Raw genomic sequence first — 144,179 nt, 5'->3', positions numbered from 1 at the left:
AGCATTAGAGGCATGTGGGCGCGTGCAACAGGCGGGGCATGTAGCAGCATGTGTAGGCGGAGCATGCAGGTACGTGCGGGCGTCCGGACGGGGGCTAACGTCCGAACGTCCGGGAGCCAACCACGTTCGGCTGAAAAATGCCGAGAGCATATTTGTTGGTTCTTCCAACAGTTTATGAAATTGCTTCTAAAATATAGAAGTAATTTTGCTTCAGGAATTTTGAACTATTTATAAATCCCTTTAACCATTTTTATACTTTCTTTCTCTCTTGTGTGTTTGTATTGGAAACTTTATTCTACTTTTTATTCTTTTCATGTCCTTTTACCTTTAGATTGGCAGAACAATACACGTGCGTATATTTTTGTGTGATTGGATGGTTTTTCCCATGTGCAGCAAGATTAGGGGTTGAGACAGAGAGCTGTTGAAGAGTTTTTTTAATCTTGCAAAAAAATCTAAATTGAGAGCTAATTTTGGAAACTCTTGGAGATGTCTAAGAGGTAGCGGATGAAGAAAAAATCTCTGAAACCAAAACTAACCTACCAGTTCCCTACGGCATCCATTTTACCAGAACCCAGACCAATCTACAAACTCAACCACACATTGTGGTCCACGATCGGGATCCCCACAACTCAAACCTCATCCATTTAGCAACCCTCCAAGAACGTCAATTTCAGAAAAAGAAACCTCACTCATCTCAAATTCTCAACTCATGGTTCTGTTTTCACGTCTTTCCTCTGTCTCCCGTTTTCATCTCAACTCATGGTTCCATCTTCCCCTCTTTCCTCCGTCTCCGTCTCCCCTTTTTCCAGCCACATTTTGTTTCCAAACATTTTTTGTGTACTGTGTGTGCTACTGTGCTCCATTTGGCAGTTGCAGGAGGAACAAGTGTGCACACAATCGCAATGGCGCACCTGCCTTCACCTTCACCTTCACCTTCACCCCTTGTTTTCGACGATTCCACTCCCTCAAAGGCCACGGCTTTTTTCACGAACCAACCGCGACAATCCAGTCAATTCTGATCTCTAGGCCCTCGCTTCCCGTTCCTGTGGATGCCATCGGGGCGCTCGCCGGGACAACATCCGCCACGACAGCGACGCCGCCGCGCTCCCTCGACGAGGGCTCGTAGCTGCCCCCGCGCAAAGCTCCGGCCTTTCTTGGCTCCGACCCCTCCTCCCCGCCGCCGGCGCCGCGCTTGGCTTGATGCTCGACGTCTGCGCTCCGCACGGGCCCGTCAAGCTCCCGGCTGCGTCTGTCGGCGGGGTGCGAATCGCCTGGGTCGCCGGCAGGTGCTGGTGGCGATCGGCGGCGGTGGGGGCGGCGCGCCATGGCGTCGCCGCGCGGGCGTCGTCCTTCGGTTCCCGGATCGGGCTCGATTCCCAGGTTGGTTGGCCCTCCTTCCCCGTTCTTGAGCATTTCGTCGAACAGCTGGGGAGCAGAGAGCATCTCGTCGAAACAGTTAGGGAGCAGCTCCGAACGCGCTTCTGGGGTCTTCGACAGCGTCTAGTTCTACAACATTCATTAGTAGCTTTCCTAGTTCTGTACGAAATATAGCTGTTGGCCTGTACTTGCTCATCAAGTAGTTTATCCTGATTCTTGGGAGGAATTTTGTCCTGCAGTGCAATATGATGCTAGACATGAGCTTGGATTTCCTATCTTGTTTGCTTGCATTGATAGCTCCATGCCAATTTTGTATTGAGTATTTTTCCTACTTCCATTTGTCATGGATGAGACGATGATGCTGTATTTGATGGATCGAATGGTTTCTTGTAGAATTTTCACACAAGGGACCTGTCCCAGTTGTTGTGGATCGGTCCGGTGCCTGGTGACATCGCGGAGATTGAGGCCTACTGCCGAATATTCCGTGCTGCCGAGCAGCTCCACACCACGGTCATGTCAGCACTCTGTGATCCAGAGACAGGAGAGTGCCCTGTACGCTATGATGTGGAGTCAGAGGATCTGCCAGTGCTGGAAGACAAGGTCGCTGCCGTCCTTGGCTGCATGCTGGCGTTGCTGAACCGGGGAAGGAATGAGGTGCTCTCAGGGAGGTCAGGTGTTGCAGGTGCCTTCCAGGGATCTGAGGACAGCACCTCTGATAGGATCCCACCGCTTGCCTTGTTCCGTGGAGACATGAAGTGTTGCTGTGAGAGTATGCAGGTGGCGCTTGCCAGCTACCTTGGACCGAGTGAGCCCAGGGGGTTGGACGTATGGAGGAAGCTGCAGAGGTTGAAGAACGCTTGTTACGATGCAGGTTTCCCAAGGCCTGATGGTTATCCATGTCCGACATTATTTGCAAATTGGTTTCCGGTGTACCTTTCGATTGTGTCAGATAATTCAGGAACAGATGAGCTAGAAGTTGCATTTTGGAGGGGAGGGCAAGTCAGTGAGGAGGGACTGGCATGGCTACTAGAAAAGGGATTCAAAACTATAGTTGATCTCCGTGAAGAAGATGTTAAAGATGATTTGTACCTTTCAGCAGTTCAGGAACTTGTCTCATCTGGGAAGATAGAGGTGGTGAATATGCCAGTTGAGATTGGAACTGCACCATCAGCTGAACAGGTTCAGCAATTTGCAGCTCTTGTGTCAGATGGCGCAAAGAAGCCCATTTATCTCCATAGCAAAGAAGGTGTTTCTAGGACGTCTGCAATGGTCTCAAGATGGAAACAGTATGTTACTCGTTCAGAGAGATGGGCTGTCCAAAATCACTCTCTAAATGGGAATGGTAAGGTCCTGACAAGTTACGAGACCATGCAGCGCACGGGCAGCCCAAGTTCCTCTATGAATGGAACTGAAAATGGTACGATAACGGAATCTGATAGGACCATGAACAATGGGGAATCATGTGAGATAGACATAGAGACAGCTCGTCATAATCTGGAGATCACTAATGCCCTTTCCAATGATCAAAGCACTCAACAAGGCGAAATGCCTGGCACCGGGGCAGAACTCTTGTCAAACTTTAAACTGGAGAGTAACCCCCTTAAAGCACAATTTCCTACTTGTGATGTTTTCTCTAGAAAAGAGATGACCAAGTTTTTTAGAAGCAAAAAGGTTTATCCAAAATCTGTTCTGAACTCTAGGAGACGATCAAGTAGCTTGCTGGTCTCAAGGAGAAAACAAAATCTCAATGCGGAGCGTAATGGAACCATTGACTATGAAGCAGCAGAGTTTCCAGTTCTGGAAAGTTCAAATGGGAAATCATTTAACAATGATTATATTCTATCAGTTGCTTCAGGTATCACTAATGGAAAACCTTCCAACAATGGAGCCTCCTCATTAATTGAGGAAAAGGAAACGGAAGTTTCAGTCGCTACTGTTGGTACTAGAGCATCTGCCAGCAGTTCTAATGGAAAGGTTCAGGTTGGATCACAAAAATCTGCTGAAAAGAATGGTGCCCCTTATCTTGAGAGAAACAAATCAGATGATGCTGATGGAAATATGTGTGCTTCTTCAACTGGTGTCGTTAGACTCCAGTCAAGAAGAAAAGCAGAGATGTTTCTAGTACGTACAGATGGATTTTCTTGTACTAGAGAAAAAGTAACAGAATCATCTCTGGCTTTTACGCATCCTAGTACCCAGCAACAGATGCTTATGTGGAAATCACCTCCAAGGACTGTCTTACTTTTGAAGAAATTAGGCGATGAGCTCATGGAAGAAGCTAAAGAGGTGAATGTCAAATTTCCATTTAGAGCATATATATTGTTTTTCCTTGATCCTTCAGTACCAACACAGGTTGTATTAATTTCTTGTATCTGGTATCAATGGATTACTCATCTCAAGTAAGCTTAGGGTTCTTGACATATATAATGAATTTGCTACTTGAGAAATTTGTGCATGAAAATGGTTTCATGTTCTGGAGGTACTTTGTTGTTTTCTGCTACCGAGTACATAACTATTTTGTGGTAAGGTATAGGAAAATAGATTAATAGAGATCTAAGGACTGTACCTGACAGGCAATTAGTTAGTGAACATATATGTGTCGTTTCTTGCATAGTTTAAAGTTTTTCTTTAGTTTTAGTTTGTTGAAAGATTTTAGTCGATTAACAATTGGCAATTAAGGGCTTCGCTTTAAAGCTAAAAGAACTGTATGGAGAACTGGGATACACAAACAGGGATATTGGCTGGTTATTGCATTGATTGGATACCATAACCTGTTCTTGTGAGGTACTGGAGGATCTCATTTCATGTAGGGTTAATCTTTGGTGTGATTTTGGAACTGTGGCTAAGCAACCGATAAATATTTCAGTGCATCAATTTTGGCAATATATCTTAAAAAAGGCAAAGATGGTCTTAGTTTAATTCTCTTCAGAGCTGTTCTAATAGTCACTTTGTCTACACAATTCATGGTCTTATATGCAGTAGTTCTCTTCTTTGTTCAGCAAAATACATAGCAATTGGCATTCTAAACTTCAAATCACTTTCTTTTCAGGTTGCTTCATTTCTGCATCATCAAGAAAAGATGAATGTTCTTGTGGAACCTGATGTTCATGATACGTTTGCTAGAATTCCAGGTTATGGTTTTGTGCAAACCTTCTATACTCAAGATACCAGGTACAAAGTCAGCATTTATGTTTGTGAAGTGCGAAGGTGCATATATTTTCATATTACTATTTACTAACAGTGCTTTGTGTTTAAATCAGTGACCTTCATGAGCGAGTTGATTTTGTTACATGCTTGGGTGGTGATGGACTCATTTTGCATGCGTCAAACCTATTTAGAACTTCTGTACCACCTGTTGTCTCCTTCAATCTTGGATCTCTTGGGTTCTTAACTTCACATAATGTATGTTTTAATATTCTCTCAGAGATAATTTTATCAGACTAAGCTATTTTGTGTCGAAACTAAGCATATTATCATTTTATTCACCTCAGTTCGAAGGTTTCAGACAAGACTTGAGAGATTTAATCCATGGGAACAACACACTTGGAGTTTATATAACCCTTAGAATGCGTCTAAGATGTGAGATCTTTCGTAAAGGAAAAGCAATGCCTGGTAAAGTATTTGATGTGCTGAATGAAGTTGTTGTTGATCGAGGTTCCAATCCATACCTATCAAAAATCGAGTGTTATGAGCATAACCACCTTATCACTAAGGTATGATTCAGAAAGTCCTAGAAAAAAGATGTATCTCTTTCTCTTTACATCTTGTCACTTGGTGACTGCATGCCACTGTGTATCTAATAGTTTATTTTATATATTTCTGCTTTGTAATTCAATACATGGAGTCATGAAGTTAGGCTTTTTTTTCTCAGCTGTATTATGCTTGACCAAGTCAACAGCTGCATTGAACTATAGAAGCCATAATTACCTTTTTTTTTCTATTACTGTTTTTATGATTGTTTTCTCAAAATATTGTCGGATGATAAAGGATATCTGTATTGACTTTATGTTCCAACTTTCAAGTTTTCTCCAAGTTAAATGTCAATAGTTACTGCTTACTTTCTTGCATAATATATTGATTGCATGAACTGTTTGCTGCCAGCTAATTGTTGGAATACTAATGTAGATACACTTTGAGCCAGCCTGCTACAGTTAGCCCTCCTACCCCTGAAGATTATGTTATTCCGTTCAGTACAAGTATTTATGGATAAATTCAGTATTGTTGTTTAAACATTCCATAACTTTCCTAACTCAAAAATATATCTAGGTGCAAGCTGATGGGGTGATAGTTGCAACACCAACTGGCAGCACAGCATATTCTACCGCAGCAGGGGGATCAATGGTAGGTTAATTCTTACAAGTTATAACCATTATTAAACCATATCATGACATGGGAAAGTTCATTTTCCTGTGCCATGATGACACCTGTGACCTGTCTCTTCAAATGCTTTTCGCTCCATGTAACAAAAGGATATTTCCTATTTATGAAGCATAGGGCTGTTGCTTTTACATGGAATGACAATATTTTGGTTACACAGATATAATGTCTACCATGTCATGTTTCTATGGAGAAAAAACACTTTGCAGACGTCAAGGGCTCAATAATTAGAAACAGTGTTATGCCTTGTTTCTTTGCTTTTACAGTGTATTGTTGCATTCATGTGTGTTAAGCTCTGAACTGTTTCTTCTCCTGTGCATACCTACAAATCAATTGAATGAACAGTAATTCACTATGGTCATTTTGTTTTTTCTTGTCTAGGTTCATCCAAATGTCCCATGCATGCTGTTTACTCCAATCTGCCCTCACTCACTGTCATTTAGACCTGTCATCCTTCCGGATTCTGCCTGGCTTGAATTAAAGGTACTGAACAACTAATGAGATGTCTATTGTTTCTGTGCAGCCTCAATTAACGTACTGTACAAACATTTTAGCTCGTCAAGTTTTACCCCACAACATACCTTGGTTTGCTGACTGATGAACTTTGCACCGTTATTGGATTGCCATTGCACTTGCAACTTTACCAGATACCAGATGAGGCAAGAAGCAATGCATGGGTTTCATTTGATGGCAAAAGGAGGCAGCAACTGTCAAGAGGAGATTCTGTTCGTATATCCATGAGTCAGCACCCGCTCCCAACTGTTAATAAATCTGACCAAACGTGTGATTGGTTCCTGCAGCCTGATCAGGTGCCTCAACTGGAACGAGAGATTGGACCAGAAGGCACTATAGACTATAGTCACTAGAATTTTTTTTTATTGTTGCTGTACATATGTAGATTTACACAGAGATATAGTTTTACTTTTCTGCCAACATGTACAATGTGTAACATCAAAGAACCTTGCACATAAGGAGCTGCATAGCTTACTGCGCTGGTATTGCAGTAGCACCACATGTTACGTTACGGCAACATCCTCCATGTATTCATCTGCTTACACAAATCAACCATATATATGGGGCTAAGCGTTTTTTTCCCCTGTTTTGGGGTCTAATTTAATTTTACCCTTATTTATTTAACCTTTTGGTTTTGCCTTTGTTTTTTTTTCAAAAAAAAAGGCAAATTTTACCCTTGTTCCTTTTACAAAGGTTCAGTTCAGTTAAAAAAGACTAGTTTTTCCATGTGATTTTGCCCTTCGGTTTTTAGTATTACGTGATTATAATCTCTGTTTTGATTTCAGATATCCGTATAGCATTTTGAAAGAATTTTTATAGCAACATTTGTAAGTATTTTAAATCTAAGCAAAGTTTAACAAGTTGCACATGCTTAATCAACCATAGGCGGAAGTTAGGAGGATTAAGATGTGGTCAACACCTAGTATCGACTTTTATTATTTTGATTTTTTTGTTCTTTAATTTCATTTATTCAGCCTTGAGGTATAAGAGTCTATAACAGGGATGACTAATGGCTTTGGATTAAAAAAAACAAGGATGAAATTACAAAGTTGAAAAAAATGATGATCAAATCACAGTTGATCTTTAAAGTAGGGGTGAAAATACCAATCTCCATATATACATTTGGTTATTATTTGGAAAAGACTAGCGCCGGACGCCTGCTCCAACTACCCGGCCACACGCATGACGCGCTTCCTTTGCATGCGGTAGGAAATGGCGCAGGCGTCGCACTTCCTTGGATGCATGTGGACCAACGGAAGGGACGCATGCACTGTGCCTCCACCTCCCACTTTGCCTGGGCAGGCCCCACAACGCATGCATGCAACTCCTGCCCGCCCACCTGAACGCTACTGCCGCACCTATCCACGCGCTGCTGCTGCTGTTGTCGCCGCGCCTACTGGCCCGGCCCTGCCTGCTTGTGCGGTAAGCATGCGCCCGCGCATGCATGTGGGGCTGCTGCGCCCGCTTCACTTCCCGCACGCACGAGGGGACAACCTCCGTCTGCGCCCACTTTTTGCGCCTGGTCATGCAACACTTGCAATATAAAAGCATTTACTGCAACATACGTCTGAAACAAATGAAACATTTACAAACATACGCTTGCAACATATGTGTATGACCACTGCAACATATGCAACATCCAGATAAAACAGCTTGCAATATACGTTTGAAACAGCTGAAGCACTTGGAACATACACTTGCAACATGCGTGTATAGCCAGTACAACATATGCAATATTTAGATAAAACACTTGCAACATACATTTGAAACGGCTGAAACATTTGAAACATACACTTGCAACATACGTGTATCGCCATTGCAACATATGCAACATCCAGATAAAAACACTTGCAACATACGTTTGAAAACAGCTGAAACATTTGAAACATACACTTGCAACTTACGTGTATAGCCGCACAACATATACAACATCCAGATTAAACACATGCAACATTTAAATAAAACATACATATGAAACGCATGAAACATACGGAGCTAGATGACATAGAGTGACTGGAAAAATTTAGGCCAGCACTCAGCTGTGATGCAGATGTGGGCCTGCACTCCTCTCACAAACAGACAAGCACCCTGGCCCGCCCTGCAACTGGCTAAGCGCCTAATATAAGCCGGTCGACCAAAGCAGCAATGCGGCAGGCAGCATGCGGCAGGGCAGCTCGGCCTGGGCGCAGACAACACACACAGAGAAAAAGAGCAGCATGGTAAGCAACAATAGGTCTGAGCGCTACGTAGCAGAGGGTAGGCACGACAGGGAGGCCTGCGGCCCTGGGCGCGGGCGGCTATGGGCCTGGCTGGCTGGTCAGCCAGTCCTCTGTCACGCGCATGCACAGCCCTCACACGTCGCATGCACCTCGAACCAGTGGCCGCACACGCTCCCAAGGGTGCGGACCCGCCTGACTGTAACTACGCGTACATGCCCCTTTTTTTTATTGGGCGTAACACGCTCGCGGTTCGGTCTGTCCGTCTATCCAGCGTCCTCATACAAGCATTACCGTTATTATTTCTATCCCTATCAGTGGATATATTGAGTTATTTTTGGGATTAGCATTTCTTGGGGCCTTTTTTTTCATCTTCGCGATGCAAGTGACTCAGTGATGAGGAGAATTCTGCCTATTGGAGTGGCAAAATTTTAATCTGTCTGTTCCAATTGGCAATAGGATTACATTTTTTAAATTTTTGGTTATTACTTTTAAAGAGCAAATGAAAAAATATAAAACCAAAAAAATCCGCATCCCGTTCATACATGGGCTGTTATGGCCTATGGGCCCATCAGTATCAACAACAATTCTCAAATCCGAGGAAAGAGCACACTGCACTCAACGGCCATACGCTTGGTGGTCCATGAATCTTTTCACAGTGCTATCTGCATATTTGAGTTTCCAGTACACAGAGAAATATGGTTGATGACTTGATGTGTACAGGTTGAATTCATCATTAATAGAATGAAATTTCACATACATTTCTCTGTACTTTCTGAGTGTTCTGTCCTTAAATGTTTGTACAAGAAGTGTTGACGAACTACAAGTGCACACAAGGTAATAATAAACTCCACGAAAATTTCTGGCAAACGACAAATATTTAAATTTGGATGTAACCGTGGGAAAAATAAAGTTACATGAAGCTATGTTTTTGCTCATGCTTTCTTTGTGTGACATTTATCTTCCTAGATTACTTTAGGCTAGTTATAGGATTGGCTCGACTGCAAAACTCTTTTAAGGTTTGAGGATAACATTAGAAAACTTTATAAGTACATCATGCTAAAACTAGCTTATGTTTTTTCTAGCTGTAGTTTTAAGTGATCCCTATGGTTGACGTTTTAAGGCAATTTCCTTATATGGCACCGAGAAAACTCAAAATACATGATATACCATCATTTGTGTGTGTGTGACACATAGACCCTCCATAGTCACTTACAGTGGCATATAAGGGATTTATTAAGGTTTATTTGGTGTTAAGGTGCCCAAGGCACTCAAGGGGATCCTTGCCACTTCTTACTGTCTACACACCCTCGTAAGTCAACATTTGAATATCTCACAATTTTGTGATTGTCTGACCTGCTATATGACAGTGCTGCATCTTTGGTGCTTTGCCAATAGTGTAAATATTTTTTTGTAGCTTTCTAACCTTTGCAAGGCTAGATTGATATCTGTTTAGCTTCCTGGTTACAGGACTTCCGACACTTGAAGCATAATATGGTATATCTAATATCTTTCATCCTATAATAATCTAATTTATTCTAAGGACATTGGTCACCAAACTTGTATCCTTTTGCAAATGGAACACATGTGGCAGCACACTGCATCTATTATCACCTCTTCGAAAGATTGGACCATCCACCTTCTCAAATGGTATTCTCCTTTCCTTGTGGATCAAGAAGCCGCACTGGCATTCAAACTCATGTTGGTGGCTTGGAGCTAGGGATGAAAACGGTCGGAAACGGCCGAAAAACCTCTCAATCATTTTCTACTTCTACATTTGAATACGAAAACGAAAACGAAAACGGTAAAGCCGGACACGAAAACGAACACGAACTTACGGAATATCAAAAATTTCGAAAACGAATAATTCGAGCGGAATTATGTCGAACACGGTCGGTATACAAAAAATCAATACGAAATATTGACCCGTAGGACCAAGTGCATAACAATTAACAAGTACATAATAATTAACAAGTCATACAACTTTATTAAAAAGTATCTCCATTCGACACGATATAAGGAATATATGATTTTTTTAAGGCAACAAGCGCTTGTACGCGATTAATATATCACTGACTTTGTTTAATTTTTTTGAACATCTTCAAGACATCAAATGAAAAAACTAAGAACTAAAAAGTTGTAGATCTCGTCGAGAGCTACAATTTTCATATAAAAATCATCTTCATCTGAGATTGTATGAAAAAGATATACTTTTTCTAAGGTTGGACTTGTAGTGGGCCAAATTTGGTTCAAACCGAATTTCGAATTCGGGATATTCCGAATTAAAAGTAGAAAAGTAGAAAAGTAGAAAACGGTCGAAAAAATGTCTAAACCGTTTTCGTTCCGATTTTGAATTTGGTGTTCCGAATTTTGAACCGAATTCGAATTTGTCCGAAAATACGAATTCGATCGGATTAAATGTAGAAAACGATGCGGTTCGGTACGGGATATTTCCGTACCGTTGTACCGTTTTCATCCTTACTTGGAGCTGTACAGTCCAGCTGCCATGCTCTCTCGTCCCAAATTTTCCAATCGGACTTATCCTGGTGAGTGCTGATTTGGTGTACTACTACACTGGTCGTAAAGTATGATAAGTTTAACCAAACTTATATAAAAGATACTAATATTTATCTACTAATAAATATGTATCATTAAATTCGTCATGAAACATATTTTCGTAATATACTGTTGACACCAAATTTTGGTTCGTCGTGTAGGACCCCATGATTTGGAACTTACCAAGAAAGCCGTGGTAGATGCAGAATCGGCTAGACAGAACACAGATTAAGGTCGGTTAGATTTCAATGACACCATCATCTCAAGCAAGCTCTAGCAGCCAGAAGAGGCATCAACCAAAGACAGGAAGGCACGTCGGATTCTGCAGAAGGGGAAATTTGGAGTCCAAGTTATCTTAATTTAGGATATTTCGTTTTCTTTTTCAAGTTTTGTGATTTGTCTTATTCGGCCAGGACTCATGGTCAAGCCTCGGGTATAAATATTGAACTCCAGCTATTGTAACAGACATCTCAGCGATCAATCAAAAACCAGTACATTTACTTTTCGGCTCACGCCACCCCTAGGAGTAGGAGTAGAGTAGATCTCGGCGAGTTCTTCGACAAGCAGGGCTACCATCGGTTAAGTCTGACCTCCGGTTTGTCTATAAGTATCTGTCACGACTTATATTTTGTTTGTAAGGCTGCCTTCGGTTAAGTCTAATCTCTTGCAAGCATAGTATAAGTTAGTTATCATCGGTTAATCGTAAGGTTACATCGGTCTGGCTCGTATCTCTTACAATTATCTAATACCAGTTACCCTCGATTCTTATCAAAACTTGTATGGTTGCATCGGTCCGGCTCGTATCTCTAGTACAAATTTTGATACGAATTAGTTATCGGCTAAATCTATTAAGACTGGTATGGTTTTCTTATTGTTTTTAATAGATTTGCTAGTTACGATCTTGTTATAATTAGTTTCTTACTATTTGTAACAAAATCACCCGTTGCCCAATTAAGATTGAAACGGATTGGTTTTATATCTCTTTCAATCATTGTCTTGTTGCTTTTACCTGTTTACATCTCACTTTGATGATGGTCTCGGTCAGCTTAGCCGTTTTGATCCAATCTTGATCGAAGATAGCATGTGGCCAGGATGTGTTTAACACTAAGTAAAGCTTGCTAGTTGTGAAATCTAGTCTATAACTACTATTATGGCTGTCATCGATCTGATCGACCCTCATTGTTAGCACTATAGATCGAAGATCGTTAAATAGCAAGTCTGGCTTATGGTCAAATGTGGCCTCTGGCTGCATGCTATGTCTGCATCGGCTATTTAGTCGATCGTCTATGCTTGTGTGATTGTAGCATGCTTTCACGGTTCCATTAAGTGCATATAGATTCATGTGCTTTGAGGGTTTAACCTGTTATCTCTATCATGGTTGCATCGGTCAGGCTCGTATCCCCACCTGTAGAGATGGCAGGTTGGATCTGATAAGTGTATCGACTTATCCACGTTCAACGGATGAATGTCTGTATGCTACAACTTTACTTTCATTGAAATCGGCTATTCCGATAGCCCGTACGTTGAGAATATATTGGCTATTTACATGCTTTTACTTATTTTTGTCCTGGTTAAAAGCTAGTATGTTTCTCATTTAATGCTTCCACGTCTACTTCTTACACCTTTTGCATGTTTTCATGATCATCGGCTGTTTAGATCTATGCAATTGAGTAATCGATAGTTGCCGATATGCTCTTTTTATTTATTATGCATCATGAACATGCTGGATATAGACTCTCTAGTTGATAGCCTTATCTCATCGGCTACTTAGCCACACATTTGGAGCTCTCTAGACAAACACTAACATGTTCCACCTTAAATTACTGATCAATCTTGTCTCCTTGTCAATTGCAGGGTCAAATTGACTAGCACGCCCTAGGTCACACCATCTGGTCTGGTGTCCTCCTAAGTCTAGGGAGAGCTCAGGATCTGTTCCACATGGTTTCTCTCGGCTTGCTATGTGTTCTCTGGTGGCGGTCCGTCACTTTTCGCCATCAACACACTCTTGGCACACCCGGTGGGACCACAATCGTCAACATGGACAATGAAGCGATCCTTAAGGTCAACCTTGAAGACCTGCTTGATGACCAAAAGGCACTCATTGAGCAGGCGACAGAGGAGTTCCGTGAGAAGTGTCTGCTGTCTTACAGCAGGACGTGCGATTCAGTCGTCCAGAAGACTCCCCTGCCAAGCATCCTCCTGCATGGACAAAGTGAAGATGTTGAAGCAAGAACTACTACCCATTTGGTCCACAAGATTGTTCACGAAGCCTTTACAAATCACAATAAGGTGTTAGCCCACACAATTAGCAATGTTTTGAAAGAAATTTTCTTTAGAGCGCCAGTCGATCAAGTGGGACTAGCATACTTCAATGGCTTTAATCCTTCGGCCGTGGGAAGCAATGTACGTGGTTCTAGTCTGCAGCCAAATGGTGGATAGTTCCAATAGCCACCAATACAACATCTTCCAGGACGACAAGCTCAAGATCAAACCCTACAAGCAGTAGGGGACAAGATCAAATCCTATAAGTGGTAGGGAGCAAGGTCAAGCCCTACCAACAGCAGGGGGCAATCATCAGCGCAACAGCCACCAAGTGCCCCTATCACTCAAATAGTTCAGCAGCTCATTGGACAAAACCAAGATTATTCAGTCCAGTAGCAAACCTCTCTAGCTACTCAGCAGGTTGTGCAATGGCTGGCTCAGGTAAGATTCAGTACTTCCTACCAAACGCCTCTGTTGGCCCATAAATTGCTCCATCAGTGCAGAGGATCATCAAGGATGTTGATCCTAACTACTTCAATAGTTGATTGCAGGGGTATTCAACTCACAGTGCTCAGATCAACTATCTAGAAGGATATCACCTAGTTTCTTATTCCAACACATACGAGCTTACGCCACACCCCGGGTATCAGAATCCTTACAGTTATAATGCGCAACAACTCCAGCAATCTTAGAGTCAAGGACAACAGTCTCAGGCTCAGGGACAACAAGTTCAAATACAAGGCTCTCAGGCTCAGGCTCAAGGGCAGTCGAGACAAGAAGTCACTAGCATTGATGCTGATGAGTTTGCCAACAGATTAACTGCTTGATGTAGAGCCAGTTTGTTCTAAATCCTAAAGGGCAGGTTGGCTCTTACCAGTGCCCATACCCGGCCTAGTATGATATCGTGCAACTCCCTCCACGCTACAGAGTCCTAGATTTCTTTAAATTTATCAGGATAGATGAGATGACAACCATGGAACACATCATCCGCTATCTCATTTAGCTTGGAGATGCATCTGTTAAGGATGCACATAAAGTTAGATTCTTCCATCTATTCCTGTCTTGACCGGCCTTCAGTTGGTTTTCAACACTTGAACCGAATTCGATCACTAGATGGGCCGATCTAGAGAACAAGTTCCATGCGTACTTTTACAGTGGGATAGGAGAGAAGAAGATTATAGACTTGACAATCATGAGGCAGAGGAATAATGAGTCAGGCTCTGAGTTTATTCAAAGATTCAGAGAAGTAAGGAGCCATTGCTACTCATTGAATCTATCTGATGACCAATTGGCTAAATTGGCCTTTCAAGGGATGTCTCCATTAATCAAAGAGAAGTTTGATGGCTAGGAGTTTGAGAGTTTGGCCCATTTAGTTCAGAGGGTGTCTACTTTTGAGAGTCTACATCAGTCCCGGCGCAAAGAGAAATATTTGAAGGGTACCGCTGCTGTGTCTGATCCATATGATGCAGACTCTGATGAAGATGATCCAGAAGTTACAACCACTGAGTGGACATGGGGCAAGGCTCTTGTATCTTGTCCATGGGTGAAGGAGATAGAAAATGCCTATGACTTTGATGTCAAGAAAGCCGATAAAATCTTTGGCTTGCTCTTGGAGAAGAAGCAGTTGAGGTTAATCATGTGATCCCTTTGGCTGAGGAACTTAAAGGGAAGAAATACTACAAGTTTCACAATGCCGCTAATCATAACACCAATGAGTGCATAATCTTCCGTTTACATATTCAGAAGGCCATTGAGCAAGGAAAGATCAAGTTTGAGCCAGCCAAGAAACCAATGATAGACATAGATAAGCATCATTTCCCAGGGGTGCATATGGTAGAGTTTTAGTTGGCTAAAGGAAAGACGAAGGTCTTGACGTCGGCTAAAGCCAAAGAAGATGGGACAGTCAACCCCAAGGTTTAGATATCGGCTAATGAGTATGAGAAAGCTAAGCAGCAGCGTGATCAGCAAAAGAGCCGATATGAGCAAGGTGAGACATCCAGAGCTAGTGCTATGCGTCCTCATGTGACTTCCATAATCTTATTGAATAAATGGCAACACCGGGAGGAGAATGACTACCAGTGCTGGCTTGAAGAAGAAGAATATGAGCGCTGGTGCGAAAAAGAAAGGTATGAAAAAGAACAAGATGAGTTACATTAGAACTGTTCTTTCTTCAGGCACTGTTGGAACGAAGGTTTGAAACTGCCCACAAGACATAACTGCCCGGAGTGCAGTAATCGATGTTCGGAATTCAGGCAATCTCAAGCCAATCGCCGGTCTATCTATGAACGTTTAAGTTATCAATCTAATGACATGGATCGGCGCATAAAAATGAAGGAGTTCATGATCGGCTAGGTAAGCGTGCGTATGATTAGAATTGGGCCAGTCGTGATGAAGAGAAAGAATGTGTTTGGCAAGAAGGACAATGGTGTCCAGGAGGTCTAACAAGGAGCTAGAAAAGAAGAGTCCAATGATTGAGGAATAAAGAATTGGAAGCTGAGAAGTATAGCAGACCTCAAACATGGCGTGTCAAGCAAACAACCAATAATTGTAAGCCATCGACTGATATTAATGTATTGTTTGCTCTACCTGTGGGACCAAATGCCCCTTCGAAGTATGAACGGGGAAATACAAGTGCCTCCATAGCGAAATTGTGAAAGAAGGCATCACCAAATCAGTGATGGACGTCAACAGCCAATCCAAGTAGTTGGCTCTAAAGACGTTGCTTAATGGATTCCCCGATCGATGATACAGAGGAGAAGTTAGGTTAGGGATTTATGTCGGCTGATTTACTAGAAGAAGTTGATATCGGACCTGGTGATAGACCTAGGCCAACGTATGTAAGTGCTAAATTGAATCCTGAGTACAAGTAAGAATTGGTAAATCTTTTAAAAGAATATCAAGATTGTTTTGCTTAGGAATATTACGAGATTCCCGGTCTTAGTCGATCGATTGTAAAACATCGGCTACCCATTAAAGATGGATATCGACCGTTTAAACAAGCCCCAAGGAGATTTAAACCTGAATTACTCGAGGATATTAAGAAGGCAATTACAAGGTTATACGAGGCTAAATTTATTCGGCAGCATTGATATGTGGAGTGGATTTCGAATATAGTCCCCGTACTCAAGAAGAATGGCAAACTAAGGGTTCGCATTGACTTTAGGGATTTGAATAAAGCCACGTCTATGGACAGTTACCGAATGCCGATAGCTGATCTTTTAGTAGATGTGGCATCAGGACATAAAGTTATTAGTTTCATGGATGGCAATGCGGGCTATAATCAAATTTTCATGGCCGAAGAGGATGTTCTTGAAACTGCTTTTAGGTGCCCTAGAGCTATTGGTTTGTATGAGTGGGTGGTCATGACTTTTGGCCTAAAAATGCCGGTGCAACTTATCAGAGAGTTATGAATTATATCTTTCATAAGTTGATCAGCAGAATAGTTAAAATCTTCATAAATGACACTACTAGGAATATCCACTTCTATGATGGTCAGCTTTCATCACTGAAGGAGCCAAATTTGTCATAATTTTGGTTTTATGACAAATTTATGATGAAAAACGGTTTGTCATAGAAGTCACGTCATTCTTACAATTCTATGACGATTCTAGAAAATCATCATAGAATTAGATATATCTATGACGAAAACTGATCATCATAGAACTGCTTTGGCATGCGTGGCAGGGGGCAGCCACGTTGGCGAGTGCTTCCGTTGGAGATGCTTTCCACGTGTACATGCTATAGCCGGTTGCATTGGAGATGGTTCGGGTATGTGTCACCTTCTTATTACACAACATGGCCATCTCTAGTTCTTGCACATTTTAGGTTCTTACTAGACCATGTGTTGGGACCCTATTGTTCCACATGTCAGTTTTCTATTGGCACATGTATCGTATTGCGGTTGGGTCAGGTGTCACTTCTTCATTGGACCAAGTGTTTATTTTTATTAGTCCACGTGGCGTGACCACAATACCCCACATGTCTTTCATTTACTCGACCACGTGTCTCGATGTTGTACATCCACGTGTCAGTATTTTATTGGGCCATGTGTCGCGTTCTGAGCTACCCACGTTTCTTTTTCTGATTCGACCACATGGTAGGATGGATTTGTACCACGTATTTTGTTTGTATTGGCCCACGTGCCCTATCGTGGCTGTTACACGTGTCATTCACTGGTTCGTCCACATGTCAGATTCTTATTTAACAACATGTTTGTGCCGAATCTACCACGTGCACACCAATCATTACATCAGAGAAAATGATTTCAGATCTACACTACTGCACAAAATGACTACATGCATAATTATATTGAACCTGAATCAAATAACAACAGTTCAGCTCAGCAGCAAACCACTGATAGAGTTCACATATCAAGCCACCAAAATTTCAAATCAAAACAACAAACAAACCACATGTTCAATGCATCAACAAGACTGAGAGTTACCATCGCTTAAGATCATGATATGCTCATGGAGCTTATTGTACTCTTGTTGATATTTCTTGAACTTCTCAAACTCCCTATAAGTGTCTTCTGCCTTCCTCTTCAGTTGATCCACTTGTTTGGTGAGGACAACTGAACTTTCCTAATGAGCAGCAAGCCATTCTCGAAGTCTAGAGTAGCTTGTCCTGATACCAGCATTCTTCAAAGAAAAGGTGTTGCAGCTGGCCTAGGAGAGGGCCTTGGAAACAACATTAGCAACATGTTTTGCTCGTATAGTTTCCATAGCTTCCTACAAAAACCAAGGAGTAAACATTAGTAAGAGGACTTAAATTGCAGAACCAAGATATTATTTTAGTACAAGTAATGCATAGGTCTTTCTTAGCCTACTGTCGATAGAGATTCATAAGCACAATGCCTAGGTAACATATTAACTGTTGTAATATTAAAACTTCAAAATGATGGTGCCACATTAGGCTCCTCCTACTTTTCCTTCTTTTATGCCAATGGCTTCAACAGATTTCAAGGAAAGCAATTGAAGGTACTTACCACTGCTTCTCTTGTAGCATCGCCTAGTCCCGTGTTGCTACTGGTATGGAAGTTGTTGAAGATTACCATTGCATCAATATCTTCATGAGGTCGATCATGTTCTTCAACGAGCACTTCTTGATCGTGTCCTACGACCTTTCTATCTTTGTCCTTCTGTTAAAATTGCACATGCCTTTCTGTTGATACAAAAGGCATTGTGTATTTGATATAAAAAGAGTAACACAACCATCACTTACATATGCTTGCAGGTGGGCAATATAGGAGTGAGATCCTATAACCTGGTGGCACTTGACTTTTGCACGGTTTCGCTTGTTCTCCTTCGAGACTGCCTATAACCACAATTGTGTTAGACTACAGCACAAGTAGACCACATAAAGACTAGACAAGAAATAAATGAGTTGACACAATCGGCCTGGAACCTAGCCTGATCTTCAAGGCATGCTCGGTGACTTCCCTCAGAATTCCTGTGCATATCTGAGGGTTTCCACGCAAAGATGTCTCGATTGGCATGGAGGAAGTCGACAAGCACGCCTTCCTACTTGGGGGAGAGGGCGGTGCCAATGCGTACCATGTTGTCGGTGGAGTTGTCAAGGTCGACAAGGACCTCCTTGACATTCTTCGTAGGCTCAAAGGGTCCAGCCGTCCGCTTCGCGTCGGGCGCTCCTTTAGCGATGCCCTTCCCGATGGTTGTGAGCTCCTTGGAAGCGAGGGTTGCCGAAGCGAGCTCGCAGCTCTCGACCTCGCACTCATAGGCCCTCTAGAAAGAAGTGCCGATGGTTATGACCCCACGTGGGCCTGGCATCTTGAGCTTGAGGTAGGTGTAGCTAGGGACGAACATGAACTTCACGTAGCATGGTCATGCCAGGATGGCGTGGTAGGTTTCGTGGAACCCAACCACTTCGAAGGTAAGGGTCTCTGTCCTATAGTTGGATGGAGACCCAAAGGTGACGGGCAGATCGATCTACCCAAGTGGCATGGCCTGCTTTCTAGGCATGATGCCATGGAAAGGCGCTCCGGTCGGCCAGATGTGCGCTCGGTCAATGCCCATGGCGTCGAGCGTCTTGGCATACATGATGTTGAGACTACTGCCTCCATCCATTAGTACCTTGGTGAGCCTCTTCATGCCGATGATAGGGTCGACCACGAGTGGGTACCTGCTAGGGTGTGTGACGCTATCCGAGTGGTTGGATCGGTCAAAGGTTGTGGGAGACCCTAACCATTTAAGGAAAGCGGGCGTGGTGGGCTCGGCTTCGTAAACCTCTCAGCGCGTGAGCTTTTGTCGGTGCTTGGAGCCGTATGCCTCTAACCTACCGAAGATCATGAGGCAGCCATCCGGTAATGAAAAGCCACCGTCCTTCTCTCCGGCATCGTCGACTTCTGCCTCAGGCTTCTTCTTCTGCTACCATTTCTTGGAGCCGCCAATGAAGAAGCGCTTCATGAGGGAGTAGTCCTTGTACATGTGTTTGACAGGGAAGGCATGGTTTGGGCATGGCCCCTCGAGCAGCTTGTCGAAGTGATTGGGGTGTGCTCGGCTGGCGCTCGACCGACTTTTTGCTCGGCGGCAGCCACGAGCGATCCCCCACGCTATTTCTGGTTCTTCTTCTTATTCGAACGGTCGGAGGGGCTTTCGTCGGCGTCCTCATTTTGATTCGCCTTGCCTCTGGAGCGATCGAAAATTGCTCCAACCGCCTCCTCACCGAAAGCGTGGTTAGTCACGATGTCAAGGAGTTCCTTGGTAGTCTATGGGCCCTTACGTCCCAACTTATGGACCAGGGACTCGCAGGTGGTCCTTGATAGGAAGGCTCCGATGACGTCGGCATTGGCGACATTGGGAAGCTCATTGCACTACTAGGAGAAGCGTCGGATGTACTCGCGGAGAGTCTCTCCTAACTTCTATCGATAGTTCTTCAAGTCCTAGGGATTCCTAGGGTGCGTGTAAGTGCCCTGGAAGTTCCCCATGAAGATTTGTTTTAGGTCCACCCAACTCTGAACGCAGTTGGGCGGAAGGTGCTCCAGCCATGTTCGGGTCTAGTCGGCCAGGAACAGGGGGAGATTGTGGATGACTAAGTCATCACTGACCGCATCGCTGGCCCAGCAGGCAAGCTGGTAGTCCTCGAGCCACAAGCCAGGGTTCGTTTCTCCGGAGTACTTTAGGATGTTAGTCGGCGGGTGGTATTAGGGTGGGAGCGCCGCCTTGAGGATATGTCAACCGAAAGACTGGGCCCCATGTGTTTGGGGCTATGACTCTAGCCCTCCTCATGGTCATAGCGTCCACACCGTCAAGGGTGGTAACCATGGCTGGCCCCCTCCCCCACATCACTGTGGGTACGCCGACGAGCGTTGAGGTTGTCGTGTGCATCACGGCTACAGTCGAGACGCTCCTGCACTGAAACTGTGATGCGTGGCATGCCACCGTGCGGCGCCTAGTGGACTGATGTGTCCTTGTCAGGTCGCACTGAGGGCGTGTGCTGGCTGGCGTCGAGCTCCCATCGCTGAGACAACGAGCTCATGGCCTGCTGTGTAGCCACACGCTCGAGCCACATGCGAATCTCACGGTGGGCCCATCGATCCTCGGGTGTTGTAGGCCCCGAAGGCCCCCTGAGCAAGGCTGCCGCAGCAGCGATGTTCTGGCTTGCCCGGGCAAAGTGTGGGAGCACTTGATCATCCTCGATGATCCTCCGGCTCACGTCACGGGCCATGGCGTGTGTGCGCCCCTATCTCTATGGCACTCGATCTCACGATTGAGCTCCGCACATTCCTGCTCAAGCTAGAGTCATGCTTCCTCAAGCTCTAGGTGCCGGGCCTTCAGCTACTCCACCCATAGGTGGGGTGGGGCTCCTGCATCCCCCTCGACCTCATCATCGAGGTCGTTCATCGGGGTAGCCTCCTCCTCATGGATGCTTTCAACGTGTCCCTCGGGGGTACCTGTCATGAAGCATTCACGAGAGGGATGATGGCTCCCCCTGTTGGAGTCAGAGCCAGAGGGTGACTCTGGCTCCTCTGCGAGGAGGTCATAGAAAGACTCCACGACATGTTCAATCACCCCCACAAACTCGTTGTTCGTAGGGGATGGAATTATGCGTTGCGCCACAAGGTGGCTGACGGTCTCTGTGGTGTTGCGAAGACCGAACGGGAGCACTATCGGGGTGCTCTAGATGAGGTATTCCAGGGAGAGCGGCTCTCCCCTGGTAAGGTGCGCCATGACATTGGCGAACGAGAAGGTGAGGTGGCATAGGCCCTCCCGGGATGGTTGGGTCCCAGGAAGACGCGGAGCTGACGCTCCAACCTACCGTAGTCGAAGTTGAGGAGCTGGCCACTCCCGGGGGCATGGGCCTCCGGGGCAGTTGTAGCTCCTCAAGCGCCTCGGTGATCGTGTCAAGGCCGGCGAAGTGGAGAGGCTGAATGACGACAGGTGCCTGCGCTAGCTCTCCCTTCGTCGTGATGATGAAGTCTAGGTCCCCAAAGCGCACGTGCGCGCCCGGGACCCAGGTGATGTCGTGACTAGCCATCCGAGGCCTGGTGTTGATGTTGAGACGTGCAAAAGGCCCCTACCTGGTGCACCAACTGTCGGTGTTTTGAGTAGACACCAACGAGTAAATTTCTAATATTGTGCGTCTGGCCTGGATGGTGTGCTAAGAGGACACAAGGATTATACTGGTTCGGGCTGAATGTCCCTTCATCCAGTTTCGGGCTGCTCATGTTACCAGCACTGAGTTTGTAGTAAGGGGTTACAAACTGGCGAGAGAGGGAGGAGCTCCCAAGTCTCTGTGGTTTGATTGCTCGATGCTTCTACTGCTCGATCTATTGGTTGATCGATCTCTCTAAACGGTGCCCTGCCTTCCCTTTTATAGACCAAGGGGAGAGAACAGGACACCAGAGACCAAGAGAAGGGAAGAGGGGAAAAAGAAAGAGAAATAAGGCTCCTGGGGGTGTGCCATCCTCCTCTTCGCGTTTGTGCTGCTGACCCTATAGATCGTGGTGGCAGCGGTGTCACACCAGGGTCCTATTGGCCGCTGTGGCATACGTGCGGGCGTCGTGCACCGTTCTTGTCTTCCATCCCATCTGAGCGGATGGAATAGTCAAAGGTCCCCTGATAGAGGCCATACGGGGGGCTAGCGGTATAGTGCCAGTCAATTGACGCCGGTCAACTGACGTTGGACGGTGGTCATGCAGGGAGTTAGCAGCACAGTGCTGGCCTGTTGACGCGGTGGTCGATGTGAGTCTCCCAGCATGGCCTAATGCGACCGCCATTCACATCAGGACGCGCCCAAGACGTGCTCCCAGGCTTGCTCCAACATTTCATAATTTTTATCCTAGGCACTTTTTTTAGTACATGTACACGTGCCCAAGTTAAAATATTCGTGTTTGTAATAGTGTGACTAATCATGTTTTAGACTACTAAACAAAATCTTTTGCGAGGCATTTTGAAACTGGCCTCGGAGGCTGGCGGAATTTTGAACTGCCTCAGTTAATGACTGGGATTAACCGAGGCAGTCGTTTTTATTAACCGAGGCGGTTACAATTAATCACCTCGCAAAATCTATTTACGGAGGCGGTTACCTAAAATATATTAACCGAGGCGGGCCTTATAAGTGTCCCGCCTCCAAAAATCAAGTCATTTTCAGAGGCTAGCTCCTTAAAAGGCCCGCCTAGAAAAATATAGACGAGGCCCAGCAAAAGCCCATACTAATCCACCTATCGGGCTTATATAAATACCAGGAGTTAGGGTTCACTGATTCATTTCCTCCTTCGTCAACCGTCTCTTCCTTTCTCCCTCACCCGATCCATCTCTCTCTTCCACTCCCTCCCTCACCAAATACAAGGAGTTAGGGCGGGGCGTGTGCGGGCGGCCGGCAAGGGCAGTGTGGGTGCGGGCGGGCGGCCAGGGTGGCGCGGGCACGGGCGAGCAGCCAGGGCGGGGCGCGCTCGGGCGGCCGACCACGGCGGTGCGGATCTCGCTCCCAATTGTGGCGGCGTGGATCACACGCCTGGCTCCCTCTCCCCCACCAGCGACCCTCTCCTCTTCCTCTCCCAGATCCGACGACCATGGATGGTCTGCGCATGGATCTGGCGAGGACGCAGCGGATCCGGCGTCTCTGGCGAGGACGCAACGGATCCGGTGTCTCCGGCGAGGACACAGCGGATCCTACGTGGTTGTAGTGGATCTAGCATCTCCGACCTGCGTCTTCGGTGAGGATGCAGCGAATCTGGCTATGGGCGGCTGGATCCCGGTTTGGCGTGCGGTCCGTCAAGGATGCTTGCACTGGAGAGCAGCTGCAGCGTCGGCGACGCGTGGATGGGCTCACCGGGCTTATCCATGTGTTTTCCTTTTTTTATTTTTTTATTCGATTTACCAAGGCGGGCATCCAACCGCCTCGAAATAGGTTCCATTAACCGTGACCTTTTGGCCGAGGCGGTTGTGATGCCTGCCTTGGTAAATCAATTTTGCCCGCCTCGGTAAAGTTTTCGGTAGTAGTGTTATTTATACCACAAAATAGTCATCCACCTTACGTTGTTTAACAATATTTTCCTCAAGCAGTCAATATTATTATAATCATCCTTTAAGTTTTATGTGAAATCCTAACCTTCATGTAAAACAAGTCACCAAGGTGACCAAACATCTTGCAACAAATTAAGTTGCTCAGAAGAAAATTGTCCCAAGTCGCTTTCTTTCTTAGCCTAAGTGCCTATTCCAAAATAATCATATTTATATTTCTCAATTGTTTATCTCTAGTACGTAGGGTTCCACTATACCTGGCCATGCAGCCCGCGGGCTTGTGGCCCGGCCTATGGCCTGGCAATTTGGCCCGACCCAAGCACGGAATGGCCCGGTGGCCATCAGGCCTGGGCCGGCCCGGCCCAAAGGACCAGGACGTGCCTGGGCCACCACCTAGGCCCATGGCACGGCACGGGAATGGCCTGGTGAAAGAGGCGGCCCGGTGAGTGGCCCGGTGCCTCCAACGGCTAGTGAGGCAGGCCGCAGGCAGCCCAGCCCATGAAGCCGCCTCCCCCGCGGCCATATATATGCTGCCCCCCGGCCCGCCCCCCCGATCCCTAACCCTAATCTCACTCCACTCCCACCGCTCGCAGTCGTCTCGTCTCGCTCGCTCTCGATCCGCCGCCTGGAGCTCGCCGCCGCTCGCCTTGAGCTCGCCGCCGCTCGCCTTAAGCTCACCGGCCCTGCTTCGGTGACCTCGTCGCCGCTCATCCACCTCGACCTGAGTTCGCTAACCATCTCCTCCCTCCTTTCCCTTCCTATCCCCTCTTCCCCCTCCTTCGGTGTACCATGTGAGTTCATCGTGTCTATCCTGCCACTGCTCACCGTCGTTCTAACTGTTGTCTGGCTCCTCCTCTGGCTGCCTCCCTGGCCTCTTCTCTGGCACTGGGCTCTGGTGGTGCAGGTTAGGGTTAACCCTAACCCTAACCTTAGATCTGTGTTGTGTCTGTCCATCTTTCACTCACTCACTGACTCACCCCTGTTCTTCTGTTCTGTCCTCTGTTCTTCGTAGGTTGGTGGTGCCTGACGCCACGTCTTCCTCCTCTAGAGGCGCCATGGCTAGGCCACCAGCGCCAAAGCGCCAGCGTCCACCGTTGAGGGATGGTGTTGGAGCTGGAGGTCAGGGCTGGGGCCGGCCGTCTAGCCCTTCATTGGCTGGGGTCACCATGCCGGTGGTGGCGGATGTCTATTCCCACCTGGCCGATGGCGAGCACCCTGAGCCCGAGGAGGAGCTAGAAATCGGGGGGGGCGATTTGTGACTGTGTGGTACTGTGGTGAATGTGAATCTATGAGCTTTTGTGAAAATGGTGATGAAAATGATGGAATCTTGTTCAAAACTGGTGAAAATGAAGAAGTGGTTCAAACACTCGGTGAAAATCTGGTAAAATGAGATATTTTTTGGTTGTCGGGCTGTGGGCCGGCATGGCACGGGGAAAATGGCCGTGCCCAACGGGCGGCACGACATGGTCAAACAGCCCATGGGCCGTGCCATGGGCCGTAGGCCAGGCTTGAAGCCCGTGGAGGCACGACATGGTAGGCACGACGATCCGTCGAGGCAAGACCCCCATCGGGCCGGCACGGCCCGTTGGCCATCTATAGGTTCCACTCATGTGATATCTCTCACCTTTTCTCAACTAACCCGTCTATATAGAAAATTGTTTATCAAACGCAGGATTGTGCCCAAGTAATATTGGTCTCCATTTAGTATGGGTTTTCATGCAGTCATTATCCTTTTGTTCAATATTGGTTTTCATCACACATTGGTCTTCGCAATATTGGCTTTTCACCAAAATGATGGATTTCTTCTATCATTGGCATTCACTATGTATTGGTCCCATGCACATGGATATTTGAAACTAGTTTTAATAGATTATTGAATTTCATTGACTATCAACCCTTCCTCTACAACGGGTAGTATAAGCGTAGGTATCGATAACCTTTACTTCCACATTCTTTACATTTCATGTTCAATCAATTTTCAGAGTTTCTTTCATCTTGCGAATGTTATCGCTACCATTTCAAGTGTTTACATTTCACTTGCAAGAACCAATTTTACCTATGTGTTCCTAGAATAATTGAGGCTTAACTAAAGAATTATGCGATCTCCTAGCTCCGAAGTTCAAAGAAACAACATGTTATTTGCAAATAACAAAAATGATTCTTTAATTTTAGAAATTTCAAGTTCTTCTATCATTTCACAATCTTTCTTATGCATAGCCTATTTTCTTAACTTTGTGTATCACTTTGTAATCCATTTCATATGATTGCACCTAACATATGCATCATTGCATTCATTCCTAAAATCCACTCTTCACATTAAGGCATTACATTCATGCACCAAAGTAAAAGAGCTCATCGACTTCATGTTAAAAATACGTGCAACCGAAGCATAATGAAATGAAAGAGTTCAATGACTTTGTGTTGCAAAAAATATGTGCAATTGAAGTGCAATGAAATAAAAGAGCACAATGACTACACGTTGCCAAAAATACATGCACCTGAAGTACATCGAAATGAAAGAGCCCATTAGATTTGTTTTACTAAAAATACATGCAACCAGAGCCACAATAGAAAAGAGCTAAGGCTGAAAGACCTTGTTGCCAAAAATACTTGCGAACGGTGGCTACATAAGAGCTAAGGCTCAAGCATTTTTGCTCAAAAGCTTTGCAAATTGTGCCATAATATCGCAATCAAGCACATGTTCAAAGATTTCTAGTTTTTGCATGAAAATCAAAGCTGAAAGTATCTCCGCATGTAATCGCATCAAGGAGATACAAGTTCCACTTCACTTAACTAGCCATCACTACAATGGCATCTCTATTGCATTTTGTGAACATAGGAAAAAAGCAACATCACCCGTGCCAACATCTCAGCGAGTGGATCATCATCAACTTCTACATCATCCATAACATCTTCACCAACATTTAGACTAGGAGCTTCGTCACTATCTTTGGTGTCATCAACAATGCTCATGCCAACATCTTGGCTCAAGGGGCTTCACTATCGACTCTAACATCATCGACTTCTTGCCTTCACTAACACTCTAGCTTAGCTAACATTTATGTAACCCCCTGCATCCAAAATCCAAAATCTACTTATATGGCCTAGCTCCTCATGTCAAACATGCCTGAATACACGTAGCACCTCTCTTACACTTTCGTCCTCACTTCATGTAAAGGGCTAACCTGGAGGTGCTATGTTTGGAATGACAAGGATTATATGTTGGTCCTCACCCTCCTAAACTTCCAAGATGGTACTAAATCCACCAACCATAACCACACACGTGCCACATGGGCCAAGTACTACAAGATAATTATGGACTAGGGTGTTATAATTTCGACAAGGGTTTCACCGTCAACTTTAGCATCATCGACAATGCCTTCACTAACATTTTAGCAAGGGCCTACGCCATCTACTTTGGCATCATCGACAATGCGCACACCAACATCTTGCCTTGAGGGGCTTCTACAACAACTTCCCAGCTTCTCCAACTCTCTAGATTGAGGGGATTCACTTTTAACTTTGGTGTCATAAACTCTGTCGTTGACAACATTGCAAGAGGGGCTTCACCATCAACTACAGCATCATCAATAACGCCTCAACTTTTTGGCAAGGGACTTTGCCAACAACTTTGGCATCATCGACAATAATTTCACAAACGTGTCGGCGTGATTAGCACCATCTACTCCAACATTTCTACAAGGGGGATTCACCAATGACTTTGACATCTTTGACTTTGCCTTCGCCATTAATTTGGAACACAGGGGTTCGCCACCAACATCGACATCTTTGACTTTGCCTTTGCCACCAATGTCAACATCCACACCTACATAATCTACTTCAAGCACATAGAAGAATCTCTCACGTGCAGGACCGCCTTGGATGGCATCCGTGAGCAAAAGTCTGAAGACGTCTTGATCATCTATAACTACATCGACTACTTTGCCTACATGGATTACATAGACTACATCAAAGAAGGCTCATCCACAAAGTGAAGCGACCAAGGACCCAAGCAGACGCAATGGGTCACTATGCCAAAAGAGAAATCATGGCAAAAATTGGTGCCGAAGACTAGTCAAAGTTCAAAGGATTCCTAGTCAATCTCTGTATAGACGAGAGATGTGTGCATTCTCTTTTCTCTGTACCCTTTTTCCCATGTGGTTTTCGGGATGGATCTTTTAGTGACGCATACGTGTGGGTTGCAAAGGATGATCCTCATAGCTGAGTTTGAGTTGTAATTGGAAAATAATTAGTTGTACTCAGCTATTGGGTCCATACTTCTAATCAAAACCAAATAGCCAAGGGACTACTGTTGGGGTGCATCATATGTTAGGGACTCCCATTTTAGTATTTTGGGCCTACAAAGCCAGAGGGCTTGTTTGAGTGTATTTATGGCCCATTTATAACTTCTAGGGACTCTTTTATAAGCATAAACTCCACCATGGGAAGGACGACAAACCTCCACCACCACCTCCCCTATAAATGGGAGTTGAGTGGACTTTGGGCCGTCACCCATTTGCTCTTATCCTTTCCCTCTCTTCTCCTCTCATGTTCGGTGTTGAACACCAAAACCACCATATTATTGCAACATAGCATACTTTTCAATTAGTAATAATCAACTCTTCAATTACCAAAGCATAGTACTATATATTTTTAGGAGGGACTAGTTGACTGGGGTGGTCTAGGCATACAACCACACACTTCATCAATTCCACAACCCAAAGTTTATAATAGCATGATGATGTTATATAAAGAGATTTTTCCACTAGATTTATATGTACGTTGCTACAAGGGGACTATCATCACTAGACATAACTAAAGCATTACGATCACTTAGGGGCACACATTGATCACTCATCAGAATTTGATTTATCGTAATATCTTGACTATGGTGTTCAGCTTCCAACAAATACACCTAGGTTATTGTCAAATCAAATGATAGTGTATGAAAAAGGGACAAATTTTAGGAAATCAAGGAACCTACAATAGGAGAAAGATAAGTAGATGTAGAAAAAGCATCAATACTCATAGGTGCAAAACCTTTGGATAGAACTCCATACTACGTAAGTGCAGAACCTACTAAACCCTAGCCATGTCTCAACGAGTCACCATGGATCATGCCACGGCTTTCTCACTCGCGCCCCTAAACCAATCTCAAGTCGGGAGTAGGGAGAGTTCAAGTTCAATACCTGTGACGCTGTAAAGGAGTGACTGCCGTTGGAGAAGTGATCGTGCTACAGAAGCTGCCCCAGGAGGCCTTCGGAGTCGTAACGCGGCACCAAGGCCCATGAGAATCGGGTGCCAACTGTGAAAGGAACTAGGCAGTTCAGAGGGATTAGAGTTTTTATTTTTTTATTCGTTGCTTCTTTTTCCAAACAAAAGGTGACATACATGATTGATTTTTGTAATTCTATCTCTTTGTAGACTGGCTCATCCCTGGGCTAGGAGCCAGGCCCAATAGGCTTAAAGAATACTATTATGATTAAATGTAAATGAATAGTTCACATATATACATGAGGAGAGGTGGTCGAGGACAGCCACCCATATGGAAATCACCAAGATGTACCGTCCGAGATGTGTGATGTGTGCTCCTAGACAACCCACCGAGAGGCGCCTCTTCTCTTGGAAAACACACTGCACACAGTGGCTAGGATGAGTTCATCCTTGATACAAATTTATCTAACATTCCTCCTTGATCGAATCCATCTTTGAGATCAATAAATGGTCTTAATCCTCCAAAAAATCCTTGATCGAATACCGATATATATGCCATTAAAATCTCATGAAAGCACAATGCGAATTGAAAAGGATCAGGCGAGCCGGCCTAGAGGGATGTGAATAGGCCTATTCAAAATTGAACTTGATGCAGCAGTCAGTAACAGGCTTGGCACTACCACACTTGCACATGAAAAATATTGTAGCGATGTAGTTCTGGGTACAACTACGACACTACCCTGTATTAGAGCAACTCATAATTACAATTCAAAATCTATTGGATGAAAAGTAGATCGATTAAATTACTAGAGTTCCTGGTAGTGTATAGGTCCTATTTCACCACTTATCAAAGGTTGGGACCTCATGTTTGAGTAGATCGGGAGCAAACCCTAAGTACACAACCAACACAAAGTAGAGCACAATAATAGCAAGAAAAAAGGACAAGGTGTTTATCCCGTGGTTCAGCTCACCACCAAGGCTTGCCTACTCCATGTTGAGGAAGCCACCAAGGCTTGGGTTTCTAGAAGCCTATCCTCTTCTCAAGGTAAGAGACCAAGTTTCAAGCCTGAGGGTTCTTACTAGAATGTCAGGGTGAGTACAAACTTCCCAGAGCACACACAAGTGGTTGTTGTGCTTCAACGGGCGACACCTAGCCGTCTAGGAGCCTTGCTCCTAGAGTAATAAATGCAAGATACTAGCTTGAACATGAACCAAGTGCTCTATGAGTTGAAACTCAAGATGATGAGCTCTCTTGTGAATTTTGGAGGCCAATCTCTTAAGGAATCACTAGGAATTGGTAGGGAGAGGTTGGGAGCCTTCAATGGATAGAGGCTTGTTTGCTAATGGGTGAGAGTGAATGTTCTAGCTAGCCATTGGGAGGAGGAAGAATAGGTATAAATACCCCCAACCTCCCAACAGACTGTTAATTAAGACATGACAGTGTCATGGAATATGTGGCACTTTCGCAGTGCGATAGTGCCGTGCTTCCATGCGGCACTTTCGCACAAGCAAGGCACAGAAAAGGAAACTAAGCTTGGGTTGGCTTGGTTGTTGTGTGAGGAAGTAGGCAAGGTAGTTGAAGTTTGAGCACTTGGTTGCACATTGAAGCTTGCATTTTGCACCCCCTTGATATTACGGCAGTTCCTATACTTAATTTCAAAATATGAAAGAATTTAAACACCCATTGAATCCAAGACCACATCCTTTTTGTTTGGGGGTTCCATGAAGTCATGTAGTATCATCACTATTTTCTCACCTGTTTGTCAACCTTATAAATCTCATTAGTCCTCAAATTAAGTGGTCATCAACACTAAACCCACATTAGGGCTTGATTGCACTTACATGAATATAAGGAGAAAATTATATAGTGTATGGTGATTATTGCCACATTGTAAACTCATACTTGAGCAATACAATGGAGATGATTGGCGGACCGCTATCACTGTTGAAAGTGTTGGATCGAGCCTAAGAAGGGCTTCAAGCCCTCTTGAAGTCCACCTTTGTTGGGGATGGATTCAATGTTGGAAGCGCATGATCAACATCCGTCAGCTGTAATGCCCAATTGGAGGGGAATGCAACATTTGAGACTAGAGGCAGACATAGACCACAGCTCTGCATGAGGCAATGTGGCACCATCGGGTGCCAGGACAGTGGTGTCGCAACCGCTGCATCTATTTTGGTGCAATGATAGTAGTGGTCGCGATGTCCTTCGATGTGTCCTCCAACTTGCATCCTCAGGCCTTAGCGTTCACCGTGAAGGTGTTCCTCAAGAAGCTCATGGGGATTGTGAAGGAGGTCCGCTTGGATCTGTTGATAAGCAAACACATAGCCAAGATGAATGGCATGGTGATAGGCCAACATGACATTCAAAGGATCAGGGATGCTAGAGGTACGAATGGTAGAGGCGACATGGTACCTTATCAATCTGATATCGTTATTCTCCTTGATGTTGAAGTGCTTCTCTTCCTCCTCCCGAGAGAAGCGGGTGAGTCGATAGAGAGAGTGGGCACTGATATTTAGGTTTCCTACTTTTGTTACTTTTCCTTTTGTAACAACCATCTTTTGTTTTCTAGAAGATAAGGAACAGTTACAAAAAGAGCACTAGCACATTTGAGAGTACCATGACCAAGATAGAAACTCGGGACAAGTTTATCGAGCTAGCTAAATGTGTAACTTGAAAGTACCGAGACATAGATGAGAACTTTGGTGTGAGGTCCTCCGCCGCATTTGCCTGGCTAACCCGGGTGTCGTCCACTCGACTGACTCATCTTAACATAGACCGACACAAAAGGGTCCATAGGAGAGTGCCATCCGCACCTCCTCTTTAGGATCTTGTACGGTTGAGTTACACAACACGAACCATTCATCAAGCCAATCACGTAGCACAATCATTATACATATAAGGCTCAATTGATAGCTGAAACATTATCATTGACCATTACATAAAATACTTAGAAGATGTAATTTACATGCTTATAAGTTATCCCACACTACAGCTAGGTTTCCGCTCGGTCACTTATTACAAGCATCAAGATAACACACAACTCACTTTGGGGACGCCCGTCCTAAGGTCTGCTACACTTTGACTTCATTGAGCTTGGCTCAAAGATCATCAAACCGAAGTACCTACAAAACAACTTATCGGCAGCACCATGAGTACATTTGCAGGAAAGCATTGCGCTTGTTAATAGAGTGACATGCTCATGATATATGTTTCAATTCTTAGCAAGTGTAAGTAATTGACATCGACATTGAGAACATAGTTGAGTGATCAACATTTTAATTCATCTTATCATCATCGCTACACTGAGTCTAGAAGTAAGAACAACCAAAAGGTACGGTTCCATCCCGAATGACTTTAGGCTTTCGAAAAGATCTCTGTAGAGGTGTACAACTGTACTCACGCGAACACCAAGGATGAACCACCATACCACTTCAGGCTTTCAAAAAGATCTCTACAGAGGTGTACAACTGTACCCACATGAACACCAAGGATGAACCACCATACCTGTGCTCGGATAAGGGTTGCCTAATGTTTCCAAGATTTCCTCAACTGAACAACAACAAAGCACTAAAACAATCATAACTCGAGATATACTGATCCAACGCTTATGATCTTTAACAATCGGGTAAGCCTATGAAGTTACCTACAACATTCATGTAGATTATTCCATGATATTCTAAACTTAAGATATGATAAAAACTTAATACATGTAATACTGCCTAGAATTTTGACAGCACAACTACATCAACAAACAACGACAATATCTCCCAAACCATAAGGGATATAAAGGTGATCTTTATACCCAAAGAAATATACTGAAGTCTACTAACACAATATAATTTTATATGATTTAGAGCACCTAAAAGAAGCCATAAACAGCACATAACCAAAAACTGCAGAATCTAAAAACACAGCAAGACTAATCACAAGATTAGAACCCTAACCCCATTCACTAAACCATCGAATTCAGCAGTAAACCCTAACATGGATTCACTTCCAAGCAGTGGGGAAAAGATAAATCTTACCCCATCAGCGAGTATGACGAATACACACAATGATTGACCTCCCGATTCGTCTTCTCCCTTATGACGAACCCTGTCATTATAACTCTCATTGTCTTGATCTACTCCACCCATAGTAACACCATACAGAACAGCTATGTAAAGCATGAAATTGAGGGGGGAAACAAAAAGAGAAGAGGATGACCAACCGGTTTTGGAGGAAGAACGAATATGACGACGAACCACGGGAAAACCCTAATTTCTCTCCATCTCCTCCCTTTTCTTTTCTATTCTGTCTTCTTTTCTAGTACTAGTGGACATGCGCGTGCGACACACACATGTTTGATAAATAGATTTTCTAAGTGATGGTTGAATATTCAAAAAATTATTCAGAAGACAGTTCCTATATCATATAGAAGACTTTTTATTCCGATCAACAAAATATAAAGCCACGATTCAATTCATATCATAATTCACAATTGTTTATTGCTTCAATATACAATTCTTCAGTTACGAGACAATGTAGTAATTAGTCAATAACTCAATGATAGAGTATAGAATGCTAAAACCAAATCAATGAATGCCCATAGACACTAACGAATTCATAATCAGCCATGAGAAACTCCCTTTGATATTGGATAGCATCCTACATGATGAATTTTAGAACAAAAGACCATGACTTTATAGAAGAGAAATGTCATATTGATATGATATAGAATTAAGCCAATAATATGATTGGAACAAAAAGTTTAGAGCACTATTCCTTAAGCAACATTGAACAGATAAAAAATGCAATATTAGTAATGAATTATCTTCCCATCCTACACCAACTATTATTGAATTTTATCATTTGTCATAGATGAGCTGATCTACTATTTAAGTCTGACTGTCTGAGTTAGGGTAGTAGACTGTATTATTGATGTTTCCAAATCAGTGAACCCACATAGCATAGAAAACTCATTGAATAAATCAGGCTACAATCAAGGATTCTTAAATGCCCAAATCTATAATATTTATATCCATTGGTCAATGCTAGACAAGGAGAAAAAAGTGACAATAAAGGCATACCAGCGTGTTAATAAAGACCAGTACTATTTTTTTAATAGCACGAAGGGAGGTCAACCAGCATGGAACCAGCACGAGTACATAGCCTCTTATTTTTCTCTCTCTTCTTCCAACCTGCATAAACGATTAGTTTCAGTAACCATTAAACTTTCGTGTCAAAAAAGTAACCATTAATAAACTGGGCGGAAGGCTAGCGGCAGTAAATTTTCATGCATCCACTTGCAGCTCATCAACCAAAGAAACTTACACATTTTTTAAGAAAAAATGAGTCACTAACACATTGTACGCATGAATTATATGGGAGTTGCTCATATTTCTATTAGAAGTTATGAAAAGTACACATCCATGTCTTTCATTGACTCCAATAATTAAAAACATAATATGGTTCAACTGAAACTTACATAAAAAGTGTACATAAACATTCATTTAATTAGAACCCCATATAATTTTCCCTGGCTTTCTCAGTTCTCTAGAACTTCAAAAATTGAGTACAAAAAATTGAATTATTAGACTCACAATAGTTGTCAAAGGTGTGTATTTTACCCAAATTGGATCAAGGTACATTGAAAATGCAGAGTGCAACTTACACAGTTCAGACCTTCTCTTGTCTCCCACATGCAACTGCATGAGTTAAAAAGTACTGCAAAGGTGCCAAATAAGAATAGTTGATCTGAATTACCAGGCGATGCTTATCAGAATGGGTTTAAAATTTAAAATAAAATTAATTTCTCCAATACCGTTTACGGTTTTACCTGAGGTGGTGCACTCCTCTGTGCGCCTTAATGCAGCAGCATGCACCCCAGGGCTGTGCACATGCACCTCGTCCACGCTCTGTATAATGCACCTCGTCCGATTTGCAACGAAAGACAAGACGCAGTTTCTAGTGACTTCGTGGGCTGGTAGTAGGTCTATTGTGCTTATGGACCAATGTACAGCATAGCGTACAATTATACATATATACCTTTATGTGCATATTGTTTCAAGTGATTTCGTGGACTAGCAGTAGGTCTGTTGTGCTTACGGACCAATTTACAATATACTATACAATTATACCCATATACCTTTACACGTATTGTTTTTGTTGAAAAAACATGGGTATTCCATGGAATACAGGGGCATACCCTGTCTCCGCCCATGGTCAGCATGGCCAACGCTGCTTTAAGAATATTTTTTCTCATTAGTTAAGTGGGTAGCAGGGATTACAAAAGCATCACCGTCGTACAGGCGAGATGCCCGCATTAGATGATGCCGAACAAGAGGGAAACACAAAAATAGATAAAGACTCGATGTAGCTCTACATTTTGAAAACCAACTCGCAACTGCAGGAGCTGTAGTAGCTTGCTCCCCGAGCAACTAGCACTACGTAGAATATGATTTTTAGGGGCGGCTCCAGAGGCTTTGTAGGGGCGGTTTGTCCAACCGCCTCTACGCAAGGGTCTCTACAAATCATGCATTTGTAAGGGCGGTTCCCAGACCGCCCCTACAAATCGATTTGTAGGGGCGGTTGGTACTGTAGCCGCCCCTACAAATCGATTTATAGGGGCGGTCTGGGAACACAAGCCGCCCCTACAAATCGATTTGTAGGGGCGGCTACAGTACCAACCGCCCCTACAAATCATTTTCCCGCAAAAAAAAAATTAAATTTACAATTCAAATTCGACCGGAACATATATTTTTCATGCACAACTCCATCATGACTTATCTTCTTCTGCGATTGTACTAAAACTCAATGACAATACACACTTATTTATACCAGATTATAATAAATATTCCATGACAATACACGGTGCAAATTATTGTACTTGCTGTTCATTTAAACTATGAGACTGCACATAGGTATATGAAAAGTAACGTGAAAACCAATCTTCGCTCGATGCAAGTAACACAAGAGAGAACAAAGACGCACCCAGGCAGACTGAACAGAGAAGGAAGAAGGAAGGTCCCGACAAGCTCTTTCATTCCACCGTCATCCTCGTCAGGTTCAGGAAGCCCAGATCTCCTCTTGTCAACACATTACGTGAGACTGGAGCAACAAGAGCACCTGTACCAAGTTGATGAGTAAGAACCAGCAGGAGTGATGTACTAACGAGAGACTTGGGTTTCTAGAAGAATGGAAGACTGGAGCAGCAGGTGTTCTTATCAAATAATTTGTCAACTTACCTGCATTTGTCAGAGCAAAAAAACATCTTGAAGGCAGTAAACTACAAGAATTTTCAGCATGGTTTATTGATTTCATAGTTTGTGAGACAGGAGGAACAGGAGCACCTTATTGAGTTCTGGCAATCAAAAATGGAAACAGGGAGCCAGGTAATCTGGTAAAAGGTAAATGTTTGATGTTGCCAAGTAATGCAGGAGTGATGTACTACGTGGAAATGCAGAAATACAAGTAGGATGAGACACGAGAGTAATTTAGCAATCAGCTAACTGTATATTACAGATAATACTATTGCAGCCACCAATGCTTAAATGATGACATGGAACAAACTCAAGTACTCCACAATCAGAACCCGTAGTCAGGCATTTTTCCAAGAATGTATATTCGATAAACAGAAACGTTTTGCTACTAAGTCAAGCCTCTCAAAGATGTTAACTGAAGCTCACCAATGACGAACACATTCTTTGATACAGGAACACATTGGATGAGGCATGAACATTAAAAAACTACTGTTTGGTAAGAACTCAACAAGTCAAACAAGATGATCACAACTACTTCTGATTACACATTAGCAATAGAAAATTGCTTGTGAAACTGTGTCTACCATCTACCAACATACAATCTGTGCTGAGCAGAAATTGCTTGTGAAACTGTATCTACCATCTACCAACATACAAACTGTGATGAGCATTACCTCAGGTTTTCCAGATGATAATATGCGGACAAATGATGACTTCCCCACATTGGGTGATCCAACTAGACATAGTGTTGGAATATGTAGATCAACAACAGGCATAGAACGCAAAGCCTGTAGCAACTCAAAAGTTAGCCATAAATCAAATTAAAAAATTTAGAAGCCTGAATAACATCAGCAAAAAAAAAAGAGGCACCGAAATCATTTCCTTATTCTCCAACTTGAAAGAAAGATAACTGCAGTTAATACCTTTGCAACATTTACTAAATCATCAATGGCATGCTTCTCATGGCTGGAAAGCCTCTTCAAGTTTCTTTCTGCCCTGGAAAAGTAGATAGAGACACAAAAGCAAAACATTAGCAAATAGTTAACATCGCATATATCTTCTTATTAAGGATCAATTTCATAGATGAACAGAGCAAATAAAGATGTGCTGCAGGATCAATAAACTCACCATCCATTAGCATCACGGCGTTCATAATTTTTTATCGTGTCTTCTAGCTTGAGGGCTTCCATGACACAAGTCATATACTCACTGCACAATGACAGCACCCAAACTTAGTGGTTAAATAGGGCAGCACCAGTTACACTTTTAATGTTATTATCTGTTCTATACTCTAGTATTTACTGCTTACTAGCTTTTCACAAACCTGCATGTGTCATATTTGACAGTCCACAAGTGACTGTGCAACACTAATATGTTTCCAAATGTTTCTTGGAATTTCGCTTAACCAATCCAAGAAGAAAAGCACCAGTCACCAATCCAAAGGTATTTGAGCATGCCATTGCAAATCCCACAATACCACCATCCCTGTCAAGAAAAGTTATTTTAGGTCAAACGCCCTACTAGATACATGTATAAAGGACAGCTAGTTTCAGAAGAAATATACTCATTGGGGATGAAAGCAAAGCATCATTCTTTGGGAATGAAAGCAGTACTTTGGTAGTACCACTGATTATATTTTATTCATCTCAAGAACCAAAAGTGACTGTGCAACACTAATCTAGGCACTGAACATTTTTTTTCTGGAACACGCAAGAGATTGTGCATCATTTCATTTAGAGATAAAAGAGGAACTGTACAAAGGCCTACTGCTCTGAATCGAAACTTTGCACAAGCACTGAATCCATGTCCAGCTGCTGCTCTGAATCGAAAGCATTGCAAACCTGCACCCTGTGGCAAAAGAAAGAAGCCAGCCAAGTTGCCGATTGAAAATGGAATTAGCAAAAGCCTACTACTGCTGAAAATCCAATTAATGTGAACTGCTGCTCCTGCTCTTGGTGCTGTGCGTGCACAGGTTCTGGATGAGCATCGATTGGTGCTTGGAAGCTGAGCACGGCCAACCAGAGGCGAGTGAGCTTCGGCGAGGACTGGACACTGCCGCGCCGAACTGCAAACAAAGGGAGGGAGCAGGCTCGGGTCTGCACGAGCACACACAGGTTTTGACCGGTCAAGCCGTGAAGGCACCAGCGCCTGCGAGCTGCACCTGAGAATTACGAACTGGGACCGAGCGCAAGAAACAGACATGGGCGAGCGCCAAAAATTCGACGGGAACTCGACCAAAACAAAAGGATTCGTCCCCAAACTTTGCACAGGCAATCACCATAGAGTAGGTAAGCTATTCCCAAGAAATCAGCATTCAATTCGTGCTCAAACTCCAGAAAATCCAGATCACGTGCGAGAACTCGAAAATCCCCAAAAACAAAATCGTGGTGCTCAAGTGAAGGATTTGTTAGGGGATCACCCTAGCCTTCATCACACATAGAAACACTATGAGCCGCGGGTCTAGAGCTCGTCGGCCGGGGGGGGCTACCGCGCCGCGCGGGCGAGGAGCCGCGGCCATCCGAGCGAGGGCGAGAGAGAGAGGGAGGGGAATGGAAGAGTCGAGACGGAGAGAGAGAGGAGGAGGGCTGGAGATATTTTTGGGTGGTGTACGTGGGGCATTTGGAGGGGCGGCTCAATCACCGGCCGCCCCTATAAATAGAAACACTAGGGGCGACTGGTGAGTGAGCCGCCCCTACAAATTAGACCTATTTGTAGGAGCGGCTCGTATCACCAGCCACCAGCCGCCCCTGCTGTTCCATTTGTAGGAGCGGCTGATCTCCGGCCTCCCGAGCACGTCACTGTAGGGGCGGCTCCATCACCAGCCGCCCTAAAAAAATTCATGCCGTTGCTGCAAACCTTTTTTTTCACGTAGTGTAGTGGCGACAGGGCCGACTGAAATCACCATAGAGGAGGCCAGTGACCTTGGAATGCCCCCAGTGATGGTTGCGAGCTCACCTAGGAATTCGACTTTGGGCCTGTTTAGTTTCCAAAAATTTTTGCGTAGTACCCATCACATCGAATCTTGCGGCACATGCATGGAGTACTAAATATAGATGAAAAAAAACTAATTGCACAGTTGGGTGAGAAATCGCGAGACGAAACTTTTGAACCTAATTAATTCATAATTAGACACTAATTGCCAAATAAAAACGAAAGTGCTACAGTAGCCAAATCCAAAAAAAAATTGGATCTAAACACGCCCTTTGTCATTGTTGGCCACCAGGTCGTCTTCTTTCAAAAAAAAAGTGAGAGGGCTCATCACACCATTAAAAAGGTCATAATAGGGTTAGAGGAGGTGAATAGTCTATTTAAAAATCTAAAAGATCACTAGAGTAATTTGATTAGTATGACAAATAGCGAAATGCAAACTTACAAGGGTTGCAAGCCACATATCCAATAATTCTAGTTACTATAATCATTTGACAAATAATTGGATAAGCCACTACTCACTAAGAGCTCTCATACTTGTTACACTAAAGAGCTCCACTAGATAAACTTAAGCTACAAAGCAAGCTCTCAATTGTAGCTACACTAAAGAGCTTGCTACAACTAGTTTGCGCGAATGTAAATGAGTGAGTAGGGTGATTATATCGCCGCGTAGAGGAGTGAACCAATCACAAGATGAATACCAATTCAATCACCGGGAGAATACCAAGGGACAAGAGACAATCAATTTTTCTCACGAGGTTCACGTGCTTGCCAGCACACTAGTTCCCGTTATGTTGACCAACACTTAGTGGTTCGGCGGCTAAGAGGTATTGCACAAACCTCGTCCACACAATTGGACACCGCAAGAACCTACCCTCAAGTGAGGTAACTCAATGACACGAGCAATTCACTAGAATTACCTTTCGGCTCTCTGTCGAAAAAGGTACAAGACCCCTCACAATCACCAGAGCCGACCACGAACAATCACCAACACGTGCTGAAGCTCCTCCATTGCTCCAAGCCATGTAGGTGGCGGCAACCACCAAGAGAAAGAAGAAATCCGCAGCCACAACGATCCCCAAGTGCCACTAGATGCAATCACTCAAATAAATGCACTTGGAATCATTCACAATCTCACTATGATGATGAATCAATGATGGAGACGAGTGAGAGGTATTTGCTTAGGCTCACAAGGATGTTAGAAAAGTCAAAGTGCCATGAGAGTGAGCCCCAGGCCCGTACCTTTCTATTTATAGAGCCCCAAGACTCAAAGAGCCGTTGGGCACTCTTGGGCTGACCGGACGCACTGACCGGACGTGCCCCAGCTTTCGGTCAGCTAGCGTCCGGTCGCTTACGGCCATCCACGTGTCCCCGTTTGAACCAGAGCTGCTCGACCTCAATGGTCATCTCCCAATCACTCGCGCAGTCAAAAGATGACTGGACGCACTGCTAATGCGAATTGACGCATGTACACGCGGCATCCGATCATTTCTAGTAAGTGTCTAGAGCCATAAATTGGTGACCGGACATGCCTGGTTGAACATGACCTGACACACTGCATCGTTCGATCTTCACTATCTCACTCATCACGCGCGCGACGTCAGCATGCATCAGCAAAATTGCTTTTTGCCTGCACGTCCGGTCGCATGAACCCACCATTGTCCGATCACGCCTCCTGGGCAGCTTCTCCTCTGCACGCGATAACAGGATGCGGCTGCTGCATCAGATCCTAGCATCCGGTCGCTCGTAGGCCTTCACGGCCAAAGCTCTGCTTGCCGGCAGCTAGTCCCTGTTGTGTCGACCAACACTTGGTGGTTTGGTGGCTAATAGGTATCACACACCTAGCCCACCACAAGAGGCGCCACAGGAACCTACCCATAAGTGAGGTAGCTCAATGACACAAGCAATTTACTAGAGTTGCCTTTGGTTCTCTACCGAGGAAGGCACAAGACCCCTCAGAAGCAACCGATCGAGGCCAGAGACAATCACCCACTCTACTCAATGATCCTCCAATCACCGAGCCATCTAGGTGTCGGCAAACACCAAGAGTAACAAGCTCACAATCAGCCCAAATCACCCAACTAGTGCCACAAGATGATGTAACTCAATGCCATGCACTAGTGGCTCTCCAATCTTACTCAAGATGATGAAATCAAGTGAACAAGTGAGTGGAGTGTGTTGCTCAGCTTCCAAAGGGTGTGCACAAGTGTATGAGGTGCCAAGGGAGTGGCCAAAGCCGGCCACACCCTCTATTTATAGCCACACAAGCAAATGGAGCCGTTATACCCCTTGGAGTTGTTTCTGCGAGGTCAACGAACAGGGCGGTGCCTGGTACCGGACATGGCGGTGACCTACCCAATGGTCAAATTTTAATGGTCACAAACTAGCCATTGGGGCACCAGACAGGGTGGCAGTGGCACCGCCCTACGGATGGTGGTGACCACCCAGCCGTGCCCCCGAGAGACCAAGTCTCTGGAATAAAATGGCAGTGCACCGCCATCCTAGTGGCGCTGCCCACGCCGATGACCGAAGCTAGAACCCCTGCTCTCTAGAATAAAACGGTGGTGGCACCGGACAGCCCAAGGCGGTGACCAGGCGGTGCACCGCTGTGCCCATGGTGGTGTACACCGGTGTGTCCGGTGACCACCCCAAACCAGCCACTCTCGGCCCTTCTCTGCCAGATCCAGATCGGCACCGTCCAAGGGGTGGCGGTGCCACCTAGACACCACCATTAGCTCTCCGAGTTAGAAACTTTGTCGCGTTTCGATCCAAGACAACTCGAGCTACTCCCAACAAGCGATGCTAACTCTCAAAGTGTTTTCTCAAAACATATTAGAGCCAAGTTAGCATTTCTCAAAACATTTTCTATAAATATTTTTGCTTGCTCTCCGATGTGCACTAGGCCTAAATGCAATGCATAAAGTCCAACACCTAGTGGCACTAGATGACTGAATTGTCTAGTTAAGAACCCCTCTTAATAGTATGGCCATCTATCCTAAATATGATTACACTCTCTATAATGTCTTGACCACTAAAACAAAATCCCTAATTATACCTTTGCCTTGATCTCCATAGGGTTTTGTTTTTCTCTTTCTTCTTTTCCAAGTTGAGCACTTGATCATCATCACATGTGGCCATCTCATCATTTCATATGATCAACATCACCATTTGAGTGCCACCATGCTCCTCACTTGGATTACACCAACCTAGCTCATATCATCACTCATGACAAAAGTTAGTGCTTAGGTTTCATCAATTATCCAAAACCAAACTAGGGCTTTCAATCTCCCCCTTTTTGGTAATTGATGACAACCTATTTACAATTATATTCAATAAAATCCTTTTGGATTCATGTTGCTTGCCCAAGCATATTACCATGTGTAAATGTTATGGACAAGTTTCAAAAACCCGAGATTGGTAGTATTAGCTCCCCCTACATATGTGCTAAGAGTTTGGATTTGAAAGCTTGCACATATGCATGGATAGAAAGTTTGGGAGAGTAATAGTTACCAAATGATGCTAAGGTGTAAAGAATGGACCTTTGAAGCGTGATATTAATCGGAGTTGCCAATATACACCATCCTTAGCACCATTAGTAATTAGACATTCACAAAAAAAACTAGAAAACCCCGTGAGATCAACATTATATGAAAGGGTCTAGTTTTTACATGATAAGCACAAGTCTAGTTACTCTTCCTATGCGTGCTAGTTTTCATCTCATCAATCATTTTCTATGATCTAGCATACACCACACAAGCATGGATATATAATTTAAACCTTGTGCCATGCATGCAAACATATATAAATGCACATACAAATACAACATACAAGTTTATGAGCTTGCTCCCCCTACTTGTGTGCTTCAAGTTTTAATTGATACCCTTCCTTTCACCTATCTTACTATCTTTGGTTTCTCTCCCCCTTTTGCTTATCTTTGGAAATTACTTCTCCCCCTTTGTCATCAATGGCCACAAAAGGTGATCTTAAATTTTAGATAGGTTGTGTGAAACCATGATAAGTGAGGACCATTTTTCCAATTTGGTTCAATCTAGATTATTTGCAAAAGATATTTAACTCGGTTTGATCCAAGGGCAAGCTTTTTCACGCCTCCAAATAAGGATTATCATGCACCATGTTGAGTTAAACACTTATAGCTTTTTTCTAGATTAAACACTAGGTTCACAAGCCCACAAACATGTCATATGCTACCACTAGATCATTTCAAGCATACAAGCAATAGTGGTACCATACAAGCATCAAATTCATTTATTTTTCATGAATGAGCCTAAGGCATGATAGAAATGACTAGATGCACTAAATAAGTCCTTAGCAATGGATGAATGACATATCAATCAACTTTACCTTGCTTAGCTTGAAGGAGAGGCATGTCATATATGGGGGGTGCATCAACACATATTTGAGAAGTCAAGTATGTTCAATTCATTCCTTAGCTTGCAAAACCTCTTCTCATCAAGTGGCTTGGTGAAGATATCGGCAAGTTGATCATCGGTGCCTACACTCTCAATGCATATGTCCCCTTTTTATTGGTGATCTCTTATAAAATGATGGCAGACATCTATATGCTTTGTTCTTGAATGTTGGACCGGATTGTTGGTGAGCTTCACGGCACTCTCATTGTCACATAGCAATGACACTTGTTTGAACTTGATTCTAAAATCACTCAAAGTAGCCTTCATTCAAAGTAATTGAGCACAACAACTACCAGCTAAAATGTACTCCGCTTCTACGGTTGAAAGTGCTACACTATTTTGCTCTTTTGATGACCAAGACACAATTGATCTTCCCAATAGTTGACAAGTGCCCGATGTGCTCTCTCTCAACGTTGCATCCCGCATAATCTGAATTGGAATATCCAATAAGCTCAAACCTTACACCTTTGGGATACCACAATCCAACATTTTGTGTATGCTTCAAGTACCTCAATATTCTCTTTGTTGCTTTTAAATGACTTTATCTTGGTGAGGCTTAAAATCTTGCACACATGCATACACTAAACATCACATCCGACCTTGATGCGGTCACATAGAGTAGGCTTCCAATCATAGACCGATACAACTTTTGATCGACCATATTGCCACTAGCATCACTATCCAAGTTTCCATTTGTCCCCATTGGTGTACTAATTGACTTTGCATCATCCATTCCAAACTTATTGAGCATGTCTTTGACTCACAAATGTGCTATTTTTCATTTGCTTGATTTGAAGACCAAGGAAGTAACTAAGATCTCCAATCATGAACATCTCAAATTCACTTGCCATCATCTTTCCAAACTCCTCACAAAAATCTTAATTGGTTGATCCAAATATGATATCATCAACATAGATTTGCAACACAAACAAGTCATTGCCTAGCTTCTTGGTGAAGAGAGTGGTGTCAACCTTGCCCATCTTGAATCCCTTAGAGAGTAGGAAATCCATCAATCTCTCATACCATGCTCTTGGTGCTGGCTTCAAACCATACAAAGCCTTTCTCAACTTGTAGACATGGTTGGGTTTCTCTCATCTTCAAAACTAGGAGGTTATTCAACATACACAAGCTCATTGATGTACCCATTTAGAAATGCACTCTTCACATCCATTTGGTACAACTTGATGTTGTGGGCACAAGCATAGGCTAACAAGATTCTAACTGCTTCCAATCTTGCAACTGGGGCATATGTTTCTCCAAAGTCAAGACCTTCAACTTGAGTGTAACCTTGAGCCACTAATCTTGCTTTGTTCCTTACAACTATCCCATCTTGATCTTGCTTGTTTCGAAAGACCCACTTTGTTCTAATCACATTATGGTTCTTAGGCCTCTCAACTAACTCCCATACTTAATTTCTTGTGAAGTTGTTTAGCTCTTCATGCATAGCATTGACCCAATCAACATCCTTCAAGGCTTCAACTATCTTCTTTGGTTCAATGGATGACACAAATAAGAAATGTTCATAAAATGATGCTAATCTTGATCTTGTTTGCACACCTCTTGAGATATCATCAATTATGGAGCCCAAAGGATGATCTCTTGCAACATTGGTTGGTTGGAGCACTTATACTTGATTGCTTGCATTTGATTGATCACTTGGTTCAGATAATGAACTGGCCACTTGTTGTTGATCTTGCACTTTGTCATGACTAGCACTTGATTGAACTTGATCATGAGAACCACTAGCTTGCACATTTGAGTTAGAGAGCACTTGATTGTTGTCATCTTCAACATCAATCACCTCTCTAGGCCTTATATCACCAATGTCCATATTTTTCATTGCATTGACCAATTGAGTGCCTCTCACATCATTTAGATTCTCATCTTGCTCTTGGGAACCATTGGTTTTAGCAAATTCCACATCATGAACCTCCTCAAGAGTACCACTAGCCAAATTCCAAACTCTATAAACCTTGCTAGTAGTGGAGTAACCAAGCAAGAAACCTTCATCACATTTCTTCTCAAACTTGCTCAATCTTGTGCCTTTCTTTAATATGTAGCATTTGCAACCAAAAACCAAAAAATATACAATATTGGGCTTTCTTCTATTCAAGAGCTCATATGGTGTCTTCTCCATCATGGGATGACAATAGAGGTGGTTGCTATAGTAGCATGCCATGTTGATTGCTTTGGCCCAAAATGAATGACTCATATTGTACTCACTCAACATTGATCTTGCCATGTCGATCAAGGTTCTATTCTTTCTCTCAACTAGGCCATTTGATTGAGAAGTGTACTTGGCTGAGAATTGATGCCTAATTCCAAACTCATCACATAAATCATCAACTCTTGTGTTCTTGAATTCACTTCCATTGTCACTTCTCACTTTCTTGATGGTTGTTTGAAACTCATTGTGAATTCTCTTGATGAATGCTTTGAAGGTCGCAAGCACATCACTCTTGTCAACAAAAAAACAACACCCATGTATATCTAGTGAAATCATCCACTATCATAAATCCATATTTGCTTCTACCAATGCTAGTGTAAGTGGTTGGTCCAAACAAATTCATATGCAACAACTCAAATGCCATAGATGTACTCATCATGCTCTTCTTAGGATGTATGTTGTCAACTTACTTTCGGCTTGACATGCACTACAAAGCTTATCCTTCTCAAATGTGACATCTTTCGAGCTTCTAACTAGATCATGCTTAATCAACTTGTTTAATTGTTTTATTCCAACATGACCAAGCCTTCTATGCTATAACCAACCCATGCAAGACTTAGTGAGCAAACATGTTGACAATTTAGCTTCTCTAGCATTGAAATCAACCAAGTATAGATTCTCATATCTAAAACCTTTGAATATCAAGTTAGATCCATCTACACTTATGATCTCTACATCATCAACGCCAAATATACACTTGAAATCAAGATCACAAAGTTAAGCTACCGACAATAGGTTGAAGTTTAAGCTCTCTACTAGTAGCACATTGAAAATACTCAAGTCATTGGATATTATAATCTTACCAAGCCATTTGACTTTGCCTTTGCCATTATCACCAAATGTTATACTATCAATCCCATTGTCATCATTTGAGTTGATTGAATTGAACATTTTTGAATCACCGGTCATGTGTTGTGTGCACCCACTATCAAGCACCCAATGCCTTCCTCTGGCTTTAAAATTGACCTACAAAAGAAGATCAATTCCTTTTAGGTACCTAAACTTGCTTGGGTCCTTAAAGGTTAGTCACTAAGGTCTTTGGTACCCAAATGGCTTTCTTCTTTGAGCCCACAATAGGTGTACCAATGAACTTAGCCTTCACTCCATTCACACCCTTGGTAAGCATGTAACAAGAATCAAAACAAATTGAGGATACATTAGCATTGATCTTGTTCTTGTTCTTTATGCAAGATTGCTCTAAGTGCCCTACTTGCTTGCATCCATTGCAAAACTGACCATTGCCCTTCACAAAGCTAGCTTTGGGAGTGACAAAGGCCGCCTTGCCTTTCTTGGGGGTATAGCATAATCTCTCTTTGTTGAGAGAAAACCTTTGGCTACCCAAGCACTTTGGCAAGCGTGCATCTCTACCATAGGCATTGCCTAAGGCATGAATGAGCTCATTCACCTCCTTCTTGAGGGTCTCATTTTCCACCATTAGTGAGGCATCACAAGTGAAACCATCACTCAAAGGTGAAGTGGAAGTAGTAGTGCTACAAGAAGGGTTAGTGGGAGCAACAATAATGGGCTTATAAAAAGATTCATCAATAATATCACATGTTAGTCCCACATCACATGACACAATCACTTGCTCCTTCTTGGCTTCTTCCTCCTTGACTTGCTTGAGAAGAGAGGAGTGAACCTTTTTAAGCTTAGAGTGAGCTTTGCAAGCATCTAATGTTCTTCCCTTAAACTCTCATGAGAGGCATTTAGCTCATCAAAGGATTGCTCAAGAGATTTGATCTTCTTGCGCAATTCTTTGTACTTCTTTTTCTTCATCTCAAAGCAAGTGTGCATTTGCTCACACATGTCCATGAGCTCCTCCTTGGTGTTCTCCTCCTCATCATCACTCCTACAATCATCACTTTCACAATCATCATCACTCATATCATATTTTACCTTGGTAGGCATTGCCATGAGGCAAGTCAATGGAGTGTCAAAGATGGAAGGTTTCTTGTTGATGGCGATGCTTGCTAGTGCTTTCTTGATAGATTTCTTCCCATCATCACTAGAGTAATCACTATCCAAAGAGCCATCACTATCTCATGTCACCACATAGCCTCCACCCTTCTTGTTCTTTTGGAAGGTCATCTTCTTCTCCTTATTTTTCTTCTTGTCCTTCTTGTGCTTCTCCTTCTCATCCTCATCATTGTCACTATTGTAGGGACAATCCACTAGAACGTGATCCGGGCTCTTGCACTTGTAGCATCTCCTCACATACTCTTTGCTCTTGTTGTTGTCTCTTCTCTTTATTGCACCATAGCCCTTCTTCTTTATGAATCTTCCAAACTTGTGCACAAAGAGAGCCATGGCTTCATCATCAATGTCACTAGTATCTTCATCATCACTTGATTCTTCTTTCTTGGACTTGCTCTTGTTCTTGGATGATGAGCTAGCCTTGAATGCTACATTTTTCTTCTTCTTGTCTTCATCTTCCTTCTTGTCATCCTTGTCAACCCCCTCCCTTTCCACACGGTATGTCTCTTGTGTCATGACATCACCTAGTACTAGGTTAGGGGTGAGTTGCTTCAATCCTCCTCAAATGATGATCAATCTCAATGTCTCAAATCTAGGAGGCAAGCACATCAAGAACCGATGAGAGACATCATCATCATTGATCTTTTCTCCCAAAGCCTTCAAATCATTGACAATTACTTGCAATCTATGGAACATCTCTAGAATGCTCTCATCATTCTTCATCTTGAAGCTTGTCAACTTGTCCTTAAGGATGTATAGCTTGGCACTCTTTACCGCCAGTGTGCCCTCATATGTTTCTTCCAATCTCTTCCACACCTCACTAGCTCTCTCACAATCCTTGATTTGCTCAAACACCTTGGAATCAATGGCATTGTAGATGGTGTTTAGAGCTATTGTATTGCATTGCTTGTTGGCCTTGTCATTGTTGGTGAGATTGTCCGGATCAAGAATCACAAAGTCACTCTCGGTCACATCCCACACTTGGTCATTGATTGAACCAAGGTACATCTTCATCTTTCTCTTCCAATAGTCATAGCATGCACCATCAAAGAATGGTGCTTTGCCCCCCACATGGTTGAACACAATTTGAGCCATCTTTTGACATCGAGGTTGCTAAGCCTTCAATCAAATAGTGACCATGGCTCCGATACCATTTGAAAGGTCCTAATATGGCTAGAGGGGGGTGAATAGCCTATTTAAAACTTCTACAAAGCACTAGAGCAAATTTGTTAGTAACACAAATGGCACAATGCAATTTTGCTCTAGCTCTATAAGGGTTGCAAGCCACATATCCCAACAATTCTAGTTACTATGATCACTATCACACACAACTAGCTAGATCACTACTCACTAAGCTAGTGTGCTCTCAAAGTATAACTAAAGATCCACACTAACCAAACTAACAAGCTCTTAAAGACTAACTATACAAAAGAGCTTGACAACTAGTTTGCGGGAATGTAAATGAGTAAGTAGGGTGATTATACCACTGCATAGAGGAGTGAACCAATAACAAGATGAACACCAATTCAATCATTAGGAGAATACCAATGGGCAAGAGACAACCGATTTTTTCCTGAGGTTCACGTGCTTGTCGGCACGCTAGTCCCCATTGTGTTCGACCAAAACTTAGTGGTTCGGTGGCTAATAGGTTTCACACACCTAGCCCACCACAAGAGGCACCACAAGAACCTACCCACAAGTGACGTAGCTTAATGACACAAGCAATTTACTAGAGTTTCCTTTGACACTCCACCAGGGAAGGCACAAGACCCCTCACAAACAACAGATCAAGGCCGGAGACAATCACCAACTCTGCTCAATGATCCTCCAATCACTGGGCCATCTAGGTGTTGGCAAACACCAAGAGTAACAAGCTCACAACCAGCCCAAATCACCCAACTAGTGCCACAAGATGATGCAACTCAATGCAATGCACTAGAGGCTCTCCAATCTCACTCAAGATGATGAAATCAAGTGAACAAGTGAGTGGAGTGTGTTGCTTAGCTTCCAAAGGGTGTGCACAAGTGTATGCAGTGCCAAGAGAGTGGCCAAGGCCGGCCACACCCTCTATTTATAGCCACACAAGCAAATAGAGCCGTTTACCCCTTGGAGTTGTTTCTATGAGGTCACCGGATAGGGCAGTGCCTGGCACCGGACATGGCGGTGACCTACCCAATGGTCGAATTTTAACGGTCACAAACTAGCCGTTGGGGCACCGGACAGGGTGGCAGTGGCACCACCCTAGGGGTGCTAATGACCACCAAGCCGTGCCGCCAAGAGACCAAATCTCTGGAATAAAATGTAGTGCACCGCCGTCCTAGTGGCTGTGCCCACGGCGGTGACCGAAGCCAGAACCCCTACTCTATGGAATAAAATGGTTGTGGCACCAAACAGACCAAGGAGGTGACCAGGCGGTGCACTGCCATGCCCATGGCGGTGTACACCGGCGTGTCTGGTGACCACCCCAAACCAGCCACTCTCTGCCCTTCTCTGCTAGATCCAGGTGGGAACCGTCCTAGGGTTGGCGGTGCCACCGGACAAGGGGTGGCGGTGCCACCTAGACACCACCACTAGCTCTCCAAGTTGCAAACTTTGTCACGTTTCGATCCACATCAACTCGAGCTACTCCCCGCAAGCGATGCTAACTCTCAAAGTGTTTTCTCAAAACATATTAGAGCCAAGTTAACATTTCTCAAAACATTTTCAATAAATATTTTCGCTTGCTCTCCGATGTTCACTAGGCCTAAATGCAATGCATGAAGTCCAACACCTAGTGGCACTGGATGACTGAATTGTCTAGTTAAGAACCCCTCTTAATAGTACGACCATCTATCCTAAATGTGATCACACTCTCTATAGTGTCTTGACCACTAAAACAAAATCCCTAATTATACATTTGCCTTGATCTCCATAGGGTTTTGTTTTTCTCTTTCTTCTTTTCCAAGTTGAGCACCTGATCATCATAACATGTGGCCATCTCATCATTTCATATGATCAACATCACCATTTGAGTGCCACCATGCTCCTCACGTGGATTGCACCAACCTAGCTCATATCATCACTCATGACAAAGGTTAGTGCTTAGGTTTCATCAATTATTCAAAACCAAACTTGGGCTTTCACCTATACATCGGCCAACCTGTGGAGCTCACCCTCTGACCTTTGTGCATGGAAGAAATCAAGGAGGAAGATCCTTGCCCTTGATTGAAGATGGTTTTGATTCCGGTTTCATCTGAGGAAGCGAGGGGTGTCACTCGAATTGATGAGGTGGCATTGGAGTAGCTCCTAATCCTCCTACCACTATAAATAGCCCCTCACTCCCTCTCATTCAATACACCAAGGAGAGCTACTCATTCTACACTTAGGCAAAGCCCTACTCTACTAGTAGCTTAGATCATAGGGAGAGAGTGAGGAGAGTGTGGAGGAAGTCCCAGGCCTATCGGGAATCTCCTCCAAGTTGTGCCTCAGTGGATGCGGCCTTCTTTGTAAGTAAGCATCTAAGATTCTTTTATGGTATGATCCTTAGTTCTGGTAAATTATTTACTTTAGTTATTCATTGGTTCACCGGCCTTAACTCGGTACTCTAATCAAGCTCACCATAATTCGAAGTAGAGTAGTAAAGTATATTGTAGATGTGGTGTCTAGACTTACCTATGTCTGTAGCTTGCTCCATGGTTTGTTTGTGGTAGGTAGTAAGTGGTGACAGCCCTATCTACCATTTGATTCCACCATGTCTGGACAAGTTTGTTGGCATTTCTTAGCGTCACTACCAGGATTGTAAATCCAGGCAATGACGCCAGAAACGCCTAGTTCTTAACGTTTACAGAAATAATCCGCAAGCGCATGAAATTAGTGTTGTAGCATTTCACCAGAAAGTATTCATTATTTATATTTTTCCAAAGGAAGGCATGGTATAAAAGGCTCTAGTGAGAACATGAACAAGATAAAGTGACTGTATATTTGACCAATACTCAATACAGGGGTAAGCCATGATAGGTTCAAGATAGTGTGACACACACTTGGGGCAACCTCAAGGATAAAGAGAAAGGAATGAATAAAGAATAAAAGAATGGTTCCTAATAGGAGGAGGCATATCCTAATACAGCTATGCAAAGACTAGCAGATGATCATATAAATACATGGTTAAGACCTACACCTAAGCATAAGATGGACGATGAGACCTCTGAGTACTAGTCTGCCAGCAACCTCATGAAGCAATTTATGAACTATATGAATACCTGAATGTGGGGGATTACAAAGGATGGACATGGCTGTCACCAACTACCGCCTACCCCTCAACCGTGGAGCACCATCACATTCAAAAGTTCCCATATGCCAGAGCACCACGCCCGTGTATAAAGAAACTACCCATATCTCCCTGGTTCTCTGACCCTACAGATCGACAAGCATAGGACACGGGCAAACCCGAAGGAACAACGAACCGCCACCTCAACTTAGCTCTAATTCTAACCATATATGTTATATGAATGATTAAGCATAAAGTTCTATATGCTAAGTTCATAACATAAGAACTATACTCTAGTTCATAGGCATAACTATATTGATAATATGAGAGCAAGAACGTGAAAGTATTCTTTATATTATTCATACCAAGAACACTTCAAGATCCAAGCCCTCAAAGGAAGCTTTGCCTAGCTCCAACAAACAACTAAAAGGAAAAGTACAAGATGTGGTAGTGAGGTGAAGCTTCAAATTGGTGTGTGTGAGAGAGAGGGGCTCTCTCCCTCCTCTTATACTGGTGCCAAGGGCGGTTGTAGGGAATATTCCTAGGAGATCCAGTGCGCACCGCCCTCCCTAGCGTAATGTTACCACCTAGAGGAAGCTGGGCCCGAGCGGCGCCACAAGGGGTGTGGGCGCACCCAGGGTGTGGACGCATCCTGGCTGGCCCGCCTCGCCACCGACTTCGCTAGGTGGGTCACCTACTGGGCCTGGACTGCTCCCTCGGTGGTTTGGGCCCAAGTTGATGTGGCAGAACCACCTAATCTAATGCCTCCAAGGAGTGCTTGTCTTCCATTAGACACTAAGTACCCAAGAGAGGACACTAAACTACGCAGTTCTGTCGAGCACACCCCAAGGGAGAACTCAAAAATCCACATTTTTTTCATCAGGATCATAAATGAGAGAATACATCTTACAACATTCTTAAGTCATTTCTTACATCACTTTATTACAGTAATAGAATATTACCTCGATTGATTATAACAGCGGAATATAACAATGTTATCAGAGTTATAGAGGAAGCAAAGATTAATTTAATAACATGGTGGAGTATTAACATAGTGGACATTTTTATACAAGAGATGCTAGTAGATTTTACATCTTTTCTTATAAAAACCTTTAGTGAGGGTTATAAATAAACACTACGGTCATAGCGTGAAAGGAATCCTCTCTGAGCCCACCAAGAGGTTTCCACAAACAAGAGTCAGCTCTAAGTATCCTCTGATCACCTGCAACAGGGGGAATAAAACCCTGAGTACTCGATTGTACTCAGCAAGACTTACCCAACAGGAGGAAAATAAAAGACTCCAAGGATATGCAAGGCTTATTTGGCTTATGGGTTATTGCATCTATGGAAGCATTACTAAACGTGTGTCCTTATATTCAATTTTATTGGTAGTCATCATTAGTTCATTAACTAACTATTCTATGTAAGCACCTATGCTACTTTCAAGCAGGTGGTAAGCAATTAGAACCATTTTACCATCTTTCTTCTTCCAATTCTTACTACATTGCTAGACCAAAGCCAAGTCGTACCATCTCACGAAAGCGGTGATTCGTGAACCAATGTATCTCAGTTGGGTACCCTAAAACACACGCTCCATTTGTACCCCAGACACAAACAAGACTAACCCATTCCACTCCTGTCAAGGGGTCTAGATCCCTGTCCAAACTTGGACTCCAAGCCCCCACACTTGAGACCCGTTCTTAGTATGATGCTTAGACCTCCACCTTTCCCCGCCTCCAATTAGTAGGTTCGGAAAGAGCCAGAACCCACGACAAGAGCATAACGAGCCTTCCCGCTCCCATAAGCAAGTATGTGCTTAGGATAATAAGTCTGTGACCTGACTACCATCCACAACAACGGACTATCCTTAATCGATACAGGCCAAACAAGGGCAATCCAAGCCTCGCTCGAATGCCTAACCAAGTCCAGATCAAAAGTACCATTCCGCCCGGTCTCCAATTATCCTCCATATATATTCCATGTGATAGTAATATAATAACAACAATAATATCTTTCCTATCTCTCGCGAGTGATAGGTAATCACTCGACTTCTACCGGAACCTATAGCATAGCAATCTACACGATCCTGACATACTAGTAGGACTCATAGGATAAGGATATATATATATATATGCAAGTAGTTTCATTCAACTCCTTAAAACTTAATGCATAAGCAGGTAAGATATATCCAAAAGTTAGCATTCTATCATGGTGACACGATCATTAAGGCACCATCCTTTCCGCTACTCCGATCATCACCATGATCCATCGTTGTTCCTATTATGATATACGTGGATGCAACGCAGAGACATAAATAATCAACGGCAACCGAAACTCTTAGAAATACGATTACGCCTCACAAGCTAACGAGATAGCTCTAATAACTAATGTGCTAGGCTACGTATCCATGTTGTCGAATAAGGCGTTGCTTCCCAATAAGTGTTTTAGTTCTAAACTCTTAAGGCGTTTCAGCATTTTATTGATTAAATATATACTTTTAAACTAGGGCCCATTTAGCACCTTAGCAAACTAATTATTATGGAGCTACAAAAATTATAGTGAGCACCTAATAATATTAGGAATTTACTATGAAAGTTTCCGAGCCAACACTATCACCAATTTATCACAACAATTCGTACAAGTTTATATCTTACAATATTAAGCATCTCAAATTAATTAGATAACTCCTAAAAACATTATAAAACTATGTGAACAAAATATACTAGCAGATAGATCATGATTTTAGGAACCTAACAAAATTAGTTTCATAATTTTTGGTTAACTACACAATTTTATATTGAATTTATAAGTTTACCTTAGAAACTAAATTAGAAAATGCTTTAGAAAACAAAAAGGGCCAGTGGCAAGCATTCAGCCCAGCAGCCCGGCTTGGCCCAACGTAGAACGGGGGCGCGCCAGCAAGTCGGTCCAGCAAGCAGCCCAACGTGCGATCCCTCGCACGCGCTAGCTATTTTGTAGAAAAAACCTTGATCTATCAATTTATTACGTGGCACTATGTGTACTATTCCTATCGTCAGTAATCTTGTAACCAAACCCTCAGATGTTTTCACCTTTACCACGGGGAGGTCCCTGGAAACTCTGCGCGCACCGGCGCGGTGGCAGACTGCATAAGGCGGTTACGCTGTGCAAACTAGGCTCGCTATGACGAAAGTAAGGAGCCGACCACCATCTATAGTTGAAGGCGCAAGGATGGGTGGCGGTTAGTGACTCGGAGACGCACTGTCATGAGCTGTAGTGGCGAGTGGCTATCCACGGTAGTGGCATGCCTATTCCGATGAACCTACGTATGCTCAGCAGAGTAGAGGTGGCAGATAAGCATCGGTGGCTCACCGTTGTGCATGCCCTACTGACGGTTGAAGCAGGGGAGCGCTTCAACGGTCTGGCCATGTGCAAGCCGCCGGGGCGGCGGTGCTCCGGAATGGACACCCATGCATCACCACGTCTCCGATAAGTGCCCTAGCCAAATGGTGTGAGCACCAGATAGAGCAGGTGAAGGCGAGCTTGGGGTTACGAGCAATTGAACTGCTATTAACCCTACGGGCCTTACCCCCAAACCTACCGGCTCGATGGCGCACATGACCGGCGGCGAGCAAAATGCCCAATTTTCAGTTGGTAGTGCTCAGGCAGGCTTGAGGAGGAGGGGATGCCTAATTAACTTTTTGTACTACTTTACGGCACGAGGGATTGGACAGGGAGCCTGAGCTGGGGATTTAGAAGGGGATGGTGCACTACCGCTGCTATGTCGTGGCCCACGGCCTCGACTTAACGCGGGCCAGCCAAGACATGGCAAGGGCACAGCCACGTGGGGACATGGTCGTGCGAGCGTAACATAGGAGCGTCGGTTAGTGAGGGGATAAGGACGGAAACAGAACAAGCAAGAGCGCCAGGCACACTGCGCCAAGGCAACCATGGCGCGTGAGCGGCAGGGCAGTGGGGGTGAGATCACAGCGCTACAAGATAGCCAAGGCAAGCAGTGACTCGGCGAGTAGGTGAATTGAGCGGCGAGACGAGCGCCACAACAGCCAGAGGCAGCGCGCACACGGTAGAGACAGTGCCATCAAGCAAGGCTAGACAGCGGCACAGGATTGCAGAGAGCGCGGGCATAACACCGAGGGTGTTACAGTTGATCAGGTGAGTGGGCCTACTCTTGCTTGTTTGCTCAAGATCTACTTTTACGCTTTCTCATTTGTGCACTCTTGGCCTTATTTTCCATTATATTCTTTGTATATGTCCTGCACAATAGTGATCTTCTAATACATGTGGAATTATGTTCATAATAATATCACATGTGTATAAGTTTGTTAGTTCTCTTTTTATATCTTAATTGGAGGTTGGATTTGGTCGTTAAGGACCGCCAACAAGATTCCCCAAGCTTAACCTTTGCTCGTCCCGAATAAAAGCTAAGTGGTTGTTGATCAGGAGTTGCTACAATACCGATTACAGTTCAAAAGTACCATGTCTATAACAAAGTATTCTTCCTTGATTTAAATAAGTTGGCATTTTTATTCACCCTTTTGACTTAATCCTTGTGGGTCTTGTTGCTTTTCCAAGTCTTGGGCGGCTGCAAGATAGAACGGTTTTAACAGAATCATTAATCATTCGTCCTATGGTCAACTTTCTTTCCGAAGGATTTATGAGTATTGTAAAATAAGAGTAAGTTCCTCAAATTATTCATTCGATCGCTCAATGTGTATGATCCTCACCAAAGGCTTTTGATGTTGCCTTTCTTTTTCATCCTACTTTCTAAAAGGCTTTTTGTGGAGTTGTAGGTAGGGATGAAAGAGAGGTATACTCGCATCACATAATTTTGCTAAGTCAAAAATAGGATCCAAGGAGATGCAAGTCATACACTTTGGTCAAGAAGTGCAAGTGTGTGGAATTTTAAATATTCTACTTTTTGTACTCCTTTTTGTATGGCTCTCTCTCTTTTGCTTTTGTTTTGAAAATATTGGCTAACTTTCTTTTTCTTTTTATTCATGCTTTTTAGCATGGGATTTTTTTCTCTCTCATGCTCTTTGGCATGGATTTTTTTTCCTCTCATGCTCTTTGGCATGGATATTTATTATTATTCTTTTTTAGCATAGCCCATATTTTCTTTTGGCAAATGAAAACTTTTTGAGAGAGAGTGTCATGGCATATGAATGGGGTATTTTTATTTGGTGGACGAAAAAACATGTTTTGTGTAACTCTCAGTGTAAGAGTTAGCATTTATTTATGGGTGTACATGAATCTTGATCATTGGTGCATGACAAGAATCTCAACAAGGGTCACAACAATTTGACAAAGCTCAATGTGAAAACAAGCAGTATATGACTAAGGTTTTTGTTTTGTATATTGTCATATGGCCTTGGTAGGATATATCATCATTGAGGAACTTTTTATTTTAGCATTTTTAAAATTAAAAACTCCGGATGTCAAGATTTTCTTAGAACAAAGTCATAGCAAATTCCATTTGTATCATATCATAGCTTGCAACAACTTAGAAAAGGATCACGTGTTTGCAACCCACAAGATTCAAGTTTTTAGGATGAGACATTTTTAGCCAATAAACTTAAATCTTGGGGAATACTAAACTAGGTACTGATGACTTAAAAGACAGAGCAACTATTCCTCATTTCAACAAGGAGAAACTACCACTACACATGTGGAGTGGAATAAATATTTTATCATATTTCGGTAACCCTCTTGGAGTTTTTGAATCCACGTGGGAACACATTCAGACACTGCTACCACTTCACCATTGACCATTTTTTGTCTTTTATCATGTTTTTGATTTTTTTACAAGATAATAATAAATAAATAAAAGATACAAGGTATCTCTGTGGGGGCCCTCTCCCAAGCTAGCTCAAGGTCTACGATCCTTTGGCTGCTTTTATTATAATAAAGAGGCAAACTCGAGGGCCAAATTTATTTATTTATTTATTATATATATATATTATTATTATTTTATCACATTTAATGCCTTGATAAATTATGCTAGATTTAATATCATAAACTTTAGTTTTATCATTTAGAATTTCTAAATTTAGCAACTCTTATTATTACTAGTAAATACTTTTTTTGTCATGGTTATAAAAGATAATCTATCAATTTTAAATATGATATACTGAATTTGAATAATATTTAGGATTTTAAATATATGATAACTACCAATTTACCTTCGGCAAGGGCTCACCTTTTAAAGTCCAATGAGGAGGACTCTTCTCCTTTTATTTCTTGCTTGATGATGAGGCATCCGGTCCAGGAGAAGTAGACGTGGATGACTGTACTTTCTTAGGTTTCCACATCATTTTGTTGGTCTTTGGTGGTATGGCGGTGGGCTTCAGAGCATCCCCTTTGGTGTCCACACTATTTTGTTTTTCTTGGGTAGTGAGAACATGGGCTTTGGAGTTTCTACTTTGGGATTTGTTTGGCTTTTTGCTCCGACCTCTTTTTGATTTCCTTGTTCTTGTTTATGAGTGTCTGATTAATCGCTGGCTTTGAAATCTTTCTTTTTTACACCCGGCGAAGAACACGTCGGGGAGTCCTAAGATTAGAATGAGAATTCTTCGGATTTGAGGATCCAAGAACAGGAGAAAGTGCCTTCACAGTCCTAGAACCAATAGGAGAATTCAAATAATTGACATGATAATTCTCCGGATAACTTAAATAAAGAAAAACTTGCTTTTTTGCAATTGGAGCCGAGCGAACAACCTCGGCATAGCTCTTATTCGACTTAGATTTTGAACCAACGATTGTCCATTCGGCGTCTTGCTCAAAGCACCAAAGGTCATATTCCTTACGCCAGTTAGGACCTCCTCCACCCCAAAGGTAGAAGAAGATGGCAAAGGCTTTGCAAGAGAAGCTCTTAAGTTTGTAAACCATGAGACCAACATCTTTGCAAGTGACCGAAAAAGAGAACATCCAGCCCGAGAGATGAATCACATTAAAATCTCTAGCAATACCACCAAGGCATGCTTGAAGGATTAAGCCAACTGATTCCACATTTAGGCGAATAGAAGAACGCCCAAAACTCAAAACCAAGTAGAAAGCCGAATGGGAGAGGGTTGGTGGACTCACCGAGCAACCAAAACGCTGAGAGACCAAGGAGGCAAACTTGATTCCTAGATCGAAGCATAGATCCGAAAGGCCCGCCATGAGTGGTTGGATCAGTGAGACCACCATGGTTGGAGGGGTTTGCGGTGGAGGGGATGGTGGGGGAGGAGGGAGCGGTGGGAGGGAGAAGGGTCGCCATAACTTCTCTGTATCAGCTGACGTTTGGCCTCATTCCATTCCTTCTAACAATTTTCCCCAACAATTTTTTATGAATATGTGTGAAAGCAGTTTTGGTGGGTGAATAGTTTCCATAACCAAGTAAATAGATAGTATTTTTTTAGAATGTTTTATGCCACATTAATTATAAGGAAATAGTAATTTATATACAAATTTACAAAGTTAAAACACAAATCTAGTTGTAAATCCAAATTGAAAATTTCAGAAGCATGTAGTATCTCATACTTTCCAATTTAAGATTTATATTGGAGTTATATGTTTAAATTTTGAAATCTATAACTTTTAAGTAAGTGCATGTAAATTCAATCTACTAAAAGATAAAAACAAATTTTTGAAGTTGTGATTATAAATTTATGATTCAAAATTACAGTTTAACTATATCAATTATGTAGAAATTTAAAGTCAATCTGATTTCCAACAATTTAAAATATGAAACTGTTCATTAAATATTAATATAAAAACTCATATTTGAAAAAAGGTTCCAAATTCAAATTGTCAAAAATTGTATTGAAAATGTACAATTTGAGGATTTGAATTTTTTAAAAAAAGTATTGAGTTTCTAAAACAAAATTAATAATTTATAATAAAAATATCCAAGTTGGTAGCATATATTCCAATTCAGGATCAAGGTGCAGCAACAACAATTCCTTTGTTCCGATAAAAAAAAAACAACAATTCCTTTGTTCCAGTAATGCAGGATAGACGCCTTCTTTATGGGAAGCAAATTACTAGAATTTGTTGTGTAGAGATTTCTTGATTTGTTCGTAATTGATTCATCAAACACTGTGATCCTTATTTTTACAAGAAGATTCCTTGTAATGTAAAGGGAATTTCTCCAACTAAATTCCTATTAATGCAATCAGCATCATGTAAACAAAACCTTCAGGCTTCAGCTCTGTTGTGTGTGTATTCATCAATGCTTCACCTAGTCATCACTACTTGCGATATCTGCAATTAGTCCCTGTTCACAGCCACAATGAGATAGAAGGAAATTTCATTGTACTCTGCCTGCAGATCCTTGAACTCCAACAAGCTCAGCGGTGCCACCCCCACCATCTCTAGGCAGCCTATCAAAGCTATACTGGCTTGATCTGGCTGACAATAAACTCACCGATGGACTTCCCATATTTGATGGAACAAACCTTGGGTTGGATAATCTGACAAATACAATGCACTTGTAAGTGAATTCTTATTAAATCCTGGTATATGGTTTTTTTTCCTACCGCTGATGATGAAATGTGCGTGCACCTCTCACCCCTCCGGTGTTGTCTTCAAAAAAAAAAAAAGTGCGTGCACCATTTTGTTGCAGCCACATGGGGGCCAATCAGCTTTCAGGCACCATACCTGTCCACATTTTCAACTCACATATGAGCCTGATCCACGACTAACCCTGACATTCTCCTTTTCTGAATCTGAAACGGTGACTGATTTGTTACATGTATTCAGACTTCTTGATAACAACAACTTCTCAGGCAGCTTTCCATCTACTTTAGGTCTCCTTAATACTCTAGAAGTTCTGTAAGTACTTCACCTACATAATCATGATTGAGGAAAACAATTGTTTAACTTGTTAAAAAAACATAATGAAAATTTAGTTATATGGTTTTATGGTTTGCTTCTGATCATGAAATTTTATTGCTGCAGGCGTTTTGATAACAACAATTTGACTGGGCCAGTTCCAGCAATTGTTGTTACGACAAGCTTACTGGCAGCAAACATAAACAATCTCACCAAGCTTGCAGAACTGTAAGTGCAGTACACTTTCGATCATTATCAATTCCACTTTTTTTTATGCAGGGTAAGCTTACGACACTGTATTATCTTTTTTTTCATCTTATCACTAGCCATCTACAAAACAACCAGCTTACTGGCCCACTGCCAAATTTAACTGGAATGATTTCGCTCAGCTTTGTGTAAGTACGAATTCACCTTTTCCATTTTGAAATAAGACATGAGCATCCAGCTTCTGAATCTCTTGCAATTTTTACAGAGACATGAGCAACAACAGCTTCAGTGCATCTGATGCTCCGGCCTGGTTCGCCACTTTGCCATCTTTGACATCACTGTGACCCTCTCAGCTTTGATCTCACAAGCTTTTGTCTGAAATTCTCTAAATGCAACACTTCTTGTCTGAAACTTCAGTTAACACTCTTGTGTATTCGAGGAATAAAAAACTTCAGTTAATCTTTTACTTTCGTCTGAATTTTTACGAATGTAGATACCTTGAGAATCTGCGCATTGGCGGGTTGCTGCCACCAGCTCTCTTCAGCCTTCCTGTAATTCAGACACTGTGAGTAAACTATCCACACTGCAACAAAGTACGCTACCTGATAGATGGAAGTGAAGAAGATTATAATAAATAAGCAGCGGCGAATCTAGACTAAACTGCTGCCGGGGTCGCACAGATTCATGAACTCAATTTGATGGGGTCGTAGCTGGCCGGAATACGCGGGGTTTCACTGATTCGTACAAAGTTATCGGGGTCGCATGACCCCGACACATATGCACTGGCTTCGCCGCTGTAAATAAGAGTTTCCATCTATCAGACACAGTGAAGAGTATACAAAATTGTTATGATTATGTAATCGGTGCTACCGCCTCCCCTTACAGTCTCCTGGATTCAACTTCCTTATTACAATCGCAGGAAGCTCCGGGCAACCGTTTCAACGGCACCTTGACTATCAGATAAGACTTCAGTAGTCAGCTCCAACTGATGGATTTGCAAGACAACCAGATCAAAGAGTACGCTATTGGGGGATCACCATACAACCAGATACTCCTGTAAGAACATTTTAGCCTGTGGTCAGTGCTAGCTCTGTTTGATTCACTTCTGACGTCAGCTATCCATCTTGTCACAGACTGGTGGGGAATCCTGTTTGCCAACAAGGGGACAACCGGAAATACTGCACTGCCACCGGACAGGCTAATCCGGAGATGCCACCTTATGCTACTGCCAAGAACTGTTCTTCGCTGCCACCCCCATGCCTGTCGTATCAGATGCTGAGCCCAACCTGCATCTGTGCCGTGCCCACGTGCCGTACAAGGGCACCGTATTCTTCAGATCGCCGCCGTTTTCTGACCTGAGCAACAGCTCGTACTTCATCCATAGAGAGCAAGGCCTTGTTTAGATGCCACCAAAATTTCAAGTTTTTTCACTCTCTCTTCATCACATCAATTTTTAGCCGTTTGCATGGAGTATTAAATGTAGGTAAAAAAAATAACTAATTACACAGTTTAGTTGGAAATCACGAGATGAATCTTTTGAGCCTAGTTGGTCCACGATTGGACAATATTTGTCAAATAAGACGAAAGTGGTACTATTCATCGGGTTGAAATTTTTTCAGCATCTAAACGAGGCCCAAGAAATGAAGAGCAAATTCTTGGAACGCAGCATCCCGCTGGACTCGGTCTCGATCCATGATTCAATTTTTAATGCGCACAACAACTTGCAGATGAGCCTGGAGTTGTTTCCAAGTGGCAAGACCCGGTTCAGTGAACAAGACGTTTCTGACATCGGGTTCATGCTGAGCAACCAGCAAAGTTTTAAATAGCGCGCTATAGCGGACGCTATAGCGCTATTTAGCAGATCTGGAAGACTAACGCTAAGCTACCAGGATTTTAACGCTAAACGATTTTTTTCGTTATTAGCTGCTAATAGCACGCTAATTCCGCTAAATTGTGGTTCATTTAGCGCCGCTATTTGGCCTGGGCTTTCATTTCCATCGGCCCAATTAACGTGCAGGCCCAATTAACATTTCTATCACCTTTGTATGAACTTTGAACTCACGTATGTCCCTATGTGATGTATGATGTATCATTTATGAACTACGAACTTTGATGTAATGTGTTAGTAAGACTTTGAACTATCTGTCCCTATTGGTATTTGTAATGTTTTCATCTTCTATATCTTTATTATGTGTAAAATTACATGATGTTTGACATATTTTTTGCTCAACCGCTAAATGGCTTAGCCCGCTATTTATCTCGCTATAGCCTTTCTTAGCCTTTTGGAGAGGCTGCCGCTAAGAGGCTTAGCCCGCTATTTAAAACATTGGCAACCAGACGTATAAACCAACCGGCTATGGCCCATATTTTTTCATTGGACAGGCGTACACTTTTGCCAATGGTGAGATCATTCATGTATACATTCAGATTCAGGGACTGTAGTACATTAGATATCGTATCATGCTATGATTACACTTGAATGCTTAAGCTTGATCAGCGTCGTTCATGTCTCTGTCTGTTCAACAACTCCTCAATTCTTCAACATAGAGGTCGCATTAACTTCGAAACCGAAGACGACAAACCACAAACCCCTGATTGTTGGAGTTTCGATGGGCGGCGGAGTTGTTGCAGCAGTTCTTGCCCTTGTGATCATCATGGCCAGAAGGAAGAGGAAACCAAAGCAGACTGAAGAGAGAAGCCAACCTTTTTGGTTAGTTAGCACTTAGCAGTAGCACAGGTCAACACCTCATTTTCCCTCTTATCTCTCGCCAGTCCTCTGCTCTGCCTCTGCATAGAAGTCACTGACTTGACTGAGGCTTTGTCCTTTGTGCAGCACAATCACCTGCAGGTTCATGGGGCATGAAGTCTAGAGCAGCAACGACAATACTGGCCCCCAGCTACACGGGGCGCGCATGTTCACGTTCAATGAGCTGAAGAAGATCACCAGCAACTTCTCTGAGACGAACGACGTCGGGACCGGAAGCTACGGGAAGGTGAAGTGATTGTCTAACCTAACTGGACCCAACGGTCTAGTTGGGCCTTTGATTCGCGTCCTGATCGGGGGCGCCCAGCCCACTATGGCTGGAGGGCCTCTGTCACCCTGCGCTACAAAAAGATGTGGGGGTCGGCGGCTCTTATGACGAGGTTCGCCTGAGCCGAGCTCCCCACCGACAAACCCTAAACCCGATCTAAGTGAGGGGCGCAGCCAGTGACGGGAAGTACCTCCGCCACAGCACTGCGCCGTCATCGATCTTCACCGCCGGCACCGCATCTCCGACACGTCTTCCCCGACCGTCGCTACCCGTGCGCAGACTTCACCAACGAACCCGATGGAGGCCTCTAGATCTAACCCCTCCGCGGTGTCAGGTTCGTCAGACCTTATCCACATCTCTCTGTCTCTCTATCGTTGCACTAGAACGTGTTCTAGGTTTTTGTTTCATCAAGCACCCCGGCTAGATCTATGGTCCTAGCGATTCAACAGTTCTAACAATGGTACCAGAGACAGGTTTAGGTATAGATCCAGCTTATCAGTTTAGATCCTTTCGGATCTGAGAAAAGAAGGGGTCTCGGAAGAAAGCCGAACCCTAACCCTAACTGGGTTAAAGAAAGGAGGGTTCAGATGAACCCTAACCCTAACTAGGTTAAAAAAGGAGGGTTCGGATGAACCCTAACCCTAACTGGGTTAAAGAAAGAAGAAGGAGGGCTCGGTTTCACGTTTAAACCGAACTCTAAAACCCGCAATCAATTCGGGAAAAAGAACAACAGTAAAACCCTAACCCTAACTTCGATTGCCATCCCAAATCGGTTGAATCCGAGCACCAACAGAGAAGCAAAGACGAAGGGGAAGAAGGGGAAGGGGTGGCCTACCTCGCCGCTGCGCAGCGATACTGCCTCGCCGGCGCGCGGGGAAAAGAAAGCCGAGCCGGGACGCTGCTCGCCGAGCTCTGGCCATGGGGGCGCCGCAGCCAGGCCGCTCGACGACGGCGCGCTCACCCGTCGGGGAGCGCGCACGCCGGCGATGGGGCCGGCGACGGCGCCATCGCTCCACCGTCGTCACTCTCGGTTGCTCGCTCGGTACTGCGGTGCTGAGGAGAGAAGAGAGAGCAGCGAAGAGAGAGAGGAAAGAGCCGACCTCTAGGGTTTCCTCGGGGGCGCGCGGCGTCGGGCTTTTTATTCCGAGCGAAATGCGCGCGTGGCCGTTGGATCTGGATGGACGGTCGAGATAGAGCGAGCCAACTCGTGGCCCAGGCGGGCGCGCGTGGCCGAGCGACTTTGTCGGCCCAAGCCCAGGTTGTGGCCTGGGTGCGGCCGGGCATCGCGCAGAGGTGTGGGCCGAGCCGAATTGCCGGTTTTGGGCCCAGTAACAGTAAAGAAAGAGCCCGGTTTGCATTTTTCTTTTTCTAGAAAATTGAAAAATGGAAATTGGCTCAAAGGAAAATAGAAAAAGTATTTTTTCCTGTGGTTAAAATTCAAGAAAATGAGTTCATTTATTCTGCTGCATATTTAAAGATGTTATTTTTATTATTAAATTTGAACAAACGGGAGAATTTAATTTTGAAAATGGTATGTTTTAATTAATCATAATATTATTATTATTCTGACCAACGTTGATTAATGGCAATATTATGATGTTTTGTCTTGCATTAATTCTATTTCTGCCCAACGGTGATGTAGAATTAATGTAGAGAACAATTGTATGTTTTAATTTTGACCAACGTTGAAACTAAGGCATGCAATTGTTATTGTTATTATTTATGTTCTCACACTATTTGAATTGTATTTTCAGGCGGATACAACTTGATGAGTTGTATCAAAGAAATCTCAACTCTCAAAGATGATAACTACATTGAGTGGAAGAAAAAGATCAACCTGGCCTTCATCTTGGCTGAGGTGGACTGGGTAGTCACCACACCGTGTCCCATAGAGCCAGTGGCACCGGTGAAAGAGACAAACGAGGCTGATGCCGCTTGGGCAACCAAAGAGAGGGATTTTGCGTCCCAAAGAATGTCCTATGACCTTGAGCATAGGAAGTGGGTCACTGCCAACAAAAAGTGTTTGGCTGTGATAAAGAACACGATTGAGCCTATAATTGTGGGCTCAATCCCAGAATGTGACACCATCACCGAGTATCTCAAAAGAATAAAGAGTCAGTTCACTAGCTCTTTAAAGATATATGCAGGTAATGGTGGCATAAGAGAGCACATACTAAGAATGAGCAATTTGGCATCCAAGCTAAAACCAATGGATCTGGCTCTCAAGGATGAGTTCCTTATCCATCTGATTTTTGCTTCCTTGCCAAAAGAGTTTGCACTTTTGTTGTCAACCACAACATACAGCCCGAGAAGTGGGACATGGAGAGGCTCATGGCTATGTGTGTGCAAGAGGAGGAGAGAATAAAAGCTGTCAATGGTGGCTCTATCAATTATTTGAAAGACAATAAGAAAAAGAATAATAATGCTAACTCCTCCTCAAAGTCAAAGGGAAAGGGTCCCATGCTGCATCAGCCTCAGCAAAACAAGTTCACAGTAGAGAAAGATCAATGTCTCTACTACAAGAAGACGGGACATTACAAGAAAGATTGTTCCGATTACCTAAAGATGATCGTGGCAAAGAAAGGTGAGAACATTATTACGTTCATAAATGAATCCCTGTATGTATAGTATTCGAAATCTACTTGGTGGATTGACTCAGATGCAACTGTTCATGTTGCTAATTCTTTACAGGGATTCCGTTCAACGAGGACTACGCAAAGAAGCGAAAGACACGTTAAAGTAGTAAATGGAGTCCAAGCAGAAGTTGAAGCCGTTGGTGATCTTTCTCTAGAGCTTGCTGATGCTTTCAAACTTATACTTAGAGATGTTCTTTATGTTCCCTCGTTACAGAGGAACTTGATTAGTGTTTCATGTTTGGACAACGATGGATATGATTGCCATTTTAGAAATGGCAAATGTAAGATAACATTTAATGATGCATGTGTTGGTCTTGCTATCTTACAAAATGAGCTTTATTTGTTATCACTACGTGATGATGTGAATGTTGTATGTGATGATGGGAACGTTGCGTGCGACAATGAGAATATATCCTCATCTATGGATGTAAACAGAAAACAAAAGAGAACTCACGATGCGTTGTTGAAATTATGGCACTATCGTTTAGGCCATATTTCAAGGGGGAGAATAGAAAGACTAGTTAAGAATGATATTTTTCCTCCATTAGAGCTCTTAGATTTAGAACAATGCAGAGATTGCTTAAAAGGAAAGTATGTAAAGAAAATTAAGAAAGATGTCAAACGAAGCGCATGAATTCTATAGATTATTCACACAGACATCTGTGGTCTCTTTCCTGTAAAGAGTGTGGATGGTTATGATTCGTTCATAACATTCACAGATAATTACTCCCGTTATGGCTACATTTATCCAATCAAAGAAAGAACAGAAGCATTGGATAAATTTAAGATATTTAAGGCAGAAGTTGAAAACCAACACAATTTAAAGATTAAGATAGTCAGGTCCGACCGTGGGGGGAGTACTATGGTCAGCATACCTCTTATGGCCAAGTTCCTGGACCTTTTGCAAGGTTCTTACAGGAGAATGGCATAGTAGCCCAGTATTCTACACCGGGCGAACCTCAGCAGATTGGAGTAGCTGAAAGGTGCAATCGTACCTTGATGGATATGGTGCGCAGTATGATAAGTTACTCCACCTTACCGATGAGCCTGTGGATGGAGGCGTTAAAAACCGCCATTCATATTCTCAATAGAGTACCAAGTAAGTCGGTGCCCAAAACACCGTATGAGTTGTGGACAGAAAGAGTACCCTCACTAAACCACTTACGTGTGTGGGGGAGTCCTGCTGAGGCTAAAGTATTTGACCCAAACATTGGGAAGCTAGATCCCAAAATAGTGAGTTGTCATTTCATTGGCTACCTAGAAAAGTCAAAATGTTTTCGTTTCTACTGTCCAGACAGACATACAAAGTTTGTGGAAACGAGACACGCTGTCTTCCTAGAGGATGAAATGATAAAGGGGAGCATGGTAGCTCGAGAAATTGACCTTGAAGAGAAGCGGGTGTATGCGCCCACTCCGATGATTCATGAGCTATTTTTCTCACTACCTGCTGTCACTGCACCGACAATGCAGGATACTATGGTGCCAGCACCTGTTGTTATTCCGTCTGTGGCAACAATGAATGATGATGAGGAACCTGTTCTTTAGGATCCTATAGAACCTATTGTCACAAATGAGGAGGAGCAACAACAGCCTCAAACAGAAGATGTGCCAAATGTGGAGGCCCCTAGAAGGTCTCAAAGAGTTAGAAAATCAGCTATTCCTACTGATTATGAAGTGTACAATACTGAGGAATTTCAAATGGAGGATGATCCCACCTCATTTGAAGAAGCCATGAGAAGTGATCATTCATCAAAGTGGCTTGAGGCCATGGAAGATGAAATGAAATCAACGAATGCCAATAAAGTTTGGGATTTAGATATAATTCCTAAAGGAGCCAAAACAGTAGGTTGTAAATGGGTCTATAAAACAAAGCTTGACTCTCAAGGGAATATAGAGAGATATAAAGCCTGGCTTGTGGCAAAAGGCTTTACGCAAAGAGAAGGGATTGATTACAATGAGACCTTTTCTCCAGTCTCATTTAAAGATTCCTTCAGAATCATAATGGCATTAGTGGCACATTACGACTTAGAATTACATCAGATTGATGTAAAGACGGCATTTCTCAACGGGGACTTGAAGAAAAATATTTACATGGCACAACCGAAAGGTTTTGTCATGGAAGGAAAAGAACGAATGAGATGACGCCTAAAGAAATCCATTTATGGATTAAAATAAGCTTTAAGACAATGGTACTTGAAGTTTGATCAGACAATAAGGAATTTTGGGTTTAAAGAGAATGTAGAGGACAACTGTGTCTATACAAAGTTTAAGAATGGGAAGTTTATCTTCCTTGTCCTGTATGTGGATGATATCTTACTTGCTAGTAGTGATATCAGTCTACTACTGGAGACAAAGAAGATTTTGTCCTCAAATTTTGATATGAAAGATCTTGGTGAAGCTTCATTCGTTCTAGGGATCGAGATTCACCGAGATAGAAATAAAGGGGTATTAGGACTGTCACAAAAGGCATACATAGAGAAAATCTTAAAGAAATTCAGTATGCATAAATGTAGTCTCTCATCTGCTCCTATAGTCAAGGGCGACAGATATGGGGATTTTCAATACCCTAGGAACCAATATGAGATCGATCAAATAAAAGTGGTTCTATATGCTTCAGCTGTCGGAAGCTTGCAATATGCTCAAGTATGTATGCGCCATGACTTTGTATTTGTTACCGGGTTACTTGGCAGATTCTAGAGCAATCCTGGAATAGAACACTAGAAATTGGTAAAGAAAGTCTTGCGTTATTTGCAAGGAATGAAATGCCTCATGATGACGTATAGAAAATCTGATTCACTGCATATAGTGGGATATTCATATTCTGATTACGCGGGAGATGATAGAAAATCCACGTCTGGATATGTATTCACTCTCGCAGGGGGGCTATTTCATGGAAAAGCTCAAAACAAATCGTCACTACATCGTCCACAATGTATGCCAAGTTTATAGCGTGTTATGAGGCAACGGGGCAGGTGAACTGGCTAAAGAAGTTCATACCCGGTTTGAAGGTGGTTGACGACATCTATAGACCACTAAAGTTATACTGCGATAATAATCCGGCAGTACAGTATGCTCACAATAATAAGTCAAGTGGTGCTGCCAAACACATTGACATAAAGTATTATGTTGTGAAAGATAAAGTTCGAGATCATGTTATAAGCCTTGAGCATATAAGTACAGAAAAGATGTTCGCGGATCCGCTTATAAAAGACTTACCACCCAACGTGTTTAGAGAACATGTAGCCAGCATGGGTTTAAGGGAAAGCATATAATTCCTGGACAAAAGAAGGCCCAAAGATAAGTATCTATTTCAGAATAGAGTAGTGTGTTGTAGCTGTTAAATCTATCGGTAATGGACCGTGACGATGAGACATGCTCTATGCGTTAATCTATAATGGAATGAACAAAAGTAAATGATATGAAAGTGAAAGATGGAAAGAGATCAAGGGGGAGATTGTTAGATTGATCTCTAACCTAACTGGACCCAACGGCCCAGTTGGGCCTTTGATTCATGCCCTGATCGGGGGCGCTCAGCTCACCATGGCTGGAGGGCCCCTGTCACCCTGCGCTATAAAAAGAGGTGAGGGCCGGCGGCTCTTATGACAAGGTTCGTCTGAGCTGAGCTCCCCACCGACAAACCCTAAACCCGATCTAAGTGAGGGGCGCAGTCAGTGACGGGAAGTATCTCCGCCACAGTACTGCGCCGTCATCGATCTTCACCGCCGACACCGCATCTCCGACACGTCTTCCCCGACCATCGTTGCCCGTGCGCACACTTCACCAACGAACCCGATGGAGGCATCTGGATCTAACCCCTCCGCGGTGTCAGGTTCGTCAGACCTCATCCACATCTCTCTGTCTCTCTATCGTTGCACTAGAATGTGTTCTAAGTTTTTGTTTCATCAAGCACCCCGGCTAGATCTATGGTCCTAGCGATTCAACAGTTCTCACTGATTAGGCAAGCAAGCAGCCACAGTGGGGCAAGGCCAATCACAGTTTGTTGAATGTTCTGATCAGCCACTGTCTGTTCTGAATGCTTGCGTGCAGGTTTACAGAGGGATGCTCCCGGGAGGGAAGCTGGTGGCCGTGAAGAGATCCCAGTAGGGGTCCCTGCAGGGGAGCCTGGAGTTCAGGACGGAGATCGAGCTCCTCTCCAGGGTTCACCACAAGAACGTCGTCACCCTCGTCGGCTTCTGCGTGGACCAGGGCGAGCAGACGCTGGTGTACGAGTACGTGCCCAACGGCACGCTCAGGGAGAGCCTCAACGGTGGGTTTCCGATACGCTGAGCATAGCAGGAAGCGACATTTCCGATCCGCTGAGCGGCTAGCGTATGCACTGCAGGCAAGTCCGGCGTGCGCCTGGACTGGCGACGGCGGCTTCGAGTGGTGCTCGGCGCGGCGAAGGGCATCGCCTACCTGCACGAGCTCGCCGACCCTCCGCCCGGTCGTGCACCGCGACATCAAGTCCAGCAACGTCCTCCTCGACGACCGGCTCAACGGCCAACGCCAAGGTCTCCGACTTCGGCCTCTCAAAGCCGCTGGGACTAGACGGCAGGGGCCAAGTCACCACTCAAGTCAAGGGCACAATGTTTGGTTGATCGATCGCTTGACAACAACTCGTGTTGCTCCATTGTTGTACTATACAAATGATTCGACACGTGTTGGCGGCGTTGCAGGGTTACCTGGACCCCGAGTACTACACGACGCAGCACCTGTCGGAGAAGAGCAACGTGTACAGCTTCGGCGTGCTGATGCTGGCGATCATCACGGCGCGCGGAAGCCGCTGGAGCACGCCCGGTACATTGTCCGGGTCTCCGGGAGGTGAGGGCGGCGGCGGACCGGGGCAAGGAAGGACCTGTGCGGCCTGCACTAGCTGCTGGACCCGGTGCTAGCCGCGTCGCCGTCGGCGCCGGCCAGGCTAGAGCAGTACGTGGACCTGGCGCGGCGGTGCGTACCTCGTACCTACGTGGAGGAGGCCGGCGACTATGGGCTTGGTCCGTATAATATTTAATAATTAAATAAAATTTTATGGTGCGTAATATTAAATGTTGTATGGTTTAATACTATACGGGATTTTAACTGAACGCTGACTCGGCTTATATGGTTGGAAATTATTCATCTAAATTGAGAAGCTAAGAAAATGATAAAGGCGTGCCACGCGCGTGCGCCGCTGCCGGCCGGGCCGGGGCGGGCATGGCCAGTCTTTTGCCACTTAAATCCACATTATCATGGGAGTTTCGCTCCTTGATGGTGGAGGCGAACTGACTACGTCAGTTACCGTCCTTCTCTTCCCCGTCAGCAGAGCGGGCGGGCGCGGCCAGCCTTTTGCCACTTAAATCCATATTATCACGGGAGTTTCACTCCTTGATGGTGGAGGCGAACTGACTGCGTCAGTTCCCGTCCCTTCCGCTTCCGCTTCCTGTCTCCTAGGATTCTCCGCTGCCTTCGTCTTCTCTTCCCCATCAGCAGCCATATATCATGTCTTCCGTCAGTCCAGACCCCATCTTCCAAAACCACTCCCGAGAGAACCACAGATCAGCAACCTTTTGACTTCCCCGTCCCGCACCTCTGCGCGCACGGAGTCACGGGAGAGCAGGTGCCTCCGGAACCCTTGTCCGCCTGAGAATCCTACACGGGGTGAGCAGCGATTAGGTTTTTGGAGAGCGATCCACGACTACTCGTTCATCTTCTTCCTGGAGATCGCTCTTGGATCCCCGTCCTCTCCCTGGAACGTCAAGGTGTCTTCTTCCTAGTGATCCGTTCGTGGGACTGCACTGCGAACATCTTCCTGCATCGACTGTGGTCCACGACTTCGAGCAACGTACTATGTCTAGTGCGAATGGAGCCTCCGATGCCCTCGGCATGGGACCCTCCGCTGGGTACAGTCTAATCTTTATTATTACTGTATTTTGTATTCTTACTGTATCAATTAGTATATCATCTATGCATACTGTAGCGTTCATAAGAAATATACACATGCACATATATGCTGTCACAAACCTGCTGATGTTATATTTCTGGATTAAACTGATAATGAAAATGCCTAAATTTCTAACAATCCAAAAACCTAATAATAGGCAATTTTCTGTCAGTGGATTTGTTGTTGCTTTGAAGCCGAATAATTTTGATGGCAAGAATTTTATGATATGACGTGCAGAGATGGTATTGTTGTTGACTGCGATGAACTGCTATCACACCGCACAGGGAAAGCCTAAATAGTTTACTCCTGAGGAGGAGCGAAAGTTCTTGGTTGCCGATAACCTGTTTCGAGGCGCCGTGATTAGTGCACTTCATCCCAAGTATGAGAAAAACTACATATCTTGCACATCAGGCAAAGAATTATGGGATGCTCTTGAGGTAAAGTTTGGGGTTTCTGATGCTAGAAGTGAGTTGTACCTTATAGAGCAGTTGTATGACTACAAAATGGTTGAAAACCGTTCTGTGGTCGAACAGGCTCATGAGATACAGGCGCTGGCAAAGGAACTAGAACATTTCCCATGTTTGTTGCCCGACAAGTTTGTGGCCAGCGGTATAATCGCTAAGTTGCCACCTTCTTGGAGGGATTTTGCTACTTCTCTAAAACACAAGAGACAAGAGTTTAGCGTGGCTGAGCTTATTGGATCTCTTGATGTTGAGGAGAGGGCGAGAGCAAAAGACAACCGTAGAAAAGGAGTTGAGTCTTCCCCGGCCAATATGGCGCAGAAGAAAAACTCATTTGCATCTCGTAATAAAAAGAAGAAGAACATGCAAGAGAACAACAATGCAAAGCCTAAGCAGACCGCACAGTTTAAGAAGAAAAACAACAAGAAAGGTGGAGGATGCTTTGTTTGCGGGAGTGATGAGCATTGGGCAAGTGCGTGCCTAGACCGCAAATACAAGCAAGAAAAGAAATCAACAAATGTGGTCATTAGCGAGACTGAAGGAGGAACATCTGGGTATGGTAATTCTTTACCCTTTGTTCTTTCAGTTTGTCTTTCACCTGAGTGGTGAATGGACAGTGGTGCTAATATTCATGTGTGTGCTGATGTTTCTTTGTTTATTTCCTATCAGGCCGGCAGGAGTGGAGCCTTGCTGATGGGAAATGGTTCGCATGCACGTGTTCTTGGTGCTGGTACGGTCGTTCTGAAGTTTACTTTGGGAAAGACGGTGTTATTAAAGAATGTGCAGCATGTCCCCTCCATCAAGAAGAATCTTGTTAGCGCTTCTCAGATGTGTCGCGATGGCTTTAAATTGTGCTTGAGTCTAATAAATGTGTTGTGTCGAGACATGGAACATTTGTCGAAAAAGGTTATGATTGCGGAGTTTTGTTCCGTTTATCTTTGCTTGATGATGTGTGTAATAAAGTAGTGAACAATGTTATTGTTTCGGATGAGTCAAATATATGGCATTCATGACTTTGTCACATTAATTTTGGTTGTCTTACGCGGCTTGCAAATCTGAATTTAATCCCGAAATTTAACTTAGTCAAAGATTCTAAGTGCTAGGTGTGTGTGCAATCAAAGCAACCGCGCAAGCCTCACAAGGCTGCTGAGACGAGGAACTTGGCACCATTAGAACTCGTTCATTCTGATTTATGCGAAATGAATGGCGAATTGACTAAAGGCGATAGATGATACTTCATGACATTTATAGATGATTGCACTAGATTTTGCTACGTGTATTTATTAAAAACTAAAGATAAAGCGTTGCATTATTTTAAAGTCTATAAAGCTGAGGTAGAAAATCAACTTGAGAAGAAAATCAAGCGTTTGCGGTCCGATCGTGGGGGAGAATATTTCTCAAATGAATTTTCTGAGTTTTGCATGGTGCATGGAATTATTCATGAGAGGACGCCACCATACTCACCACAGTCCAATGGGATTGCAGAGAGAAAGAACTGCACTCTAACTGATTTAGTTAATGCCATGCTGGAGACTACGAGACTATTTAAGGAATTGTGGGGTGAGGCTATTTTGACAGCATGTCATGTCCTGAATAGAGTGCCCATAAAGAACAAAGAAATTACACCATTCGAGGAATGGGAGAAGAAGAGATTAAATCTCTCTTACCTGCGAACTTGGGGTTGTTTGGCAAAGGTGAATATGCCAATAAACAAAAAGCAAAAGCTTAGACCAAAGACTGTTGATGGTGTTTTTCTTAGTTATGCTATTCACAGCGTGGGTTATAGATTTTTAATTATAAACTCTAGTGTTCCTGAGATGGCTGTTGATACAATCATGGAATCTAGAGACGCTATATTTTTTGAGAATAAGTTTCCCATGAAAAATACACCTAGCGCAACTAGTCATGAATTTATAATTTCCCATGAGCATAAAAATTTTACTCCAATAGAACAAATTGAGGAACCCTATGTGCAAAATCCTGAGGAGGATGACACTATAGTCACTAGGAAAAGCAAGAGACAGAGGACTGTAAAGTCTTTTGGTGATGACTATATTGTGTGCCTTGTGGATGACACACCAACAACCATTGAAGAGGCATATTCCTCTCCTGATGCTGACTTATGGAAGGAAGCAGTACGGAGTGAGATGGATTCTGTTATGTCCAATGGAACTTGGGAAATTGTTGATCGTCCCTATGGGTGCAAGCCTATAGGGTGCAAATGGGTGTTCAAGAAAAAGCTTAGGCCTGATGGTACTATTGAGAGGTACAAGGCAAGGCTTGTGGCCAAGGGTTATACTCAAAAGGAAGGTAAGGATTTCTTTGATACTTATTCACCGGTTGCCCGATTAACCACAATTCGAGTTTTGCTTTCCCTAGCAGCCTTTTATGGTCTTATCGTTCATCAAATGTATGTTAAGCGCGCGTTTAGTTCGCGAAAAGTGCGAAATTTGGCTACTGTAGCAATTTCGTTTTTATTTGGCAATTAGTATTTAATCATGGACTAATTAGGCTCAAAACGTTCGTCTCGCAATTTCCAACCAAACTGTGTAATTAGTTTTTATTTTCGTCTACATTTAATGCTCCATGCACGTACCGCAAGATTCGATGTGATGGGTACTGTAGCACTTTTTGGGAAAACTTTTCGCGAACTAAATAAGGGCTAAGACAGCTTTCCTAAACGGAGAGTTGGAGGAGGAGATATATATGGATTAGTCGCATGGGTTTGTGGCAAATGGACAAGAAGGCAAAGTGTGTAAATTATTAAAGTCATTATATGGCCTAAAACAAGCTCCTAAGCAATGGCATGAGAAGTTCGACAGAACTTTAACATCTGCTGGCTTTATTGTGAATGAAGCTGACAAATGTGTATACTATCGGTATGGTGGGGGTAAAGGAGTCATTTTGTGTTTATATGTTGATGATATATTGATCTTTGGATCCAGCCTCAAAGTGATCGAAGAGGTGAAGAGATTTTTAACTAATAATTTTGAGATGAAAGATTTGGGAGAGGCTGATGTTATTCTTAATATCAAGCTTCTAAGAGAAGGTGATGGTGGGGTAACTCTGTTACAAACCCACTATGTGGAAAAGGTGTTGAGTTGTTTTGGGTTCAGTGACTGTGCACCTGCTCCTACACCTTATGACCCTAGTGTGCTACTGAGAAAAAATCAAAGAATAGCAAGGGATCAGTTGAGATATTCCCAGATCATTGGTTCGCTCATGTATCTTGTAAGTGCAACAAGGCCAGACATCTCATTTGCAGTATACAAGCTGAGTCGGTTTGTGTCAAACCCGGGAGATGATCACTGGCGTGCTCTTGAGAGAGTAATGCGCTACCTAAAAGAGACCATGAGTTATGGTATTTGTTATACCGGACATCCAAAAGTGCTAGAAGGCTACTGTGATGCCAACTGGATTTCTGATGCTGATGAGCTTTATGCCACAAGTGGATATGTGTTTTCGCTTGGAAGTGGCGCTGTTTCCTAGAAGTCTTGCAAGCAGACTATCTTAACGAAGTCTACAATGGAAGCAGAACTCACAGCATTAGACACTGCTGGATCTGAGACTGAGTGGCTTCGTGATTTTCTTATGGATTTACCGGTTGTTGAAAAATCTATACCGGCTATTTCTATGAACTGTAATAACTAGACTGTGATTACAAAGGTTAACAATTCTAAGGATAACATGAAGTCCATAAGGCATGTTAAGAGACGACTAAAATCTGTCAGAAAATTGAGAAACTCCGGAGTAATAGCGTTGGACTATGTTCACACGTCTAACAATCTGACAGATCAGTTCACTAAGGGTCTGTCACGCAATGTGATAGAAAATGCATCGAGAGAGATGGGTTTGAGACCCACTTAAAATTTACTATAGTGGTAACCTGTTCTATGTGATCGGAGATCCCGTGAAGTAGAACGGTGAAACAAGCTAGTAGTAAATTGTGAGGAAAGATCCTTAGACTTATTTTTTATGTATATCTTTCCTTTCTGTAAGGCAGGCTGGCTTTTGCCTTAATGTGTTTCAAGTGGCTTGTCAAAGCAAAGATGTCCTACAGACCATCTTTTGAGGAACACACCTATATGAGTCAGACTGTTGGTCACAGTCTATGAGATTTGGGTGATCTCTAAATACTCATGAAAGGCACTGAAGTATGATTTATATGCTTTAAATAGAGGGGATGTCTTTTGCTGCCCAGTATCAGCTAAGGACTTTAGTGACATTCACCTCACACAAAACTATCAATTCAAGGCTTAGTCCATTGTTCAGTTGTGACTGAGTGAAACTATTGTTCTAGATGGATATTCAACTTAACAGTCTTAATCGAAACACTGGTATATAAAAGAAATGTGGTTCTAAGACTACTTTGTTACAAACCCTAGAGTTTGGTGGGGATTGTTGGATATAATATGGGCTTGGCCCATATAATATTTAATAATTAAATAAAACTCTATGGTGCGTGACATTAAGTGTTATATGGTTTAATACCATACGGGATTTTGACTGAACGCTGACTCAGCTTATATGATTGGAAATTATTCATCTAAATTGAGAAGCTGAGAAAAGGATAAAGGCGTGCCACACGCGCGCGCGCCGCCGCCGCCGACCGGGCCGAGGCCTTGGGCGTGGCGAGGCGGGCGGGCGTGGCCAGTCTTTTGCCACTTAAATCTACATTATCACGGGAGTTTCGCTCCTTGATGGTGGAGACGAACTGACTGCGTCAGTTACCGTCCCTTTCGCTTCCGCTTCCCGTCTCCTGAGATTCTCCGCTGCCTTCATCTTCTCTTCCCCGTCAGCAGCCATATATCCTGTCTTACGTCAGTCCAGATCTCATCTTCCGAAACCACTCCTGAGAGAACCACAGATCAGCAGCCTTCTGACTTCCTCGTCCCGTACCTCTGCGCGCACAGAGTCGCTGAAGAGCAGGTGCCTCTGGAACCCTCGTCCGCCTGAGAATCCAGCACGGGGTGAGTGGCGATTAGGTTTTTGGGGAGCGATCCGTGACTGCTCGTTCATCTTCTTTCTGGAGATCGCTCTTGGATCTCCGTCCTCTCCCTGGAACGTCATGGCGTCTTCTTCCTGGTGATCCGTTCGTGGGACTGCACTGCGAACATCTTTCTGCATCGACTGTGGTCCACGACTTCGAGCAACGCACTATATCTAGTGCAAATGGAGCCTCCGCTGCCCTCGGCATGGGACCCTCCGCTGGGTACAGTCTAATTTCTGTGATTACTGTATTTTGTATTCTTACTGTATCAATCAGTATGTCATCTATGCATGTTGTAGCGTTCATAAAAAATATACACATGCACATATATGCTGCCACAAACCTGCTGATGTATATTTCTGGATTAAACTGATAATGAAAATGCTTAAATTTCTAACACCGACCGCCCGTGTCCATGGGCGAGGTGGTCAGCGAGATCGAGCGCATCATAAAGGCTGCCGGCGTTGGCACCGGCGCCGAGCCACCGACTCGGTGTCCGGCTCCTTGGTCAGCTACCCAAGCCGGTCACCACGCCACCCGAACGGCGGCGACAGTCTCTTCGACTACAGCGCCGGTGCTACGCTGCCGTCGGGGAGGGTGGAGCCCCCATTGAAGAGCCTGTCGCGCCGCGACTACTGCGTGCCATGTTCAGGGTAAAGAATGCTAGCACTGCAGAAATTTCGGTTCATGGGTGCCGCTGGAAAGAAGTGATTGTGTGCAACTACTCTAGTGTGAGCTATGAATTAATTGCAAAGGCAATGAAACATTATTTTGCTTGTGATGAGAATCATTTCTCTCTCCATTAATAATGATATTACTATGAACCAATTAGCCCATGAAATAATAAGCTTAGAAAAACAGGAGTCAACTTGAGAAGTTGAAATATCTAATAAACAGGATCAGGAGCTGCCAAGATTTCTTCGTATTTTCCGTACTGTTGAAGTCAAATTGCTCGTGTGAGGTGTGACTTAACAAAATTGAATATGCAAATTTATGGTGCATACAGCAACAGAACAATGGAACTTGCATGCCCAGCTACCTCCCTAATTGAGCATGCATATACAAGCATCAAATCAAAAACGAATTGTTACATTTGTACATGCATCCTTTCATGCTCGTCATATACACCAAAACACATTATTATATCGACGAGCATGTGTCATGTGTCGACTCCTTTAGCTACTCCTGGATCTAGTGTACAAGATTGTTAATGTACAGGATCACACGGATCACAAGCGTTCAGTAGTTCAGAGTCTGTCTGTGTTCTACAAACAAGGGCGTTACATCCACAAGCTCAAGATGTAAGCGTGAGGTTCCGTTCATCGAATGCCATGCAATGAAAATCTCCTCGATTTTTGCTACGGGGATCCTCTGGCTAGGAATACGCCTCCGTATTTGCAGACTCCATCCAAGCTGCTTAATTTGAAGCCAGCATTGCCCGACAAGCAGATTTCAGATTACATCTTCCCTATCGCAATTTGACAGTCAGATCTGGCTGAAAGCAAGATGTTCTGGTTCGCCTCCACAACTAAGGAATCTCACTCGAGGGAGCCACATTAATGCTCTGAGACCGAACCCTGTCTATGATCTTCTGCCTGCCTGTTAAATCTTCTTCGTATCCAACGACCTGCAGAAAACACCAGATTTAAATGAGTCGGACAATGCTTTTGCCGATTGCCGAGTATAGCATGTTGATTATTGGATAGACTACACACCTGAGATTCCGTCTGCGTCTCACTGAAAGGGTAGTAAGTAGTGAGAGCTGGGGAGGGGACTGGTGTGGAGTTTAAGTTTTTAACCTTTGTGCCAGGGGTGTTGTCTTGCTTCTGTTGCCTAGCGAAAATAAACAACAGTTACCAAACCAAACGTGAAGCAGGGATGATCCCATCCCTCAAAGCAGGGGCAGGACCATCCCGCCCTCTATATCCCAGAACCAAACACACCCTTACTGCAAACAAGTTGCCAGATGAAAATTTTCTGCTACATAGATGTCATAGAGTGAGCATGTTGCTGTGTGAATATTCATTTTGTTATTGTGTGAGGAAGTGGAAGTTCTATCAATCAGAAATGATGATTGAATGCTTCATTGTTAAACTGAAAGTTCCAGATGCTCCAAAAGAGCATATCTACAGAAAAACCGAGCATTCCAAATCTATCCAAACATACGCGTGTACAAAATGCAGAATGTACCAACTTACATGTTCAACCAGCTCCTTGAAATGCCAAAGGAGTGTGTATCTTTCTGCTCTTGAACAACAGAATTGTCAGGTTCAAATATCTGCATCAGAAGTTAAGGATACAACACTAGTGCATTTGTAATGTACAGTATGGAATAAGAACAGTAAAGCATTTATCACCAGTAAAATAGGATACACTCCTGGGAGATTGCACGTCCTGAATCTGCAGTTTAAAAAATGCGATGTGTCGCATTTAGACGATGTCCCAAGTCTTTGTAATAGTAAAGTGTATGGATTGCATTAGAATTACCTTGGATGATAGAACCTCTATGGCATCTGCGACATCAGGGATAGAGCTATTGTCGAGGTGTTTCTCAGATCTTCCGATATTTCCGCACGTATCGTTAACCTTGCCAGGAACAGATATTCTTCTCTTTCTACTAACAGCAGGCATAGTTGTTTCTTCATGAACTGCAGAAATACCAGCACCAGCTATACGAGCACAATGAGTTTGGGGTGAACATAATTTCTTTGCAGAACTTGTGAAATGAACAATTACCAGAATTGTGTGTTGCATTGTTTGTTGTTACTTGACAACCACTAAGCAGCTCAGAGGAATCAAATCTGGTTGCCTGCGTAGAATATTGGCTGACAGTGCACACATAAGCATCTTGATCCTGTGATGTAAGTGGTTTCGGCTGAAAGTGATCAACAGGGAGAAGTTTATCCTGCAATGACAATTCGCTATCTTGTTAACCATTTCACGCGCACAAGCCATTGTCAGGGGGAAGGGAAGACGTGAATATGCTCAACACTATGTATTGAAGACGAATACCTGTTTTACACACTCATAGAGCCACTCGGGAGTAATGGTTGGAGTTCCTCTTTTGGTGTAAACCTCATACTTTGGACCACTTGCAAATTTGCAGATGAGATGGGTTACTCTCTTATGTGCTTTTTCTGTAAACTTAGCGCCCAGTAGAAAGCACAAGTTCTTCAACAGCTGTCTTTCTTTCTCTCCATATTGTGAAATACAGAAATGGAAGCTTTCGAATCCTGGGAACGGGATGTGACAGCGCATAGGAGAGAAGATAGGATGACTCCCAACATCTTGTAAGCAGTTCTCCTACACAAATTTTTAAATGTATAAGAACTGGAATGTAGACTGACACTTCAAAAGCATAGTAGAGCAAAGTGACCTCGACCACAGAAGCATGTACCTCCAAACATGATCGTATCCATTGAGTTGAAACAACAGCTGAATGAGAGAAGTCACAAGGCAAGCTGTTTTGTCCATGGCACTCAATTATGAAATCCACAACAGTTGATTGCATGTCATTGTCATCCACCATAACGCCTCCACCATCTCTGACCCAATCAACAACCTCAGGTCTCTGATTCATATGAACATAGCCACTTTGTCAACAAAAATCAAAGCAAGTGGGAGCCAAATATTTATACATAAGCAAAAGAAAACTAGGCTTTTTCGGCTCTGGTCTGCTATATACAGTAACTTCAGTGTAAAGTAATGTCTCAACAAGTTGATCCATCAGCAAAAGCATTTGAAAGTTCTAAAAACATGACCTAATTGCTATTTCTACCACCCACCAAAATGAATGCTTTTACAGTAGGGAGACCTCTACTCTGTGTGTGTAGGGGGGGGGGGGGGGGGGGGTGATGGGGGGTGTTTATATATATATAATGAAAACCTAAAAAAGGAACAAGAGGGGATCAAATGAACATGAAGTTTAAACCATGAGTCATCTTAAAAGGGAGGTGGCACAAATGATACCAATACAGGAAATGGATGGAATATTAACAAAGTAGCATACCTTGTCATGAGAAAATGAATTTGAGAAACTAAATGTTCTCCCTTTGAATATATTTGATCTGCTACTTCCAGAATTCATTGTGGATGTTACTTGATATTGGGGCTGGTACTTGCTAGCATTGACCATTCCATTCTGTTGACTTGATGTTGCAGTCCTGGCTGCTGATCGGGTTTTACTTATACTGTTTTCATGTTTGCCTCTTTTTGGTTTTCTTTCAGATGACACATCTTTTTCATGATGTTTGTCATGTAAGTCATCAACAGTTGGAACATGAAAAATCCGCCCTGAGCTTTTGGCTACCTTAGTTTCACGTGTATCAGCAGAATTTTCCATGCCCACTTGTGAAAATCCTATGCTCAAAAGATAGAAAAACATTGAAAGTTAAGCATGGATAATATCTGTTTTAACGTTTAAATACAACTAAATCTGGTGGGTTCCATACCCTTCAAGAGGAGCTCAGTAGCTATATGCATTGGGGATACTTTCACTTCCTTTTTTGCTCTATTGCAATCTTCTAACCATGTTACTTTCACTATATTTATTACACCCCATGCAGCCAGACGTCTTACCTCCTTTTTTTCACTGTCAAGACAAATAAGCACAATCAGCTGCAACTGAAACCATCCAGAAAAAGAACTAGGATATACAGGAGAAACAGTTGCATGAACTTACTCATCTGAAGGTTTACCAATAACAATATGAGTAAGCTTCTCACTTAGCAAAATATGCCGGGATCCACCTCCATTGCGTATCATCATGACAAGCCTTAACAACTCTTTCTCTTCAAAACCCACGAGAGAAATTCGGCAATTTGATAAATATAGATCATCATTTTCTGGCTCTGAGTCCTCAGCAACATGACTATCAACCTGCATCTCATTTTTCTCTTGGACACTAGGTGCGCCAACAATAGCAGTGTTGCTGATAGATGCAGCATCGCCAAATGAAGCAGGCAAATATTGTGACATTGATACTGAGTCATCAACTGATGTTGCTGGAACAGGTTGAAAGCTTGCACTTGCGCTACTGATCTCTGGATTTTGTTGCTCCTTAAGGGAACTCTTTGAACCACTAAAAGCAGATGAACTCTGACAAACGAGGTAGCTATTTTCATCTTGACAAGCTTCATTTCAATAAAAAAATGCATTCAAGAAGTCAGATTAATCTTACTAGATCTATAACTTTTGCAGGAGGAACAATCTATAGTAGCAGCAAAAGCTCCTGGGTATGTTAGTACCTCTTCGAGCAACAGATTGTTCAACCCATCTTGGATTCACAATGTGGATATTACCCCATTTTTGGGCCACGACATATTTGTCACCTCCAGGTTTGTAATAATATGTTAAGAAATCAATATAGTAAGCAAAGTGTGTTGTCCTTTAGAAAGCTGTTTGGAAAATGAACAATACTTTAACAAATGTCAAGCTAAATGTTCCCCAAACACAGGAACAAACATTAAGTAAATCCTGGAATGCCAGTGGTAATTTCTTTCAGTGATTTTATCTTCTTTTTTTTTTTTTTGTTATATTGACAGTTGATAGATGGATACACGGCTTTCATGAATTCACAACTGTGGTGTGCATCCATTGATCACCCAGTTTTAACGACATGCCAGACTGCTCAATTACTCATATTTTCATTCATCTACATTTCATTTCCTGCACTATGGCTATGGAAAAGGAATACAGGGTGGAGGATTATAAGTTTGGCCTAACGACAAATCTGGTACTTTTGCTGAGATCTTCAGATCTATTCCGGTGGACTCATTTAAACCAACTGAAATCTCAAACAGAAAATAGTAAATTCAAAAAGCATCAAAGGATATATTTGCGACTAAATGGGTGCACTTCCGTGTGAGACAGGGAGAAAACTGGCCACCATTCTGCACTACCATTTTCTCCAATTCCTTCCGTTCATCTGATCAAACAGAAGAAAAATAAAGCGTCACTGATGAAGTAACTGATCATTCAATTCAACAGAATAAAGCATATGGTACATGTAGTTTCCATAAATATCAACAATAGCTCTGCACTAGCAGAGGGTTGGAAGTTCTGTGTCTAAAGCCCGCAGTTCATACTTTGCACTTGGACTAACTCCTACCTATTGGTTCCTCGGCTGCCCTGCACAGGTAAGCAGTAAGCTTACCAGCACACTCACTCACTAAGGCTAGAGGTAGAAGAAGATATTGAGAACAGCTCACACACACATAGCACAAGCCCAGCGCTGGCCGAAAGCTCTGCTTCTGAATGTGGCAAACTGAACTGCTCTTTTGCATTGCCTTAGGTGTGATATATATACAAGTGCTAATACCTCTACCAGGTACATAGTTGTTGGTGAGTACACCAACTATCTACTCCTAAGGTACACCAACTACTCCTAGTACTAGCGGTACAAAGCTTTAGATCAGCCCACTACCAAGACATGGCTGATGTAATAGCTACCAACTAATGTACTAGAGGTGGCCTATTGCCATACTGCTACAGCAGTAGAGACTGGACAGCCGAGCTGACCAAATGCCAACTCTGCTGCAGCAAAAGAGAGAGAGATCAGCAGTAGATTGTTAGTCGCTGAATTCTCGCTCTTGGAAGTAGCAGAATTCTTACTCTCATCGAGAGAGGATGACACTAGGAGTTGGGACAATTTTCTAGTTTATTTCTCAATGCCATGCCAACCCAAGGAGTTGGAGATACATATTTATAGGCTGCTAGCCAGCCAAGCATATGCTAAGATGCTAGTCTAAGATGATGTCCTAGATGCTAAGATGTTGTCCTCTAGATGCTAGTCTAAGATGCTGTCCTCTAGTCTAAGATGCTGTCCTATGCTAGTCTAAGATGTTGTCCTAGATGCTAAGATGTTGTCCTCTAGATGCTAGTCTAAGATGCTGTCCTATGCTGTCCTAAAAACACAAAGACCACAACAGCCCCACAAAGACCATAGCAGCCAGACTTATCCATCATTCTCCCCCTAAGTCTTGTGCGTCGTCTTGTAGGAAAGTTAAACCATCCCGGTCCTGGAGCAGAGCTCAAGGAACTTGATCCTCCCAAGGGGCTTGGTGAGCAGGTCCGCAAGCTGGTCCTTGGTGTTGATGTAGCTCGCATTGATGCTCCCTTCCTCAAGACAGCCTCGGATGAAGTGGTACCTCACCCGGATGTGCTTGCTGCGTTCATGGAAGACGGGGTTCTTTGCCAGGGCCAGAGCGGACTTGCTGTCCACCCTGAGCTCCACCGCTCTAGTGTCTCTGCCGAGGAGATCACCAAGCAGTCGAGCGAGCCAGAGCACCTGAGTCGAAGCGGTGGAGGCCGCTATGTACTCGGCCTCGCAGCTGGACAGGGCCACCACCTGCTGCTTGACCGACTGCCAGCTAACGAGGCACTTGCCGAGGAAGAAGAGGATCCCGCTCGTGCTCTTGCTGGTGTCGATGTCGCCGGCGTGGTCGCTGTCGCTGTACCCGACGAAGTGTGCCGCCCCAGGGCACATAGGGTAGTAGAGGCCGTGGTCGAAAGTCCCCGCAACGTAGCGGATGATCCTCTTCATAGCCTGCTGGTGCTCCGTTGTCGGTCGCTGCATGAACCGACTAACGTAGCCGACGGAGAATGCCAGGTCTAGCCGTGTGTGGGCGAGGTAGCGAAGGCTCCCCACAAGACGCCAGTACTGCGTAGCGTCCACCTCCTCCGTCGTGCTGTCGCGGCTCAGCTTCAGCCTCTCCTCCATCGGAGTGAGAGCTAGGTTGCAGTCGGTGAGCCCAGCTAGCTCAACGACGCGCTTGGCGTAGGCGGTCTGTCGAAGCGTGATCCCGGAGTCATCCTGGTGCACCTCGATTCCCAGGTAGAAAGAGAGAGGCCCCAGGTCACTTATCTGGAAGGTGGCCTTCATCTCTTCCTTGAATGCCGCCACCTCCGCATCCTTGGTGCCGGTGATCACCAAGTCGTCGATGTAGACACCCACCAGCAGAGCATTACCTCCACTGCCCCGTCGGTAGATGGTCGCCTCGTGCGGGCTTTGCTCGAAGCCCATCCCCTTTAGCGTGGAATCCAGCTTGGCATTCCACGCCCTCGGTGCCTGCCGCAAGCCATAGAGGGCCTTGCGCAGGCGGAGCACCTTGCCCTCCTTGCCGGGGATCGCAAATCCCGACGGCTGGTGCACGTAGACCTCCTCCTTCAAGTCGCCGTTAAGGAAGGCCGACTTGACGTCCATGTGATGAACACGCCAGCCCTCCTGGGCAGCTAGCGCAAGGAGGAGTCGCACGGACTCCATCCGTGCCACGGGAGCAAAGGCGTCGTCGAAGTCGACCCCCTCCTGCTGCATGAAACCTCGTGCCACCAAGCGAGCCTTGTGCTTGACGATGGCACTGGCTTCATCCCTCTTCACCTTGTACACCCACTTAAGGGTGATCGCGCGATGACCACGAGAAAGGTCAGCAAGCTCCCAGGTGCGGTTCTTCTCAACCGCATCCATCTCCAACTGCATCGCGACGCGCCATGCCGCGTGTCTCTCGGCCTCTGCAAACGACCGAGGCTCGCCGTCGTCACACGCAAGGTGCAACTGCGCCTCCAGGTCGTGAGGCACCGGTTCCGGCACCGGCTGGTCACCGAGAAGGTTCTCCATCGTACGGTACCGCAACGGCTCGCCGTCGTGGTACGCGTCGACGCACTCCTCGTCGTGAGAGAGCGGAGTAGCGAGCTCAACCGGGCCGTGCTCGACACGAGCTGGTGGAGTAGACGTGCCCGGAGTGGTGCCTGTCGGTGCTGGAGTGCGTGGCGTTGCCGGCTGTGGTGGAGCCGGCGAAGAACTCATCGCAGCCGAGGTCCTAGCTAGAGAGCGTGGTGTTGTCGGAGTAACAGGCGCCGGGGTCGGTGGAGGCTCGAGGACTGGGGTAGACGCGCTCGCCGAAGAAGAGCCGCCTACTCCCCCAGCTCCCTCGAAGTGGACGTACTCGATAGAGAAGTCGTCGTACGTTGGAGCCGAGCCGTCGTCCAACGCCTTGTCCCACGCCCGTCCTCACCCTTCGTCAAACACAACGTCGCGCGCCGTGCGCACACGCTGTGTCTTCGGGTCGAGGATGCGGTAGGCCTTCGAGCCCTCCGCGTAGCCGATGAACACTCCCGGAGTGCTCATGTCGTCGAGCTTGCTGATGTGGCCAAGCTCCTTGGCGAACGCGAGGCAGCCGAAGACCCGCAAGTGGGAAACCGCCGGCTTGCGCCCATGCCAAGCCTCGTACAGCGTCCTGCCGTCGAGCGCCTTGGTAGGCGAGCGGTTGAGGATGTAGACGGCCGTCACCACCGCCTCTCCCCAGAAGACAGTCGGCATCCCCCTCTGCTTGAGGAGGGCCCGAGCCATCCCCACAATCGTCTGGTTGCGCCGCTCGACGACGTCGTTCTGCTGCGGGCTGTACGGCGCGGAGTAGTGGCGCTGAATGATGGATAAATCTGGCTGCTATGGTCTTTGTGGGGCTGTTGTGGTCTTTGTGTTTTTAGGACAGCATAGGACAGCATCTTAGACTAGAGGACAGCATCTAGGACAGCATCTTAGACTAGCATCTAGAGAACAGCATATTAGCATCTAGGACAGCATCTTAGACTAGCATCTTGACATATGCTTGGCTGGCTAGCAGCCTATAAATATGTATCCCCAACCCCTTGGGTTAGCATGGCATTGAGAAATAAACCAGAAAATTGTCCCAACTCCTAGTGTCATCCTCTGTCGATGAGAATAAGAATTCTGCTACTTCCAAGAGTGAGAATTCAGCGACTAACACAAATTATGTCTTACAATTCTTCCCCTAATCCTGCTGCTAACCCGATGCCTTAACCTCATCCATGTCAATCATCTTCCTCAGCTCCATGAACTACAGGCGCTCGAGTGACTTGGTGAGGATGTCAGCAAGCTGTCTGCCGGTCTCGACGAACTCGATGACGATCTACCCTCCATCGATGCAGTCCCGGAGGAAGTGGAACTTGATGTGAATGTGCTTGCTCTGGTCGTGGAGGACAGGGTTCTTGGCGAGAGCGATGGCGGGTTGGTTGTCCACCATCAGAGCTGGCGGGTGAGCTTCCTCGCCGGTCAGCTCGCCCAGCAGCCGGCGCAGTCAGACAGCCTGGCATGCAGCCGTGGCCGCTGCGACGTACTCCGCCTCGCACGTCGACAGCGCCACAATCTTTTGCTTCAGCGACTGCCAAGCAATGGGGGCCGCTCCAAGGAAGACGAGCACGCCAGAGGTGCCCCGTCGCCCGTCGATGTCGCCCGCCATGTCTGCGTCGCTGAAAACAGTGAGCTCCGGCTCACCTTCCTTTGCCTTGGGGGTGCCTCACTAAAGACCGTGAGCCGCAGCCCACCCTTGTCGCCACTCTTGGGGAAGATGATCGCTTGATCAAGCGTCCTCTTGACGTAGCGCAGCAGCCTCTTCACCGCCGTCCAATGATCCTCGCGCGGGTCCTCCATGAAGCGACTAACATACCCGACCGCGAACGTGATGTCCGACCGAGTATGCGTGAGGTAGCGCAGCCCGCCGACGCTGCTCCGGTAGCGCGTCGCGTCCACCTTCGCCGCCATGCTGTGCTTGGACAGCTTCAGCCGCTCCTCCATTGGAGTTGCGCACGGCTTGCACTCCGCCATGCCGCTGCGCTCCAGCAACTTCTCCGCATAGGCATGCTGGCCCAGGGAGATGTGCTCCTTCCCTGCCTCACCTCAATGCCGAGGTAGTAGGAGAGCGCGCCGAGATCGCTCATTTTGAAACGAGCAGCCATCTCGTGCTTAAAGCCATCGATGTCCTCCGCCCGCGCTCCATTGACGATCAAGTCGTCCACATACACGCCGACAACGAGCTCCTTCCCCGTCGCCGCGTGTACAACGCGTGCTCTATGGCGCAGCGAGTGAACCCAAGCTCGCCCTAGGTGGCGTCGAGCTTGGCGTTCCACGCCCGAGGGGCCTGCCGCAGCCCATAGAGCGCCTTGCGCAGCTTGAGCACCTTGTGCTCAGCGCCCTTGACAGCGAAGCCCGGAGCTTGCTTGACGAAGACCGTCTCCGCGAGCTCGCCGTTGAGGAACGCAGACTTTACGTCGAGGTGGTGGACGCGCCAATCCTTCGCTGCTGCCATGGCCAACAGCAAGCGAACGGACTCCATTCGCGCCACCGGAGCAAAGACTTCCTCGAAGTCGATACCCTCACGCTGCACGAAGCCACGGGCGACGAGCCAAGCCTTGTACTTGACAATGGCGCCGCGCTCGTCGCGCTTCACCTTGTAGACCCACTTCAACCCGATCGGCCTATAGCCCACCGGTGGATCCACCAGCTCCCATGTCCCATTGTTCTCGATGGCCTTCATCTCTTTCAACATCGCCCGACGCCAATTGGCGTCGCATTCAGCCACTGCAAACATCGATGGTTCCTCTGCACTAACAAGGAGCAGCTCTAGGTCATCAAGAAAACGACTGGCCAACACAGGAGCTCCCCCTTCGCCGATGATGTTGTCCACCTGCCTGAACCGAACCTCCTCGCCGTCGTGGAAAGCGTCCACGTACTCGTCGATGTCGATGGGTGGAGAGGTGAACTCGATCGGTGGTCCATGGCCTCCCTGTTCTGCCGGAGTGGTCGGCACCACTGCCGGAGTGGTCGGATCCACTGCTGGAGCGGTCGACACCACTCCTGGAGTGGTCGGCTCCACTGCTGGAGCGCTCGGCACTGCTGCTGAAGTGCTCGGCACCCCCTCAGGAGTAGTCGGCATTGCTACTGGACCACTCGGCACCACTCCTGGGGTGGTCGGCACCTCTTCTCCAACGTCTCCACCACCGTGGATGACTAAGTGTTCGACGACGAAGGTGCTGCTCAAGCTGCCAGCTTCCCCCGTGCCCGGACCCTCCCTGTCCCAGGCCACCATCTCATCGAACACCACATCTCTAGAGATCACCACCTTGCCTCTCTTGGGATCATAGAGCCGATACGCCTTTGTGCCCTCCTCGTAGCCCAGGAGCACCATCAGCGTGCTCCTGTCTTTCAGCTTGTCGAGGTGAGGCTTGGTGTTCTTCACATGGCCGACGCAGCCAAATGTCTTGGGGAAGGACACATTCGGCTTGCGTCCATGCCAAGCCTCGAAAGACGTCTTGCCCTTTAGGGCCTTGGTGGGCGCGCGGTTGAGGATGAACACCGCCGTGGTCACCGTCTCTCCCTAGAACTTTGTCGGCATGCTTTTGGCCTTCATCATGGATCGAGCCATGCCGACAATCAGGCTGGTTCCACCGCTCCACAACGCCAGTCTGTTGTGGCGAGTACGGCGCGGTATGGTGTCACACCACACCATGATCCGCGCAGTACGCAGCGAACTCCACCGAAGTGAATTCGCCGCCGCGATCAGTCCGCAGCACGCGCAGCTTCTTGCCGCTCTCCACCTCTGCGCGCGCCTTGAACTTCTTGACCGCTTCTGCTGCCTCGGTCTTGCTGGTCAAAAGCTGCAGCCACATGAACCGGCTGCAGTCATCCACCAGCAGGATGAAGTACTTGCGCCCACCATGCGTCGCCGGCGTGATCAGCCCGCAGAGGTCACCATGGACCAGCTCCAGGGCCTCTGTCGCGCGGTACTTCGCCGTCTTCGAGAAAGGCAGCCTTCTTTGCCTCCCGACCAGGCAGCTGTCACACAGCTCGCCTGCGTGCTCGATATGAGGCAGCCCAGTCATCATCTTCTCCAGCCGACCAAGAGCGTCGAAGCTGAAATGGCCATACCGGGCATGCCACAGCCACGGCTCCTCCGTGTGCCGTGCAGCCAAGCAGATGGGCAACTCCACCTTCAAGTCGAGCAGGTAGAGCCGGTTCCGGGACCTCTTCACCTTGGCAAGAAGCCGCTGCTCCCGGTCCCTGATCCTGAGGACGTCGTCTTTGATCAGTACCTCGCTGCCGCGCTCATCCAGCTGGCCAAAGCTGATGATGTTTGAACGTAGCTGTGGGATGTAATATACATTCGTTAGCGTGCGGTGCTTGCCGTTCTGGCACCTGAAGATGATGGTGTTGTGCCCTCGGATCACCACCCTTGAGCCGTCACCGAACTTCACCATGCCGGTCACGTTGTCGTCGAGCTCAGAAAAGGCTTCCTTAGAGCCCGTCGTGTGGTTGCTGGCGCCGGAGTCCAGGTACCACCGCTGCTCGTGCTCGCCGCCCACACGTCCGAGGTGGACTTGGCCGCGCTGTTCGTCAAGGTTGACAGCCTTCAGAGCCTTGTCGTGCCCTTCCACCGCCATCACCTCTCCCTTCTCCTTGGCCTCAACGTCGTGCAGTGCACAGAACGTCGCCATTAGGAGAGTGGCCTTATCATCCTCATCAGCCTACGCTAAATGAGCCTCAGTCTTCTTCTCCTGCTTGCGATTTGGGCGCTCCTCTGCCCAATGGCCCGTCTTCCCGCAGCGCCGGCAGGCGTTGGGGTCGACCTTCTTCTTCTTCTCCGAAGAAGCCTTGCCGCGATGCTTGCCATCGCCACCGCAGCTGGAGATGGCTTCCCCGGACTTCTTCTCCTTCATCCGGGCAACCCACTCCTCTGTCAGCAGCAACTTGCTGCTGTCCGTCGTTGATGTGACCTGCTCCATGCGCTCGTCTACCGCCCGCAGACGGCCTGTCACATCCTCAATGATGAGGGTGGACAAGTCCAGCATCGTCTCTATGGAGAGAGCGATCTAGATGTACTTCACCGGCACGAAGTGGAGGTATTTGGAGACCGCCTCTTCTTCGTCGATGGTGACGCTATGGCTCCTCAGCTTGCTGATGAGCGACTGCAGGCGGAGGGAGAAGTCCTCCACCGACTCACCATCCTTGAACTTGAGGTTGGCGTACTCCTGCTTCAGCAGCTGGGCCGTCACCTTCTTTGTGCGCTCGGAGCCGGCGTGCATCGCTACGATGGCCTCCCATGCCTCCTTAGCAGAGCTTTTTGCCCCCAACGGCTCCCTGTACTCCGCTGGCACAGTAGCGAGTATAGCCTCCAACGCTGGCATGTCTTCTTCGTTGTTAGTGCCCTTGTCAATGGCATTTCAGAGCCGTCGGGATCTGAGCTTGACCTTCATGGTCACCGCCCACTAGCCATAGTCGGTGCGAGTAAGCGTTGGCCAACTGGTGCCGCTGACCTCCTGCACCGTGCGCACGACGACCTCCTGTCTGGCTGGGCAGCTACAGCAACGCCCATCTCCGAACCGTCCGTCATCGCCAGTGATTAGTCTAGCAACGGCGCTTGTACGGCTCTGATACCACTTGTTGGTCCATCGGTTGTCCTACACAGGTAAGCAGTAAACTTACCAACAAACTCACTCACTATGGCTAGAGGTAGAAAAAGATATTGAGATCAACTCACACACACAGCACAAGCCCAGCGCTGGCCGAAATCTCTACTTTTGAATGTGGCAAACTGAACTGCTCTTTAGCATTGCCTTAGGTGTGATATATATACAAGTGTTAGTACCTCTACCAGGTACATAGTTGTTGGTGAGTACACCAACTAACTACTCCTAAGGTACACCAACTACTCTTAGTACTAGCAGTACAAAGCTTAGATCAGCCCACTACCAAGACATGGCTAATGTAATAGCTATCAACTAATGTATTAGAGGTGGCCTATTACCATACTGCTACACCAGTAGAGACTGGACAGCCGAGCTGACCAAATGCCAACTCTACTGCAACAAGAGAGAGAGATCAGCAGCAGATTATGTCTTACACTACCTCCACCAGTCTGGATTACCTATTATTTAGGTTTATACAGCTCCAATATACATGTTTGACATTAGAATATATATTATAAGTGAACTGACTTACTGACATCAAATCCATTAATACCATTTTCACGTAAATCCAAATACTTTCATAGAAGGGTCAAAGTTATAAAGGTTTAGTGTTTGATTGCAGGCTGATATACGTAAAGGTTTCTGTTTAGTTTCCACATGGATTGGTATAGCACAAATCATGGCCAGTCTCCACAAAGCCCAATCACAAATCTGCCAAAAAAAATTCTCGAATGTCTAGGACATGTCATTCCATAAAGAAGAAAATGTACCAAAGAGTACAATACCACACCCACACCTGCCTATAAAAAACAGTACATTCACGCCACACAAATTATCTGCCAAAAACCTAGTCCAATTTCAAGGTGGAAACAGAGAAATGATATTCTCGACTATTGCCTAGTAGGTTAAAAAATTAAATCTTGACTTCAAAACCAGGCACTTGACACCTTAAACTATCAAGATAATGCAAAAGACACCCCTAGCCCTAAACAACTGTGTTTTTTATTGGCAATTGGCATTACATCCCAATGGGCAACAGTTACAATAATATGCCACAACAACATTGGCTTGCTTACTAAACACACAATAAGCTGAAACCTCAGTAATTTATGGAAAGTGGAGTATTTGCACAAGTTGGTCAGGTAGCAATTACCAAATCCATGGACATATTCAATAACATAATATAAAGCATTACAATAGTTGATATTTTATTTTGGAAGTATCAACCTTTTAATCAACGACCATAAGAGCATGTTCACAGGATTGGGCTCCAAATCCCAAGAATTTACTTTAAATATGAACTTTTAAAGTTACTAGAGTAATCCTACTCTTCCAAAATCCAAACAGGCCTTCAATTTTCAATAACAATACAAGAAAAAAAACATGCTCTGAAGGGAGGAAAATCAGAACTCAGTTCCCACACCAAGCTGAATAAAATTCAACTGCACCAACCTGGATCCAGTTTAGTGACACAGATATTCAACCCAGTAAACGGAAGAATCCTGTAAGGTTCATGAGGTACAACACGATGTTCAATCCAGCATTGCTCTAACCACTTCATGGTGACAATGGGCTTCTTCAAAGTATTCAGAGCCCACTGCGAACACAAAAAGAAGCAGCCACATCCAGATTAGTCATAGGCCAACAGCTCAACCAGTACCAATGCTGAAAGAGCATGAAAGTAAGTTCTTGCATCAATGCCATCTGAGATGTTCAAAGGAGTTAGCAGCACTGATGCAGCATGCAGTTATGCTTTTTAGCTGCAGCATAACAGCCTCAGTACTCTACTACAAATCATAGCTACAGAATACTCCCTCCATAATCTTTTCTTAGGCATGTGAGGAGTTTTTACGGATACCAAGGATCTGCAGGAAACGAGACAGAACATTAATGAAGCTCGGAACTTTGGCTTGCAGCAGCCACGTCTTTACAGCTGATTGGTTCCATGCATGCAAGGCTTCGTAGCCCTGGATGACAGCCAAAAGCAAGTACACGATTGGATGCATGCATGCAAAAGAACGGTTGGAATTTGAGCACATGAGTAACAGCGGAATGCTCGATTGGATGCCGTTTCAAATCCACCGGACCATGCCTAGAAACGTAACTATCGGTGTTTCGAGTTGCCACCAAGTATATTTCTAATATTGCGCATCTGTCTCGGATGGTGTGCTAAGAGGACACGAGGTTTATACTGGTTCGGGCAGAATGTCCCTGCGTCCAGTTCGTTGTTGCTGCTTGTGTTACTAGCACTGAAAGTTCGTAGTAGGGGTTACAAACGGTCGAGAGAGGGACAGGTCCCAAGTCTCTGGTGAGAGGAACGAATAGGTGCCGAGAGCTCGGTCGCTTCTCGGCTATGTGCTTGTGTGTTCTAATCAGTTCGGGGTTCGAGTCCGAATCGGTGTGATTTGTTGTGATCCGATCGATTCGAGTCCCCTTCATGGGACGCCCTGCTTTCCCTTTTATAGGCCAAGGGAAAGCACGGGTTACAGTCAAGGAAAAAAGGGAGAAGGAGAAGTCCTCCAGGATCGCCGGGTCCTTCTTTTCCTTCACGCGGGTCCCGCTGACCTTGTAGACGTCAACAGGGACAGCTCTACGTCCTAGCCCTGTCCGTCACTGGCGTCATGCGCAGGCATCGTCTCCCGGTCGTGGCATTCCACTTCGTCCTGGCGGACGTCGTGGTGAACTGACGCACCTGTCAGTGCCCGTACGAGGGTTAGGCAGAACAGCACCGGTACGCACGACGTTGTTCCTGATGTGAATCCCCAGGTATGGCCCCTCACGGCCACGGGTTACGTCAGGGTGTGCCGGTCACCTCCCTGGTGTCAGAGCTTTGACCCAGGCCCATTTGCTTGGACTTGGAGTGGTTGACGGCGGTATGGGTCTCCGTCGGGCAAGGTGGAGCCCGCGGCCCCGGGGTCGGGCGAGGCGGAGTCCTCCCCCAGAGGTCGGGCAAGGCGGAGCGCAGACCCAAGGGTCGGGCGAGGCGGAGCCCACGGCCTCGGGGTCGGGCGAGGCGAAGCCCTCCTCCAGAGGTCGGGCGAGGCAGAGCGCAGACCCAAGGGTCGGGGAAGGCGGAGCCCAGACCCAAGGGTCGGCCCCTAGAAACCGGGTGAGGCGGAGCGCAGACCCAAGGGTCGGGCGAGGCGGAGCCCGCGGCCTCGGGGTCGGGCGAGGCGGAGCTTGCGCACCTGAGGGTCGGTTGGAGCTGTACTCGCGCTCTTGACTGCTCGGACGTGTCAATGTTGATGGTTATTAGCTCCTCCTCTTCGGGTACACTAGTATTGGTCCCCGACAGTACCCCACACCCAATATAACCTCAAAACAGAGAAATCACCATGCGCCTAATAAAAGATTATGGAGGAAGCAGGTAGGCAAAGATACATGAAACTGGGTAAAAATGAGTGAACTTTTTTTCAAATGACATAGGAGAGCTGCACGTAATTTCATTAAGGAAAAAAATACAAAGAGAGGCTAGTGGGCCAGCTCCCATACATGTACAGTTACAGATTCGTCACTTAAATAAAAAAACTCGAACTCCACCACACACCCTGACCTAACTGTCAAGGATAAGTGACCTGATGAGTAACTCGTGGAGGGCTGAAGCACCAAAAGCTACTCTCATTTGCCATTGACTGTAACACTAATGGACATAGAATGATTAGCACCCTTTAAAACACATTCATTGTGGTGTTCCTGTATCTCCCAAGCCACCAGAATGATGAGGGAATTGAGTTCTTTTTTTCAAATACTTGGGCACACTTCTGACAGCACTATTCCACCAAATAATGGATAGGAATGCACTGAAAGCAGCTACTCTCATGCTAGAATCACTAACATGCTTTAGATCCTAATAATATCACTATATATTTATTTATTTATTTATTTTCTTTTCCTGTTTTGTTGGTGGCTCATGTTGGGTTTCAACTAGTCTACCCCCAAACTGTTTGGGAATAAAAGGCTTTGTTGTTGTTGCATTAGATAACTGGTGAGCTCTTTTAAAAGTCAAAAGGTAAATATTTACTAAAAAAAGATTAAAGTTATCTTGACCAACTAGACTTGGCAGCATAGTTTTAAGGCCTGTTAAGGACAAATTAACAAAGCTGACTTTGGGTTTATTTAGGTTAAAAAGCCTTCAGAAGTATCAAAAGAACAGAAACAAGACTTAAAATTACTTTTGGCACTTGTGGCATCAATTAATTAAACTGGAACCATGAACCACAGAGCATACGCAGAGAAGTAAAGGAATTAAACATATAATACAATACCTTAGATTTTGTCTGCAGTAATGGAACAAGGAACTACTTTTCACAAAAGATCTGCTATATAGGATCTAATAGTATAGGATAAGCATGTAGAACATTTCATACAACATTAGCTGCAGTTGAATTAGCAGGGATTTTCAAAACTTGGATAACTTACTTTATATTTGGCAGCCGTGACATCCTTCACAATTACAAAATTCACATCCATGTTGTGTCTAGTTAGCAAATGACCTCCCATGGCTGTCACTAGTTCTTCAATCCTAACCTGCAAGAACAAAACAAACTTGAGACAAATATTAACGTATTAACTATCGAAAACTGTAACATTAGGGGAAGCACTGATACATGTACCTTCTCAGACTTTTCAAAGCCTGAACAAAGTGTTTTAACCCCATCCATTGCAAGGCAACAAGTATAAATTTGTTTAGGTAGAAAACGGCGTTCTTTAGCACAGGAAAGAATGCACTGTGGTCCTGTCCAAATTCAAAAACATTCATAACTAAACACTTAAACACAAAAGTCAGAGGAACTTATTAGAAGATTGGCTATTATGATTTCAACCACAGAGAAAATTTATGCACTGCAAGACAAGTAACGTTTTGGAGTCCAAATTAACAAGAAAACCTGATACTTTTTCAAGATAAAAAGATAAACAGGTACATGATTGCTCATAGCTTCACTTGGCATGTTCTGGAGAGAGAAAATTTACATAGATTGCATCAACAATTTTCATGATCAGGTCCCTAGCGACTCATAAATAATCTTGTCTACAAGTTTCAGCACTAAAGCATGAAAAGTTTGGGCCCTTTGGCTGCAACAAACTTTGGACAAGCAAGATACCTTAAACAGGAACCTCCTCCCAAGACATTAACAAACTTAGTTCATACAAAGCAGTATATTGTGCATGAAACTAAATTCTCAATTAAAGATACTCTTAAGTCTTAACAAATCAAATGCAGCATTACAGCAAGCTTTGCACAACCTGAGGTAATAAATAAGATGGCTATCTGTAGTGCCCCAAGATCCCATCATGCTCTAGCCTACCCACACATAGTACAAACGATGTATAGACAACCCACATGAGCTTCCATCTTCTTTTCATTTTCACACAAAAGGGTTGACAGGAGGCCATCACCTAGGATTCTTATGGCTTTTTATGTTGGTTAAGACCAACATTAGCTGGCAAAGTGCGACTACTGCCATTCTTGCAACTGTTATCATAATAACAGGCCTAATAAAGATCAGGCTGGGGCATCAGATACCCAGATTTAACAAATTTAGCTCCATGTTGCAAATTCAGCACAATCCACCTATCAAATTAATCCAGCAGCCTTAACAACTGAAGTACTTTTAAATGATAACAGTAGACTATCTAGTTTTTAACAATCTGCCACACTAATCTCTAGCAGTAGACTATCTAGTCTTAACACCAATCTAACCCTAACAGTTAAAGTTATGGACCATAGAGTCACAAATTGCTGAAATCCAATAATGCAGCTTCCAATCGTCAAGGCATTGTAAACAATTGAGCCTAATTTAACTTGCATCTGGAATAATTCCTCTAGTCAGAAAACAAACAAAACAACTGTGCAACCATAGGGCCCAATTCCAGAACTGTGGAGATGCTCACCTAGCAAATTGCAGCCTTTAGCCCGTAGATCGGCGAACCTCTCCTGCCGAAATTGACACAAAAAAAAGGAAAATAAACATTATTGGGGATTGGGGAAACGGAAGAGGCGGTCGGATTCGAGGTAGGGGAAAGGGCGCGTACGTACGTGGGAGGAGGATGAGATGACGTGGAAGTCGAGGGGTCCCGTGCGGCTCGGGTCGGCGCAGAGGAGGACCTCGGCGCCGTTGAGGCGGAGCGCGTCGTGCACGGCGTCGAACACCTCGGGGGCAACCAGATTCCGCGACAGGAACACGCTCGCGCCGGCGAAGGTCGCCGCCCTCCGCCCCCCGGCGGGCCCTGAGGGGCCGGAGCTGTAGGATGGCGTCATCGGGGGGCGGCGGGAAGCGGACGCGCCGAGCCGCCGACGAGGCGACGGCGGTGAGGTGGAAGCCTGGAAGAGTAGGAGGCGGGAAGTGTCGGGAAATGGATTCTTTTTTTTTCGGAGTTTTCGTGCGAACTGACAGTCTAGAAGACTGGAAACCGGGGTTTTAGGCTCGACGCTTTTAGCCGTGTGCCGTTATAAAAGCGTGTAATTATTCATGAGCTATTAAAAATTTTGATTGGTTATTAGTGTCATTGTTTAAAAAAAATTCTCTCCGTACCATTTCGTCTATATTAGGAGGTAACAGTGTCAAATAGAGCTAAAAAAATTTTAAATACCCTTAAACTAGAGAAGCAAGCTGAAGTTTCATTTTCCTCTGGTGCCATGGCGCCAAACTGATAATAAAGAAGGAGAGCATTTTCGGTCGGACGGGGGGCATCGTGACCATCATCCTCGAAAGCAAATAAGGCTGACAATAAATTGAAGCTAAGAGACAAAAATGAGAAATACATCACAATATTCTTTTGAGTGTTTACTTAAATAGTGTTAGCAAAAAGATAGCTAGTAACCAAAATGCATAAGCATTCACGTATTTGCCCTATAAAGAAAAGAGGCCGGATGCATGAACTAATCGCCTACGTAAGTGAGTTGTGCAAGAAGAAACAGGCTAGCAAGTCGCATGTGTGTATCATGTACGTATATATAGGTATGCGACAAGCTAATAGAAGTATGTACACGTATATGCAAGTAGCAGCGGTAAGCTTCTTCAATCACCAGGAAGACGTACGTGCACCTGTGCAAGCCGGTCGACCGGCCGTAGAGATGACGCGTTCGTCAACAACTTCATCATCAATGCAACAACTCCTTAAATTAAAAAAAATGCAACAGCTCTGATGAGGACATCACTCCTTTAAATGTACCCGCTGATCCTCCAACCATCATACAAGGTCCAATGACCCGAGCTCGAATGTATAACTCAGTTTAGATGTGAGCTTGTTCTTAAGCGATCCTTTTCATACTTTTGAGAATAGACTACTACCTAATGATGTTGTCTTGCTTAGGAACATTGGAGAGGGTCATGAGGGACTTAGAGGAAGAGGTGGAGGCGATGATGATCAGCAAGGATGTCCAACAGAAACCGGAGGTCCGGTCCAACATGATTTCAAGTCTGCCTCGACCTCTAGGACCAGTTTGTCTTAAACTGGTCACCCAGGACGCATCCGGACTCCGTTTTCGACGATCCATATATGGTTGAAAAGCTAATTTGATAAGGAAATCAATGCAAGTGGTCTCACGTCAAAAGCTCTTCGGAATCCACGGGAATTATCGAAATAAGTTAGCGTCTAGAATCTATCTAAGTGCTGTGTCACCGTATTTGGTCCAATGGGCCATGTATCGTCTTTGAGCCCGTTAGGGGGGCGCGTCCAGGGTAGGCGACACCCCTAAGACCTTTATAATCATACGTCGCCGCCATCATTAGGTTTTGGGTTTTGCTTAGATTAATTTGTCAAGAACAGTTTCGTCGTTTATCGATTTGTGAGACCCCAACTTCATGAGATTAATCATTCATCTGTAATTTGGTTGTTTTCTTTCTTGTTCTTGCTCGTATTCTTCGTTGCGCAAGCAGGGATTAGCCTTCTTGGTGAGGTCAACCGGATACATGTCTCAGTTGATAATTAGAGAAGTTGTGCTGCTAAAATTGTAGGGTTCGATCTTTCGATCTGAAGCCGGATCGGTGTGTCATTCTCCACCACAACGATAGTTACCTCTACCTGACGGAAGATCAGGATCTCCGTCCCCATTAAGTGGTAATCAGAGCTAAGGTATACCATCAGGTTCATATTTATCTCCTAGTTTTGAGTGTTTCGCATTCGTTCCATAGTCTAATACCATACTCGTTTTTTCTGTCCTATAACCTTCCGCGCCATAGCCTTTGCATATTTCAGTTTCAGAGTCCGTCGTGTTGAGTTTGTGTCCTGGTCGAGGTCTTGTTGCTGGTTAGGTCGTGTTAGAGTCCAGTTCGTGTGTTTTTTCTCATCGTTTCCATCAAATCCTTGCTGTCGTGACTAATTTTGCGAGCATTGTTCCCGTTTTATTCTCTAATTCGGAGTCAGATCGTAAAACTAGTCTAGTTTTCGCATACGAACTCGGATTTCGACGTTCCATATATCAAAATCGATCAGAAAAAAAATTGGAACCGTTCGTCCCTTGCTTCGTCGAGGTCGGAAAAAATTTTTTTGGCCAAAAACTAGTCACAAGATCCTCTTTTCGTGGTCACAAGCTTTTTGTCAATTTTGAGCACGTCTTCTGAATTTTCCACAGGCCACGCCTTTGACTTGTTTAAGCTCATATATTTATGTGGTTACTTCTTTTGTGCTCCTAAGTGAAAAAAATATCAAAAAAATAAAAAGAAAAAGTCAAAGTTTTCCAAAAAACAATGACAACCCAAAAAATAGAAAAAAGAGAGGGACAAAAGAGGAACAATATCTAAAGGAACACATAGAGAAGGCCAAAGTGAGTTGTGTTAGCGTGTGCTGTCTGGTTTCTTGTTTGTGTTGCTCTTGCTATCCATCATACTTATTTTTCACACACCTGGCACCTTACTATCCACCATACTTATTTGTCACACACCTGGCACTTGGAATATTTTAGACCAGCAATGAGAACAAGTACTTTGGACTATAATTCAACATTACTTTCTATTACTGACTTGTGTGCCAAATATACATATTATTCTTTATGTGCCTTCCAAGCTCCACAAACTCTTCATATCAGTACAGAAAAAGGCCCTTGCAATCTCGGTACCACTGCTTCACAGATATCATGAGCCAGTCGCTGGTTGTACCGCCCACTTCTTGTGTTGGTAAAAACTTTGTAAGAGCTTGGTAAGACGCTTCCACTTGCTGTGAAAAGTGACACCACTACAACCACGTAGTCATTTGATAGGGATAACTTTCACCGTTTGTTCCTATTTTTGTGTTTACAATGGCAGAAGGTGATCAGACTGGAGATAACAGTCCCAAGGATTTCAACGAGTGTATCAGCCAAGAGCAACTGCAAGCTGCTATAGAGAATGCCCAAAAAAGAATGAATGAGGTCATCAGGAAGGTCGTCACTAACGCACTCATTGAACTCAACATTGGCAACATTATGGAGAGATTGGACAAACGAATTTCCACGCTAACCGACAAGGTTACTGAGTTGGAAACCTTGGTGGCGGTCAACAACGATATCTCCGGCAGCAACACTGATGGTCCCTTGCTAGAAGACATGGTGTATGATGCCACTAGGAACATAGATCAAGCAGCCTTCCAACAAGCAAGATTACGACAACGTCTTCGCTGCAACACAACAAGTATGGGTGGTGTCCACCACCATCAAGGTAATAATCATCGTGTGCCCGATGATCCTTATGCTAAGATTAAGTTCACAATACCATCTTTTTCAGGTCATTATGATGCTGAGGGATATCTTGATTAGGAGATGATAGTAGAACAAAAGTTTAGTGCCCACCTTGTGCCTGAGCATCATAGAGTTCGACAAGCTACTAGTGAGTTTAAGGACTTTGCCATTATTTGGTGGAATGGGCTAGCTGCACAGGATGCTTTACCTGGTATGTGGGAAGAACTTAAGATAGTTATACGTGATCGTTTTGTTCCTCCTTATCATAGAGACTTGCATAAGAAATTAATGCGTTTAGAACAATGAGAGAAAACTGTACAGGATTACTATGGTGAGCTCCAAAAGGGATTGATGCATTGTAGTGTTGTGGAGGGGAACGAAGATTCCATTTGTCATTTCTATTCGGATTTGAGGCACGAGATTTAGGACATTGTTGATTATAAAGAATTTAACACTGTCAACTAGTTGTTTCAGTTCGCTATGCTTGTAGAAAAGGAATTGCAAGGGCGTGAACAGCAGAGCAAGAGCAAGGTCAGCACCACATACACGCCACGCTCAGCACCATCTTCGGGGCTGACCAAGCCAACCACTTTTCGGGCACCTCCACCAGCGAGCAAGCGATCAACAGCCTCTAGAGTTACCACTACACCTAAGGCACCTCCCACATGACCTTCAGATTCAGATAAAAATTGTTTGTAGGTGCCTACCAAGAGTGCCTCATCCGTTGCATCAACGGGACGCACTTCGGGCATTTAGTGCCACCGCGGCCATGGCATTTGCCATGTGCAGAAGGACTGCCCAAGTCAGCGGGCATATATTGCTATAGAAAATAGTTACATCAGCACCTCTGACATTGAGGATGAAGAAGACCAAGGTACAGATGAGGACAGCGAAGTCCTTGGTGACGAGGCCACGGCGGACTATAGGAGCATCATTGTACAGCGGGTGTTTAGCTCACAAGTACAGCAACCTGAGAAAGCTACAATGCCATAACTTGTTCTAGATTTTCTTCGTCATCAGCAATCGTCGAGCATGTGTCATTATTGATGGAGGTAGCTGTAATAATTTGGTGAGTTCTAATTTGGTCAAGAAGCTTGGCTTGACCACACGCCCGCACCCACGTCCATACCATATTCAGTGGCTAAATAATTCTAGAAAAGCAAAGATAACACAAACTTGTAGAGTATCATTTTTCATTGGTTCTTATGCTGATTCTGTTGATTGTGATGTGGTACCTATGCAAGCATGTTCACTCTTATTGGGTTGTCCTTGGGAACATGACAATGATGCTACATACCATGGTAGAAGTAATAAATACACTTTTGTGCATAAAGGAAAGAAAATTACTTTGGCACCTTTGACCCCTGCTCAAATTGTACAAGCTGAGAGAGAATGCGCTGCTAATTTAAATGATATTTAATCTAAAAATCAGCAAGTTGCTAATTCTATTCTCCCACCTAAAAAGGATAAGTCTACATCTATTTCTAAGGCCGAGGGGATTAAATTGAAGGGTGCTGTTATGCTTGCAACAAAATGTGACTTTGTTGAAATTTTTTATAATGATATTTGCTATGCATTGGTATGTAAACGAACTATGTTTTTGCTTGATGATATTGTTAGCTCGGTGCCTCCTGCTATCACTAACCTTTTATAGGAGTATGAGGAAAATTTTCCAACTGAGATACCCCTGGGGCTGCCACCTATGAGAGGGATAGAGCATAAAATCTATTTGATTCCAAGAGCAACCTTGCCCAGCCGTGCTGCCTATCGAACCAATCCTAAGGAGACTAAGGAAATTCAGCGGCAAGTCTAAGACCTTTTGGACCGTGGGTATGTACGTGAAAGCCTTAGTCCTTGTGCCATTCCTGTACTTTTAGTTCCTAAAAAAGATGGAACTTGGCATATGTGTGTTGATTGTAGAGCCATCAATAATATTACTATTTGGTATCGTCATCCTATTCCTAGGCTAGACGACATACTTGATGAGTTATGTGGCTCTATAATTTTCATCAAGATTGATTTGCGAAGTGGCTACCACCAAATTAGAATGAAACTTGGAGATGAATGGAAAACCACGTTTAAAACCAAATTTAGGTTGTATGAGTGGTTAGTAATGCCTTTTGGTTTGACAAATGCACCTTGCACTTTCATGCGCTTAATGAATGAGGTTTTAAGAGCTTTTATTGGTCATTTTGTGGTGGTTTACTTTGATGATATATTGATTTATAGCAAGTCTTTTGTTGAACATATGGATCACTTACGTGCTGTTTTTAATGTTTTACGTGATGCACATTTATTTGGTAACCTTGAGAAGTGCATCTTTTACATGGATCGAGTTTCTTTTCTTGGCTATGTTGTAACTCCACAGGGAATTGAGGTGGACGAGATGAAAATTGAAGCCATAAAGAGCTGGCTGGTTCCCTAAACTGTCACACAGGTGAGGAGTTTTCTTGGTCTTGCAGGATTTTACCGCCGCTTTATCAAAGATTTCAGCACCATTTCTGCCCCGTTGCATGAGTTGATGAAGAAAGGGGTGGTGTTTCATTGGGGAAAGGCCCATGAGGAGTCCTTTGACACTTTGAAGGACAAGCTCACACACGCACCATTGCTACAACTTCCAAACTTTGGTAAGACTTTTGAGCTAGAATGTGATGTTAGTGGAGTTGGCATTGAGGGTGTTTTGATGCAAGATGGTAAACCCATTGCTTACTTTAGTGAAAAATTGCATGGCCCTATTCTGAATTATTCCACGTATGATAAGAAATTGTATGTATTTGTCCGTTCTTTAGAGACGTGGCATCATTATTTGTGGCCTAAAGAATTTGTTATTCATTCTGATCATGAATCGTTTAAGTATCTTCGCTCTCAACATAATCTGAATTGTAGGCATGTTAAATGGGTTGAATTTATTGAATCTTTTCTTTATATTATCAAATATAAGAAAGGGAAGGATAATGTGATTGTTGATGCTTTGTCTAGACGATATACCTTGATGTCCCAACTTGATTGTCGGATTTTTGGGCTTGAATCAATAAAAGAACAATATGCGCTTGATCCTGATTTTAAGGACATGTTGCTGAATTGTAGAGAGGGACGTACATGGAACAAGTTTATGATCAATGATGGGTTTTTGTTTAGAGCTAACCGTCTATGCTTTCTAGTTGGCTCTGTTTATCTTTTGTTGTTGCAGGAGGCACTTGGAGGTGGATTGATGGGACATTTTGGTGCCAAGAAGACGAAGGAGGTGTTGTCCACACATTTCTTTTGGCCAAGGATGAGGCGAGATGTAGAACGGTACGTGGCTCGGTGCGCCACATGTCAAAAAACTGCCTCTTTACCGAGTGCCCGATAAAAAACACTCGGCAAAGTCTGGGACACTCGGCAAAGAAGCCATCTCCGGTAGTGGTTCTTGTCTAGATATAGCTTCTTATATACAAATCATTTTCTTCCTCTCTTCCTTAATTCTAATATTAGATCACCATTTTGCCTAATTAGCATCATAATAATGAAGCCACCCTTAGCATGTGTTTAGTTCAGAGAATGGTTTGGGATGTGATGGGACGATCCCAAATCTAACGCCATTTGGTGGGGAGTCGAGGAGGATGGAACCATCCTCCTATAGGAATATTCCTCTAATATGTGGGCCACCCTAGCTCCTTAGATCAAAGAGACCAGTTCATCCATCATCTGCTCTGTGATGTCTCAATCTTTTCTAGCAAGTGGGGCACAGCACATCTGAGTAAGCACAAGACAGACGAGCAACAACCGGGCAAGTAGTCCTAGGCAGGGGGGTTAGGGGTGGGTCTGTTTAATAACAAAGAAGTACGTTTAATAAATTAAGTCCCCCTTGAGGGGATTTCGGGGTGACATGGTGAGGGCGACCGGGCAAATATGCACCGAGCAAGGGCTGGCTTGCTAGGAGAACACGACAGGGCAACCTTCGTGCTCTACGTAGGTAGGCGAGTGATGGGGGCCCACTCACGGTGGATAGGCAGCCACAGCTTCCAACAGTGGGGCACGGGACAAGGGCGGTGTAGCCGCCTGCAATAGACAAGGGCGGTGCTGGGAGCCCCTTCAGGTGGGTGCGACATTCGGTAGCAGGGGCGAGGATGGTGTAGCGTGTCGGCAATAGGGATGAGGGCCACACAGAGCAAGGGCGTTGCAGTTAGGACCGATGGGATGTGGTGCTGCTTCGCATGTGCAATTATGGGATGAAGAAGAAGAGAGCTGCATAACATGAGAGGATGACAGATGGGGCCCATAGGAATTTGTAGATGACGGTGTTAGCAACTCCATCCATCCTATCTGATTCCATCATCATAACCAAACAAGATACATGGATGAATCCATCCTTCTTAGCCAAACACTAGTTATGACGATCTCATCCTCAAAAAAAGGGGGATGGAATCAGCCCACCCCACTTTATCTTCGAACCAAACACATGTTCAGTTTCTAGATTAGGACTACTCTTAGACCAGTCTCAATGGGGATATCATGAGAGTTTCATGAGAATTAAATGAGTTGACATGTCAGCAAAAATTGCCATTTTGTATGTATCGAGGAAGAGAGAGAAGACTGGAGTTTCATGGCCACGAAACTACCCAATGTTGTTTCCCACACGTTGGAAATCGCATGAAACCTGCACTGAGCCGGTTCCATTTGTTTCATCCCATCCTGTGTGGCTACCTACGGCCAGCGGCAACTCCTCACACGCTCCTCATGTGCCAATGACCTCCTCACCCACACCGCCACTGATCTAATCTTCCTTTCCCCTTCCACGGAGCAGCCGTCAAATCTATGTGGCCTTGCCTGCTCCCTTTTCCTCTGGCCATCTCTTCGGTCTCCAAATGGATGAAGCTCTAGCAGCGATAGAAAGCTTGAGGGCGGTGCGGCTCCAGCAGGGGAGAGAAAAAAGCATGAGGTGCAACCGCAAGCAGCGTGTGATGGACTAGGGTCCTATGGGTTCCCCTTGGGGGTACTACCTAGATGGGCCCTAGGATGGCCCATGATCTGTTGAAGGATGCAAGACAAGGTGACGTGGACTTCAAGCTATTCTAGATCAACTTAGTCGGTTTACTATAAAATCTAGATTCTGTAATAGGACTAGGACTCTTTTCTTGTAACTGACTAGGACTAGATACGTGCTCTTACCCTCTTCCCGATATAAAGAGAGGTATGGTGCACCCCCTTGTAACACTAACGATCGTACAATCAATCCAACACAAAAGGCTACACGCTGATTAGATGTAAAGGCTATTACTCGACAAGAGGGCCCAAACCAGTATAAATTGTTTGTCTCTTTGTGTTTACTATCGAGTTCTGTGTATGTCGAAGCCCTTCAAACATCGTCCCGGGTAACCCCGTGATGAGTTGCCGATCATCAAACACTGACAGCTAGCACGCCAGGTAGGAGCTTTCGGTGACTTCGTGATTAAGAGCTCGGTGGACCTCGACGACATGATTTTCTCAACGGGAACCACCTTCATCTTCGGCTCCTAGATTTGCAAGGCAGATGACAATGACAAGCTCCAAAGTCATCTCATGGAGATCCCGGTGCTTCAAGCTTCACTAGATGTCCCGACGATCACACTGGATCAACTTGCCAAGAAGTTTTTGCACCTCTCAATTTCTGATTCAACTCAAAATCAGGAGGTCGCCATCAACCATGACTCCCGCTCAGACACGTCACCTTTGTCTAGGTTGGAGATCCCATCTGAAGTCCAACTCGAAGACCTAGTTCATTTTCCACTCGGATTCAAGAATTCGGCTTTAGTCTATCAAGATATGATCAGCAACCTTGGTGTAGTCTGAGCAAGAGATCCCTCTTACGGGTGCTAAGAGAGGATTGATTCTAACCATCACACCCAAAGGAGGCATCATCCATTGGTCGGGTGCTCGACCCGACACTTCTTTAACAGATCCATCTCGTCTAGTTGGCATGGTGGAGCTCTTGCCTTATCAGGACGACAACACTCTTCCAGCAGACATCAACGATCACTATTCTATAGAGATCTTGGACATTGCGACGACTGCAGACTTTGGAACTCACTCAGCTACAAGGCACTTCAGAGAAGTCTTGATGGCTGGGTAACCACCTCAAATCCCTATGCCTACTCCACTAGATATTCAAGATGGAGAGGAAGCCTTGTCCAACATCTCCCTAGACACTCCGCCACCCAACGAAGAAACAGACGAGCAGAGGATGGCTAGGGAATAGAAGAATAGAGCTCAACAGGCTCAACACAACCGCATCTAACATCACAAGGAGGAGTGGCAGCGGTATCAATTGGCTTGTTGATACATTGAAAGATGGTGCTTGGCTGTAGAGGCAGCATATGAACAATGTCTACGTGATGAAGAAGCAGAATGGCAGCACCAAGACTGGGATGCCATCAAAGCCTCCGCATCAGGCAACCTTGAGCCTGAGTTCATGGAAGTAGCTAGCCATAGGATCTTTACCACGCCCTATGCCAACATCTACGTCCTAGTAGAAGAGATGGCGGCCATCGAAAACCCTACTCCAGATCAACAATGACTCAAAGTCATTTTGGAATCAACATCCCTTCAGATGCAGGCTGCAAAAGCGACTTCTCAAGCTAACCCTTCCCGAGGACCAGAGGTGTGGACTCTAGTCCACTCTCGTCTTGGACCGTAGGGTAACCACAGAGGAGAACAACGAGTACCAGCCCACTCCCATCTAGGGCCATAGGGTAGCCAGAATAGGTATCAGGGTGCCGCGCAGTCGGCCTATCATGGGCACCAGTACAGCAACAGGGAAGGTAGAGGTGAGTCCGAGTACAAAGAGGCCGATATCCCACCAAATAGTTTCCCATGTTTCTCTGATAGACTACACTCTGTCTGACTTACCTACAAGTTTAAGCCGTCCAACCATACCAAATACGACAGGAAGATAGAACCCAACCAATGGTTGCGCATCTACTTTCAGTCCATCAAGTTGGTAGGCGGCGACGAAGACATCAAAGTATTATATTTTCCCATGGCACTCGACACTGTGCCTCTCGCCTGGTTTGATAGACTATGAGCCTGCTCCATTGATACTTAGGGACAGCTTCAGCGCAAATTCTGTGAAAATTTTTGTGGCGTCCTCACCCACCCAAGTACTCGGAATGAGTTTAGAACTTGCAAATAGAAACCGGATGAATCCTTCCAGCAATATTATCACCGCTTTGCTAAAATACAAGCCTAAGTCTTTGATATTATAGATAGGGAGGTGATAGATCACTTAGCCAACGGGATCAAGTATAAGTGGCAATTTGAAAAATTCTACGACGATAACCCAGAGATCGCTGAGGAATTTAAGCGTATAGTATAGAAGATGATTACATCTGAAGAACGTACTCACGAACGATTCCCACGCGGCCAACAAGACAAATGCTATGACCCAGAAGCAATTAGGGTGGACAATCCGCTAGAAACAGAGGACCCGACAACACCCTTGCTTCCATGGATAGGTCCAAGAAGTCTAACATGAATAACAAGAAGTTCGAAGACCTCAAGAATTTACCCTGCCCTTTCCACAAGAATGCCAAGCACATGGCGGTCGAGTGTAGACAACTCCAAGAACTAGGTTTCTATGCTAAAAGTAACAAAGGCAAGGGTAAAGCTGATAACAACAAAGATGGAGACGACAACGCTAACCCTGGCTTTCAATAGTCCAAGGGCCAAATCGTAGTAATCTTTGTGGGGTTATCGGCTTCATCAAATAAGCGCTCTAGAAAGTTGGCTCTTCAGGACATCATGGCAGGAGAACCTTCAACACCAAAGTACCTTAATTGGTCCAAGTACCTGATCTAGTTTTCCAAGAAAGATCAATGGACTAGCGTGACTAATGCCGACCACTATCCACTTGTCTTGGGTCCAACAATAGCCGATATGGTAGTCCCCAAGGTCTTGATTGATGGCAGTGTAGGATTAAACATAATATTTGAAGATACGCTAAGGAAGATAGGCCTAGATTTTACCAGCCTACTCACTCCACTGATGCCCCTTTCTATGGGATAGTACCTGGCAAGGCTGCCATGCCACTCAGACATATTACGCTCCTAGTAATGTTTGGTAACCCAAACAATTTCTGAACAGAGTTCATCCAATTCGAGGTGGCTAACTTTGAATCATCATACCATGCTATCTTCGATCGACCTGCTTTGGTCAAGTTCATGGTCGTACCTCATTACCCGTACCTCTTGCTCAAAATGTCAGGTGCTAATGGCATACTCTCTTTTTGAGGTGACCTCAAGCACTCATATGACTATGACACGGAAGCTATCCAGATCGTAGCCAGAACACAACAAGCCTATGAAGCGCAGGAGATTGCCAACATTGCACAACAGACTAAGCCAGAAGACATGGAGATTCCGACTAAGAAGGTGGGAATCATTGCCCCACCCTCTAAGACAAATACCATTGAGATTGATCTGGGTACTAGTGATCCCTCTAAGACGGCTATCATTAGTGCCCACCTCTCAAAAGAATAGGAACTCACGCTCACCAACTTTCTCAGGGAAAACAAGGACATCTTTGCATGGAAATCGGCTAATATGCCAGGTGTTCTGAGAGAGTTGGCTGAGCACAAATTGGATTTAAATCCTAGCTGAAAGCTGGTTAAGCAACGTCTATGACAGTTCTCACCTGATAAGAAAGCAGTAATCAAGAAAGAAATCACCAAGCTATTGGTAGCCGGATTCATTAGGGAAATTCTTCACCCTAACTGGCTAGCCAATCCATACTCGTCTAGAAGAAGGACTCGAAAGAGTGGCGCATGTGTGTCGGCTACATAGATCTCAACAAGCACTGCCTAAAGGATCCCTTTGGCTTACCTTGCATTGATCAGATCGTAGACACCATGGTCAGGTTAGCTCTTTTATCCTTCCTTGATTGCTACTCAGGATACCATTAGATTGCCCTCCGTAAAGAAGATCAGAGCAAGACATCCTTCATCACTCCGTTTGGTGTCTACTGTTACATGACCATGTCAATTTGGGTTAAAAAACATCGAGGCAACCTATCAACGGGCTATCTAGGTGTGCCTAAGTGAACAGATCAATCATAATGTAGAAGCCTACGTGGATGATGTCATCGTTAAGGCCAAGGATCCCTCTACCCTAATCGCAGACCTGAAGCAAACCTTTGACAATCTTTGCAAGTACAAGTGGAAGCTTAGCCCAACCAAGTGTGTGTTTGGAGTTCCTTTCGGACAGTTACTGAGTTTTCTTGTGAGCCATCGGGGTATCGAAGCTAGCACGAAATAGATTCGAGCAATCACATAGATGACTCAACCTCACTCCATCAAAGATGTTCAGAAATTGATAGGGTGCATGGCAGCCCTTAATCGTTTTATCTCGTGACTCGGGGAGAAAGGTTTGCCTTTCTTCAAATTGCTGAAAAATACCGGCAAGTTCAAGTGGACAACCAAAACTGATGAAACCTTCAAGAAGCTCAAAGAGTACCTATCCACCTCTCCAATACTTACTCCACCTGAGAAGCATGAACCACTCCTACTTTACAATGCAGCTACTACTATGGTAGTCAGCATGACAATAGTCATGGAGCGGGCTGAAGAAGGGAACATATATAAGGTACAATGACCTATCTACTATATTAGCGAGGTGCTGTCAGAATCCAAGGCCAAGTACCCACATGTGCAAAAGCTCATCTATGCCCTCTTGATCACTTCATGCAAGCTATGCCATTACTTTGACGAACACAAGGTAACAGTGGTATCTGACTTCCCACTTGGTGATGTCTCACACAATTGGGATGCAACAGGACGCATATCCAAGTGGTTAGTTGAACTTAGAGCTCAGAATATTGAGTTTGTCTCACACAAGGCTATTAAATCTCAAGTCTTGGCTAATTTCATAGCCGAGTGGACCAAGGCCCAGCAGCCCACTCCAACAGTTATTCTTGATCATTGAAAGATGTATTTTGATGGTTCCCTCAAGCTAGGAGGTGTAGGCGCTAGCGTTCTCTTCATATCCCCAGATGGCAAGCAACTTAAATATGTCTTACAAATACTTTGGCCTGCTACCAATAATGAAGCCAAGTACGAGGCCCTCCTTCACGACCTCCGAGTAGTAGTCTCACTTGGCATTAAGCATTTACTCATCTATGGTGACTCCTCAGTAGTCATCAACCAGGTTAACAAGGATTGGGACTGCACCAAGGAAACCATGGACGATTATTGCACAGAAGTCCGTAAACTTGAGAAACATTTCCAAGGTCTAGAAATCCTCCATGTTATGTGTTGGTATATATTAGCGCACATAGAAAAGATCCTCAAGCGCATGGATATCGCTATAGCTTTCACCCAAAAGAATTCCAAGTATCGTATCCACAGGAAAACGTGTGAGACTAACTATGGTCTAACTTAACTAAGGGTAGCAACAATGTTAGGATAAATAGGAGCATAGAGAGGATAACTAACATTCTCTAGTTTTGACTTGGGTAAGCTTATGTCTTCTACTATTCAACTAGGAACATTCCTAGAGAAAGACACCAGCAGAGGATGCTTTACTTCGCAACCGCATCCTACGTGCGCCTATAGACGGGAGGTGGACTACAAAGGATCAACAAAGCTATATAGTATAGGCTATATAGAACTGATGTTACTCATGTGATCTACCACCTTTCAGAATGTAGGGTGCATCCATGATTAACCTAAGTCTAAGCACCATGCTTACACTTATGATTAATACTATACTCCCCCTAGAATAGGAATAAAGCACTCAATAGAGTCGTGATCTTAATGAACAATATAAACAGAATGCTTACTCGAGTTAGAAGTTGATTACTAGAGATATCTCGATGGCAAGCTCAAGTAGAACTTGGATCCACCAAGGTACAAGCCGTAGAGAGAGCACCAACAGGCCGACACCTCCTCCAAACTCTTCCCTCACTCTCTATCTCACTATTTCTATTCATAAGACTAGATCCTATAGAGGACTAATCTTCTCTTGATAGCTAGCTCTGATCCTGATGAGGAGAATATGAATTAGAGTTTTAGGATGGCTCTACAAAGGATGGTAGGGGCTGGTATATATAGGCCAAAGCGTCCAACATGAGCCTTTGGATCAAACCGACTTAAAGGACGTTGTAGATGCAACCTAGGAGGCGGTGACGAACTGACATTGCGATGCGGAGGCTGATAGATGGGCCTAGGGGTCACCCAGCCTATAGGTGGGGCCACCTGGCCCAACCTGGCAGCGCCTCAGTCTCTGCTTTGGTGATTTGCCTTCTGGAGTGTTCTAGAGTTTTCCCGCATCAGTTTTGCAGCGGAATTTAGTAATTTCCTTTGACGAATAGGTCCCCCTTGACGGTTTTCTAGATAAACCCTGCTGAAAACACAGATTCACCAAAACTCATAGAATTTATTAGTTTAAACCCCTATGCCTATGTTTGGTGATGGAATTAAGTATATATGCAGGTTATGTTGACGGTTTATAATTGATGTTAGTGACCATCAACATTATGTGAGATCTCAATGTTGCAGCTGATGTTTAGGCCAAATTGGGATCAGACAGAGACTAAGTACCCCCTAATGTGTTTGTATAGGAACTTCAAGTCCCTTCAATCATGCGAGAGGCCTCCACACCCGCTAGTACTCTGACTCCTGATGTCTAGGTACTAGTGGTCAACCTGGCATGGACGCAAGTATTTATTGATTACATCCGAGATCACAAGTTGCCTGATAACAAGGTAGAAGCAGAGCAGATCATGCGTAGAAGTAAGAATTACGTCTTAGTCAAAGATAGGCTCTACCGATGCGGTGCATCATTTGGTGTTCTCCTCAAATGCATTACACCTGAAGAAGGGTAGCAGATCTTGGAGGAAATCCACTCTGGGTGCTATGGTAATCACGCAGCCTACAGGACTTTAGTTGGCAAGGCTTTCAGATCTGGGTACTATTGGCCTACAACACTGAAAGACGTAGAAGAGCTAGTGCGACACTACAAGGACTGTCAGTTTTTCGCCAAACAAGTCCACGTCCTAGCTCACAACCTTATCTACATCCCTCCATCATGGCCTTTTTCATGTTGGGGGCTCAACATGGTTGGACCTCTCAAATGAGAACTAGGTGGTTTTGAGTACATCTACGTGGCTATTGACAAGTTCACTAAGTGGATAGAGTACAAGCCACTCATCAAGTTCAATGCTACAAAGGTAGTCGAGTTCATGCAAGACATCATGTATCGGTTCGGTATGCCCAATCGGATCATTACAGATCTCGACTCACCCTTTACAGCTATCAAGTTCAGAAGCTAGGCCCAAGACTGCGGCATCAACATCGACTATGCTTCCATAGCTCACCCTCAAGCAAATGGTCAAGTTGAGTGGGCTAATAGGCTATTTCTAGCCAGACTAAAGCCTAGGCTATTCGACGAGCTTAAAGACTATGGCGACGAGTGGATATACGAGTTACCCAAGATGGTTTAGGGATTGCGTACTCAACAAAGTAGAGCGACAGGGTACTCTCCCTTTTTCCTAGTTTATGGCTCAGAGGCCATCTTACCAGCAGATTTGATATGGAACTCTCCCAGGGTCGAATAGTACAACGAAGGCGAAGCAGATGAAACCTGGCAGCTAGAAATTGACAGTGCTGAAGAAATTAAGCTTAACGCACTCTTCCAGTCTGCCAGGTACCTGCAAGGCCTACGATGTCACTATGACAAGAACATGCGCCCTCGTACCTTTCAAGTCAGAGATTTAGTTCTCAAATGTATCCAGAATACCTCGGGAAGCCACAAGCTACTCAACCCCTAGGAAGGCCCCTTCATCGTCTCCAAAGTTACCCGATCAGGTTCCTTCGAGTTAATCACAGAGGACGTCGAGCCCATGCCTAACTTCTAGAATATCGACCAACTACGAAGATTTTATGCTTAATATTATTAAGTAGTTTTCTTGTCTAAGTAAATCCAGTATTCTAGTGTCTGTACTTAAGATTCTTTATTAATATAGAATCAATGTTCTTCGCTAGATAAATCTGTCTATTTACTTTTTACACAACTTTTCAGTTGTCCCTCTTTGTTGAAGTTCTTGATACGTCATATACGAGATATACAGCTGACTACTTGCACGGCTACATGTCTCTTAATATGGTCAATTCACTCGACACATAGTTCTCGTTCTATATACTGAGTACTAATCTATGTTACACGAGATATGCCTCCTACACGGATGGCTTACATCTCCTTGGCCGAGAGCCAATTACCGACATTTAGTTTAACTATCGCACGTCGTCCTAGGTAGGGTGATTCCCAGAAGCAAGTAACCTGATTTGTTGGCTACAGGATAGGATCCTAACAGCAAACAATCGTTACATGGGTTCCTTGGACAAGTGACTTTGAGCACTTAACATCAACAGAAGGGTCCAACATGATTTTAATTATAATGACTATGTTGATCACCTTTTTACTCAGCTCCTTAGTCTTACGTGTCTTTCTAAAGGACCCAACAAGACAAATTTGTAGCCTAAGTAGACTATGGTTTTACTTGAATGATTACCAAGTCTAAACGATTTGAAACACCCGTCTTAAGTACTTAAGTACCCTGACAAGACGGATCATATTCACAACATAAATGCTAAGTTTTGTCATTAAACTAACAAGCCTACACAAGCAAAAGAGCATTGTTCCTTACAATGTGCCTACCCGACACATATGTTTAACAAGTTTTTTTCAAACTTACAAAGCCTATTCATTAGGCTTCTCCATCCTAAGATCTAGCTCATCAGTTATGGTGGTGGCGATCCTCAGCCCTCTCCACGGCATCAAGATGACCTTCGTCGTCATAGTCCATGGTTATCTGCTAGAGATCGACAGTCGGGTATAGTACTCGGAGCGTACCGAGTACATTTCGGACGCAGGCCTTGGCAGCTCCATGCACATACCCTCGAAACAGTTGGGGATGTCTTTCACTATGTCCACCCACCTCTTTTCACCATCTTCTGGCCTATGAAAGAGGAGGGCGAGTGGCTTCATAGCTTCCTAAAGTGTGTTCCACTCCGACTGTGCTCTCTTCAGCTGGGCCTTCATGTCATTCACTGACTTTAGAGCCTGCATCAGATCACGATCAGCTCCCCACTTTATTAGCTTAGCTCGAGCGAGTTTTTCACTCACTCGTTCAGTTACCTCTTTAGATTGGTTATGTAAAGTTCTCAGGGCTTCATTCAACTCCTTCACCTCGCCTTCCAATCGCCGGGTTCTGATATGCTCTTCTGCAAAAAGGACCACAAGCGATCATCATCATGATCACCGACTACTACGTATCATGAACTACAGAGAAGTTGTACAGTCCTTTTTACCTTTTAGCTTGGTATCAAAGAGCTTGGCCTTCTCCATCATTTTTTACAAAGAGTCAAAAGCATCATTCTTCCTTGCTTTGGCGGCTGCTTTTTGCCGCTCGGCTTCACCAATATGAGAACGGAGGATACAGAGGGTCTCTTCCTAGCGTTTTTGCGTAGATTCCCACTCGACCTCCCTCATAACCTACTCCTCCCTCAGCTTGGCTAGCTTTACCAGAATCTTGTGAACCACTATAGAGGCTTTTTACCACCATGCCCTGAGCGTATGACTGTTTCTGGCATAAGAATTTGGAAGATTATAGTAGGAAATGACAAAACATATTTACTTACCCTCAACTGGCCGTCAAAGACACAAGCCTGGTTCAGCAGCCCAAACCATGACTTCATCAACCCAGCAAACTTCGGGCTATAACCTGGAGTTGGGTACCCGGTTCAGTAACCAGTACGATGTCATCCTCCTCCACTTGTTGAGCGCTCGTTGTCGGCACTTCTGAGGTAGGAGCACTCGGTGCAGTAGCGCTTGGGTCAGCCCCTACTCTCCACACTTCTTCAACAGTAGCCTCTGTAGGCTTCGGCCCTAGAGATTGGCATGCCTCATCACCCACAGGCTCCACGTCCTGCGACTGTGGCACCTCCACACCCTCCGTAGTACTCGGTTGCACAGATTGCTCCGCCTCACCTCCAGCGAACGTTGGCTCCTGCACCCGAGGTGTTTTAGTGGACCTAGGTGGAGACATAGGCCTACTTGTCTGGCCTTCTTCCACCCGGTCACCATCAGTACGCGGGTTCTCTTCAACCTAGGGCTCCTCACTCTCTGCCCGGGTACCTAGTGCCTTTAGTAACCTGGAATGAGTAGCAGACAAGTGATGTCCTAAGAACAAAAGTAACATATAGAGGAATTTTTGACACTTACTTGGCACTGGATTTCTTCTTCAAGGTAGGCTTACCTAGCGATGTCCTGCTAATCGATCTACCTAGCTCCAGTCTTGATACAGATGCTGACAGTACTAAGTCCTCCTGATGACTCGTAGTGCTAGCACCTTGCCCAAGCACCTTGCCTAAGTGGGATGCCGTCACCTTGAGTTAGCACCTGGGTGCTCCATAGATCTGGTGGTGGCATCCTACCAAGAGTAGTTCAACGTTACCAAATACATTTACTATAGACTTCATTAACATAATTTTACTTAGAAAAAATACTTACTGCCTGACAGAAAACGAGGTGTCTTCCTCCTCTTCTTCTGGCTGTTCTTCTATAGCCTCATCTATAGTAGCTATTCATGAATTGGATTTAGCACAAGATAACAATCAGACTACTCGGGGATAGTTCATACATCATTTACCTGGTCTCAGTGTGTAGGCTCGATGGGGTCTTTTGGGCACTGTCCTGCTCCCGGTGGCAACATCGGCCTCCAGCGACCATTTCCCACCAGCGGCTCCCTACCTGGCACTCGAGATTGCCTAGACTATGATGATGTCTAGGCTATCTGCAGACTCGCCCCTGGCTTCTCGGTCCATAGGGACTGTGAAGGCGGTGCTTCCTCTGGCTGCTCCGCTTCTGCCAACTCCTTTAGCATCGAGACGCGGAGGACGGGTAGGCAAATCATTGAAATTCCACCCCAACTCCTCCAATCAACATGTAACAGAACCGCCCAATTTATACAAGATCAAGTACGGCTGTCCCCGCTAACACGTTGACACGCGCATACTTTCACTCATATAAACCCGGTAGTCCGCCGAGTGTCCCGAAAGACCTCGGTAAATCAACATCACAACCAAGATCACGTGATTAAGCAAATACACATCACATACGCAGGGTTGCAGCGGAAAATAATATTACAAATGGATTCACAAACAATAGTACAAGTTTGGGTTTCAAAACCGATTAGTGAAAACAATATAGCTTTCAAAAGATTACATTAATATATGTTCCAAATACATTGCTAGCATAAGTGACATCATCCGACAAAAGCATATAGATGAGAAGTAACTATAGAATCACCGAGCCACCGACGGTTAGCCACCATCTTCACAGGCCGAGAACTTCACCTGCAACATGGTGGGATAAACCCTGAGTACGAGAAGGTACTCAGCTAGACTTACCCATCAAAACCAGAATAAAGGACACCAAGGGTCATGCAAGGCTTATGAGGTGGGCTAGCTTGACACAGTTGCATAAAAGAGCTTATGAATATAGTGACCAATTTAAACTTAGCATCAAGTTTATCATCATTTACCTGTCCACTAGATTTGCACCTGTACTAGAGCACTCACTTATTAGGAGCAAACAATATTAACCATAGCAGGTATAATAAGGCTGTCATCATCATATCATCATTTCTGAACCATTATGTTATTTAGTGTATCTACTTTGGAGATAAGCCCATCAAGTTCTCACTAACCGGGAGAGACGGCGACTCGAATTGAATTACAACTCAGCTGAGGGGGTATTCCTAACTCTCACCCTGGCATACTTTGCAAGGGTAGCCGTGGGTCACCTTTGGGACAACTCAGGAACCAAATTCGCGGGTTCGATCAGCGCCAACGCTCTCAGGGATTACCCTTCTGCCAGGACGATCAGGACTTTTAAATCACCTGCCCTTGGACTCATGCCTACGGCTCCCTTTCGAGGCGTACTTTATACTTATCGACTCCCGGCCTGAGTTGAGCTACTCGGCTTCGCGGTTGGTCTTCGGACACGGCCAACTAAGAGAGAGGCATGCGTTCAACATGAACAGGAAAGGCTCCAAGATTCAGTCCTTAATCGACACAGACGGAATCACTGCAAACCGGCAAGCCTCCGTCCGGTCTTCATTTCAAATTAAGACTGGTTCTTTTCCACGATAGCAAATATAGCCAACCGTGCCACATGTATATTCCTATATCTCACAGGTGACAGGAAATCACCTGACTTCTACCGCGTTTAAGCAGGGCTAAGCACTATGCGAACCTGAGCTACATAGGATTCAGGGTAACAATATCTGGACAAGGATTGGATAACCAATGCAGCAAGTGTTTGCATCCAACACCTAAACTTAATGCAACAATATATATATGTAACAATAATACTGTAACTACATTTCAGAAATTAGGAGGCTTAATATGCTCCGGGGCTTGCCTAGGATCCGACACAAGTCAGTTCAGTTAGCTTGCACCGTCCTGGTGACATCTCAGGTCCTAGCACTTGCTTAGTCCTTCCATCTTCGGGATAGATCCATCAAACGCTGTCTTCGGGTTTGGCTTCGACATCGCATCCTTCACGTGGTGCATCTAGCGTACCTAGACGAGATGCAATATACAAGTGCATAAATATGAAGAATAGTATCATGAGACGCATCACAAAATAGCAAGCAAGACAAGCATAGTTTACACTAACACACTTAAGTACTTTGCGGTGCTTAACTTAAACATCACACAATCTATCATGCTAAGATGGCAAAGAAGACGACCACACCAAGCATGACACAAGTTTCCCAAGATCTCAGGTGCTCTAACTCAGTCATCATTCAAGGCATAAGTCACACTTAACAATATACAAGCAAACACTATAATTGGAATCTGTCAATTTCTGAACGCAAACAACAGCTACAAGATTTAGCTATAACTGGAGTTACACAATTCCAAATGACTTGAAAGAAGACATTTTGGAAAGCTTATGAAATTATCTACACTTCATCTGTAACCATCATAGCATGATTCACAAGTTAAGTAGGTCGAAATTATACATTTACAGAAACTGGTCCACAATTGACAGAGAGCAGCCATTTCTGAAACCCAACTTTAAACAGGCATAACTCACAAACTACTTGGCCAAATGACACCATATTTTAACAGAAGCTAGATACATGAATTATCTACAACTTTTATATAAACAAGTTTCACAACAAAGCACATTATCATGAAGAACTTTGCTAAGTTCCCAGATCTGTCCAGAAACCATATTTGCAAGAAAATAAATATTAACTTATGTTGCAAACACATAATTAGGCAAAACCAACTTTACCAACATGTCACACATGACTAAAGAACACCAGAAAAACTAGTGTCCATGACCAAATAAATTCTTTTAATGCATTTCTTAATTTATTTTAGATAACAAGGTGACTTAATGAACATATACAAAAAAGTATACAATAAATTCTACAAAAATTACAGTGGCTCACATATCCTCTCAATAGTCTACTGTACAAATTTCACTCCATTTGAATATGTATAGCAACCTCTATGAAAAAGACAAGTTGCTAAAGCAAGAAATCTTGTGAGAGCAAGATAAACCAATAACTCACTCATACTTCATCCAATACTCATGAAATTTTTACCACATATCAAACATCACATGAGTAGCATGCCACAAAAATTTCACTTCATTTGGAGCCCTAGATTTGCAGTTATGGAAAATAACAAATTCGACTAGCATTACAACCTTACTACACAAATCTATTTTTACCGCAAAATATTGAAACTAAAATATGCCATATTATAGATCTAATGCATAGAGAATTTCACAAGGATTCCAAAAAGTCCTCATTTGCTATTTTACGATTTTTCTACAAATTGCTACGAATTTTCAAAGTTGAGCATAGAAATCTGCAATTAATAGATTAAACCGAAAAAAAAAACATTTTGCATCGGGATCCCAGGAGTTTCCACAAATCAACCAAGCCCGGATTTGTAAATGTATGTGTCTGGCTATTTTGCAAAGTGAACACGGTAAAGAGTTTCTATTCGCATTTCACCCCTTCTTCACCATAGACCGAGCAGGTACGAGGACAGGCCGCCGTCGGGCGTTGGGGCCATCGTCGGGCTGGCCAGCGAGGGCTTCGGTCGGCTGGGGAGTGGCTCCAGCGGCCAAGGGGAAGGGCCACGGCGGCCAGCTTAGCGCAGCCAGCGGCAGCCAGAGGCTCAGCCGGCTCAGCCTTCTCGGCTTGGCCGGTAGCCTGGCCGGCAGCGGCGGCGCCTAGCGTGCTGGGCCTGCCGGGCCGGCAGCAGCAGCCGGTCTCCGCCGTGGCTAGCCCCAGCTCTCGCCCGGCGCTGTTCGGCTGCAGCCCGCGGGAGGGGCCAGAGGTGGCTGGGCGTGGTGCCTGCTGGGCGGCCAACCATGGTGGCCTCGCCGCGAGCAGCAGGGAGCGGAGGTAGAGAGCGAGAGGGCGAGGGAAGGAAGTGAGAGAGGAGAAAGGGAGCTTGGGAAGGCTCAGCATCCCCTTCTGGACGAGCAGGGACACGATAGGGAGGCGGCACGTGGCAGCAAAGCCCATCAATGGTGGCCACGTCCACGGACAGGTGTCGCCTGTTGAGGCATTTCACCGAGCACGTGGCGGGCAGCGACGTGGGCAAGGTGGAACGCCGTTTTGGGCCGCTTCTAGGCCGAATTAGACATTGGGCCATAAACGAAGTTTGTTCACCTCGGCCTGCTCTACGTTTCTTATTTAAGGTGCCTGTCCATTTGAGCTATGTAACAGCGGATAATTAAGCTCCAAAATGATAGTGTCAATATGTTAACAGCGATCACGGAAACTCGCTTTCGGAGGTCGAAACTCGGTCAAACTCAGTGCAACTTTTTGTATGCTCCTCTCCATAATATAACCTTCAACTTTTATTTTTGTACCAACTCAAGTTGCTTAGCAAAATTTGGAGAACGTGGGATGTCAATGTCGATGTCAGTGAATTCCGGACTGCAAACACTGTCGGGCTGATTTCAGCTTTTCTATTAGACTTTGAGCCTTGTTTTGATCCATTTTGAAACTGAATCATGACTTGGTCTTTTAATAAAGTTTGTTATAATCAAACTTTTATTCAACTTTCATTTTTGGTCAAACCTCATATCTAGTCCAGAAGTCAACTTTATTTCTCGGTCAACGCAAAGCCCTTTTTGCTATAGAATCTAGGGTTTCCATGATTTTTGGATATTTTCTCCATCTTTGCTCAACACGAACCCTTCATAACTTTTGTTGTAGAGTTCAATTAGAGTTGTTGGAGCAAGGTTACAAGGTTTGGTTGACGTCATAGGTTTCCATCTACTTGATAAAGTAATTCATGCAAATATATGACTTATCATTTCATGTGACTTTTTGATTCCAAACTTCATGAAACTTTTCCATAGGTCTAGATGGATGCATGGGGATGTAATGTACATGGAATAAGCATGTTTAACATTACTCTTGCATAATCTTAACAAGGGTCCATATGTAAGCAAATGTGCATGGCCCAAGTTTAAGTTGGAGCTCCATCATGTAGATTTGATCTTGACACCTTCATTACCACTCGACATGTCATGTTTGAGCTCAAACCCATTGCTTAACTGGTGACAAACACCTGGGGTGTTACACAACACACATGAGTTAGTTTTCCATAGTATTAAGAAATTTACAAATTACAATGTCAACATACTTACACTGGCTGGCAGATTCTGGTGATCATGCTTTGGGTACTGGTATGGTATCACCTGTACCGACACAAGCACGTTCTAAATTCTCTCTAGAACTTCACCCTCTGTGAGTTCATCAGCGGTTACCTAGGCCGAGTCTGCTGGGCCAATGTACTCGAACCCATAGTGGATCCTGTCTTGCAAAGGCTGTATCTGGCGTCTAATGAAGCTAGCAACTACTCTAACTCCACTATGGCCTTGGTCCTTCATAGCTCGGATTTTCTTGAGTAAAGGACGAATACCCTCAAGTTTCATCGCACTCAGTGTCTCCTTATCCCAACAGTTGTTGGGCACTGCCACGGTGTTGCTATGCACTTCTAGGGGGGCACATGTTCCCCGCATAAAACCACTCGGCCCTCTAGTTCTTCACAGAATCCACCAAGATATAGTCGATATACTCTTTCTTCCTCCCCATGCGAAACTGAATACCAGCACCCCCAAAACACTTGGACTTGCGATGTCCGGGTGCGGTTTCAGTTTGAAAAAGTAACGAAATAGAGTGATAGATGGGGGGATGCCAAGCAATGTTTCACAGAGATGAACAAAAATGGAAAGATGCATAATGGAGTTAGAGTTTATATGGTTCAGGGTTATACCATAATAATGCAAAAACCCATGTAAAAACGGATAGGCAGGCAACCCTAACCCACGCTGGATGAATGGAACAAAGGGCACAATTTCGCCGGGCTCAAGATTGGGAATGCGGTGCTCACTAGGCGCCTTCCATTCCCCGAGCTTCTAGTCAGGCAAGTAGCCCTGATCATGGAGTTTCTGAAGGTGCTTTGGTTTCATGCTTGGCGCCGGCCAGATCTGGGCTGCGGCGGCCATCTCCGGCACCTCCAGCGCCCTCTTCTCGGCAGTCTTCTTGGTGGTGACACTCGGGTTCTTGCCCTTACCCATCAAGTAGAGCTTTTTTACAAATCTAGGGTTTCAAGATGCGAGATTGGTAGCGCTCACAATGGTTTAGGGGCTTAGGCAGAATGCAAATGGAGCAGGGATAGATGATGCACAGGAATGGTTCCCTTTTTATAGGGTTTTTACCGAGATATGGTCTGATAATCACGCCAACGGGCGCAGCAGTTCGGTTTCCCTTCCATTTTAATGCGGCTGCGCTGTTAATACGATGGCTGCACGCCTTTTCAGGATTTCTAACGCGTCAGAATATATTCAGACTTATCCATTGGATTTCCTTTGTCTGGGTACCGGCCATGCTATGACCGTTGTCTACACGGCCACATCGTGCAATACCTAGACGATTCTACAGTACTTGGACAATTGCTAAACAGTATGCAAGCAAACGGCACAGTACTCGGATGAATATTTTTTATTCAACAACAGTACAATGGATACAAAAGTTGTACACTTTACACGATTTTTTTAGTCAATAACAAAGACAACACCTACTCAGATATAACAGAGTACTCATACTCTAAGTGTTTCTCAGTAGGTACTTTTCTCCCCGATGCACCTGGTTCCAAGAAAAGAGTAATGCATCCGAGTAGATAACAGAAGTGTAGTGTGTCCTAGCCTAGAACCTTGGGTAGACTATCCGGCTACGAACATTTGTTGGCCGCCTACCCTTGGGAGCATAGCTACTGCAAGAGGAAGCCTGTAGGCTAGTATGCAAGATGAGCTACTCGCACATTTTGCCACCCAACCAACGCCATCCGTACACATTTGGGTCCGGGTACAACCCTTCATGGACAGACGTCGACATGCACCCTAGAAGAACTAACATGGGACTGCTGGATGTGCCACCCTACCAGCCATCACAAGACTTTTTCTAGTTGCAGATCCAGACTACTCTACTATGCACAACTGCGGGTTTAGCCTACCTCTAAACCCTCTCACAAGAATTCTTCTAGTCATTACAGCTCTTGGCTATGCCAACCGAGTACTCCCGGGGGCTGGTCTACTTCGCTCACCACCATATTTGCACGCTACAAACTCTGAGCCACTTCACTTCTTCTACAACTGAGGTTCAAGTGCTCGCCAGGGGGGTTTTATAGGCATTTTGACGATGTCTATAGATGAGGTTCATGTGGAATACACAGTCAAGCTACTAATTTTTACTTAGGTTCATGTGCTACACTTCAAGGGTACAATGCATCCCACTACACCTTGTTTAGTGTACACACAGCCTTTTCCTAGCACGTGATGTTACAGTACACCCGGTAGCATCTTTTGATGGCATATTCTCACGAATATACTGAGCATCTTTGGACCAACGGTTCTTAAACTTTGCATGTGACTTCGACAGGTCCTACCTGCTTCGGTACAAGTAGACAGGGCAATAATTTTCGTTGGCATTTTCATCCTCGAGTATATTCTTTTCAGATTCTTGTCTCGAGTACAAGTACGCGGACAAAGGCTCGGGGCTGTAGGGTATATATCCTCTAAGAATGATTTTTCTTTTAGACCCTCTAACTCTTTGTTTTGCAAACAGCAAGAGGCTCGAGGGCTACACTCAGTGAGTGCACTTTCTTGAAAAGTGCACATCACCCGGAGGCTTTACAGAGCACCTTATGGCTTCACTCACGAAAGCACTCGGATTATACTTGTTTCTACTCGGCAAGACCAGGAGGAACAAGAAGGCTTCTGAGTTCAACCATGACACGCTCGGAGGCTTGACAGACTAGGGTCCTAGGGGTTTCCCATGGGGGTACTACCCGGATGGGTCTTGGGATGGCCCACGATCTGTTGAAGGACGTGAGACAAGGTGACGTGGACTTCAAGCTATTCCAGATCAACTTAGTCAGTTTCCTATGAAAGCTAGATTGTGTAATAGGACTAGGACTCTTCTCTTGATACCGAGTAGGACTAGATACGTGCCCTTACCCTCTTCCATATATAAAGAGAGGTACGGTGCACCCCCTTATAACTCTAACGATCATACAATCAATTCAACGCAAAAGGCTGCACGTCGACTGGACGTAAAGACTATTACTCGATAAGAGGGCCTGAACCAGTATAAATTGTTCGTCTTTTTGTATTTACTGTCGAGTTCTGCGTATGCCAAAGCCCTTCAAACATCGTCCCGGATAACTCTGTGACGAGTTGTCGGTCATCAAACACCGACAGCGTGCGCCGCCGGTCATCGAGTTCCTCTAGCACGCCGCCTGATGTGCCCACCATCCATGCATAGATCAAGGTTTTAAATAGCCAGCTAAGCCATTTAGCTTTCTATATCCGAAAACAGGCTATAGCCGGCTATAGCGGGCTATAGCGGCAGCTAAGTGCTAACTTATACGTGAAAAAACTTAGCTAAATCCTTCTCAAACAGCTATAGCCGGAGATAGCGGAGGCTGTAGCCGGAGATTTAAAACCTTGCATAGATGCACTTGCGCCACCTAATGTACCTGCTGTCGTGGTCACGCGGGAGAGAGATCGAGAATTCAGTAGAGTCGTAGAATTGAAGATAAGGTTGGCTAGCTTTCATCTTTCTCTATTCTTTTTATCTTTTTGTATTTGTTTTTTACAGCATTTTTTGTATTTATTTATTTTGTTTGGACTGCATGTCGATGAATATGTTGGGTGAAAAATATTCTGACGTGGTGGTTCATAGAAAAATATAAAATAGCTACATAGTTCACATGACACAATTGATCACAACATCTTGTAGAAATTAAATGTTACAACTAGTCTATGAAACAGTGAAATGAAAGTGTGCACTGAGAGAGTCAGTTTTATCAACAGTTACTAATATTGTCATGTCTTGAAAACAGTGGGATTAAACTACCCACTGAGACTTAAAACGTCATACGTGGTTCTTCATTGCTCCTAACATATGTGTTATGGAACAACACTCGCACCCTGTTTTGGAACCAGTCAAGGAAAATAAGAGGACTAACTGTCCTAGTCAGATTATGTAGTCTCGATAGAATCTCAAGGAGACCTCTATTGCGCACCTCGCCCCTTAATGGGTTGGAATCCACCTTTTACCTTATCCAACCCATATAGCAAATTAATTCTCTTCCGTAACACATCTCATTTCATCAACTCAACTAAATTCAACACATCAACTAGTTTTTTTGAGCAAAAACACGTCAACTAGTTGAATCCATATGTTCACTAACAAGAATATATGAATTTACATAATAGAAAATATAAAGAAGTGGCTAAATTACGGCCAGCCGTAATTTGGCTTATTGCACGGCCTTTCCTTTTGATAAAAGTGCAATTATTCTGTTCCTTTTTCGGCAAGGATACTAATTAGCGTTTGTTTTTTGTGGGATGCGGGCAGGACCAGAAACCGACCACACATTTGCACATCTATACGTTCACAGAAAAGGCAATTAAGGCCCAGACGTATGCTTTTAGGTACTACATATATACGTTCACAAAAAGGCAGTGTTTTCAGAAAAAAGAACACATCTCAGAAAAGAATACATTTGCATCTGTGATTTTTCAAAAAGCAGACCACTATACATCTAGTCCCACACATTTGCACATCTTCTCTATACTGGCCTACATCTTGCTTCTCTATACATGGCCTGCATTCCTGCGTGTTAAAAAAAAAGATAATATGTGTCAAAAATTTCTTGCTGGTAGGAGATAAAAAAAAGATGCTTATGTTCCTGGAGTTTCTATTGGTGATTAGCAGGTTGCTGCTAGTAATGCTGTAGTGGATTCAATTTTTCTAGGCAATTTAAGTATCATTCATTAGGCAACAATGTCTTCCTAATTAGATACTTTTTGTATTCTGAAAAAGAAAGTATAGTGTCTGTGTTCATTTACAACCCATAGCCCCACCCCCAACCCCCAACCCCCGATTTATTTGCAAAAATACATATCAAACAAAGGCAAGGTGGTGATGTCAATATCTAGTTTTTGTACAAAAGGCAGACTAGTTCAATGGTTGAACAGAAAGAATCATCGTAACAGTAGAAAAACAAGGAAAAAGGACCATTAGTAATGTGATCATGGCAAATACCAAAAATGCTGTTAAATAAATACTAGAGTCAAGTTTGTAGGTACTGATTAAACAATATTAGGATGCATATCAAGTCAGTCCTAAAATTATTTTAGGATAAAAATGCAATGCAATGCAGGGTGAGTGTAATGTGATAAATAAATTTCACATACATTGTGCCATGGATGAGCTTTGATATGACGAAATACAAACACGGTGTAGTTTCGATTCATACATTGGATTTCCTCACATGTTGGAGTACCAAGAACCTGTCAGCAAAAAGCAAATCCATTCAGTACATGGAAATAGAAAAACACTAGTTAGCACATTTCTTTAGAACTAATATAGTGCAGTCCGCAGAACAACCACGTACTTTTATTATCTCAACAAGCTGATCCACAACACTATCACCAGGGAAGATAGGCTGATAATTTTAACAAAAATATGTTTAGTTCTAAGTTTGTTGCCCAGATGGATACATAACCACAGGAAATCTGTGAGAAAAGCAGAGAAGGGGAACTAACCCACAGGAAATCTGTGGGAAAAGCAGAGAAGCGAAACTAACCTGCAATCTAATGATAGAAAAAACAAAGAGAGATTAGAGAAAGAATGATGTAAAAATTGCCTAATGTTTTGAATTATTTTACCTTGATCTTGCCACAATATTGCCTAGTCAGAATACATTTAGTTGCTTATTCCCAATGAAGTTCAGTAACTAATCAATGCACATGTACATTTAGTTGCTCTAAAATGCAGATTATTGACACCTCCATAAAACATAACACCACAACCAATTCAAGAATCACCGATCAACAGTCACTAGGCACTGCTCCAAATGTGGGAGAACACCAAAGAAATGGAGAATCAACGTCTCCAATTTTTATTTAAGGGACAGGACATATATTTTCTATGAAAAGCTGTGTAGTGGAGTATAGCAGTAAGTGAGCCCCAAAAGTGTGGCTGCAAGTGAGAAACTACCACTTATGTGCAAAGAGTTCAATACTTACAGCACCAAAGGACCCCATGGACCCAAGTTCTCCTTGATCCAAACCAGAAAGTCCTTTAAAATCTGTCAATGTAAACTTAAACAAATAAGTACCTGATGCGGAAGTTAAATTAATCTACATTTTAAGGTCCATAATCTTAAGATTTATAGGCAACAAGAAAGCGAGAAGGGAAGTATAAACTTCTCAAACTCTGGATTATCTTAGTAAATTGAAATATCACAACATTATGATGTAAACTAGGTAAAAAGAATAAAACTAATTGACAAAAATTCCTCAATCAAGATGAAAAATAGCAGAGCAGGTAATGCCGTGAGCTGGATGCAAGCAGCTGAGAGAGGTATATTTTAGGTATTAAGTTATGACCATCTTGAGGCAAATTAAAACGGAAAGCAGTATGCATCCTAACAGAATACTATAACAGGGAATAACAGTTGCTAAAGCTAGAACTAGATAATACCACGAGGATATATCCATAATAGAACAAGGCATGAAAGGATGACAAATTAAGCACTAGAATGGTCAGATGACAAAAATAATTCCATAGATAGATAGCTTTGCCAACAACTAATCACGTGGTTCATGTATCTTGACCTACTATGGCACGCAATAGTGGATGTGAGAAGCAATGGAGTACCGCTTGAAAGCTTCCTGCTAGACAGGAAATGTCTTTCAATTTGGGAATATACATGTATTCATGATATGTGTTACTTACAACCATGTTATGTCACAATGCATTGGCCCAGTCTACCCAAAACAATACTACATTTCTGAAGACTGAAACATTCAAATGCACATTTGGCAAAACCCATCATTAGCTCCACTCGAATAGGAATTTCCGGCAACAAAGATAGCAACACGAAGTATAACCATGGCAGATTTGGGTACCGAGGGGAGGGAGGGGGAGCTAACCAACCACGAGAGCAAACGAACCTACATTTCAACAACCAGAATGACTGTTTTCCATGCCTAACCATACCATGAATCTATAAGCAGCACAGATCATCCCAAACATGTTTCCTCCGACAACACTCATCCTCCCAACATGGAGTCGCGAATGGGCCGATTTAGCTAGCGGCGGGGTGGAGAGTGGAGAAACCCCAACCTTCTCGATGGGGAGCATGAAGAGTGCGATGTTGACGGCGGCAACGGCGAGGCAGACGGCCGAGGGCCACGATAGCACCATGGACGCGAGCAGCCTCCTGCGCCAAGGCCTGAGCGGGCGTAGGGGTAGGACAGCCCGGTGTTGTTAACGAGCACGCCCACGTCGAGGCCTCGGATGGAGTCCTTGAAGGCCTCCACGCCGGCCGTCGGGAGATGGAGGGGGTAGGGGAGGGGGAGGCGGGTGGGGAGGGGTGGCCACCGACGCTGGAGAGACGACCAGCGGCTGCGGCGGTGACGGGGTGGTAGAGCTCGTCGGGGCTAGGGTTGTCGGCGCAACTAGATCTGGCTGTGGGGGCGGGGGAGGGGCCGGTGCCGGTGGCGAGGTGGAGCCGTTAGGCTAGGGTTGGAGGCGGCGGGGTTGGGTGTGCGATTGAGAAATGGAGATGGGGATGGAAATGGAGTGGAGATGGGAAGGAAGTGGAGAAGTGCCGAGCGAGAGGAGGTTGGGGAGGCGGCCCGCGGTTGGGCTAGGTGCAGGCTGTGCCAAGCGAATAATGCACGGCCGGTCGACAGAAGTCTTTACCAAAATATAATACTCCGTCCATACTAAAAAATGAAATCGTTTTAGAAAAGACTTGGATCAAACATAAATCATGAATAACTTTTAAGTTGTTGAGTTTAGAAATATAAAAATCATATGTATAGATTTGTCTTGAAAAATACTTTCACAAAAATTTACATATATCACTTTTTGATAAATATATTTATAAAAATAAGTAGTTAAAGTTATGCTTTGAAGACCGTGTCGCTATCCAAAACGACTTTATTTTTGAGAATGGAGGTAGTACTATGTTTTTTTAGCAACATATAATACTATGTATAGTACTCGGTCAACTCTGTACAAACCCATCCGCTCCCTCCCCGCAAGTCCAGCAAGGCCCAGGGTCCAATCCCCCTCAGAGTCCAGGCCCGGCTCAACCCTTCCCCTCACCGAGACTCTTGCGATGGGCCAGCGTAGCAGTATACAGTGACGTAAAGATGGGCCACGAGCCCACGACCTGTTTTCCTATTTTGATTCTGACCAACTAGCGAGCGCGGAGCGGACCTGTTTCTCTGCTGTTTGTCGGTTTCCCCTGTCTACCCTTCGGTCCAACTAGCGAGCGCTGAGCGGGCCTGTTTCCCCAATGCAGGTGCCTCTCAGCTCGGCCAGTTTCTCCTGTATGACTGGGCCCAAAATACTTTCGGCGCGCCTGTTACTTCTCCTTCTAGATAACGGGTGTGGGGGAGAAGAAACGGGCGGGAGGAATATTTTTTTTTTCACTTACATACGGATGTGAAGTAGATTTTTAAAATGTTGTTTTAGGAGTGACAAAAGGACAAGATAAAAAAAAACTCGATCTGCGGTGGCCAGACAACCCTATGTATTCCGGTTTAAGAAGAAGATCTTCTCACGCAGATCGAGAAAACCTCTGAATCCCTGCCCCGCCCTTACACAGTGGTACCGTAACTCTATGAGATAATCTGGCTATGGACCTGTGCTTTGGATGTGGGGCAGACGAGGAAGTCCCCCCTCTCCCGCTCGTCGACGGATTCGAACTCTGACCACCTCGAAGGGAGGTACAAAGGGTCCGTTTGGTTGGGCTTTTGGCTTTAGCTTTTGGCTCAAAAAGCCAAAAGCCCAACCAAAGGGGCTGTTTTTGGAGGCTGTTTTTTCAGAAGCAGTTGTTTTTTCGTAGTACATTTTTCAAAGCTGGTTTGACTATGTTTTTGGCTTTCTGCTTTTCGAAATTGGTGGAATAAAAAGCTCTTTCATAGTTATTTAAAGAGAGATAAAGATAGAAGGTATATTTTATACTTATTTAACCAAACAACTTTCAACTTTTCTACAACTCACAGCCTACAGCAGCTTTCCCATAGCTCACAGCCCATAACAGTTTTTTCCACAGCCACAGCTTAACCAAACACACCCTAAGCTCCACTGACCAATTGGCCGGCCGTTCCCCAAAAGACAAGATATATAAGAGTTGAAAAATAGCATAAGTTGTCTTTCTTTACTGAGATACGGAGGAAAATAACAATCCTACTCAGTGTCTGTAAAAGGAATAAGAATACACAACGTGTTTGTGTCTGGGCATGTATTCGAAGGGCAAAACAAGAGTACAAAGAAGCAATAAAAAAACTGCATAATTTACAATCTTTAATTGTAGGAGTTTCCCATAACGCCCTGAAAAGATAGATAAGAAATGAGGAGGGAATTGATAAATAAAATAGATAAAAGAATATGAGTACATACTTAGAACTACCTGCATTTAAATAAAGTTTAAAAACAAAAAAAAAAACAATTAGATATAAAAACCGTGTTGCTTGTCTCTGCTACGTTGTCGCCAGGGACTCCATAGCTCCCCACAACTCGCTGATCTTAGAGCAAATATATATAGTAAAAGACTGTATGTGGAATGCATATGCTGAGGTGGCTAAGAGAGAAGAGGAGACGAGAGAGAAAAAAAGCAGGTTACAAGTTTACAGCCAGCCTAGACACAAGAACTAAAAAATTGTGAGAGAGACAAGTTAGTCATATGTGAGTCATCTATTATATAGGTGAACTGATAGATGGAATGTTATTGTCCATACAACTAGCAGAGGCACTACCGGAAACAGTAAATATGCCGAGTGTTTATTTATTTGCCGAGTGCAATTAATCGGGCACTCGGCAAAGAGCTAATTTACCGAGTGTAGTTAATAAGACACTCAACATACATATTACACTCGGTAAAAAATCAGATTTGCCGAGTATAGAATATAAGACACTCGGCAAACCACAATACGACACTCGACAATAAATTAACACTCGGCAAAATCATATCACGTGACCGGCAGGTGCGACGGCCGTCTGACGGCGTGTCGGTCGTTAGCAAAAGTGCAACTTTGCCGAGTGTTTTACCGCAACACTCGGCAAAATGATCAGTTTGTCGAGTGTTTTTAGCCAGCACTCGGCAAAATGATAAGTTTGTCGAGTGTTTTTTCCCAACACTCGGCAAATCCAAAACTTATTTTCCTCTCCTGCCCTCCAAACTTTTTCTACCATCCACATACAACATGTGTTACTACATGTTAAAATTTGGTATATTTCTGAATCCGTTTGATATATTTAATTAATTTATTGCGTTTAGAGAAATTTTTTGGTATAAGTCAAAATTGAACTGCAAGTAATTCAAATAATGGAATAAAATGAGTGAAAAAATGATATTCATGCTATTGAGTCCATTTTGAGGCCTTGCTCGGGAAATGAAAAGAATTTTTGAATATCTTGTTCACGAAACCCGACCACGAACGTGTGGCCGAATGGTTTTTAAATTCTAAAAAAAAGCAAACGAAGTCTGAAAATCATGAGATTTATCAAAATCTCATGATATCATACGCGGAGGTTGTGGTAAAAAATTGAGAAGGTTTTGGACAATCTGTCACATACGATGTTTACAATCCAAAGTATCTCAGAAGAAGAATCGTAGCGTAGAGAATGATTCGGTAAGATTTGAATTCAAAGTGACGGTCGAATTGGGGTTTGACTTCAGAACTTTTTGTATAGGCAATAGAGAACATAGATTGATCCATGTGTAATTTTGGTAAATTTTTGGATCCGTACGATAATTTTAATTTGTTAAGTGCAATTATAGAATTTTAATTGATATACATTGAATTTGAGCTACAACTGCATGAAATAATAAGTTTTTTCACTCCTGACCTTGAAACTTTTTCTACTTTCCACATACAACATGTGGTACTCCATGTTAAGAATTGATATATTTCTGGATCCATTTGGTAGGTACATACAACATGTTAAGATATGGTATTGTATGAAATAATAAGTTTGCCGAGTGCCCGATATATGGGCCTAGCTAGGCGCTTCTTATTTTTTAAGGTTATTTGTTAACTAGGCCTGATTAGCATTGGAAGTTTGTGAGTGCAGTTTCCAATACGTCCTCGTAGATATCAAACTTGCACAATCACATGTCCAGGTGTGCGACTCGAAGAGAACTTTCTCAGATCAATGACCTACTCATGGTGCTAAGTAAGTAAGTGAAGCTAGTAACATATAATTTTCTAATCACATATCACATTTTAATTTCACCACCTTTCACACTTTATAGTGTCACGCTAAGTCAAGAAAAATATAGACGGGCACAGGAAGAACCATTTCGAGGCTCATTATCGACGAAATATGGTCGGCAGTCTATCTATGGGTATGCCCAAGGTAGTAGATTGTCGGCAGACAGATGCGCAAGCTACAAACAAGACGGTGACGCAAGACAGACACGAGGTTTTATCCAGGTTCGGCCGCCAAGAAGGCGTAATACCTACGTCATGCGTCTGATTTGTATTGCTGTATGTCAATGAGAGATGTTTTTTAGAGGGGTCCCCTGCCCACCTTATATAGTCCGGGGGGCAGGGTTACAGATCTAGAAACTAATCCTAGCCAGTTACAATTGCCATATGTGGCCGGATAAGGATTCCTATTCTAACCGACTAGGATCTTGCTTGATCGCCAAATCTGCCTTGTCTCCTTGCGCGGGACTCCGAACAGGTTGGCCAGGCCGCGCGTCGTCTTTTGGTGGACCGGACCCACTGATCCGGGCCGGCCCAAGCCTAGACGTAAGGGTATAGGGGTTAATACCCCCACAGCTAGTCCCCGAGCACCATGTATTATGCTGCGACACGCCATTTTAACCTTCTCCGACAAGTAAGGCTTGAGTCCTTGATGTCTCTGACCACCGTTGTCGCCGGAGAAGTAGGTTGTCCGAAGAATGTATGGTGCTCTTAAGAAAAAAGAAAAAGATTTCCATCCTATGAAGTGTGCCCACTTGTATTTCTGAAAAGAAATGTAAGTGAATCTTGAAGCGTAGCATCCTTGATCACCAGAGGCGTAGGTGTCGAAAAAACAAACACATTCACCGCAAGGTGAAGTGTGCCCACTTAGTCCCCGAGCCTGGTAGTAGGTGACGTAGGCATGTGGTGCCAGGGTCTAAAAAGAATTCCCAGTTAAGTTGAGAACCCAATTGTCATACAGGCAATACGAGATGCACCGGTAGGTGCATCGTACTGATGTAGTCCCCGGGCTTGCTGGAAGGTGAAGTATGAGCCTTGTAGCAAGGTCTAAATAAATGTCTCTCAACTATATGTGAGTACAAATCACATGTAGCCGAGGAGAACGATCTTCGAGCAGTGGTCGGGACAGTTCCCAAGCACGATAGTAATCCTTACAATCAGTCAAAGCATAGGGGTCGATTAAATAAACACATTCACCACAAGGTGAAGTGTGCCCACTTAGTCCCCGAGCCTGGTAATAGGTGACGCAGGCATGTGGTGCCAGGGTCTAAAAAATAATTTCCACTGAAGTTAAGAATCCAATCGTCGTGCAGGCGATATGAGATGCACCGGCAGGTGCATCGTACCGATGTAGTCCCCGATCTTACTGGAAGGCGAAGTATGAGCCTTGTAGCAAGGTCTAAATAAATGTCTCTCAACTGTATATGAGTACAAATCATATGTAGCCGAGGAGAGCGATCTCCGAGCAGTGGTCGGAGCAGTCCCCGAGCACGGCAGTGGTCGGTATAGTCCCCGAGCACGGCTATGGTCGGAGCAGTCCCTGAGCACGGCAGTGGTCGGAGCAGTCCCCGAGCACGGCAGTGGTCTGGGCAGTCCCCGAGCATTGTAGTGGTCGGGGCAGTCCTCGAGCATGACAGTGGTCTGGTCCATCCCTGAGCACAAGACATGCAGCGAAAAAACGAGCGCCTCTTATACTATTATTTGGTGTATTTATTTATCTCCTTACTCTGTCAAGTTCAATCTGACATGTCTGGTCAGAAAAGCAGACGTGTATAGCACGTCATACTGTCTTCTTGCTCTTATTGGCAAACAGTCGCTTGGCACCTGTAAGGAGGTGCGTCAGTGTGGGCCCTCTCACACTATCAACGAAGAGGCACGTACACTAGTTTCGAAGGGGCGCGTTTATTGGTGTAGATCTCGAGGTTGTGGAAACAACCGTCTACGGCGCGTGCGCACGTCTCCCAAGAATCTCGGGCGGACAAAACGACGGAGCCCTTGGTTATTTATAAAATAGAACTGGTAAGTTACTTTTTACCGATCCCCATTATCATTCGCCGCCGCAACCTTCTTCTTCCTCCTGCCGAACCCTACACCTCCGAAATCATCAGCAATCCCCCACCGCATCCACCCCTTTAGCAAGGACAGATTAATGGAGAAGAGAGACGCCCAGAAGAAAGCCAGAGTCATGGCAAAGGAGTGGTGGAAGTCAAGGAGCAACGAGCAGACCATCGAAGACCTCGTCGCCATGGGAGTGCTCCACAACAAGACACTCGCGGGATGGCGCGCGCCGGAAGGAGAAAGCTTCCCCGATCCACAACCAGGTGAAATTGTGGTTTTCGAGGATTTCTTCAAGCGGGGTTTTGGGGTACTAGTGCACCCTTTCCTTCAGGGGCTCTATTTGTATTACGAGATTGGGATTTGTAATCTGCATCCCAACTCGATTCTTCTTGTCTCCACCTTCATCCATCTTTGCAAAGCCTATGGTGGCTTCCAGCCCCATTTCGATCTCTTTCGCCATCTGTTCTGTCTGCGGAAGAAAGGGAGCGGCGGCTCAAAGATAGCCAGAGGCGTATACCTCAATCTGCGTGATGGGATGAAGGCCCAGTACTTGCACTGCCCTTGGAACACATCACTGGACGAATGGTACAAGAAGTGGTTCTACATCCGCGAAGAGCCGAACATGATCACCTTATGCAACGTGGGGTTGATTCCGGAGAAGAAGAACAGCTGGTCGGAGAAGCCCGAGCACTTGGAACAGATCGCAGAACTGCTCGTGATGATCCCGTGGGGGAAGCTGGATGGTCCAAGCGTGGTCGGGAACTTCATCAGCCGAAGGATCTAGCCCTGCCAGAAGAGGGTACATCCTGGCTACGAATACCAGGGGAGCGCAGATCCAACGAGGAACAGAAAAGAGGTGCTCGACAAAATCGAAGTCAAGGCTAGGATTGGGGAGCTATTCAACCTAGCCGATCCCAATTATGCCAGGTTAAGCGACATCGAGCACGCCTTCAAGCTGGCCCGACCGCCCCCAAAGGTAAATGATGCTTCCTTGTACCTGTAGAGTTACGTTGTAACAAAAAATTGACTGTGTTGTCGTCTTTATATTTCCTAGAGTAATGGTCGTGATAGGGCAGCAGTGTTCGTGTCTCCACCCCCTGGTGTGGATTGGCCGCAAGTTGCCGGCCCAACTGCCCAGACCAGTGCCAGGGCCAAAGACGTCGACTGGGCCGTACTCGAGGTTGGAGAGGAGGCAACGGCCAGGGCTGTTGGCAAGCGGCCGGCGGCCAACAAACGTCGTCAGGCCATCTTCCCTCTTTCGGACGATGAAACAGAGGATGCGGACATCTTCTGACTCGTCCCCCGAAAGAGGAGAAGACAAATGGAGTCGATGGGGTAGGGTGGCTCCTCTGTGCCAGCAGGGATCGCATCACCGACCACTGCAACACAGAGGACAAGCGGAGAAAGGGTCGAGCACCAAACCCCGGCGCCAGTGAAAGGTCCTAATATGGCTAGAGGGGGGGTGAATAGCCTATTTAAAAATCTACAAATCAACTAGAGCAATTTGATTAGTATGACAAATAGCGTAATGCAAACTTGCTCTAGCTCTACAAGGGTTGCAAGCCACCTATCCAATAATTCTAGTTGCAATGAATACTTAGGCACACAAACTAGCTATGTAATTACTCACTAAGAGCTCTCAACCTTGCTACTCTAAAGAGCTCAACTAGATGAATGTAAATAATAAAGCAAGCTCTCAATTCTAATTACACTAAAGAGCTTGTATCAACTAGTTTGCAAGAATGTAAATGAGTGAGTAGAGTGATTATACCGACGTGTAGGGGATGAACCAATCACAAGATGAATATATAGCCAATCACTGGGAGAATGACAAAGAAGAGAGACAATCGATTTTCTCCCGAGGTTCACGTGCTTGCCAACACGCTACGTCCCCGTTGTGTCGACCAACACTTGGTGGTTCGGCGGCTAAGAGGTGTTTCACAAACCTCGTCCACACGATTGGACACCACAAGAACCGACCCACAAGTGAGGTAACTCAATGACACGAGCAATTTACTAGATTTACCTTTCGGCGCTCCGCCGGGGAAGGTACAACTCCCCTCACAATCACCGAAGGCGGCCACGAACAATCACCAACTCGTGCCGATCCTTCACCGCTGCTCCAACCGTCTAGGTGGTGGCAACCACCAAGAGAAACAAGCGAAATCCGCAGCGCAACACGAATACCAAGTGCCACTAGATGCAATCACTCAAGCAATGCACTTGGATTCTCTCCCAATCTCACAATGATGATGGATCAATGATGGAGATGAGTGGGAGGACTTTGGCTAAGCTCACAAGGTTGCTATGTCAATGAAAATGTGCAAGAGTTATCCCTTGAGCCAGCCATGGGGCTATAAATAGAGCCCCCATCAAATAGAGCCGTTGTACCCCTTCACTGGGCAAAACACGCTCTGACCGGACGCTCCGGTCATACCGACCGGACGCTGGCCCTTAGCGTCCGGTCGCCCGATGGATGCCATGTGTCACCAGCTTCAAACGCTGTTCGTCAGATTTCAACGGCTATGAAGCTGACCGGACGCTCCGGTCAAAACTGACCGGACGTTGAAGCCCCAGCGTCTGGCCGTTTCCAGTAAGCTGTCCACCTTGACCGGACGCAGACCAGCGTCCGGTGCTCAACCCTACCCACTGTGCCGTCTGACAGCTCGACCAGACGTAGCCTTTCAGCGTCCAGTCGCTGAGTGACTCGGCGTCCGGTCAGTAGACCGATGCCAGCATCATTTTGACCAACTCCATTTCAACTCTAACTTCTTCACCCTTGCTCAAATGTGCCAACCACCAAGAATTTTGCATCCGGCGCAATAGAAAATAGACATTTCATTTTCCAAAAGCGCCGAATCCTGCAAACACCTTGTGCACATGTGTTAGCACATTTTCACAAATTTTTTCAAGGGTGTTAGCACTCCACTAGATCCTAAATGCATATGCAATGAGTTAGAGCATCTAGTGGCACTTTGATAACCGCATTCCGATACGAGTTTCACTCCTCTTAATAGTACGGCTATCTATCCTAAATGTGATCACACTCACTAAGTGTCTTGATCACTAAAACAAAATGGCTCCTACATTTTATACCTTTGCCTTGAGCCTTTTGTTTTTCTCTTTCTTCTTTTCCAAGTTTAAGCATTTGACCATCACCATGCCATCACCGTTGTCATGATCTTCGCCATTGCTTCATCACTTGGAGTAGTGCTACCTATCTCATAATCATCTTGATAAACTAGGTTAGCACTTAGGGTTTCATCAATTAACCAAAACCAAACTAGAGCTTTCAGCCAGTACTGGTCGTGGAAAAAGACCCAGTGGAACCCGCCCGAGCACGTGGAGCAGGCGCGGTCGAAGAGATGTTCCTTCACCACATCATTCGTGCTTCCAAGCTGTAAGTATCTGTAACCTTGATGTAAGCTTATAATTTGTATTGAATACTATTGTCTTCTGAACTTTTCTCTGGCATATTAGGTCGGCGTCCACCGAAAATCCCGACCAGCTAGCCGGGTGCGGCATGGCTTCGCCAGCATTGGTGAAAAGAACTGCTCAGCAGCCGGCTGTGGAGGAACCAGTAGAAGAAATTCCGCCGGAACCTCAGCAGCCGAGCGGCTAGACGACAGTCCCCGAGCAGCTGGTCGAGAAGAGAGCCGAGCCAAGTACAAGTGCTCCGAGCACTAACCCTGCTGAGGTGGATACCTTGACGCCAAGGGAACCAGACCAAGTCGAGAAGCAGCAGCTGGAGGTGGCACAGAGCACGCTTGCCGATGCTACGGCTCGTGGGAAAGCCATAGTGGTCGTAGAGACTACATACTCCAGGCCAGCGCCGCCCCCTGAACAAGAGGCCGAAGAGGACGAAATAGAAGAGGTCCTGGGCCGTCCCCAAGACAAGCGACAACATGTATATATGTCGCGCTGGCGGAACGACGAGTGGGTTATGCATGAGGAAATCCCAGAGGCCGAAGAGACCCTAAAAGTTGAACGAGCGGCAAAACGTCTGGTGACAGAAGTCCAGGTATGTTTGGCTTGACCACTTGACCCTGCTATGTAGTCGAACTATCTGACTTAGCTTGTTTATATGCAGGACTTGATGAAGACCGCAAAGTACCAAAAGAGGTGCTTCGACCAGATTGAGGGAATCATGACCAACAATAGAGAACTGGTGGCTGAGGTGGAACGCTTACGCCGCCAACTTGAAGCCACCGACCAGGAGAGGACGGAGCAAGAGGCACAGAACCAGAACCTGGTCGGCCAGCTCAGTAACAAAGAGCAGGAAAAAACAAGTAACTTTTCATTTTATCATAGCAAGTGCATGACACGTGTTGTTGCATTATTGGTAGTGATAGCTGTAGTGCAGGCTTAGAAGCCAAAGTAACCCGCCTCCAAGAGGAGAATAGCCGTGTGACCACTGAGTGTGGTCGCCTGAAGGAGGACAACGAGAAACTGGTGCGCAACCAGTCTCAACTCTAGGACAGCACAACCAAGATGAAGGAGGAACTGAGAAGTAAGTATTCTAGACCACCTTTCTCATTCTGTTGCCCGCCTTATCTTGTCATGCCATTACATTTTGATGTCTTGTACGGTTTGCAGTTTTAAAAGTCAATGCCAAGAAACATCTAGAAGCCGTGATGAAAGATCATGACGGCTGGAAGGCACGATGCCTAGAGACCACCGAGGATCGAGACACATGGAAGAAACGGTGCTAGGAAGTGGCAACTGGCATTTTGCCCGTCCTCGACCTTATCGACCCGGCGCTCACAGAGGAAGAGCCAAGGACGCCCCAGCTCGGACTGGTCGAGAGATGCAGAAAAGCATGGGGATGGTTCCAAGAGTTCGTGAAGGAGGCGGGTGAGTACATGGGTGCACATGTGCTAAGCATGGTGCGTGCCCACTACCCCCTGATCGATCTCAAGCGCCTGGAGGGTGGATACCTGAAGGAGATAGACCCAGACAAGGCTGAGGAACTTCGGATGGCCTAGCTGGACCTGTCGTCAAGGATAATTGGCGACATTAACCTGTGTGGAGGCGGGACAACACCTGTACAGGGTACGCCATCGACAAGTCTGCTGGGAACGCCATCAGTTGCAAGCCAACTGATGAAGCCTGCGGTCTCAACCAGCCAAGCATTGGCGGGGCCATCCCCTTCAGCTCGACCAGCACAAGAGTCCCCGAGACTCGAGTAGGATATCGGAAGCAGCGAGCAGTAGGTGCCGCGCGCCCCGACCAGCCAATGTAATAGGCTTAGAGCTATAGAAGGAGGACATAGTTGTGTTATTGTAAACTTGGGCCCCTTCAGGCAAGCTTGTAATAACGTAACTGTATATCATCATAAGCTTGTTTGCTTTGTATAAAACGTTTTTAAGCTTGAAACTCATGTTGGTGTAACTAAGTGAGAACATGTTAACGTTATGTTTAGTTGTACCATTTTGCTCGACACATCATCCCAAAAAGTTTGTGCGGCCCTAGTTTGCCATGTGGTCGGAGTGTGAGGTGCATGACCTGTTCACACGTAGACGCGGACAAGTCAAACCAAGGGGGACCTGCCGATCACCCATAATGTAGAGAGCGGATCCCATGCACGTGTTCGGAGGAACCGGAGACAGGGCCTGCTCCAAAAACCATAGGAGTGGTGGTCGGCTTTCACTGACTAAGTTAGAATAACCATAAAATTCGAAGTGACACATTAGAGTGGTCGGAGAAATCATAATAGCTTTATTGAAGTAAATCGAAAGTACAAGAGGAGTACATATCTCAGTAGTTAAGCATAGAAACGTCTAAGCTTGTCGATGTGCCATGAGTTTGGTACGTCCGTACCGTCCAGGTTAGCTAACCTATAAGACGTTGGTCGTGTGACTTCCTTGATCATGAAGGGCCCCTCCCATGGGGTTGTGAGTTTATGGACACCAGCCTGGTTCATCTTCCACTTCAGGACCAAGTCCCTGACCACAAAGAACCGCTCTTTAACGTTCTTGTTGTAGTACCTGCGCAAAATAGCAAGGTATTTGGCCGTACGTACACAAGAATCGAGCCGCTTCTCTTCTACGCTATTCACTTCTAGCTCCCGCACTTCATTGACCTTGCCTTCGTCGAAATTCTCTACCCGTGCTGATCTGAAAGCTATATCTGCTAGGAGGACTGCCTCAGCGCCGTAAACCATAAAGTATGGTGAGACGCCGGTGTTACGACTGGGCTGAGTTCTGAGGCCCCAGACCACTGCTGGTAACTCTTTGAGCCATCTTCCGGGAGCTTTGTCATTTTCTCTATACATCCTCTTCTTCAATGAGTCCAAGATCATGCCATTTGCCCGCTCGACTTGTCCATTAGCTCTAGGGTGTGCCACCGAGACGTATTTTACTACTATGCTCCTTTCATCGCAGAAGTCCCAAAAAGCATTTCCGGTGAACTGAGTACCCAGATCAGTGATGATGCTGTTGGGTATGCCGAAAGAATGGATGACCTGGTCGAGGAATGTGATAGCCTTTTCTGAGGATGCCTGTACCAAAGGCATGTATTCTATCCACTTAAAAAATTTGTCGATCAACACAAAGACGCATGTAAATTTCCCTGGAGCCGGTTTGAAGGGCCCGATCATATCCAGTCCCCAGCATGCGAAGGGCCAAGAAGCTGGTATTGTCTAGATCTCATGTGCTGGTATGTGGATTCTCTTGGCGAAGAACTGACAACCCTCACAGTGGCGGACTAACTTCTCTACGTCGGCTACTGCTGATGGCCAATAGAACCCTGCTCGGAAAGCCTTACCGACCAGCGTTCTTGAGGCCGTGTGGTTGCCGCAGGAGCCAGAGTGGATTTGGTCCAGGAGATGTTCGCCATCCTCCTGGGTTATACACTTCATCAAGATTTCCTCCTTTGCGTTCTTGCACCATAGCTTGCCATCGACGAGCAGGTACTGCTTACTGCGATGCATCAGGCGCTCGTTTTCTGTCCGATCAGTGTAACCGCTGCCATCTGTTAGGTACTTGATGAAAGGTATGCTCCAGTCGGGCTCATGAGTGGTCGGAGGCGGCTCGGCGGTGCATGACGCCGGAACCGTAGCCACCAATTGCTGGTCTGGAGGCTTGTCTGTCGTGGAATCTTCCTCTTCGATGGAAGGCATGAGCAGGTCTTGGACGAATACGCCATGTGGGATTTTGGCTCGGGATGATCCTAACTTTGACAGTGCATCCGCTGCTTGATTCTTGTCCCGGACCACGTGTATGTACTCGATGCCATAGAACCTACCTTCTAGCTTTCTGATCGATTTGCAGTATGCATCCATCTTTTCGCTGGTCGTGTCCCAGTCCTTGTTGAGTTGGTTGATGACCAGAGCAGAGTCTCCGTAGACGTAGAGACGTTTAACGCCAAGCTCAACCGCAATGCGCAAACCATGTAGGCATGCTTCGTACTCGGCGGCATTATTAGATGCTGGGAAATAAATCCTGAGGACGTACCGGAGCTGCTCCTTGGATGGTGACACGAAAAGGACTCCTGCTCCCGCACCGTCAATGTTGAGAGAGCCGTCGAAGTACATCGTCCAATACTCGTCGGATCCTGGAGAGGCAGGCGTACTTAAGTCTGTCCACTCAATGATGAAATCGACGAGTGCCTGAGACTTGATTGTAGTATGGCTTGCAAATTCCAAGGAGAAGGGGCATAGCTCCATTGCCCATTTAACGATGTGCCCATTCGCATCCTTGTTGCTAATGATGTCTCGCAGAGGGTACTCAGTCATGACCACCACACGGTATCTGTCGAAGTAATGTTTCAACTTTCGTGATGTTATCAGTATGGCGTAGATCAACTTCTGAATCTATGGGTACCTAGTCTTGGACTCATTAAGTACCTCACTGATAAAATAGATTGGCCGCTGTACCTTGTAGACGTGGCCGGGCTCGTCTCGCTCGACCACCATGGCCGTGGAGACCACTCGATTAGTAGCCGCAATGTAAAGCAGGAGTGTTTCGTCTTCTCTGGGAGCAGTGAGGACCGGAGGTGATGTAAGGTATTGTTTCAGCTGTGTGAAGGAAGCGTCTGCTTCCTCCGACCACTCAAACTTTTCAGATGCTTTGAGTAGTTTAAAGAACGGTAATCCTTTTTCGCCTAATCTCGATATGAAACGGCTGAGGGCGGCCATGCATCCGGTAAGCTTCTGAACATCCTTCACCTTTTTGGGCGGCTTCATGTCCAAGACAGCTTTGACTTTCTTCAGGTTAGGGCGTATGCCGTCATGACT

At 44.8% G+C, this 144,179-nt stretch overlaps 2 protein-coding genes, 1 long non-coding RNA gene and 1 pseudogene across 5 annotated transcripts; 2 read left to right on the top strand and 2 right to left on the bottom strand.

Moving 5' to 3' along the window:
- The first annotated feature begins 750 nt into the window (after positions 1–750).
- On the top strand, positions 751–6,841 carry LOC136483630 (probable NAD kinase 2, chloroplastic). 2 transcript variants are annotated; one of them, XM_066480744.1, is made up of 8 exons: positions 1,028–1,380; positions 1,771–3,663; positions 4,427–4,548; positions 4,638–4,779; positions 4,869–5,090; positions 5,644–5,718; positions 6,136–6,237; positions 6,402–6,841. In XM_066480744.1, the coding sequence occupies exons 1-8, from the start codon at positions 1,201–1,203 to the stop codon at positions 6,618–6,620; spliced, it is 2,955 nt and encodes a 984-aa protein (XP_066336841.1). In that variant the 5' UTR covers positions 1,028–1,200; the 3' UTR covers positions 6,621–6,841. The 2 variants fall into 2 exon arrangements, with proteins under 2 accessions (XP_066336839.1, XP_066336841.1); XM_066480742.1 differs by lacking the exon at positions 6,136–6,237 and having other exon boundaries at positions 751–1,380; positions 6,278–6,416.
- A 48,949-nt stretch (positions 6,842–55,790) lies between these two features.
- Positions 55,791–78,763, top strand: LOC136479595 (leucine-rich repeat receptor protein kinase HPCA1-like; annotated as a pseudogene).
- A 260-nt stretch (positions 78,764–79,023) lies between these two features.
- On the bottom strand, positions 79,024–98,759 carry LOC136483629 (uncharacterized). Of its 2 annotated transcripts, none has more exons than XM_066480740.1 (18): positions 98,403–98,759; positions 98,258–98,300; positions 96,979–97,100; positions 96,785–96,892; positions 93,818–93,962; positions 83,941–84,032; positions 83,353–83,446; positions 82,788–83,238; positions 82,558–82,697; positions 82,116–82,465; positions 81,504–81,677; positions 81,119–81,409; positions 80,843–81,011; positions 80,594–80,775; positions 80,480–80,506; positions 80,305–80,384; positions 79,822–79,939; positions 79,024–79,733 (listed from the first exon to the last, which is right to left on the bottom strand). In XM_066480740.1, the coding sequence occupies exons 1-18, from the start codon at positions 98,622–98,624 to the stop codon at positions 79,635–79,637; spliced, it is 2,907 nt and encodes a 968-aa protein (XP_066336837.1). In that variant the 5' UTR covers positions 98,625–98,759; the 3' UTR covers positions 79,024–79,634. The 2 variants fall into 2 exon arrangements, with proteins under 2 accessions (XP_066336837.1, XP_066336838.1); XM_066480741.1 differs by having other exon boundaries at positions 80,594–80,754.
- A 29,058-nt stretch (positions 98,760–127,817) lies between these two features.
- LOC136481669 (uncharacterized) lies at positions 127,818–130,289 on the bottom strand. Its single transcript, XR_010764807.1, has 4 exons — positions 129,783–130,289; positions 128,198–128,742; positions 128,047–128,097; positions 127,818–127,942 (listed from the first exon to the last, which is right to left on the bottom strand). It is a non-coding gene; the product is annotated as an uncharacterized lncRNA (long non-coding RNA).
- Positions 130,290–144,179: the final 13,890 nt, after the last annotated feature.

Source organism: Miscanthus floridulus, chromosome 9 (genome assembly GCF_019320115.1).
Source record: "Miscanthus floridulus cultivar M001 chromosome 9, ASM1932011v1, whole genome shotgun sequence".
NCBI classification, from domain to species: domain Eukaryota; kingdom Viridiplantae; phylum Streptophyta; class Magnoliopsida; order Poales; family Poaceae; genus Miscanthus; species Miscanthus floridulus.
Note: the sequence above shows the minus strand (reverse complement) of the source record. Positions and strands in the feature narration are given on the sequence as shown.

Coding starts and splice junctions, on each gene's coding strand:
- LOC136483630 (XM_066480744.1), top strand. CDS start 1,201: ATGCTCGACGTCTGCGCTCCGCACGGGCCCGTCAAGCTCCCGGCTGCG. Junction 4,780..4,868: donor GGTTCTTAACTTCACATAAT/GTATGTTTTAAT, acceptor TATTCACCTCAG/TTCGAAGGTTTCAGACAAGA. Junction 5,091..5,643: donor ATAACCACCTTATCACTAAG/GTATGATTCAGA, acceptor AAATATATCTAG/GTGCAAGCTGATGGGGTGAT.
- LOC136483629 (XM_066480740.1), bottom strand. CDS start 98,624: ATGACGCCATCCTACAGCTCCGGCCCCTCAGGGCCCGCCGGGGGGCGG. Junction 84,033..93,817: donor TGTCACTAAACTGGATCCAG/GTTGGTGCAGTT, acceptor CTGTTTGATCAG/ATGAACGGAAGGAATTGGAG. Junction 83,239..83,352: donor ACAATCTGTTGCTCGAAGAG/GTACTAACATAC, acceptor ATTGAAATGAAG/CTTGTCAAGATGAAAATAGC.